At 37.3% G+C, this 144,179-nt stretch overlaps 1 pseudogene; it reads left to right on the forward strand.

Moving 5' to 3' along the window:
- Positions 1 to 47,495: 47,495 nt before the first annotated feature.
- On the forward strand, positions 47,496 to 97,043 carry LOC149258444 (phosphoenolpyruvate phosphatase-like; annotated as a pseudogene).
- Positions 97,044 to 144,179: the final 47,136 nt, after the last annotated feature.

Genomic DNA, 144,179 nt, shown 5'->3' on the forward strand with positions numbered 1-144,179 from the left:
GATACACAAAGCACAAAATTTGGGGAGATTGCCTACTCATACTTCTTGGTTCGCTAGGAGGTATTTTGCAGTTCATGATTTGTCTAGTAAACCTTTTTCCTAGAGTTCCAAAGCATCCATTTGATCCTTTTGACTCATTAAACTTAAAAGATCATTCAAGCACTTGTCCTTTCGAGCTCATTTCTAATTGGAAGTGATAGAGTAACCTTTCATCATTTTCTCGACTCTTAAAACATGAGAAGGTAAAGTTTTGTTTTAGTGTTCTAAAGTCAACTTCCCACAAAATATTCCTGGTTAAAGTTGTCTTCCTTGGTACTTCTTTAGAGTCAATTCCAATGGCAACATTTTCAGAGTCTACCAGTCAATGGTTACCCTCAAAAGGGAATCCTAGTCCCTTTCTTTATTTTGGAAATGCTGGTGCTCCTTATATGGCAACGTTGTCCCTCCCTCGGTTAACTATTGGTTTACCTGTTTGTCTATTTTCAACTTGAGTGATCCCAAGTGTCCCAACTCCTACCCCACCATCTCCTTAATTCGAATCACATCGCGATGATTCTAATGTTGATCCCTTGACTTCTTCCCATATTTCTTCACCTTCCTTCTACTTCACCTGGTGAAAGTTTCAAATCTAGTAATCAGGAGGCTACGAAGAAGAAGAAGAAGTCAGCTAAGAAAGAGGCTAACTGTGCTAATGTTACTCCAAATGCACCTCCAATAAGCGAACCTTTTGTTCCTCCACGGATGTTCAAATTCATTTGCAAGCTATGTAAGGGTGACTATCTCCTCCAATATTGTCCTAAAATTCCTAGAGCCTTAGAGGTATTGTCTCAAAATCTGGATCGACCATCCCGATCGACCTCTGAAGATCATGTCAATGCTACACTCTTGGCTAGCAATGGTAAGAAGAAAGGGAAGATTAGATTCCCCTGTAGGCTATGTGAAGGAGAGCATCTTCTTCACCTTTGCCCTCTTATGGATAAAGCTTCCAAACTTTTGGAAAACTTTACAGCTCCTCAACCCAACTCCCTGTTGGTTGTCATAGGCTTTCTTCTAACCCTCTCCTAGTTGGTAAAGAGATTGACTTGGGTTCATCTCTTGTTTGTCCTGCTCTTCCTAATCAAGACTCTTCTGTGTCTATTCCCGACCAACCATTGGTCGAAAAGAGTGTCGACTTGGCTCTGCCACCAGTTGCTCACTCTATTCTGGAGGAGCATAGTGATCTTACTTCTCGTGTTCTTCTCATCTCGTCATATTCTCATGAACTAAAGAGTGACCCTCCTGTCCTGGTTGTTTAGGAGAGTCCTTCTCTTATTCCTGCACAACATCGAGGCAATCATATGATACACCCTGCCAAGTAGTTTTGTTGTTTCTTTCGATTGGAGTCACTTGACTGCTTATCACCTCCCATATTATATTCCTTTCTAGATCACAGTACAAGCCTATAATATGGTATTACCTAGCACTATATTAGATGAAGATGCATCTGTTAGCATAATGTCTTCTACTATTTGCCAGGCTTTGGGCTCCCCACAGCTTGTGCCGATCACCCAGAATCTATCGACTTTCAAGGGAGGAACCAGTCAACCTTTAGGGATCCTTTTGACATTCCCTATTACATTAGGAGGAATGATCATCTTTATAGATGTGATGGTAGTCCAAGGTCCATTAGATTTCAAACTCCTCCTTGGACGTGACTATGTTTATGTCATGGGAGCTCTTATTTCTTCATTTTTCCATGTGGTTTGTTTTCCACATAAAGGGAGAATAGTGACCATTGATCAATTGTCATTCATTAGTCACCAGGCATCTCCTTTACAACCATCATTCCCTATCAGCTATTATTTGCAAGTAATAACTTCCCAGCCATAGGTCATTTGTGTGGTTACCTGTTTTGTCTTCGCATTTATTGATGATCACATAGATGGTATACTACATATTGACTTGGGGCATTGGAACCCGATCTGTGTTTGGTACCAAATGACATGTATTCCTCCCAGAGCATGGTCCTTTCATCTTGTGAAGACCTCTTGGGAACCATGTTCTCATATGGTCCATGAATAGTTGTATGAGGATAGTTCTTGGTCATGTGTCAACCTCGTTCAAAAATGAAACAAAGTGTGTGAGCATAGTTTTTGTCTTGTGTGAAGCTCGTTAGAAAATGAAACAAGGAGTTGTGAGCATATTTTTTGTCTTGTGTCGAGCTCATTAAACAATGAAACAAGGGTCTTGAAGATATTTCTTTTACTATGTCAACCTCATTAAAAAATGAAATAATTCCCTTTCCAAATCGATTCTTTGATTAAGATCTCGTAAAATCCCAGTCGAGTCTTTCGAAGATCTCACAAGTGAACCTTGATTCCATTCACCTAATTGACTGAAGTGAAGATTGGGGGTCATGTACCTCGATTTGAGTAATTATGTTGGGGGCATGAAAAATTATAGCAAGCATAGGTTTTTTCATTTCAAGCTTGTGTAAACATGAAACCGAATCCAAGAAGAGTTCTCCATGGTTCAAGCTTGTGTAAGAATGAACCCATGCCTGATTCACATCTCATGATTGATGTTTTAACCAACTAATTTTTGGTAGATGAGACTTGGCTGTTTCATTCCATCACCACCATCTCTTTGGCCGATCATATGCTTTCACTTGGTTGTTTTTCCTTTACTGAGGGACTGCAAGGATGAGTGGTTTTATTAGCCAGCCTCTTGACCATCACATGTTTTGAGTAGTTCCACCATTTCTTGAACTAGTTTCTACCCTTTATACCACTCGTTCCTTCAGGACGAGTCACCTTTAAGATCTTTTCTGTCTTGTAAAAGATGAAAATATTGTCGAGTATTCTGCCCTTTTTGACTCGTTAAAGAGAATAAAAATGCGGTGGTCCACTTTCAGCTCTACTCCGACCCTTTCAAAATGAAAATATGGCTAAGCCCTTATCCTTTCACACTCATTAACGGATGTGAAACGTCATGTGCCCAGTATAGGTTTACCCCTTTTTTGGGCTGGGAGGCACTGTTTACAAAAAAGGTACCCTTTGGCTGAAATGGTCAATTGGTTCTCTCAAGTATTGTTTTCTACCTTTTCGGGCTCAAGAGACACAAATGTGCGAAAAGGGACCTTTGTATTTTTCTTTTCCGTTTCTTTTTCAAACTCTCTAAACATGAAAAAGATACTGAGTTACACCTTTGTCGGACTCGTTAAACTATTAAACGACATTGGATTTGTCACCATGAAGAAAATGAGTTTCTCCTTCCTAGGGCTCATTTAACTTACTAAGAAGGATTCTTCCGAAGGATGAACTTATAGTGCAAGCATACGCTATCCCCTTCAAGCTTGTGTTTCAAAAAATAATTGGGGTACTCGCCAGAAATGGTGGGGGAAAATTTGGAAGTATTCTGTCGGTTGTATTAATTATTACGACAGCTTGTCACTCTTGAACATCGACACTCTTTATGCTTCGTGTTTGTTTGGGATATCCTCACTTTATTGTTGGCCTTCAGGGTTTTGGGTTATCCATTTTGCCCCATTCCATCTGATCCTTACTGCATCATCATCACCTTTGATCCCTTGGTACCAAAATGCTTCTAAACTCTGGAGTCGTGTCGTCAATATGTTCGAGAGCTTAACCCTTCTGCATTTTGAATCATTATGCACTTTCCTAATATTCTATGCCTCATCCACATTCATCTTGTTCCTTTGTCTCATGCCAATGATGTGGGAAACATTATGGCCCTCCTTCGATCGATCGCTTCCTGTCGACTTCAGCTCATTATCCAGGAAGTTGATCTAGAGACTCTGTTGTGGGGAAAAGTATCCGACTCGGAATGACCCTATCCCTACTCTAAGTGTGATAGTTCCTTAGCAACAACTGAAAGTAAAGCTTTGATATTTTTCCTTTATGAAAGTACAGAGAAGGAAGAAAAGATTGACCAACCGATGTCTTTCGCTTTTGTCGATCCTGTCTTCTCTCTTTGCCTCTTGTTCCCAGCTCCTTGCTCCTTTTGCCAGCCCAGCTACACAAAGATCCTGCAAAAACAAGAGAGGGAAACTACAAGAAACATGTACTCATAACTGATGCATGGATTAGAATGGATCAAATATACAGATAAAAACAATACATCATTGCAATACAAGTATATAGGAGAACACCAAAAGCTTTATTGATAGAAGATAAAGGTTCTGAGAAGGTTACAACCATAAATGGCTCCAATCCAGCAGCACCTCCCCAGCAGCAAGAAATCTCCTCTTCTCCTCTATAAAAGCAATCACCCAATAACTCTAACTGTAAACCAACAACACTTCCTTACTTTGCACAAAATTCTAGCCTCCCTAGACCTCATGAGAGAGTTCTATATATAGGGTAGAAGGAGAAAGGATGAGTCAGCTTGAGACTGACATAAAGCTGCCTTGTGTCCTCTCCCTCTTCAGTTAAACTTCAGTTCTTGAGTCCACTTGGAGATCCTTGCTTCCACATGGAGATCAAGTACCTCTTACTCATCATAGGGCGAATTCCTTGAACCAAGTGTCAGTTTGGAAGCTTCCTGGGCAGTTGACACCTTGCAGAATGACTGTGCCACTTGGCCAATCTCGCCCAGCGCAGGTAGCCTTCATTGGTTTTGACTTTCAGCGCAGGTACAAGGAGGAGCAGTTGACATTCAGCGTAGATGCTCAGTGGAGCAGCTGACATGATCCAAAAATAGCCTGTTTTTGAGTGTTTTCAGGTGGAGAACTGATAGGAAGTGCTGTGGTTTGCTGACCTTGTTCCTCTAGGGGTAAGAAAAACATGTTTAGGGACTTTGGATCCCTGTAATTATCGACATTTCATGCTCCATGCTGCGAGGCACAAAAATGTCTATAACAGTTGCCCCCTAAAGTATGAGGCCGTTTATCGGGTGAAATGCTTTATCCAGAGGGTCTGAAGTTCATTCAAGTGCTGAGAGGTGCCCTGTAATACAATACAATACAATACATTATTTTTCATTCTGCTTTCATGATCTAGCTGAGGCGGGCATTCCCATGCTCAGCTTTATAAATACATTTTGGTACATAGAACAGACGATCGTCTGATGGTAGACTGATAATTTTCTGCTGAAATTATCCTCCTTTGAGTAGGATGATCATCTGCTGCAATGATGTACATGACAAATGCTTTTATATTTCCTGAATATGTATCGCAACCCGGATGGATGAAACTAGATCCGGGGTCTTCAAACTCGTTCGATCTTCACTCTAAGTACAAGTCGATCCATGTGAGAATTTCGCTGAAGTCGAACATGGAAAGACATCGCTTGATTACCGGTCAATGATGAAAACCGTTAACAAGCGCGAGAGGAATCACCGATAATGATAATGACCCTCAAGGTACTGCAGTACAATTCACGTGGCGTGAATAAAGGACTTGGCGTCGAACGCCACGCAAAATCTTCTGGTCGAAGGTCATTGATGTATACCTGTCGCCGGAAGTGAGAAACTTGCCATTGAGGCATGCAAGCTTCAAAGTACTGATGGGGTTGTTCCTAGATCAACTTCTTGGATAATGAGCTGAAGTCGACAAGAAGCGATCCGTCAAAGGAGGGCCTTAATGAATCCCACATCAATGACACGGAACGGAGCTAATGATTTTAGTGGAGGTGAAAACAAACTGTGACACATGATTCAGGGTGGCGATCATGAATGGATGAAGGATAATGTATGGCAGTGGATGGGACACGGTTGACACTTTCAGAATGACCTCTCTTGAACATATAACGACACTGATGCGATGGATCGGTAGCATTACCCCAAAATGTGGATGGTTTGGCGAAGACCATGGTGATGAGACCGGTGAATGAAACAACCCAACCCGATGTGGTACGGAAGAAAAGTGTCATGTTCAAGAGCGACTTGCTACCATTAAGCTTCGATGTTCTCCCAATTTTTCCCCAGTCATTTCTGACCAGTACCTCTTTATTTTTGTCAAGCTTGAGGAGGATAACATATGCTTGTTCTATAACCTGCCCTTCGGGCAAGCCCATCGCTATGATTTAACGAGCTTAGCGATAGGGAAACTCGTTCTCGTCTAAAGACAAGTTTGTCGCTATTTAATCATTTTAACGAGTCTAACGACAAGGAAAACTCGGTCCTTTTCATTTTTAGAGAGTCTGAAAAGGTACAGAAAGTTAACTCCATAATTCCTTTTTCGTCATCTAATCCCTTAAGTCCGAAAAAGTATAAAACAATACAGAAGGGATGGGTGTTCGGTACTTTTAACGAGCCGAACAAGACAAGCGCTCGATCTTTTTGTGTAATAATCCCTCAGGTCCAAAAAGATTAAAGTCTAAATGAGGGATAGCTCTTCCGGTCCTTTTAATGAGCTGGAAGGCCAAAACTCGGCAAACTTTTCATATTTTACGAGTCTGAAAAGAGCTCAAAGAGGACTCGTCTTTTGAGGAACGAGTGATGAACAGGGATAGCAACTGATTCCAGGTACAAGTTGGAATTTTCCAATCACGGCAGTGTCACAAGGATGGCTAGGTGAAATCACTCTTCGCAGATGTTCCTCAAAATGGGTAAACACACAAATGGAAGTGAATGATCGGCCAAATGACGGTGGAGGTGACGGTGCACAAACACGACCAAGGCTTTTATGGCTGATGAATTTACGATCTCAAAAGGGTATTTACCGGTTCATTTTTTCTGAATGAGCTTGAACTCTAAAGGAAAGCCTGCTCATAAACTTATGTTTATTTTTTAACGAGCATGAACTATGCGCTAAAACTGCTCGGATCTTGCGTTTATTTTTTAACGAGCATGAACTATGTGCTAAAACTGCTCGAAATACCAGTCATAAAATAAGAATGCCTCCTCTAAGGATCCATTTTTTATAGAGCTTGCGCCTTACCACAGCTATGCTCCAACTCATCCTTCCTTTATGTAAGGTCGGAAAATAGTTAATCTTAAAACCAGATAAATAACCGCCCCTAGCTTGCACTCCAGAAGGTTTGCATGCCCCCTGGTATAGGGTAGGATTTCGAGGCTGCCCCTCCTCTCCCCCACCTCTGCTTTTCTTTGGGTGTTCACAGCTACTTGTCATCTTGCTAATCTAATGTTAACGATACTAGTCTTCTCGTTATTCTAAGGGGTCTTACGCGGTACTCAGTCTTCCCGTCGGCCCACCTTTTAACGAACAGCTATTTGTGACAAGAGAAGAACACTACTCAAAGACAAAACATTGGTATTATTGAGGGAGGCTTGCCTCTTTCTTATTATCCGAAGAGGGTTCTACTTGCTGGCGCAAATCAATCTCTTTCTTCGGCGATGTCTATCATTAGGTTACTCAAAGATGGTTACCCTATGTCACAACAATAGAATCTCTTTCTTTGGAGGCTGCCCCTACTTATCCTTCAAAACATTTGTTTTAATGGGTGAGGATTGCTTTTCCCCAAAGATGGTTACTGCTTGTCGCAATAAGGGAATTCCTACTTGGGCATTGCCCACCTCTTTAGACAAAGGTGAATGACTCTTTTGCCAAACACATAACTTTAACAAAAGAATACTATTCCAGAACAACCCCTCTTCCATCCACGGACGGGGTACGGACTAGTCATATTCTTCTGCGGAAATTCTACCTTATACCCAGGGTTTCTTCTGCCCGAAGCAGACCAGGGTGCATGCCCCCTGGGTTCCAGTCTTTCTTCCCGAATCACTCGCACTCATCGGGAAGGAGGACTGGGGGCGGAGGCAAATCTTGTGTGAACAGACCATTTAGGAATGGTATTTGACTATTTGCGATGCGAGATCCCGGAAATGAAAGTTGGTCTACGAGCTTGACCATCCTTCCTTCGTGTGGAAAACACATTACTCTAAAGAGTGAGGAGACTATCGCTCCCATGCAATAAATATAGTCACGTCCAAGGAGTAGGTTATAATCCAAGGGTCCTTGGACGACCATCACGTTCAAATTAACAGTCTTCCCTTTCAATGTAACAGGCACATTGGGGAGGATTCCTAATGGTCGACTGGTTCCTTTATCAAAACCTGAGAGATTTCTTAACTCAGGTAAAAGCACCGGGGAACCCAGTGCTTTCCAAGCAACAGAGGAAAGGATACTCACAGACACCCCTTCATCAATGATAGTACTAGCCATGATCATTCTATAGATCTGGACAATGATTCTGAATGGTACACTGGCTGGTAACCGGGGTCTGCCTAGTTGTTTCCAATCAAAGGATACAACCAGGTTGCTTGGTGGTGGGACCAAATATACGGCCGGATATGACCCTGATGATGTTCCTTCCTGCGATAAAGGAATGGGCGCATTGCCCTGACGCTCATCAGAGTCGGTGCTGATGAAAAGAACCTGGATGGTGTCACCCTTATTCTCTTCAGTGAGGGTGTCGCATGAAGATGACTCTTCGGCGACGGTGTCATTTGAAGATGAAACTTCTGAAGGTAGAACCGGGTCAACTTCCGTATCGACCTTTGGACTTTCGTCCGGTCTGGATTCAGTAGGTTCATTTTCAGTGACTGACGCTTCAGTCGACCACTTGAGCGGGCCAGCTGTATTTTCAACCAACGAAGGACTTGGCACGAGTTTTTGGATCCAGGAGGAAGTTTTACCAGTGAAACCGGACGATCTTCCAAAACTCTCTTCGCTTCGTCTAAGAAGGGACAATGGTGGATGGCATGACTGCCTTCACACAACTTACAGGGGAATCTTACTCCCCCTTTTTGTCTTGATCCTTCACTTTCGCTGGTTGATGGAAAGCCATCAACCTGATTGTCAGAGGTTGATGCCCCCGAATTGTGCAGACGAGGGGACCAGTCCCTTAGTATTCGGGGAATACAGGGACAATCTCTGTGGAAATGGTCTCCTCTACATATGACACATGGCGATTTAGGCCCGGTCTGTGCAGTGGGTGGGTTTTCATCAGATGTCTTTTGCTTGCCCCCAGTCGCCTTAGGCTCCTTCTTCTTCTTTTCTTTCTTCTTCTTTTCCTTCTTCTCCTTGGGAGGCTGACTTTTGCCGGCTCTACCTTGCGAAGATGAAGGATTGGAGGAAGAGTTATCAGAAGTAGAAGGCTGGTGGGCAGCTCTAGACTGATCTAACAGTTGACTCGATTGATCAGGAACCATGGTGGCCTGAACTACATTGGTCGACAACAGCCAAACTGGCAGGCCTATTGTCAGTCCTGGAAGCGACAATGTGGCCATATGGGGCGCACCAACTTCTCCCCAAGAGGAGAAAGGACTAGGATTTCCATCTTGTGGACTTCCTTGGTTGGGGCGTTCCATATTCTCAACTCACAGATCAACGCGGGAATAAGAGGTGATTATGTTCCGTTTAAAATGAATTTTATAACGACGCTTTATTAGACACAACTTTGCTTTTTCATGTTTTAAGAGTCGAGAAAAAGCTAAAGATGACTCTAGTCGCCTTCGATGTATTAACGAGCCTGAAGTGACAAATGCTCGGCTGGACTTTTTCAGTTATAGAGTTTGAAAAAGGCCAAAAGAAACTGCTCTGGAGATCTAGGCAGAGGGTGTGCCAAACCTTTCGCGAAACCACAGAATACGTTTTACGGTATGGGTGGTCGATCTTCGTGAATGCTGTGTTCACTGCATCGCGATCAGTAGGGCGGCCGACACGGCTTCTTAAGGATAAAGGCTTTATTCCTATAGGGGTCTCCCAATATACTCGACGGTACGCGGGAGCACAAATCCGTATTGATACTTATCGCTTCACCGTGGAGGAATCACCCAACCACTCAACGCTAAGATATCACGTTTAACGACGCCGGAACACGTCTCTAGCTTAGACCTCTATGTGTTTGCGTTATGTTTCAATGCGTTGTTATGTAAATTCAATTCATTTTAATGTTGATCTTGCTTAGCAGTTTGCCTTTAAGGATCACCACGAGATGTATATATACAACTTCCTAAATGCAACCTAAGATGAGAAGCAAAACTTTTCAATCTTTCAACTTTGAAAACCTTAATCTACTGAGGGAAAAGAAAGACATCAACTTTTCACACATATCATAGAACACACACTAAATGCACTTTTTCCTAAATCAACATGCAAACTGTCAATAATGCACATGCACAATGCAGATATTTCTTTTCTTTATCCTTAATGTTGATGTAAGACAAAAAGGAAACTGTTGTGTAACTTTGAATCTAATTTCAAGCGGAAGTAAACAAGCTTGTCCAAAATCAAAAGACACCTTAAGATTGACTTGTTTAGACACTGGAAATGTATAGGTTCAAACCACAAGATGAAAAACAAACAAACTCAAACAGCCATGAACAGTAATAAAACTAGCTCTTAAGATCACAAAGACACTTTTACAGTTCAGGATCTAAGAGGCCACAGCTATACTGGTTTGCTTTTCACAATGGGAAACTGTAACTGAAACAAGAAATACTGAAAGAACAATCACAGTTTCATCACACAACTGAGGCAGAATAATGTCAAGGAAAGTTGGTTTACAGCAAGTACAAATGACAAGCAATCAGCAGCAAAATAACAGTGAAAACAGGGCCAAGACTCAGTGGGAAACCTCAGGAAGACATAGCCTAACTGGTTCAGCGCAGGCTCTGGTCTGTCAAACTGACTCTCAGCGCAGTTCCCGAAGGGAGTACCTGCGCTGAAATGCAGACTGCCTTTGGGCAGCCTGCACTGAGACACAAGAGTTGCGTTTACAAGGGTTTCCGGGTCATAAAAAGCTCAAAAATTCACTGTTTTTGCTGAAATAAAAAGCTATAGGTCAAGTACAAGCTAAGGGATGATCAAGAGGATGAAAAGCTATCACAAAGAGCACAAGAGTCCTTGTGGATCAGCTCTTCAAATCATAAACATGCTCAGAAACTGAGCCAGAGCAGCTGCCCTCTACTTTGCAATTGAAGGACTCAATTGCAGTTCGATTTGGTGCTCTCTTTGTTTATGAGATGAATAGCAAGAAACACAATAAACCAACAAGATACTAGGCTCCCCAGTGGAGTCACCAGTTTGTTGTGGGGAAAAGTATCCGACTCGGAATGACCCTATCCCTACTCTAAGGGTGATAGTTCCTTAGCAACAACTGAAAGTAAAGCTTTGATATTTTTCCTTTATGAAAGTACAGAGAAGGAAGAAAAGATTGACCAACCGATGTCTTTCGCTTTTGTCGATCCTGTCTTCTCTCTTTGCCTCTTGTTCCCAGCTCCTTGCTCCTTTTGCCGGCCCAGCTACACAAAGATCCTGCAAAAACAAGAGAGGGAAACTACAAGAAACATGTACTCATAACTGATGCATGGATTAGAATGGATCAAATATACAGATAAAAACAATACATCATTGCAATACAAGTATATAGGAGAACACCAAAATCTTTATTGATAGAAGATAAAGGTTCTGAGAAGGTTACAACCATAAATGGCTCCAATCCAGCAACACCTCCCCAGCAGCAAGAAATCTCCTCTTCTCCTCTATAAAAGCAATCACCCAATAACTCTAACTGTAAACCAACAGCACTTCCTTACTTTGCACAAAATTCCAGCCTCCCTAGACCTCATGAGAGAGTTCTATATATAGGGTAGAAGGAGAAAGGATGAGTCAGCTTGAGACTGACATAAAGCTGCCTTGTGTCCTCTCCCTCTTCAGTTAAACTTCAGTTCTTGAGTCCACTTGGAGATCCTTGCTTCCACATGGAGATCAAGTACCTCTTACTCATCATAGGGCGAATTCCTTGAACCAAGTGTCAGTTTGGAAGCTTCCTGGGCAGTTGACACCTTGCAGAATGACTGTGCCACTTGGCCAATCTTGCCCAGCGCAGGTAGCCTTCATTGGTTTTGACTTTCAGCGCAGGTACAAGGAGGAGCAGTTGACATTCAGCGCAGATGCTCAGTGGAGCAGCTGACATGATCCAAAAATAGCCTGTTTTTGAGTGTTTTCAGGTGGAGAACTGATAGGAAGTGCTGTGGTTTGCTGACCTTGTTCCTCTAGGGGTAAGAACAACATGTTTAGGGACTTTGGATCCCTGTAATTATCGACATTTCATGCTCCATGCTGCGAGGCACAAAAATGTCTATAACAGACTCCTTTCTAGTACCTTGGAGCTTGCATGCCTTAATGGCAAGTTTTTCGCATTCAATGATGAGCTTTCATTATTGGCCTTCGATCAGATGATTTCATGGGTGTTTGAATTTATATCATTCTTCATACTTCATGAATTGTACTAGCAGTACCTTGAGAACCATTGACATTACTACTAGTCTCTCTCGCACTTGTTAACAGTTTACATCATTGATCGACAATCAAGTGATTTTCTAGTAAGCTCGACTTCAGCACATCTATTCACATATTCGAATTTGTACCTTGATCGGGTTGCGATTCAAGACCCTGGGCTCAGATTACAGAAGTCTAGGTTGCATGGATTTCTTCATGATTGTATACATGACTCTTTTGATTGGATGGATGTGACCATACTTGAGTCTTTCATATGGTCCTTTTGATTGGATGGTTGCTTCCATACCAAAGATCATTTATGTTTATCTTCTGGATGGCTACGGCCATGCCTTATGCACTTGTATTTCCTTTCACTATGTACTCATGTATCAGAGATATCAGTTCTACTTGCATTTGTAGGTTCTCCGCAACAACATCCTGTTTCAGTTATGGATTCGTAAAGCATTTAACCCCTCCAACTCTCTTAGCCTTCATGCTTTAGGGGGCATTTGTTACATAATATTTTTTCATCGACCCCACATTCCCTGATCCTGGACACTGCCAGTCCGTGTTATTGACATCTATTTTGTGCCATGTTGCAAAATATTCTCAGGAAGAATACCTCAATTCATTACTCCTGGAGCAGACCCTTTTTTACCTATGTTTTGGGTCATCGTGGGTCATCAGTTATACCACTTGTGAAGATGGCCAAGATTGAACTAAGCCTAGCGACGTCGTCACTCTGTCTCTGCATTTCACTCGCAACGATCTACTTTTGGTGAGTTTGTTTTAAGAAATTATCAATAAGCAGTAATGGGGTTGGTCGTTGGATCAAATGATCTTGGATCCCTCCTTTAGGGTGGTTGTTCAACCCTTTGTGCAACCTCCCAAAGGGATACGCTCTTTCTCCCATCTCTTACAGAGGATCCTCCTCTTATAAATATCTCCTTCATGGCTAAGTTCAAGCTAGTAGTGAAGAATTAGTGGCAAGTGGAATTTGAAGTTGGTAGCTTTTAGAGTTTGGAAGTAGTCTCTTATGTAGCATAGCCTAGGATGGTTTTGAGTGGAGTTGGCTTGATTGTATGAGTGTCCTAGCATCATAATTTTTACTTTTGGGTAGGAGAGAGAGTTATTCATCCTCTTGGGAGACACTTCATAAGTGAATGCTTGCGAAGACATGCTAACAAGACCCTTCAAGGAGACCTACAATGTCAAGGAATGGTTGTAAGTTTTACTTCAGTTCAGATTACTACAAATCAATAGTTTATTTCCTATATATTATGTCAAATTTCATATTGATAGCTTGAAGTTCCTTGACCCTTTAAGTATATCATTTTTGTCGTATTCTGTTATGTTTGTTGCTATTATCTGTGTGTTGTTTTCAAGTACAGAAGTGATTAGAAGAACAAAAGCTGGAGCAACAAAACGAAAATTTCATCAAATGAGGATATGAAGGTAGGCCTTCATGACATCGACTATCTAAGGAAATTTTCTTTGGTATTGTCTTTGTTGTGACTAGACCCACTCTAGGGCTAGAGGGGTTGCCTCTCTCCGCAGAGGGAGCTTGCCTGCATCACAAGCCTACCTTCAAATACCTATTTGATGAAGTTCTCGTTGTCTTGCTCCAGCTTTTTTTCTTCTAATCACTTATGTACCTGAAAACAACACACAGAGAACAACAATGAACATAATATAATATGACAAAAACGATCTACCTAAAGTGTTAAGGAATTTCAAGCTATCAATATGCAATTTGACATAAGATATAAGAAATAAACCATTGGTTTGTATTAATATGAACTGAAGTAAAACTTACAACCATGCCTTGATGTTGTAGGTCTCCTTGAAGGGTCCTGTCAGCATGTCTCTACAAGCATTCACTTATGAAGTGTCTCCCAAGAGGATGAATAACTCTCTCTACTACCCAAAAGGTAAAATTATGATGCTAGGACACTCATACAATCAAGCCAAATCCACTCAAAAGCATCCCAAGCTAAGTTACATAAGAGGCTACTTCCAAACTGTAAAAGCTACCAACTTCAAATTCCAGTTCCCACTTATTCTTCACTACTAGCTTGAACTCAGCCTTGAAGGAGATATTTATAAAATGAGGAGCCTCCATAAGAGATGGGAGGAAGAGCTTATCCCTTTGGGTGGTTTCACAAAGGGTGGAAAAACCATCCCAAAGGAGGGAGTCAAGTTCATCTGATCCAACAACCAACCCCATGACCACTCATTGATAATTTGTTAAAACAAACTCACCAAAAGTAGATTGTCACGAGTGAAACATAGAGATAGAGCGATGACATCGTTGGTGTTCTAATTGCACTGTTAGATGTATTTATGTCTCCTCTAAGATGGTATCATCTTCGTCTAGGAACAGGAATGAGAGGTCGTTTTCTTTCCCATGCACTAGGGAGTTTTTTGAGCCTTTAGCTGGGGTCACAGTTTTTACAAACCTACATTCTCTGTATAGCCTCCTTTGCTTGCCTCCAAAAGTGGGATTAATGGCATAAGTCAAATCTTACTTGATATATCCCCCCACCTTGGAACCCCAAGATCTCGATAAGAGCATGCCGAACCGAGGGGGAATGCCTGCCACTACTATGTTCATTACCACGCTCTTCACAAGGATATGAGTCTGGTTTACCACAAAATCCTTTATCATTCCCAAGCATTTTACCCTCTTAGAGTTAAAGGAGTACAGGTAATTGTAGGTCTTGGTGATGTGAAAGCCCAATTGTTCCATCATTGCTAGGTGCATGAGGTTGTGTGAGGCTCTGGAATCCAACATGCAATTATGAAATAAGAGGTCATGTATTACAAAGGTCACGTAGAAGGGTGTAGTATAAGGATCAAGTTCTTCCATATGAGGCCCAAAAACAACCATTGGCCTTTCCTCTTGAAGGTTTAAATTGTCATGGATTGGTACTGAGGTGGATGGATGCATGAATTGAGAGACTTGAGCTTTATAAGTAGGATTATTTAGAAGCTCAATTAGAGGAACAAGAATATTTACCTTTTCAATCTCCTTCTGAAGATTGAATGTAGGTTGGACTTTTTATATACCTCCTGGATTTGCTCCTTCTTCCTTACCACTAGCAGTTTTTAGCTGAACATGTGCCTCCTTTTCTAAGTGTCCCTTGGAACTATTGATTTCCTTATTAGAGGGCACTTTTATCTTGGAAGGGTAAGGATTTAGCTTACCTTTCCCTTTACCTAGTACGAGGGGAATAACCTGGGGAGTAGTTGCCTCTTGTTGTTTTGGTTCTCTTGAACTCTTCTTTGAAGATCTCAGATCATATTTTTGGTGTTTGCATGAAATCTGCAAACTATTTACAATAATAATATATATCCTTCCCATTTGTTGCTACTTCTTTATCATGAATAGTCTCCTAGTGAGCCATATTTTCATGTTCTTCTTCAGAGAAAGCAGAATACATGTTTCCCTGCATCTCATGTGTATCTAACGATTTTTCATCGGTATCATTTTCTAAATATAGAGGATGAGTGATCTGATCAAGTTGTTCGTTTCTTTCCCTTGGAAGTATTTGCAATGGATGACTTCTATAATGTAGGTTATAACCTTGGTTGTTGACTTGAGCATTCTATTTGTAGGGATTCTTGTTCTCAAGTTCAATCTTTCCAACCTTATGTGATAAACTATTGATGAGTTTATCTAGTTCATCCCACTTCAAGTATGGTGATTCTTTAGCTAGACCCAAGGAGGATTCTTCTTCTTTCCCTCTTTTATTCTCAGTACGTTCTTGCTTTCCTCTTGACTTCCCTGCTAAGGTGAAATTTTCTTCCACCTCAAGTGCTTCAAGTTGGAGTTGATCTAGAGTGAGAGACTTCCTTTACCTTAGAGTAAAGCCAATGTCATATTCAAAGGCTCCCAAAAAAGCTACTCAAGCAGTAGCTAGAGGAGGCTTTATTTGACATGATAGGTTATTATATTATTTACTGAACCATTTTATAAACTATGAGATATCCTCTTTTGGATTTTTCCTTATAGCATTAAACTCTATGAGCAGGTACTCATGATTTCTCTTTTCACCCCATTTTTGTGTGAAGGAGTTTTCTAGTTCCTTCCAGGTAGTGATGGAGGCATGGGGTAGGGGTTTAAACCATCTTCTAGCTTCTCCATCAAGGGATTGTACAAAAAGTCTCATGGCCACATTGAGTTGTTCCATGTTTATATTCTCAAAAAGGGCACAAAAGGTTTCAATGTGTCTCTATGCAATGTTATCATACTCCCCATTAAACCTAGGTAGAATATTTAGGTAGTCCTGGGGCATAGCACTTAGGGGATGAGATAAATCAAGAGAGGCATATTTACTTAGAAAAAAATACGGAAGATATGTCTAAATTAATTGAGGGAGATTAAGACTCGCTTGAGGAAATTGGGCCAAAAACATAGTGGTAGGAGTGGCTAGACTAAAAGCAGGGTCTGTAAGGGTTTTAGGAGTAATTCTTGAGTAGTGAGTAATAACAGATTTAGAGATGGATGAGGAAGCTTCAAAGACAGTTGAGACATTCGTGCGGGTAATAGGAGTTTTCTCCTTCCAGAATTTCTTGAAAATTAATTTCTCAAGGTCAGATACGAATGGGGCTTTCTAATGAGAAGTATCTAAGCAAGTGAGAGGTTTTTTAAAATCCAGGATGATAAATTATGATTTGGTGTGTGGAGTCACCAAGGTGATTTCGATGAAATCAGAACGTCTTTCCTGTTAAACACACATGGGAGCAAGAATAATTTGAAAGATAAATCATGAGAGTACAATTTTTATTAACAAGAGATATACATTTATAGTACATTATGTGACCGTTGGGTTTCACATCCCAAGGTCTCTTGGACTCCTTTTGTCCATTCGGCTTCCACACTAAACCATTGAGGATTAGGTGTCCAACGTTCCCCCCCTTAATCCAAAGGGTTATGTATGAGTCCATGAAGAGAGCTGTAATACAAAATGTGCAAAAATGCATGGCAGCACTAGGCTGAATGTGCTCTCTGAAATGTTGGTATAAAGGGTGGTGGTTTAAGGATGACCACCAACACTGGAATGCTTAGTGCAGTTCCCGGAACTCTTCCAATACTGGCAAGAAGCTGAAGTCTTCTGCTAGGAGAAGTGCTCTTATTGTTTTGAATAGGGAAACCTTCAACCATGAAATGGAGGCCTCACCTCACATAAAAGGGAGAACTTCAACCTGAAAAGGGAAGTTTCAAACTGTGATGGTTTAAGGATGACCAACAACTCTAGAATGCTTAATGCAATTCCTGGAACTCTTCCAAAACTGGCAAGAAGTTGAAGTCTTCTGCTAGAGGAAGTGTTCTCAATTTTGTTCCTGGAATTCTTCCAAAACTGGCAAGAAGCTGAAGTCTTTTGCTAGAGGATGTGTCCGAGATTGCCAACTGAGGGCATGCTCAGGGGCATCTTTGTCTCTGGCTACAACTCTGAAACTGGTGTGGCAGGTTGTGGCTCAGGCTCGCTTGATGTGGCTTTGAAGCTTGTAGATGACCATCATTTCCCCCCTATCAGATACAAGGTGAGATGATGGAGAAAACTCAACTACAAGATTGTTCAATACTCTAGAACAAGTTTTGACATGTGTTTGGAATATCTTCTTGGCTGTTGATGCCCATTGCCAAGAAGCGATCCATCCAAGATGAATCTTTGTTCTTGCAGGGTGTTTGTTTCTGAAGCATCTGTTTAAAGAATGGCTGGTTTTATGACAGTGCTTACATGGATGAAGATCAAAACAGTGATCTTTCATATGGCTAACTCGGTCACAGTGTTGGCATTTCACAATCTGTTGTTTTTGTTGTTGTTGTTGTTGCTGTGGAAGAGGGGCAGAATCTGGAACAACTGGAGGTGAATTGTCATGAAGAGCAGGTGAACTGTCATGAATGAATCCAACACTTTGAAACTAAATGGGCTTTGAGTAGTCTGAATATGAAAGGACAAGTCCTTGTCATATCCAATACCAGTTCTGTGCTTGTTGTGGACAAGCTCTTCCCAAGGTCTGATGATGGGCTTGGGAAGTGTAGATTGAGTTTCTGCATCTGCATGTACAACTGCTGCTTTATTTGAATGAACAGTAACATTATTGACTTGCTGCTGATGGGTTGTTGTCTCAATGTTCTGAACAGAAACAAGTTCAGAATGATGTCTATTTTGATGTAGCTCTTCTTGTTGTAGCTGTGATTCAAGTTGCAAAAAATCGATCTTTTCCTGTGCATTATGCAAGCAGGTCTGAATGTCATAGAGAGTGTCTTTGTTAATGTTTACCATCCCACCATCATTAGACTGTATCAAAGTATTTAATAAATCTAATACATCATAAATTAAAGCCAATTTTTTTTTTTTGGCTTTAACAATCAATGTTCCAATCAACCAGCAACAATCACTGTGATGCTAAACGAACACTTCTTTCATGAACCATATATACTTATGCAGCAGTCAATATAGCAAGTAATCAACAACTCTGGAATCAAGAAGTCAATACCTCTTTCCTTCAAAGATATAATGTCATTATCCTCTCAAGAGTTCAGATCAGGGTCTTAGAAGATGTTGAAAACCTATCTCAAATCAGTCGATGTAGAGTCGTTTTCTTGTAAGAATCAACACGTTGATATAAGCTCTAGAAGATTGTCCTATTCATACATCATTCTCTTCCCTTTTTTTGTGAGTTATTATAGATATTCTGAAGGTCCATTGCGTTCCATGGCGTTGGCGGCAGTTGATGAGATACCCGCTATCATATTGTGATATGCAGCAAATAGCAGCATTTGTTGAACCTACGACATACTAGTAAGGAGTACAGACACGATTTTAATACGGTGCTTACCTGCGAAGGTTTTGTTTTGTTTTATTTTCATTGTTGTACATGGCGCTATACTGAACCTGAGAATGGAGGTTATGTAAGGAGTCCGTATGTGATATGGTCGTTAGAAAGGTGGTCTCGACCTCAGATCCAACTATGGCGGCGTCGTTGCAGAAATTAGCGGCCCTGGATTTGGAATCCGGGTTTCACTCAGGTCTCACCGATGTTGTTTTGATTAGCACTGGTGCTGATAATGTTGTAACAGATGTTCTGCTCTCCCCGGAATGACTTTAGTCGAACAGAGGTGCTGCGTGAGGAATTTATTGCTCCGCTAGATGACTTTGACACTCAAAAAATTGGCCTCTGTTCTTTAAGTCTTACTCAGTCTGGAACTCAAGTCACACAAAATGGTGCGAGTGTGAACTACGTCCATGGGTTTTGAGTGAGCCGTGGGTTTTGAGAGGCAATAGCTTCTTCAATCTGATTACACAGGCAAATCTGGAACAGCTGCTGGAGAAACGTAGCTAATTGTTTATCCGACGCTGGACACCAAGGGTCCGACCACCTCGGAGGCTGTTATAATGCTCCACCTTCCACACAGGGTTATAAACTGGTGGCAGAGGACTGGCTCTCAACTGTGTTATTCCTGTAGAGGACCAAGCATTAACCGAAGACCGTTAATATATATGGAATCGGCCTCCAAACTTGACTGCTCGAGCATGGGCACTCGCGAGACTAGTGACTTGAAAACCTCTCAACTGCAACGTTGTCATCCAGTGTGAATACCACAAAAAACATTACTTTTATGATGCCTCTGGAATAACACATGTAGCAAGCATTATACCTACTGATTCTGGCATAAGGTGGATCCCTGCATGTTGCTTTGCATGTCAGACCTTCAACGAATTGCGTTGGTCCCTTTTGAAATGAGACTTGTCATTGCTACTCTTATTCATGTAACGGATCGAAAAATGTCTGGGGAATCTCCTAATGTGACCGAACTCTCTCCTTCAAGATTAAAAACTTCCACACTGTGTACACAGTGCAGATTTATCTCACTGGCAGAATGCAAACTGCGGCTCCAGTTCACCAAATTTCGTACAGAACTGTCCCCGTTCGTTCGTGTGGTCTGCCATAACACAGACCTGCTAGAAACACCTTTGCAGCTCGCCTAAACTCTTCCAGCGAACTCCTCAGTCTTCCAAGTCTGTGAGCAGACAGATAACAAGAAACTCTTCAAAACAGCACGCCGACTTCTCCACGCAAAACAGCACAGCGGCACTCTACAAACTGCAAACGGGTTTTGATACCAGAAGCAGCATCAGGGCGTAGAGCATAAGCTCTAACCTCCTCCCCAGTTATTTTTCACTACGGCTTACAAGGCCGAGTGGCGTCTCTTCTTTCAAGCACGCAGCTACAACTGCATAATTTCATTAACAAATGAAGAAGTCGAGTGGATTCTGCAGGCTAAAATCAATGGTTTGCAATCCTTACGGGTCAACGTCCATCAAACTACCACCCCCGACATCGAGACACAGTATTGACACAATCTTAACAATACGCACTGCAAATGATAATAATAATAAGCTAGACATCTACAGTGTGGTCGTTATCGATGGAGAAGCGGCTCGGCTCAAATGCAAAGATAGTTGAAATATACGATTCTTCTGTAAAATCATGGAGGATCGCTGGACAGATTCCGGAAGATCTGGTTACAAGCTAGAAAAAGATGATTCATGGCACCGGCATTTCTGTCATAACCGGCGAGCTAGAGGCCTGAGCGAGGTAAAGGACCGGGTCAACCATTTCTACAGAGTACCCGGCTCAGCTATCATTGACAACACTCCTGAATGTTGTTAGAGCAGACTAAGGCACCAGACTCAAGATAGTAAAAAATACCACTAAATTTCCAGCAATACCAGCTAGACCACCGAGAAGAACCGTTAGAGGGCGGACTGGGCGGACTGGTCTATGCGCAGAAGATGGTAGAAGATGATTATGGCAGAGATCCCAGAGAGCAGAGAAAAGAAAAACAGTGCAGATAAGCAGTAATAATTTACCGAAGATGATTCTTTGCAAGGAAACCCTATTTCAGGAAGAGCGGGTGTTTATGAGTAAGGGGCGTTCAGCATTTACTTAAAAACGCATATGTCAGAGTGCGCAATCTAGACAAAATGCATAGTATTGGCAGAAAAACGCATATATGTGCATGAATTTCGATTAGGCACAACAGAGGGATAATCCAAGGAATCGACAGAGTAAAAGCATCAAATTTCTTACTTTCAGTGAATTAATGGAGTGTTATGGATAGTGAACAGAAATGTCATAACTGATATGCACATAGAGGCCACAAAACAAATGGTTCAAATTGGAGCAGGACCAGCAATTGCCCGTTATGATACCATGTTAAACACACATGGGAGCAAGAAAAATATGAAAGATAAATCATGAGAGTACAATTTTTATTAACAAGAGATATGCATTTATAGTACATTATGTGACCATTGGCTTTCACATCCCAAGGTCTCTTGGACTCCTTTTGTCCATTCGGCTTCCACACTAACCCATTGAAGATTAGGTGTCCAACATTTCTTCACCTACAAAAATAATGATGAATTTGTCGTATCCTAGGGGAAAAATTCTTCAACAAGTTCCCTGGAAATAGTACCAGAAGGTGTTGTAGCTACCAAAGACAGCCTCAGATTGCTTACAAGACCAGTGGCTGGCATCATCTAGATTTTGTGTGTCTCATATGATTCTCTAGAAATGGAGACATCACATATATATATATATATTATATATATATATATATATATATATATATAGATAGATAGATAGATATATATAAAGGGTCGGTTCATTCATCCAAAGGTATAGGACATGTATTTCTAGTGCTTCTTCACATATGCAATTCACTCAAATATGTGCATAAAATAGTGGATGTCGAGTAGTTCAAGGACTTACATTTTAATAAGATTTTGTAGAAAATGAAAGAGGATAAGGAGAAAGAGAAACTTATCACATAGATATTAAAGAATCAAGAATTCTAAGCTTACAACATAGAGCTTGAAAAATCAAGAATTTCTACATTTATTTGAATTACAGGTAGATATAATGGACATAAGAGAGATTGGGTGCTATGATTCATGGACCACAACTTTAAAGGTATAATTTCAATGATCCATACACGCACATGCATTAACAATGTCGATACAAATGTATCTGTGAGGAAGTTACAGGAACATGCATTAACATATCAATACAAATGAATATGTGAGGAATTTTGAAATATTTATAGCAGCTATGATTACATGCATTCAGAGAAGAAACATGAACATAATGGGTTTTAACAAAGGCATAACATACTGTAATAACCGAAGGGGGAATCACCACCATTTGCCTCATATTCTGAAATATATATATTATAAAGTTATACAGTCTGAAATTAACATGTAGAGTTTTATTTAGGATTTTTGAACCTTTGTGAAGTGTTGCTTCCACCTATTTATTAGGAGAGCAGGAGAATTGAACTTTCATTACATCAAAATATCTTTGACTAAGTCTCAACTGTTAGGTTGACTATCTGTCTCGGCCAGGGATGGCTATGTGGCCTAAAAGAATTACAAAATATTAATTTCCTCATTAAGGGGCAACACCTTATAGGATAACAAATCAGTGAATCAATTACATGAACAATATAAACAAAATATATTCATGCCCATCCATGTGTTCGCTTCTGCTTCAGGGTATAGTTTGCTCACGGTATGGCCTCCTGTGTTTCCCAGCTGACTCCCATCACTTCTGCCTTTACTGCTTCAGCCATTCCTCATTTAAAGCTAGGAGTGGGCACTATCAGTTTCATGCCATAATACTAGAGAAGAGGAGCCATGACCAACACTTCGCATTCCCTCTATATGGGACACACAGGCTTATCTATTGGTTTATTTACAATTTGCTTAGCAATAGTAACACACCTTGAGGTATCCAAATGAGAGAAATTTTCTATTTGTGATGTGAAACTATTAACAGAAAAAGGTGATGATTGAGTGTTAAAATTACCAAAGAATGACTCGGCTGAGTAATTTCTGAGAACGTTGTTATTGAAAGCTATAGGTTGGTTTTCCTACTCAAACTCTGTTACAGTATAGGTCATGTGCTTCTCTCGATCGATTTTGATTTGATTTGGTTTCCCTTTATAGGGAAGCCACATATGAGACCAATCAATATAAATTTAACCATGGAGTTTCTCAGACCAATCCCTGCTTAAAATTAAACCATAAAACTTAGGGATGTCAACAATCAATATATCAATTCTCTAGACTACTTTAGGATTAGCTAATTGTGGAGTATTAAAGATGGTATGTTTTTGGTAATTATTTCAACATCTTTTCATTAGAACTTACAAATCTTTTGCATCATGAACTAGGTAAATGATAGGGAATTGTATAAAACCTGTGAAGATTAATGTGCAAAACAAAAACACTAACAATTGTCATTTTCTTATGCAGGAAGAAGGAAAAATGAAAGATTGCCATTCCAAATGAAAGAACAAGGTTGGGTTAACCGCTGTCCCTTTGACGGGGAACCATATGCAAACAAGGCAAACCAAATCAAAGCGTATTAGCCCTGGAAAGGAAATGGAGATATCGGCTCGGTGGAAGAAAGAAAAGAGATAACTGAGAACTAACGTTTCAGCGAATCCCTCGAGATCCTTTGATCCTAAGGGATCATTGCTTTAACTATTTTACGCCTAGACATCTTCGCCTTCACCATTATAAAAGGGGACACTATTAGCCCTAGGAGTCTGTTATGTTTTATGTCATTTCCCTTAAGATTGAAACTTTGATCATCGAGTCTCATTGAGAACTGATCTACTGTAATTCTGTCTTATGCATTAATAAAAACTTGGTTGCTATTTCATCTCTGAGTGTGGAATAACTTCAAGCGGTGTACCCTTGGAGGCTAAGGGCCCGACCATGGAGGACACTTGCTCCTGTACTATTACTTTTGGTTTATGCGTGGTTTGCTTATCAGTGTTATTCGGTAATCTGATATGTTCTGTTAGTTTACAACACATGCTCTATTATGTTTGATTTGTTGAAGTTTCCGAAGACATAATCATTGTATTAATTTTGCAACATATTATTGTTCCTTCAAGTGCTGATATAATGTCGTCAGTCTTTACAGAATATTGTTGTTGTTCAATTACAAAGGCTCTGTGCGTACACTTATTTCATTGGTATTACTGAATTCATATTAGGGATTATGTTCTTTGCGATTGTTGAATCTATAGACATTGATGTTCCATTCTGAAATACAGTCGTAGCCTTTATACCTAAGATTGATAACTGGATTACCAAGATCAAATTACTAATAAGGTGTGCCATGTGCATATGAGTGGTTTTCAAGCACTGTTCTATATTACATCATTAATCAGTGCTACTCCATTTTTATGTGTTGTTCGATTCATCCTTAAAAGTGAAGGATTGCCATTTGATTCTTGTAGGACGCGATTATTGCATTTGATCCTGTAGACTAAAGTGTTACTACTTGTTAGACTTAATTGCTGTTACAGTTTCTTGTTTGTTGTTCCATTTCAGGTTTGTTGTTCCATTTCTTATTTGTTGTCCTATTTCTTATCCGTCGTTTCATTTCCTGTCATTTACATTATTGTGTGGTGTGAAGAAAGATCTAAGGCTGTAGTGAGCATTGACATTTACTGTCTGGCTCCCAGGTCGATAATCTGTTCCCTGATTTCCTTTAGTTCCATCAGTTTACAAAGGGATGAGTTACTGCTACTGAACCCTTGACTGATAAATTGCTTGGTTTTCTGAATGCTTAGTTTAATCTTTAAAAGTAGTTTGTTGTAAATAAGCATCCGTTTACTCTTGTATTTCTAAGCACTGTACTACTAGCATTACTCTGGAAAATGATAACCTTAGACTGAGACACTCTTTGAAATAAAAAAACATTCCTGGATTGAAAAACTAATGTGAGGTAATTAGAGGTGAAAGAGACCCTTTTTATAGCTCGACATTTTGGCACCATTGTCGGGGAAAGAGTGTAGCCATTTGTTTCTTTTCAGAGTAGTGTAAGAACCTGCTAGGGAAGAATTGGGTTTTAAAAACGGAAGGTTTGAACCCACGTGTGGAGCATGTAACAACCCTGCTCCCCTGCCTGCTTTCCTACAGATTTGTTGTTGTTTTGTTTAGGTAGAACCTAGCAGTTGATTTGTGTGCATGACTAAGCAGAAAAAGCTAGAAATGAATTCCAAACCTCTACCCAAGCCAGAAAAAGCTAAGGTGTCGGTGACCCTTGGCCGATCAACCTTCATAGACGAAATCTTCAAGAAAGCAGAATCTCAGCCTTTAGTAGGACCCAGAAAAGTTATTTCTAGATAGCCTACTAGTTCCCTTCAGGCCACAGGATCACCATCTGTAGCCTTTGCTGAGGTGCATAGTCAAATTGAAGAGCAGGAATTTCAAGAAATTGAAAATTCTACTCCAGAACTATTGTAAGAAGGGAATTTCAGCAATCTTTGTGAAGGAGGAGGAGAGACAGGAGAAATTGAGGAACCGAGGTCTCCTCTTGGGACAACTTAGCCATTGAATATCCCAGACAAGGGAAGTGCTACAAAAATCATTTTTTGAAGAAACTCAATCTCCTCAGACATTAGGCACTCTCATTATCCTAGATAGAGGAAGTGTTATTAAAACCATTCCTGTTAAAGCCATTCCCTCTCAACCTAGGAATACCCTCCTAGATATCCCAGAAGGTTATTGGCATATATTCAACCAAATGGCTCAAAACCAACCAAACACTCAAACCTCTACATTACAATACCCTATAGTGGATACTGCAGCAAATGCGCCTATGAAAGCAATCCCTCTTCAACATATCCCTACATTCCACGGTCTTACATTAGAAGATCCGGATGCATTTCTATTTGAGTTCGATGTGCTGTGTAGGGGATATGATTACACCACCAACCCCCAAAAACTGAAATTATTTCCCTCTACATTAAAAGGGGCTGCCTTAAGATGGTTTATGGGATTAGGTGGCGAGGTTATAAACAACTGGGATCGAATGAAATAATATTTTCTAAAAAAATATCAGGACTATTCCAGGTCTAGAGAACTGAAGGACGAAATATTTCAGATGGTAGCTAGACTAAATGAAACATTAGAGGAGTATGTGGAATGTTTTCAGTATAATCTTCAAAGATCTCCTTATGCATCACTACCTTTACTTGATAATGTGTTGAAAATAGCATTAATTAGGGGCATGAAGGAACAATGGATTGAAATATTAAACATTATGGGAAAAGGAGATATTTATCAGGAAAATTTTGCTGACATTATGGATTTATGTATCAGGAGCTCGAGAGGCAGCACAAGATTAAAACTAGCAGAACATGATCGGTTTGTAAGAGATAATAAAATTTTGACAGAAGGAGTAACACGTGCAGAAATTGGAAATTTATTGGAAAATTTTAAAATTGATATACTAGGGACACTAACTACACAACTTGATATTATGTAGTCCAAACAAAAGCAAATGGAGGCAGAAAAAAATTTGGCAATCTTCTATCCCCGATGCAAGAAGAAACATAGCCATAAGGAGTGTCCACTAGATGCAGTCCAAACATGCGCCATCTGCACAAAAGATCATCCTACGGAAAGCTGTCCCTCACTTCCTAGATTAAAAGCAGTATATAAGGAAGCAGAAGAAGAGCCAGAATCGGTGTATCTGCTCAACCAGCGCCGTCAGTGGTAGTTGCGACAGTCTGGTATGCTTTTGGACCCAACTTCTTCTTTTTAGTCTCCACAGTATAATGCTCAACAATATAATATGTGGCAAAATCAACCTCAACCCCCATTTCCAAATTGGTCACCACAGTCGTTTCCTTCATCAAACCTGTGGCCGAATCAGGCAAGCCAATCTAGTTGACCGAATTTTCCATATGCCCCACCATATTGGCAAAGTAATGCATACCCAGCATAATGGACTCCCCCTACTCCACAAAGTCCAGCCTGGCAGACAAACTGGCAAAGACCGATGCACCAGCCAGTAGGAACCATTCCACTCCCTCAACCTACACTGCCAGCCTTACAACAAAATCCCCAGTCTAATCTGAGACCTCAACTCCTAGCCCAACCCAACCCCAATCCAAATAATAGACCGGTCTAATCTTTCCAAATAATCGAAACATCAGAAATAGGAGCCGATCTGAGGGAGTGTAATGATCTTCAGCTAAGATCTGGGCATATTATTGAAACTGAGGGAGTTAAGACAGCCCATGTTGAAAATCAGTTACCCAGATAACAAATGTCACAAGAAGAGGATGTGAAGAAACAAAAAACTTATAATCAAGCAACCACATCCTCTCCCCCATTCCCAGAATGATTAATCATACCTCGACCCACACAATATCCTGATTTTGACATTCTGGGAGAATTACAAAATTTGTACATAAAAATTCCACTCCTCCAAGGCATTCAAGACATTCTGATATATGAAAAGACTATCAAAGAATTGTGTGTAAAGAAACCAAGGAGGAATATAGCAAACAATCCAAGAGTCCAAGTAGTTGGCACTCTATCTGACTTATTATTAGTAAAAGAAACACCCATTAAATATGAAGACCCAGGAAATCCAACAGTCAGCGTACAAATTTATGGTCAAACCTTCCCCAATGCCTTAGTTGATCTAGGAGCTGCAATTAACATTTTAACAACTACAACTTTCCAAAAGCTAGGCATTACATCTATAGGACCCACCTCTACCTTACTAGAACTGGCTGACCGATTTGTGGTTAGGATAGAGGGCACACTGCATGATGTCATGGTATCTGTTGACTCCTGGGAATATTCGATTGATTTTCTGATAATAAATCCCAAAAGCCGACTTAATGGACACCCATTGATTTTAGGTAGACCTTGGCTTGCAACTGTCGATGCCTATATTGGTTGCCGACAAGGCAATATGACCATAACAAGAGGAGCGAATATCAAGAACTTAGCTTTATATTCTCTAGCACAGCCGAGTGTCACAATAATCAAAACTAATAAGCACCCTGTATCATACTTTACTGATAACATTAGATCTCCATTAACTATACAAGAGGCACTTGATTTTAAAGACCAAACAGAAGACGATGCCATTAATAATTTTATTAGTCAAACTGAACTCAGATCCCACACACAATGTCACATGATAGAGGAAACATTCGATAACGAATTAGAAAAAAATCCTCTTAAAGATACGCATGATCAAACAATAGCTGTTACCTCTATTGCAAATAGTAAAATTGTGGAAATTGAACTGGGAAAAACCTTAAACATTAATGCCAACCTTACCTCCGAACAAGAAACGAAGCTCATCCATTTTTTGAGGAAATATAAAGAAGCATTTGCATGGGACTACCCTAATATGAAAGGAATCGACCCCCAATTATGTACACACCACATTTACATATAAAAAGATGCGAGACCTATTTGTCAGCCTCAAAGGAGACTGAATCCTCATCTAAAATATGTGGTAAAAGTTGAACTTCAAAAACTTTTAGATGTCAATTTCATCTACCCCATATCCGAGAGTAAATGGGTCTCTCCTCTTGTGGTAGTACCAAAAAAGAATGGGAAATGGAGAATTTGTGTGGACTACAGAGAACTAAATAAAGCAACACAAAAAGACCACTTCCGTCTCCCATTCATCGATCAAGTATTAGACACTTTGGCAGGAAAGAAATTATTTTCTTTCCTAGATGGCTTCAGTGGATACAATCAGATCCAGATTGCCCCTGAAGACCAAGACAAAACCAATTTTACTTGTCCTTAGGGAACATTTTCCTACATAGTTCTACCTTTTGGCTTATGCAATGCTCTTGAAACATTCCAAAGGGCTATCCTCAGCATTTTTGCAGACTTAATAAATGAAGGACTTGAAGTATACATGGATGACTTTACACCATACGGAGACTATTTCGATCCAGCATTAGATACACTGGAAAACGTCCTACAACGCTGCATTGTTACCAGGCTTTGTTTAAGCCATGAAAAATGCTATATGATGATGACTGAAGGACTTATTATAGGACACTATATTTCAGTAGCCGGCATTCAGGTAGACCCAGCCAAAATCCAAATAATTATTCCCACTCCTACCACTCAAACGGAGGTACGCAGTTTTCTTGGATTTTCTAGTTATTATAGGAGGTTTATAGAACATTTTTCGCATATTGTTGCACCCTTGTATGCACTAACAGGTAATGTTGATTTTCTTTGGACCGAAAAATGTGAACATGATTTCTAGGATTTGAAGAAGCTTGTGCCCATAGCCCCAATCCTTCAAGGACCAAATTGGGATTTTTCATTTCAGATATCATCAGATGCCTCAAATACAGCTATTGGAGCAGTCCTTGGGCAAGAAGAGGATAAAAAACCATATGCAATTTATTATATTAGCAATAATTTATCCCCTGCTGAACTAAATTACACTATTACTGAAAAAGAATTTCTAGCTGTAATACATGCTGTCAATAAGTTCAAACATTACATTACTGGATATCCTGTTATCTTGTATACAGATCATTTTTCCATAAAATATTTAGCAAATAAGCCTATCACGAATGGAAAAATAACTAGATGACTCATTTTATTGCAGGAATTTGATATTACAATCAAGGATCAACCTGAAAAAGAAAATCCTGTAGCAGATTTTCTCTCAAGAATGCCAAAGCCAATTGATGCAGCAGCAGTTGAAGATCAATTTCCAGAGGAGCATCTGTTTGTTGTTGCTTTTAAAATGCCCTGGTATGCTGATGTTGCCAATTACCTAGCAGTAGTTAAACTGCTGAAACATTTAACCCCTAATGAGCGGAAACAGATTGTTCAGCAAAGTGCCCGATTTTCTTGGATTGAGGGCTACTTGTTCCACACAGGGGCAGATATGCATATCAGGAGATGCGTTCGAGAGGATGAAATCTTTGACATTTTAAAAGCCTGCCATGATGGACCATGTGGCGGAAATTTCACCGATCACAAAACTGGACATAAGGTGCTGCAAATAGGGTATTATTGCTACAATTTTCAAAGATGCAAAGAAATTTGTCCAAGCTTGTGACAGTTTCCAGAGAGCAGGACGCCCTGGTCAGTTCGATGAGATGCCCCTGAATCCACAGCTAGTCATTGAACCATTCGAATGATGGGCCCTTGATTTCGTTGGACCAATTAACCCACCCTCGAACCAGAAAAAATATATTTTGGTGGCAACTGAATATGTCACCAAATGGGTTGAAGCAGAGGCATTGTCGAGAGCTACAGAAGATTCTGTCATACAGTTCTTGTTCCATATATTTGTGCATTATGGCCTTCCAAGAGATATAATTATAGACGGTGGACCATAGTTTTCTAGGAACAAAATAGCTGCAACACTAAAAAACTATCATGTACAGCATAAAATCAATACTCCATACCACCCACAGACAAATGGTTAGGTAGAAAGCAGCAATAAAATAATAGAAACAATCTTAACAAAAACCATTGCGTCACATAGACGCGATTGGGCTCCTAGACTGCCAGAAGCACTGTGGGGTTACAGAACAAGATGGAGAAGAACCACTGTTGATTCACCTTATCAATTAGTGTTTGGAAAGCAACCCATTTTTCCCATAGAATTCGAAATCCAAACATTTCGAACAACACAGGAAGTTGGCTTAGATCTAATTGAGGCACAGATTAATCGATTACAGCAGATCAATGAGCTCGATGCAATCAGGCTCTCTGCACTTCAAAACATTGCACTGATCCAACATCAATGAGCTAAATGGCATGATGCTCTCATTAAAAATAAAGTCTTCCACGAAGGAGACTGGGCACTTTTGTACGATTCCAGGTTTCAGAACTTTCCCGGGAAACTCCAGACTCATTAGTTGGGAGCATACGAAATCCAGAAGGTACACGACAATGGTACTCTTACTCTAATCATTATTGATGGTTTTGGATATGCCTTCAAGGAAAATGGCCACCGAGTTCATCTTTATCGAAAACCACTCACTTGGGAGTCCTTCTACCAGCAGCTACGCTAAGACTCTGATATGGAAATTTTGGGCAAGGGAGATAAGTCTTCCTCACTTTTGATTCATTAAGTCATTTATTTCTTTTTACACTTTGTACATAATTTCTTTGTTTTGTTGAATTATTTATGTTACTTTTTCGAGCAGCAGCAATTTTATTATTTTCTGTTGTTCCCTTTTTCAAAGGGACAACATTTCCGTCTTGCTGTTCCTTTTTCAAAGGAACAACACTTTTTGGATCAGTCATTCATTTTGCTTTAATTTTGTTCTTTTTCTTTACTTTGTGCTTTTTGCTGTTCCTTTTCTAAAGGAACGTCATTTTTTATTTTTGCTGTTCCTTTTCCAAAGGAACAACACTTTTGATTTTTGTTGTTCCTTTTCCAAAGGAACGACATTTGTGTGCTCTGTTGTTCCTTTTCCAAAGGAACAACATTTTCGATTTTTGCTGTTCCTTTTCCAAAGGAACGACATTTGTGTGTTCTGCTGTTCCTTTTCCAAAGGAACAACATTTTTTATTTTTGTTGCTCCTTTTCAAAAGGAATGGCATTTGTTCTGCTATTCCTTTTCCAAAGGAACAACACTTTTGATTTTTGCTGTTCCTTTTCCAAAGGAACAACATTTTTTATTTTTGCTATTCCTTTTCCAAAGGAACAACATTTGTATGTTCTGTTGTTCCTTTTCCAAAGGAACAACACTTTCGATTTTTGTTGTTCCTTTTCCAAAGGAACGACATTTGTGTGCTCTGCTGTTCCTTTTCCAAAGGAACAACATTTTTTATTTTTGTTGTTCCTTTTCCAAAGGAACGACATTTGTGTGTTCTGCTGTTCCTTTTCCAAAGGAACAACATTTTCGATTTTTGCTGTTCCTTTTCCAAAGGAACGGCATTTGGGTTTCTGCTGTTCCTTTTCCAAAGGAACAACATTTTCGATTTTTTGCTGTTCCTTTTCCAAAGGAACGACATTTGTGCTTTCTACTCTTCCTTTTTCTAAAAGGAACACTGCTTGTATTCTTTTGCTCTTCCTTTTTGAAACAGCAACATCCTCATATTCCTTTTACTTATGCTTGCTCCCCTTGCTGTTCTAAATTAAGGATGCTTATTGTTCCTATTCTTTCAAGTCTTTTGGAATATAGCTATGCACTTATGCAATGGATACAAAATCACAACATACTGAAATCGGTGAATTATAAAATCACTATTTTAATAATAGATTGCTCTAAATTGGTAAGAGGACGGAGAGAAGGACACACTTACCCATTATCTTTTGTTGTCATTATTCCACTAACTCTGCTCTGATTGGTTATCTTTATCATGTTGGTTCTTTTTAATCCTCTTTGATTATTATTCAGGAATAAGAGCAAAGGGTTTATATCTTCCTATTGAGATTTTAAGACTTCTTCCACCATTGCTACTCTTAAGGAGTGCTGAACCACCCTTTTTGTATAAATGGGAAAGTACTTTATTAAAAAGAAAGAAAAAAAGAGCAAACAATGATGTCTTAATGACTTGTTTATATAAGTTGTCAAATGCAGGATAGGGGGTCCCATGAAGAGCCATCCTACCATGATCATGAGGAAGAAAGTGAAGTGGCATTCCCACCATGGCCACCACACCAGGGATATGGTCCAAAAGGTATACCAAATAAAGAACCCTTGGAACAGGAGGTCTCATCACGAGCCGACCTGCCCACCTTTCGCTCCTTCCTCGTGAATGGCATTATGGTTAACTGGTCACCAAGCCAGCATAATGGCCTACATTTTGACATCGCACAACATGTCCTAAGCATACACAAAGGATCATGGTTCCATGGGTGAAATAAACAACTCTGCCAAGGTTATGGACACCTGTTGGCAGCAGAGCACTGTTAATGGTATTGAAGTCACATTGTTTACACCAATAGGTAGTTATCAGCACCCTTTTGTTTCTTATACCTTAGTAATAAATCACATAAGAAGAATGTATATTATTTTCCGAACCATACAACGCATGCAAATCTATTATCACCAATCATGACAAAACAATTGACAATGACCGCATGGGACTCTATATGCACGGCAGATGTCCTATCCTCCCAACCTCGCATCATATCACAACAGTCTCTTATGTATTAAGCAATCCAACTTTACACCTCTATTTTGGTAGTCTGCTACTTTTGTAAACATGGCATATTGCCATACACTGTTCCTTTATGACTCTGCTTTAGAACAGAATGGCACGCTGCTCCTTTATTTGATGGCCGGGACGGCCTATCACATTGCGAGGGGGGAGGTTAACCTCATCATTCCCTGGATTATGTGTTAGACCGCTATTTGGGAAATTGCATACTTGGGAATAGCACGGCTCAACCGTATACTATTTTTATTTTTGCATGGCTTGCTATTCCTAAGCCATTTCCATAGTATGCTTTGTGGCATTAGTAAAACCCTTTAGATTTTGAGCGAGTCCTGCATCTGTCAGCCTCTCCGTGTTTTAACAACTGTTGTTCCATTGTCAAATTCTGAGAGTTTAAAGCGAAACCATAAACATGGGAGGAATATCGATTTGGAGAGAACCACAGGAGTTAACAGTCTCTGATGCTGCACGGGAAATCCTGGCAAGAGCAGGGTGGCTAGCTTATCTCAATCGCTTACAGGAATCCAACGAGACGGTAGCAATTGAATTCTTGCAGAACTTGCAAGAGGATCACTCCACAGTGAGGGTGAGACACATAGCAGTCACTGATGACATAATTGCAGAGGTCTCAGGACTGCCAGCCACTAGACCTGTATGGACGTTAAAGAAGGAGAGATTGCAGAAGATCATAGAGACCTTCCAGGAGGAAGGCCAGAGCCTGACAATTAGAGGAAAGGGGGTTATACCAACAATGTTAGGAGAACCATCGGTGGAATTGGCAAATACCATTCAAAGCTACATCACCTGTGAAGGAAGAAAAGACGTGGTAAGACCACGACACCTTAAACTTTTAGCTGTATTAAAGCAAAAATGCTCTGTAAATTTACCTGCACTTTTGAATTCATTACTTCATGACATTGCACGGAGCATGAAAAAGGCACATCATGTAGAATCAGTTGTTAGTCATCATGGGTTGATACGGTTAATAGTTAGCCATAGCCTTACCCAGCAGCAGAGCAGCTGGGAAGAGCTAATTGCCATGATAGATGGAGGATTGACCACACCATCCCCAAAAAGTAAACATGCCACTAGTACACCAGAGCGTCCAAAAAAATGAAGCAAATCGGTCCGACTAGCACGGCTAAAGGGAAGGAAGGGAAAAATCCCAAGGAGATACCAGCCAACCAGTAGAAATAGACGATACAGGGGATGAACAACCCCCACAATTAGAAGGAGAGGGAAATGAGAAAGAAATGTAGGAAAATGAGGAAGAAGAAATGCAGGAAAACGAGGAAGGAGAAATAGAGGAAGAAACCGAACAACCTGAGCAGGAGGAGGAAATGGAATAGCAGGAAGGCAGCACATTGCAGAATCCATTGAGAGAAGATGAATTGGCCAAAATCTTGGCCAATATGGGTGAATATGGCCAACCCTCCAGCCCACCAGATCTCCATGCTGAAGAAGAACCAAAAGAACACTCTGCTCAGGATAGAAATGCACCTGAAGAATTACATGCCGAGGAGGTAGAAGAGGAGAGTCAGCTTGTTCATGATGAAAATGTGACAGGAGAGAGAAGTGATGCAGAATAGGAACAATTCGTTCCTAGCCAGACGACACCAGAAGAAATTCCAGAAGAAGGGGAGGCAGAAAAGGAAGTCACCCAAGAAATAAAAGAACCAGCTAGGGTTCTTGCTCCAGAGCAACTAGAGCAGAGCAACAAAGAAGCACCCCAAAGAGAAAATTAGGGAATTGATCCAGGTCATAGTCTAGGCCACAGTGAAAAGTCTACTGTTCCTTCTAAGGAAATTGAGGAAATTAAGAAACTACGAAAATAACAGCAAAGACCACTGAATGTAATAGTTCAGCTTCGACAAAAAATCATGATTTTGAAAGCAAGGAAAAGGGTAGAAAGGACTTCGGGAAGGAAACATGCAACTACTCCAGAAAAACCCCTCAAGGCAAAGCATTAGAAGACCAGAGCCCATCCTACTATTCAAAACCCTGTCGAAAGGCAGGCTACTATTCCAAATGTTGTTGAGGAGCAGTCTACTATTCAAAATCAAAAGGAACAGTAGTTGCCTGTTAACCATGTTGAAATACAAACGGATGATGTATTGACCTGCGATAAAGAAATTCAGATGGAGGCACAACCCTCAGGAGAAATACGGGCCACGAACTCAAGACAACGCAATAGGAAAATTCAGGTAAATCTCCCGGTCTCCACCACCGTATGGGAAAGTGATCCGAGAACGGTAACCCTACGAGAAGGTTTGATGCAAGCTCAGCAAGTAGAAAAAAATCTTATAGAGCAAATAGTCCATCGATAAAGGTTTGAAGAGCTATAGCAATAGATAAGGAACATCAATCTATCCGAAAGTTAGGCCTTTGAAGGGTGGCAAAGGGAGGAAGAAAAAGTCGCGAAGGTAACTCGTAGGTTAGATATAGTTATCAAGCAGATGGATACCTTATGTTCTTTATACAATGACGTCCTAGCATGTAGAGCCCCTGCTAAGAATTATTCCTTGTTTTTAATGGAACAATATTTTCAATTGAAAATAAAGGTTGTTAAAGCAGGTGATCCTATACACATTAATACCATCGATGATTATATAAACTGCTATAAGCACTACGGGGTAAAAGTTCAAAGATTACTGTGTGAACTTTATTTGCATAACCTTGTATTAGACCAGGACACCGAGCTGAACCCCGGCCCTTTTGTTGGGGATATCCAATTACAAACATTTATTTCATTTGGGGTTAATCAAATTAAATGGCTTAAAGCCTATAATGCTTTCCAAAGGCAAGAAAACATATTAGACTTGTAGGTGAGAGTTAAGCCTAGGGATCCAGTACAGTTGTGGAGAGAACATAGGAACCTCACGAAGACTCCAGGTGTAATTGAAGCATTAGGACCCATTCATATAGCAGTCAATCGGCAGGGAATAGAATAATTTTTCACTATTAAAGACCTTGCCATTGATGCAGCTAAATTTCGTTATCAGATCTCTAATCCGAATATCCAACTCATGGAACCATTTAAGTATGAAAATTTTAAGCTAGCTGCCAACCGCTTGCACCTCTATGGCGAAGTCATTTTGAGGGCAGGGCCATCCTGGTTAGGATATAGGTTCTAGAGTCCAATCATTTGGCACCCTGCACCTGGATACCAAGCCCTGTATGAGATGCCTGAGGGTCAGACAGGCCATTTCTTTGAACACCTAGTTATGCATCATGGTTGTAGACCTCCACATGAGATTCCATCTCTAGCCTACTCTCTCACTGCCTTACATGTCAACTACAATGTTTTCATGAGGGCATGAAAAAGGGTAGGTAGTGGGGTGTCTGGAGTGCTAAAGAATGTATGTTTTTGGTAATTATTTCAGCATCTTTTCATTAGAACTTACAAACCTTTTGCATCATGAACTAGGTAAATGATAAGGAATTGTAATAAAACCTATGAAGATTAATGTGCAAAAGAAAAACAATAACAATTGTAATTTTCTTATGCAGGAAGAAGGAAAAACGAAAGACTGTCATTCCAAAGGAAAGAACAAGGCCGGGTTAACCATTGTCCCTTTGACGGGGAACCGTATGCAAACAAGGCAAACCAAATCAAAGCGTATCAGCCCTAGAAAGGAAATGGAGATATCGGCTCGGCGCAAGAAAGAAAAGAGATAACTGAGAACTAACAGTTCGACGAATCCCTCAGGATCCTTTGATCCTGAGGGATCGCTGCTTTAACTATTTTTGCACCTAGACATCTCCGCCTTCACCATTATAAAAGGGGCAACACTGTTAGCCCGAGGAGTCTGTTATGTTTTATGTAATTTCCCTTAAGATTGAAACTTTGATCATCGAGTCTCATTGAGAACTGATCTACTGTAATTCTGTCTTATGCATTAATACAAACTTGGTTGCTATTTCATCTCTGAGTTTGGAATAACTTCAAGCGGTGTACCCTTGGAGGCTAAGGGCCCGGCCCTGGAGGACACTTGCTCCTGTACTATTACTTTTGGTTTATGCATGGTTTGCTTATCAGTGTTATTCAGTAGTCTGATATGTTCTGTTAGTTTACATCAAGCGCTCTATTATGTTTGATTTGTTGAAGTTTCTGAAGATAGAATCATTGTATTAGTTTTGCAACATATTACTGTTCCTTTAAGTGTTAATATAATATCATCGGTCTTTACAGAATATTGTTGTTGTTCAATTACAGAGTCTCTGTGCGTACACTTATTTCATTGGTATTACTAAATTCATCTTAGGGATTATGTTCTTTGCAATTGTTGAATCTATAGACATTGATGTTCCATTCTGAAATACAGTCGTAGTCTTTATAACTAAGATTGATAACTGGATACCAAGATCAGATTACTAATAAGGTGTGTCGTGTGCATATGAGTGGTTTTCAAGCGTTGCTCTATAGTCCATCATTAATCAGTGTTGTTCCATTTTTGTGTGATGTTCGATTCGTCCTTAAAAGTTAAGGATTGCCATTTGATTCTTGTAGGACACGATTATTGCATTTGATCCTGTAGACTGAAGTGTTACTGCTTGTTAGACTTAATTGCTGATGCAGTCTCCTGTTTGCTGTTTCATTTCAAGTTTGTTGTTCCATTTCTTATTTGTTGTCCTATTTCTTATCTTCTGTTTCATTTCCTGTCATTTGCGTTATTGTGTGGTGTGAAGAACAATCTAAGGCTGTAGTGAGCATTGACATTTACTATCTGGCTCCCAGGTCGATGATATGTTCCCTGATTTCCTTTAGTTCCATCAGTTTAAAAAGGGATGAGTTACTGCTACTGAACCCTTGACTGATAAATTGCTTGGTTTTCTGAATAAGCATCCGTTTACTCTTGTATTTTTGAGCACTATACTACTAGCATTACTCTGGCAAATGATAGCCTCAGACTGAGACACTCTTTGAAATAACAAAACGTTCCTGGATTGACAAACTAATGTGAGGTAATTAGAGGTGAAAGAGACCCTTTTTATAGCTCGACAGTAATAAACTAATGGTCTCTGAATTAATCTCTCCTAAGACTTGAACCTTAGTTCGATCTAACTGAAAAATATGGATTGCATATTTTTGGGGCTCAATGTTTAATTTTGAACAAACCGAGGATGGCATTATGTTTGATGAAGCCCCTGAATCTATTAGGAAGTTATGCAAATTTATATTGTAGATCTCATAGGTCAAGAGAAAAGGAGGAGTATGAGAATTAGATCTATCTCCAATCAAAACAGCATCAGTAGAATCTACTTTATCCAATGGTGGCTTACCTGATCCTTTAGCCGCCTTGGATAATACAAAATTTGGAAGAGGAGAAGAGGTACTGTATTTAACTCTTTGAGCAACAATTTCTGTTGATGTTTGAGCTTGCTAAGCTCAAATAAAGAAATATTCGATCTAGTCTTCTTCATGTATTCAATAATGTTGTAATCCATAGAGTTAGAGACTACCAATGTCTTAGATGATGAGGGTGGATTGGAAGATGATGGCTGATTTTGGGTAGGCAAAACTGGAGTTTTCTTCATGGGAGCCTTATCTTTGGCAGTAGGGTTTGTATTTTTCTTCTTTTGAGTTGTTTGAACAGGCTCTGCAGTGATTTTACTTCTGGTATTTACTGGGAGAGCTTCCTGTTCACTTTCATTATCAGATTTAGGCAAAATGAAGTCCCACATACCATGACATTCAACTATCTCATCTTCTTCTATTTCCTCTGATGACAAAATTGTGTCTTCATCCTCATCATCATCTGGATTTGATTCTGCATTAGATATGGCATTAGGTGGTTTTGATTCATCTCTTTTGAAGTTCCTAAATGGTTTTTTAGTGGAGGTTTCAGCTACTTGTTTCTTTATCTCTACCATTTCATTGGACATAGTCTTCAAAACTTTTTGCAAACCCTCCATATCATATGGATCTTTAGCTTCTTTCTTTTCTGAATCATCTTTAAAAGTTAATTTTTTGGACTTTCTTTCTTCAAGAGAGATTTTCTTTTCTAAGGCAATAATATGTTTTTCAATGGCGATGGCTTCTTTCATATTCTCTTCTAGGGTGGGCTTTGCAGCCCTATCAACGAAGATGGCTATATTTGAAGGTAAAGTAGAAATATATCATTCGCTTCGGACTTCTTCACTGGGCTTAGAAATAGCAGGAATTTTATTTAAGAGCTTATTAGATTACAAGTTTGAATCTTTAATGGGTTCTTTTGACTCAGTTTTAAGATTGGAGAGATCATTGATTAATGTTGTTGTGGACATATCATCTCCAAACATAGTTAAAAACTACGCTTGGAAAGCATTCCAACTATTAATGGATCTTGGTGGTAATGAAAAATACCATGATCCAGCTGCTCCTTGCGAGGTGTATGGGAAAAGCCTAACAACAACATCTTCTTTTGCCACCCCATTTAAGTTTATTGAAAACATAAAATTGTTTATATGCTCTTCTGCTAGTATGTCGATATCAGGATTAAACTTTGGTAACCACTTTTTAGGATGGGCTAGTAATTGACTCAAGGGTGCAGGCATTGCGACTGCCCCTGGATTTGTCCATGGCCTCGGTTGTGGTTGATTCTATGCCATTGTCGCACTAACAATAGAAGAAAGTGAGGATGTAGTTAAAAGTGGTTGGGTAGAGGATATCAGAGTACCTGTACCCTTTTGGACTATGATGTGTAGTTGGGGAATGGATGGTTGAATTTGCAATGGTTTGGATGAGATGGATGATGATGATGAAAGACTCTCACTGTCAGACTTTAAAGGTGTCTTCCTAGCTCTTTTCTGACTAGGCAGAGGAAATTTTGTTGGTTCAATACCAAGATTTTCGCTCTGTAATCTTGTAAGAGGCTGAGAAGGAATATATTGCGAAGTCACACTACCTTGGGATAACTCAAATTATTCTTGAGATATTGGAAAACCTTGAAGCTTATGAATCAAAGACTGAAATTCAGGGGGTTCAAGGGAAGAATTGTTTGATGTGTTTAAGTTTTTAGTAGTGGGTGTTGCCTTTTCAACATCTCGCTTGAAAATGGGAGATTTAGAATGCGAGGGAGAAGTTGGAGGATATGGTGAGGGAGATTTACTCTCAGAATGGGCTATGGATTTGGATTTGCTTTCTGTTCATAGTTCATGGCCCTCCTCCTAGTGCCAAAAATGTTGATTCCTCTAAAATCCTAGCATCAACATCGGGGAAAACCACCCAGTCTGGACCTTAGTGCAACTCCTTTTCCATTTGGTATGGTGGCTCCGACTGGATATAATGCGACCATTTTCCCAGTGATGTATGAATTGCTGGGTGATTGTTTTATAATGTGTAACGAAGGTGATAGGCGTTTTATCCTACAATTCAAAAATATACAAATATAACTATATAACTTAGGTATCCTATTAACAATGCAATTTCTGATTATTTCTAATAGACAAATAATCATAAAGATGGCTTATTTGTAAATAGAAATATGTATTCATCTCATGATTACCTCGTTTAAAATGTTAAACAAAGTAATAATATAAGCATATCACATTCATCATAATATATATCACTGACATATATATTCAAATGATAACAATTCTAAAACCTTTAAAAATGATATGCTAAAGAATTTTCTGAAAAACATACATATATATCAACAATAGCAACTTTTAAGAAATGTTCATTCAAATAAAGAAATAAGACAAAAACAATGATAGAAGTACCGCATGCATTTGAATCCTTTTGATGTAAAAAACACTCTGATTCCACTTTCTTATTTGAGAAAACCTCCAAAAGATGAAAAACTGCAAGTCTTGAAAAAGCTTCTTTTACAAAAATGCAGAACCTTGATCCACTATTGATAAAAAAATATTTAGAACTATAGAAGTGCAAATTCTTAAGTCAAATTTCATAAAAATTGAGGACCCTTTCTATATACATAAAAGGGTCTTAAATAATAAAAATAAAAAATAACTATCAACAAAAATTGTTATGAGTTGTTTAAACTGTAGACATGAAAATCTAGGATTTGCTATAAAAATAGCAGTGCAATAGCGATTGAACTAATTAATGGAATCGGCTTCCTTTCTTGTGCTTGTAGCTGATAGATTACGAGCATTGGCTAGATTTCAGAAGGTTGACTCATCCTGGAATGTAGTTGGGCTGTGTGGGTGGCATTGGAGACTTCGGAAATCATGTAGTTGACTGCATCAAAAAGGCATTTCATGGCCATCTGTTGACTATGTGGCTTGACTGGAAAAAACTAGAATGTATCCCATGTCAAGTTTTTCACTTCTCCAATCTATTTTTCTCTGCTTGCTAGCTCTTGCTTCCAATGATGTTCCAGTGCCTTTGCTTTCAAGAGCTTACCTGGAGAGCAAACGGAGATCAAATTAGGCATATGTAAACTGTTATTTACTAATTCAACTACATCATTCATTGTAGCTTTGGATCTAGAAGTTTCTCTTTCAACTTTCATTAACTAGGACTCCCATTCTGAAAACAAGATTTCCTTGTGCAATTCTTGTATTTTGGCAAACTGGCAGCCATTCCTTCTTCAGAATCTTGCTAAGAAAGAAAATTTGTTATCCTTTCATCTACTTTTTCCAATTCCAGTCTAGTGTCAACTGCCTTCTCAATCAATGATGTAGAGATATTGCACAATGGGTCAGCTAGTGTTATATTATGGAAAAGGATGTTCAACTGTCGGGACAAGGCTTTGGTTATCTCCATGGCTTCTTTTCTGAATTCACTAACTTGTGGATAACCCCTATACATTTCTATCTATAATTGCATTTGTGAAATTTGATCTTCCTTGGCCTTCTTTTCTTGCTCAATTGTCATCTGAAGCGTGCTTAGTTCTTGAGACAACTCCTATTTTTTCTGGAGAGTTTACTTATCAATCTTTTGTTTCTCTAGTTTCAACTGCTCTTTTAGTTGCTCATTTTCTTGTCTCTTCTCTGCTAGTTTCTATTCAAGCTGACTAATCCTTTTCTGTTCTTCTACCAATTGCACTTCAAGTTGAGTGATCCTTTGATCCTTTTCCCTAATTAGTTGGTTGACCTCTAAGGCTTTTTCCATTGTTTCTGCTGTAAAATCCCCTGCATACTAATATAATTTAGTTAAATCCTCAGAAGGATTGACTTCTGCCTTCCATACCACATTCATCATTTCAGCCTGAGGAGTTAGAAGAGGTCCTTGATTAATTTTCGTCTTTCTCCTCTGTCTTTTAACCACAACCTTGTGGTTCGAACTGTATAATACATCTAGGGGTGGCATTTACTCTATATTTAGTACAATCTCCTCTGTAGGATTTTCGGGAATGATTTCTATATCCTACTAAATCTTGAGTAGGCCACTTGTCCCTTCAATCGAAACACTAATAACCTCCAACTTTTTTGCTACTAGAAATTTTGGTGTAGTGAGCTCCTAGGAGTCATTCGAGTTCTTGATGATTAGATTGAACTGCTCCCATTCCTTGATTAAAACAGCATCAATATTTATATCAGTATCAAGGATCTCACTAGATCCTTCCTTTCTTTGCTCCCTTTCGGGGCTCTTTTCCTTTTCAGGAGTCTTTTCAATAGTTTTTTCTTCACAGTGGCCTTTCAGTTGCACCATAGAGGTAGTATTTAACAAGTCCATAGGTAGTGTTTGCAACCTCTGTGCCTTGAACTTCAAAAATTCCTCTAATCCCTCTGCTCCCAATTCTTTTTTGCTATATGTTTCACTTGAGAAAATCACTCAGCTGAAGTGAACAAATCATCATTATCATCCTTCTCATGTTCAAACTTGGCAAGTTTGACATGAGAGGTGAAATTGTAGGCGATTGCTTTTGGATCATACTGCTTCCTTATCTGCATGTTTGAAGTCATGCAGTGTGAAAGTACCACATCGGAGGGGGAATGAAGGCCACATTTGTGTTTTGAACTCCTTTAGGTTCCTCGACATCCTTGCTTCTGTTATCTGATAAGTTATTTCTTTGGCAAATAGTTTATTAGGAATGTATAAGGGGAGGACATGTGGATCAATGGTGCTACCAAAAAGTCTGATGTAGGTGAAATTCTATTCACCGAACCAACTACCAATTGATGTTAGGTCAACACTAGCTTCATCAGACAACCGAGGAGTGGGTTTGTTGAATATAGCATAATGAAAAAGCAAGATGAAACCATGACAGATTCTATAAAGATGATTTTTATAATGGGCTTTCCACAATTCCTTATGATAGATATGAATGGGGGTCAGGTCTTGTGGAGTTCATTTCCAACCTAAAATGGGGTAATCAGAATTGAAGCAGATGATATCCAAAATATAGGCACTCATATAAAACAGGGGTATTACTCGAGTAGTCACAAACCTGTTTCTTCTGTCATCAAGGATTTGGTTGGCCATTTTATCAGATAAAATGGTTTCTCAATCCATGATATAAGAGTTAACTGCTACTTCCATTAAAGGCACCATTTCTATAGGAAACCTAGTCAAATAATGGACTCCAAAGAGTCTTCATATCATAGCACCAGCATAGTAGTAAGGAGATGTTAGGGAGTCTATGGAGTACGTACACAATGATTCATGCTTGTGTTTGTTTGGGTAATGCCTCCACTACCTAATAGGGTCCGACTCCACAACATTTCCTTGCCGAAGGATTCCAAAAATGCCTTGTTGTACTGCTTCTATGGTTCAGGAAAATGGTACATCTTTTTGATATCTTCTGCCCTAAATGACCCAAACATCCTTCCATCAATAGTAAAGAATGCTCTGGCTGTTATGCTGATAGTCTCAATTACCCATCTGACCCAGTCATTGTAGGGTAATATTTTAACGTGGGCTTCTATTCTATGAAGATAAGAGCTAGCCAAATCCTTAAGAATACTCTCTTATTTTTCAGTGGAATCCAATGTTCCCTTTTCTTCTTCAATCTCTTTTGGATCCTTGGCTTTCAATAAATTATATATGCTTTCCCATGAAGCTTGGCATAGACTAAGGCAGGTAGTATCAGCTATCAAGACCTTTTTTACTGGTTCCTCTTTGGTTATGATGGGAACCTTTGGTTTCTTTGACTTCTTCATCATTTTCGCTGGATTCACAAATTCAAACTTGCTTTGCACAATGAACTAGAAGAACGTAACAAAGGAAATATTTGCTCAAAGATAATACATAGTATACAAGATTAATGGCAATTAATTGCAATGAGTGGGATGGATTTGATATATTACACTACCATAGATGAAATCCTTGAAGGATTTAACCATAACAGCTTAATTAATGATTTTCCATAACTACCAATGTGACACTTGAATGCCATAAAGATATGTTGCATCGCAAATCTTGATAACGGTTCTTTTAAAATAAATATTCTAACTTCTTGATCAGTGATAAGCGATTAATTGCATATCGCAGATCAGGAGGTATAACTATTATACTTAACTGTTTCCTTTGTAAAGTTCTGATTGCGATAGATGGTAAGTGGGATCACTTGAATAAAACGTTTTTCTTTTATTTATAATTGACTTAAAATTTAGACTCGCAACATTCTCTTAACGATTATATTTCACCTTTATTGAAAAGTGTGCTTTCCAATAATGAAATAGTATCGGCAGCTTCGAAATGGGCATTTGTTATGCGTTTCATGCTTTTAGTGATGGCTGATTGTGATCATCTTATCGCATCGAAAGATTTATATGACCCCTTGGAATGATTCCTTGGTAAGTTGTGATATGCACTTTTCGATGGCATTATCGCATTGACGATTGCCAATGGAAACCTTAAGTCTATCTTTTAAACAAAGGATGTGACACATTCATTTGTATTTGTTTTATGACAAGGTTTTGTTTAATATTTAAATTGGATTGGACCTTTTCATAAGGATTTTCATGTGTTTTATAGATTTTGCAAAGTTGTGATTGTCAATGAACTTAACCTAAAAGAAAAAGACTTATCACAACTATTGATTTTTTAAATGTTTTATTGATTTTATCTAAGTTCTAAAAAGGGGTCTCATTTCTTGTTAAAGTTTTAGATAAAAATTTTGAAATGGAGAGGGTTGTTGTATAGCACAACAAGGAGATGATAAGTGTGGAATATTCTAGATGGCTCGAGAAGATAAGAATATTCCTATAACCCTATGTGGATTTCTCTCAATCTCACCCAATGCAAGTCAAAGTGGGCCTAAGTGCTATGGAAAGCACTTTGACATGGGCCTAACTGCACTAAAGTGCACTTACCCCTGACCAAGGCTGCACTGCTCCCTCAAGGAGGCATTTCTGGAGGGCTTCAGACCAAGAAATTCTCAAGGAAGGAGGCATTCAAAGTGATGACTTGTCTAGGGCATGTAGCAACTGAATTAGGGTTTGATGAGACCTAAAAGTACTAATATGAATGATGAGAGTGATGTGCCCAAATGGATCTATAAAAACTGCCCCCTAAATCATGAAGTCGAAAATGTTAATGTCGAGTGATATGCTTTATGATGTGATGAGGAGGTTACAAAGTGGATGGTGACATGCATCGATTACAATTCATAATATCATGATATTTTGAGTTTTTCTCATGAATTGTTGAAGAAAGTTATACCCATGCTCAACATATAAACTTTCATTACAAGTACATATATAGTTGTCTACAAATTAGACCCATGATAGGATGACCATCAATGTACAACCACTGTACGGATTTAGTACTTTCCTAAAATCACAGCCTGGATGGATGAAACTAGATCCGGGGTCTTCTATCTCGTTCAATATTTTTCTCAAGTATGAGTCTAATCATGCGAACATTGGAACACACCGTCTGATTACCAGCAAATGATGTAAGTCGTTAACGGACATGAGAGAAATCACCGATAATGATAATGATCCTCAAGCATAAAAAAAATTAGGGGCGAATGTTCGCCCTTTGGCGAAATTAAGGGGTTTTAAATTTTTAGTGGGTGAATATTTTGTATCATAGTACATTTCTACAAATCACCTCAAATAGCCCACCTTATTTTAAGGGAAAGGGTAAAAAGGGTAAATTTAGCCCTTGAAATTAGGAGTTACAACCTTCCATTCGCCCATTTTCAAGAATAGGTTTTATTTAAGTGAATCATATGGGCCAAAGGCCCAAATACCATATTTATAAAAGAGGTATGGTAAATTAATAAAAATATAAATAAATGAGAGGTATGGTAAATAAATAAAACATTTTTTATATTTACTCCATAAGTCACCTTATATACATGCAAGGGTGTAAACAAATAAAAATATAAGTAAAGTGGAGGTATGGTAAATAAATAAAACGTCTTTTACTCAAAAGGTATGGTAAATAAATAAAAATATAAATAAACTAGATGCATGGTAAATAAATAAAACCTCTTTTTATATTTAGTCCATAACCCTCGTTCTATTTATGAAGGCTCAACAAATAGGTTTTATTCAAGTGAATCCTATGGGCCAAGTACCATATTTGTAAAAGAGGTATGGTAAATTAATAAAAATATAAATAAACGAGAGGTATGGTAAACAAATAAAACATTTTTTTATATTTACTCCATAAGTCATGTTATATTTACGAACACTCCCCCGGATGCGGGTGATTGAAGGGATGGGACGGGCGATCAACCGCGGCCACCTGCCAGCTATGCGCAGAGGCGCTGTTCACACATGGGGGCAGGGACATTATCAGCTGCGCGGGATTGAGATTAATGGCATTCAACAGGGGAGCATAAATGCTCCATTCACCTCCGCACGCAAGCCAGGGTCTGGCTCCTCGGCTCCCATGAAGGCCACAGTAATGGTGGGAGGGCCTTGAGGGGCAGGTAGGTGTGTTAAATATGGTTGTGGGTTGGGCTTCACAATGCATATTCATGGTCTGTTTCCTCTGTTCATGCAGCCTCTGGAGCTTCGGGCCGCTTCAAGTGTTCGCCTTTCTGCTTGGGCTAATCCCCCGCCTGCATTTGGTCTCCCCGTGACTGTTATGGAACTCAATTTAGCATTGATCTCTATTCAATTTGGCTCTACAATCATGGTTCGGCCTTGACAGCGAATGCTCAGCCGTCGAGGCACCTCCCGTAGAGGATCTTCGTGCCCCCCTGTCGACGAAAACTCTCCCCATTGCTGCCATTGCCATTGCCATCGCACTCAAGGTGCAAATCCCCTTCGGTCCAGTCAATTCCTGGATACCAGCGCTCCGGAATCCTCTTCCTCGCCCGCCTTTGGCTGTGCCATTTTCAACTTCAACAGTTCTTTGAACCGTCCCCGGATCAATGCCCATGTTTCGGTGCTCTTCATTGAGGAGACCCCTGATGAAAGCGATTCTAGAGACAATCGGGGGACGATGCCAGCTGATGGCTCCGCGAGAGCCATGGAGACTCCCTCTGCAGATCCTGTGAATGTTTCAGAAAGCCCTCTTGCTGGTCCCTCGGGAGCTCAGGAGGCGATGATCAGCCAGAATGAAGATGACAAGATGGAGACCATTCCAACAACAATGGAGGTGGCGGAATTCGGGTGGCGCATGGTAGTGTAGGAGGATCTTGAAGACTAGACACGATTTCTTACCAGGTCTCTGTGGCCCGTTAGTGAGGGCATTTGGCCACTCTTGTTGTTTTTGGATATGCTCTTGTTTCAAAGCTGTGGTGTTACTGTCTCTGTGTCAATGCTGATGGAAAACTGTCTATGTTTGGGTTCTGGATTTTTTTCTCTGTGGCTGGGAAAGTGTTTGGCTCCTCTGCGCGGGATTAGTTTGTTGTTCCACTGGCGCCCCTGTGTGGGTTGGTTTTTTGATCTGGTTAGTCCTCGAAGACTGCGGTCTCTGATATTCCAGGCTGCCATTACCTCCAGGCAGCTGGTTCTTTTTGTTATGTAATGATGTAATTGTTCTATGTTTATGTATATAATAGAATAGTTTTAACGAGAAAAAAAAAAAATATTTACGAACCCTCAAAAAATGCGTTATATTTAGGTGAAATCTATGGGAAAAATACTATGGGACAAATACCATGGACTAGATTGTTATTAATACCATGCAAAAAAACATTATTAACCCTAATATTAGTATTAATAAAAATATAAATGGAACATGGTATTGACCCATGGTATTCACCAAAATGGCACATGGTATTGACCCATGGTATTCACTTGGAATGTAGCCTATTTAAATGGGGGAATTAAACCAGCATAGATCCATCTTTACTTTGGATCTACTAACCCCTGAGAGGTATCAAATATCATGATATGCAAATTAGCATAGAGTGAAAAATATTTGATCCGATCAAGAGTAAAAATGGATGTTGTAATTTAATGTATGTTAAACATTTTAGCTTGGTTAAAATAAAAATCAACTATTAATTTTATTAATTTTTATAAATTACCAATAGTAATTTTTAAGCTCCAGGTTTATGATAACCCATGGTATGGACCCATGGTAATACCATGGTATTCATGTGAGCATAGACTATTTAAAGGGGAAATTCTATCATCTTAGATCCATCTTAATTCTGGGTCTACCAAGTGCTCAAAGGGATAAATAGATTTCATCCCCCTAAGAGTGGTAGATGTGGAGTTAAGATGGATATACATTGGTTTTTATGATAATGAAGATACTAAATAGACTTAGGAAATTATATTGTAAAAACATCTTAAGGTGAATGGTTAAAGCATAGACATTGGACAAGTATATTTGTATACTTCTGTTTTAAACTGAAACAAATCTAGGGCTAAAAGGAATGGATTGATTGCACTAGTCATCCTTCTATAACTTTCCAACATATGCTGGAGTAAACAGATTGTAATTTGGGTAATTTTTCTAATTGCAAACAGGAAGATACTTGTGTATTGGCAGGGTGGTTACGTGGTCCCTAGAAGTGATGAATTTGAATTTTTCTTGGTTCTATATATAGTATTAGGTTTTTTCTCATGCTTTCTGTGAATGGCACGGGTAAATTTTATCCTACACCCACTAGGTTATCGATATGTAATTTCGGTAATTTTGATTTCAAAATATATTTTAAAGAAATGCAATGATTTCATTTGTGTATTCAATAAACACAAGATTTGATAATTGAGTAAAATATTCGCCATGCTTGGTGAGAGATTCGCCAGTTTTTTTTATATACATATCATATTATTGATAAAATCTCCTTCCATTTTTCCTATATATCGTTGAGATTTGCCCATTTATTAAACATGTAAATTTGGGGGGGTTCTTAAAATTTTCCCTATCCTCAAGGTATTGCAGTACATTCTGAATGGTGTGAATGGATTTTTTGATGTCGAACACCATAAAAAGTCTTTTAGTCAAAGTTTGGTGATGTCAACCTATCACCGAAAGCAAGAAACCTGCCATTGATGTATACAAGCCTCAAGGTACTGGAAGGGTGTTTCTAAGTCAACTTCCTGGATAATGTGCTGATGTCGACAAGAAGCGAATAATCGCAGGAGGGACTTGATGTATCTCACATCAACAACACGAAACTAGTGTAATGAGTTTTAGAGACGGAATGTGACTGACGACACAAGGTTCAGGAATGGCAGTCATGAAAATGAAGGCTTATGAGTATTGCAAAGGATGAATTTTAACTGAGTGACTTCTCTTGAACATGTCGGCAACACTAAATGGATTGGAAACATTGACCCAAAACCAATGTAATGGATGGTATGATAGACCAAGGTATGATGACCATCAAGCCGATAACGCAACCCAAATATTCACAGTGATGAAGTGAAAGAGTCATGTTCAAGAGCGACTCACTGACATAAAGTGGTTTACCCCTTTTCCCATTTTCCCGAGTCATTGTTGACCAATACCTATTTATTTTTATCAAGCTTGAGGAGGATAACATATGCTTGTTGTATAATTCCACCCTTTGGGTGAATCCATCGCGATGTGATTTTTTAAAGAGTCTAGTGAAGGTGAAAATCAGTCTTGTCAAAATAGACATGTTTGTCACTATTTGATTTTTTAACGAGTTTAACGACAATGATAACTCGGTCCCTTTCATGTTTATAGAGTTTGAAAAGGGACAAAAGGAAAACTCCACAAGTTCTTTTTCGTAAGTTGGTCTCTCAAGTCCAAAAAAGCATAAAATAATATGAGAGAGAATCTATTGACCATGTTCAATCAACGTATTCCTTTTTCGTAAATAATATATCTCACTCCAGAAAAGGGTTAAACTTATACTGAGTAGATTTTGTTTCCAATCCGTTAACGAGTTGAAAAGGACAAGTGCCCGGTAGTCTTTTTAAATTTTGAGAGACTGAAAAGAGCTTAAAGAGGACTCCACTTTGAGGAATGAGTGGTGTCTAGGATAGAAGCTGGTTCCGTGATGTTGGAACTTCTCAAAACATGTTGATTTATGTGAAGAGGTTGGCTAATAATACCACTCATTACAATTGTTCCTCAAAAGGGTAAAATAATCAAGTGAAACCGTATGGTCAGCCAAGCACATAGTGATGATGGAAGGAGAAAAACCAAGGCTCATCTGATAGAAGAGGCTAATAGAATGGCAATCACAAGGGTTAAAATGGAGATGGGTTCATTTTTATACAAGCTTGAACCATAGGGAACTATGCTTGGATTCAGTTTCATGTTTACACAACCTTGAAACAAAAAACCATGCTTGGATTCAGTTTCATTTTTACACAAGCTTGAAACAAAAAAGTATGCTTGAATTCAGTTTCATGTTTACACAAGCTTGAAATGACAAACTATGCTTGGAATTATTTTACATGCCCCCAGCATGATAAATCAAAACAAAGGTGCATGCCCCCCAAGCTTCATTGCATTCACCTATGTAGACTACTCGTGGCTATTAGGTGGATGGAATGAAGGTTCATATACGAGATCAAGTGAAAGACTCGACTAGGATTTTACGAGATCTAATCAAAGACTCAAATCAGAACTTTGCTCCAGGGGACCTTGTTTCATTTTTTAATGAGCTTGACATAACACAAGGAACTCTGCTCAGAGTCCTTGTTTCATTTTTTAACGAACTTGACACAAGACAAGGAACTATGCTTTGTTCCTTGTTTCATCTTTTAACGAGGTTGACACAGGAAAAGGAACTATCCTCAGGGACTTGTTTCATTTTTTTAATGAGGTTGACATAGTAAAAGAACTATCCTCATATTCCTTGTTTCATTTTTTATCGATGTTGATACAAGAACAGGAACTATCCTCATACCCTTTGTTTCATTTTTTAACGAGGTTGACACAAGACGAGGAACTATCCTCATATTCCTTGTTTCATTTTTTAACGAGGTTGATACAAGACTAGGAACTAGCCTCATTTTTCTTATTTCATTTTTTAACAAGGTTGACACAAAACTAGGAACTATCCTCATACACTTTGTTCATGACCCGTAAGAAGTCATGACTTCCAAGAGGTTCTCATCAGATGGGAGAACAATTCTGTGGAAGGGATCCATAGCAAGGAATCCATTTCAGAGATCTGGTTCCAATGCCCTCAGTACATAATGTACAACATCATAGAATTGATTGTCCGTTGATGTAGGCACAGAATGGGTTGCCACATAATTGACCCATGGTGGAGAAGATACAATTGGGTCAAAAGGAACATTTATGGAAGATGGTTTACTCGAAGCCAAAGTTAGAATGGGAAATGAAAGCTGGTCAATAGTGACAATTCTACCTTCATGCAGGAAATACATCACTCGAAAGAGTGTTGAAACAATAGCTCCCATGTCATAAACATAGTCATGCCCAAGAAGTAAATTGTAATCTAAAGGGTGTGGGACTACCATCACATTGAGATAAACAATTTTTCCTCCCAAAATAATAGGCAACTGAGGAAGGATCCCTAATGGTTGAATGGTTCCTCTGTTAAAAGCCAACAAATTTTGGGTAACAGGCACAAGTGGCGGTGAACTGAGCATTTTCCAAGAAGTGGAGGAAAGGATACTCAATAATTCACCTTCATCTATAATAGTGTCAGGTACAATCATATTACAAAACTGTACTATGATTTGGAAAGGCACATAAGAAGGAAGACAACATCCTACCAGTCGATATCAAAGGAAGTGACTAGACTACTTGGATGGGGTACCACAGAAACGAGAGTATTATCCCCTTGAGTGACGAGAGCGGGAGGATTTTCTTCCTGTCTTGATGGAACATGAGGGTTGCCTCCAAGCTCATTCGAATCAGAAGAAACAAAAAGAACCTGAGTGGTATCATATTCACTCTCTACGGGAAAGGTATGATTAACTACAGGTGAAATCAGGTCAACTGTTTCCTCGACCTGTGATTGGTCAAGTATAGACTCATGGGATTCACATTCAAAGAGAGTGGGATTGACTGAAGGTTGATTTGGGTTAGTCACTTCATCAGCTAGTGAAGGATTAAGGGAGATTATCCTGTAACCATATGGAAGTATTTACGGAGAAGCAGGACGGTTATCCAACACTTTTTTGGCTTCATCCAAATAGGGACAAAGGTGAATGGGGTTATTCCCTTCACATAACCTACATGGAAACTTAACTTTACACTTATTTCCATGAAATTTACTACCACTAGTTGATGGTGTGTCACCAACATGATCTCCAAAAGTTGATGACACAAGATGATGTGAACGAGAAGACCATTCTTCTAAGATCTGAGGAATACTAGAACAATTTCAAAGAAAATGATCTCCCATACATAGTTTGCAAAGATATTGAATTTTGCGAGGCTTATCGGATGGTTTCTCATCAGAAGTTGCATTCAAAGAAATGGTTGCTTAGTTTCACCCCTACCGAATTTGCTTCTTATTCTTCCTCTTCCCTTTCTTCTTCCACTTAGCCACCTGGTTACTAGTACCAATACTTTCACCAGGCAAAGAGGAAGAAGGGGAAGAAGAAACAACTGAGGAAGAAGGCAAAGGGTCAACTTTAGGATCAACTTGAGGTTGATTTTGTCCAGTTGGATAAGTACTCAATTACAAAGAAATCACGACATTTTGAACCAAGGAGGTTGAAAACAACCATACTAGAAAGCCAATGGTAAATCCTGGAAGGGACAATGTAGCCATATAAGGAGCACTAATATTTCCGAAAGGAGGAAAAGGACTAGGATTCCCACCAAAAGGAATTCCTTGATCGGTAGACTCTGGAGTTGTTGCCACATGTCTCAACATAAGATCAACTAAGGAGTGAGCATGGAGGATGTTATCCACGGTCAATTAATTTTATTTTAATCAAAATAACATAACAAAACAAAATAGGAATAATCTAGGCAAAAGGATTACCAAGACACTGTGAACTACATAATACCTTCCGGCGAACCGAGAAGTATGGGCAGACAATCTCCTCGAATGTTGTGTTTGGTGTATCACAGTGTACAAGACAGCCGACTTGGTTACCTAAGGATGGATAACAACCTAATGTAGTCCTCCCATATATACCCTAAAGTACATGGAGGCCCAATCCATGTTAGCACTGTCTAATGAGAAGCTGCACAGTGAGAGCATTCCTTTATACTTTACGTACTGTAACACTGCCCTATATACCTGAAGGTACGTGGACAAGCTACGATATAATCACGTACATGGAATGAGCTATCACACTCAGAATGTATCACAAAAAAGTTAGTGACAAATGCTATGTTTAATGACGCTGGAACACGTCTCTATCCTAGACCTCTAAATGTTATGCGTTAAGTTACAATGCCCCATTAGGTTAATTGAGATAACTTTTAAGTTGATCTTCTTAAGAATTTTCCTTTCAAGGTTCACCATGTGATGTATGTTTTCAATTCCTAGAATGAAACTAACATGAGAAACATCTTTTCATTCAATTAACAATGAAAACCGTAGAGCAATCAGATCTTTGACAAAGAGCAAAGAGCACACCTAATGCAATTTCCCTAGCTATTCCTATCAAGCATTCACAAACTACAATATGCAAAATGCAAGTTTTTCTTTTCAATTACATTAATTTTGATATGAACAAAAAGAAACTAATGCACATACAATCAATCAATCTTTTTTCAAGAACAAATACTTTACGACGGTTTCTTTTCAAAAGAAATGAAGACTTTTACGACACTTTCTTTTGAACAAAGATTAATCGACTATAAGCTAACTTTGACAATGAATTGATAATGATAAATAAATAATTTAAAAAACACTAAACAACCAAGGCCAAAGTAAGGCTAGGAAGACAAATAAAAATTGATTTCAGAGACACAACAATCATTGATCTTTCAGCAAGCAAAAAAACAAGGAAATTTGGGAAAAATCAAGTCAAAGTTGGGATTTTTTACCTAAGGAGGATCAATGCAGCCCTGAATGGGAGAAAATGAGCTTTAGAGCACTATCCTCAATCCAAGGGTGTTCTGTAGCGCTCTGTCTCTTGACCAAGCCTACGTTGGTGCCAAAGAGGTCATTCTAGGGGCTTTTAAGCACAATTTTTTTACCAAAAACACTTCAAAATGGCTGAAACTAGATCAATGGAAGCAAGTAAAGTCTACAAGGGTGTACTAGGATGAAGTTAAATTACCTAGAATGATGATCGTTCCCTAGCAGAGTCGTCAATTTGTTATGTGGAATTTTTCATCTACGGATAAACACAATTTCCCTAGGTGGGTAGCTACACCTAGAACAACAGATTTAAAGTTCTTAACCTTTTTCCATAGAAGATAACTAAGACAAGGGACCTACTTGTTATCTTTCAATTTCCCTTTGTCTCCTTTGTTTGGCTCTCGTATCTCCTTCTTGAACTTAATCTGGTCAACAAGTACCTACAATCATAAACAGAAGAAAAAACCAATCAAAGCAAGAGATCTATCTACTATAAGCAAATGGAATCGAAAGCATTTACACATATAATCATCACACATAAAGACAAGAATATGGGAAAAGGTGTAAACAACTTTATTAAGTAGAAGGAAGAATTAAAATCATGAAGTCCGATCCATTGTCACTCTTCCGACTTGGGTTCCAACCAACATCACATCAAAAGCACAACACTTCAGAAACATAACAATACTTTCTTACAATCTCAAACCTCACACCAACAACATATCCTTACAAATTCTCAATGTCCAGCCCTTGATCACTTAGATGAGTGCTCAATTTATAGGATAATGATGGTGGTTTGGTCATAAATGAGGGTATTGAATGGCCTTACAAACTTATAGTTAGTTTCCATGGAGGAAGGGATGAGAGGATAGGAGGTTACTTAACTCATTCCCTATCAAGTTTGAGCTCATAGGAGATGATAAGTGTGGGAATATTCTAGATGGCTCTAGAAGATAAGAATATTCCCAGAACCCTATGTGGCTTTCGCTCAATCTTGCCCAGCACAGGTCAAAGTGGGCCTAAGTGCTCTAGAAATCACCCTAACATGGGCCTACCTAAACTGAAGTGCACTTACCCCTAACCAAGGTTGTGCTGGTCCCTTAAGGAGGCATTTCTGGAGGGCTTCAAGCCAAGAAACTCTAAGGGAAGGAGGCATTCAAAGTGATGACTTCTCTAGAGCATGTAGCAACTGAATTAGGGTTTGATGAACCCTAAAAGTATTGATCTGAATAATGGGAGTGATGTGCCCAAATGGATCTATAACACTATATAAAATAAAATAAAAAATAGACAGTCGACATTATGTTGAGGACTGATTCAAGGGTTTCTAAAGGGGTTGTACAAGTCGTACAAGTTCCCAATTAATTTCAAAAGTTTTGTTGTAACTTGTATTGTCTTTTATGTGGACTGTTTTCCCAATAGGGAAGTCCTTGTAAGATTTGATATTATTTTAATGAGAAGTTTATTTGAAGGGAAAAAATATTTGTGTGAATGTGTGGTTTCATTTTCTTCCACTATAATTTTATTTTGCTAATTAAAAATTATAGTGAGTGCATTTTATTTAGTAAGCTAAATTCAAATTTTATTTTTAGCAAGGAAATTACTAGGAAGTAATTTTCCAATTTACTAGGGTTAAAAAATTTAATAGGATCTTAGTGATCTAGTGTTAGAGCTAGTCACTTTTGATGATGATGATCCTCTTGAGGGGTCATCCACACCAACAAATGCACAAATTGGATCAGATATTAAAGAGGAGGAGGAGGTTGGAGGAGATATTAGTGGTAGTGATGATTTTGATAATATCGAAAAGGAGGATGGCAGAAAGTCAGGAGCTATGAGATTCTTCTATCTATGGTTCTATTATCTACCCTATTTTGTATTTTCCATTGGCATTTTCACCTATAGTAGCACTGACTCAGTATCTATGTAATGCATTTTAATTTTGATGACTTAATAAGAGAACTGCAGTTTATGGCTCTAATTTCTTATGTGTTTTCCATTTGATTATTATCTTACAATAAGTAACTAGTTGTATGATAAAATATGTATCATGTAAATGTTCTAGTTTCTAACAAAATTTGAATCTTATGTCAACATTTCATTTTTGCATTTTTTCATTTCATTTTGTTGACAAATGTTTTTGATTGGTTGGCTAGGTTTGACCTTCCTCGAGGTTCGGGAAGGTGGTAAAACATTATAAAATTGATCCTAGATGGATGTTCTGATTGGTGGGCCAGGCCTAACCTTAATCAGGGGTTAGGGACTCGAAGATGTGCGCTATGGATTTCATTGTGGGAAGGACGGCCTCGACGTCGTGAATGGTGGGCCCTAGGATCAAATGGAATGGAAATGGACACATGGTGGGTGACATGGACCACTAGATGAGGTGGAGCACAATACAAGTGCCATGTGGCATCACTCCTGACGATGAACCACACTAGTTGGTTTGAAACGCGTCGACAAATGGTTTTTTATGTGATTTACGCCGAAAAATCTCTCACAAACTGGATATGGATCACAGAAGCCTGAACTCTATAAATGTAGTTAGGGTTTTGTTCGATTAAGCATTGAGTGGCCATAACTTGTGATCTAGGAGTCAGATTTCGATTAAACATATATTGCCATAAATCTCATGATTATTTGGTCATGATGGTAATATTCATTTACAGTTTCAAAGAATTTTAAATTTAAGGGACTTTATGAACCCATTTCCATAACTAAACATTGGAGGTTGGGTCATCATAGTAATTGTTTCCTTATACCCTTAGTGTGGGTTATGGATGGTAAGGTGGTATATTAGAGAAATCCAAGAGGTGAAAGGTATTTTATTTTTTCATTGATGATTTCACTAGAGCCACATGGATCATGCTATTAAATGAGACATCAAAAGCCTTGAACAAATTTAAAAATTTTAAATCACACGTTGAATAAGAAAAATATTTGAGGATCAAATGCTTGAGATTCGACAAAGGAGGTCAGTTCACCTCAAGGGGGTTTAAAGATTTTTGTCATGAACACATCATTAGAAGGAAATAATTTATTTCAAGAACCTCTCAATAGAATTGAGTTATTGAATGGAAGAACATAACCATTTAGGATATGGACAGGGGCATGATGGACAAAGGAAAAGTGGAAGACACTTTCTCGGGTGAAGTTACTCAAGTTGTTGTCTACTTGGTAAACATAAATCAGTTCAAACCAAACAACAATAATACCCCCCTATCAACTATGGAAATGAACATAAGCCTCAATGAACCACCTCAAAGTGTTCAGGAGAAAGTATTATATGAAGAGGAATAAAAGAAAACTTGGTAAGTTTGATTCTCATGCAGATGAATGATTTTCCTTGGGTACACAATCAGAAGAAAAGCCTCAAGTTATATAACAAAGGGACTAAGAGGATTGAACAATGCACATATGTCATAGTCGATGAAGATGTACACCATACCGCAAAATCTCTAGAGAAATTAGATGTGTATGGTGACTCTATGTACACAAATGAAGGACCTAAAGAGATGGAGGAAGAAGAAGATGAATATTTACAACAAGAAGAAGATGGAGATTTATGAAAATCATCTCATAAATACAAAGCTCCATCAAGATATGTGTAGAAGCAACATCTTGAGAGTTAGATAATTAGAAGTAAATACCTTGGTGTGTAGACCGAAAGAAGATATATGGGCAGTCTTAGACAAGAAAATTATACATTGTTGTCACAGATAGAGCCCAACAATTTTGGATAGGAAAGTGAATACAGGTGTTGGATTAAGGAAACAGAAGAAGAATTAGATAGCATAGATAAGAATAGTACATGGGAATTGGTTTCTAGGGCAAAGGATAAGAACACCATTAGCACAAAATGGGTGTTCAAGAATAAACTAAATGAATATGGTAAGCTTGAAAGGAACAAGGTCAAATTGGTCTGTAAAGGTTATGCTTAAATAGAAGGTATAGATTTTGAGGAAACATTTTCCCTTATAGCCAGAGTTGAAGCCATTAGAATATTTTTTTCATTTTATCGTTACAATAACTTTAAATTTTATTAGATGTATGTCAATTCATTCTTTCTCAATGGTGATTTGGAAGAGGAAGTGTATATTGAACAACGAGAAGGATTTTTCTCCAGAGTGTAGATTGAGGAAAATATATCTATTGGATAAAGAAAGATCCAAGAGTGTAGTATGCTAGGTTGGATACATATTTACAACAATAAGGGTTTAAAAGAGGAATAAAAAACAATAATTTATATATTAAATTTGAAAACAACAGTTTGTTGATTATTGTTATATATGTAGATGACATCATATTTAGAAGTGATTTGGAGAAAACGAGATATTAATTCAATGAAGCAATGAAAAAAGGAGTTTGAGATTCCCATGATAGGAGAGTTATCATTTTTGTTGGGCTGCAAATAACTTAGTCAACCAAAGGTATTTTTATCTCCCAATCAAAGTACCTGAAAGAAACTTTGAAAAAGTTAGGAACGAATGATTGTAAGCCTATGTGTACACCTATGGTGACTGACTGTAAACTAAGAAAAGAAGATGAGTCCACCATTATGAATAAAATGACATGTTGATCCATGATTGGAAGTTTGTTACCTAATTTATTTTAGGCCTAATACCATGCAAGCAGTGATATTGGTGGCTCGATTTCAAGAAAATCCAAAAAAAAATCATGTGAATGCACTCAAGAGGATATTTAAGTATCTTTAGAGTACAATATACTATTTTATATGGTGTGAAAGAGGTAAAGACTTCACTTTTATGTCTTATACTGATGTTTATTGGGTTAGTAGTATTGATGACATGAAGAGTACCAATGGAGTAACGGTATTTCTAGGGAACTATTTAGTGTCATGGGTAAGAAAGAAACAAAACCCCATCTCATTATCTATAGTTGAACCAAAGTACATCAATACAACTACTTTTTGTACTTAGATTCGTTTGATGAAGTAGAAATTAAAGGATATCAAAGTTGAACTTGATGATCCAATCCCCATTATGTGTGATGATGCAAGTGCCATCAACATTTCCAAAAATATTTTTATGCATTAAAATAACAAACACATTCTAATTAAATATCATTTCTTGAGAGATCAAGTTGCTCAAAGTGTTGTGATATTTTAATAAATGGCTACTAATGAATAGATTGAAAACATTTTTACAAAGTCACTACCCAGGGAGTCCTTTGTGTAACTGAGGCACAAATTAGGAGTAGTATCTCCCTCATCAAATTACTTAGAGTATGCAAAGTTACATAGATACTCATTTCCTTGAGCTATCTCGTGACTAGGATGTAGGAGCATAATGCTACATAGGAGAAATATTGAGAATTGGCATGGTGCAAGGATCGTGGAAACTATATTGGTTGGAGAAGGCATAGACTCGAGGGAGAGTCTTCAGTTCAATACACTCTTTTACATTGATGTCAAAGGAGAGAAGGTATCATGCTAAAACATTTCCCAAAGCATTGGCTTGCAAGGAGCGTAGCGATCATTGATACACAGAGCAAGCAACTTAGTCAGGCATAGTAAGTAATCAAGTATGGTAAGTTTCTTGTTTTGGGGAAGTGTTGTTACAAGTCGTTTGCTATGTGCTCAAAAAAAGAAAGCTATTTATTGATGTCAGGGAGAGTATTGAACAAAGAGAAGAGTGAGACAGATAGGTGTGAGGGAGATAATTTTTGTATATTTTTTTCTATTGCTACGTGTTTATTATCATTAATTCCTTAGACATGTTTAACACAATTTCTATCAATGCCAAAGGGAATACTACATTAATTAATTGGCATCTATGATCGATCTTAGAGATTGACGTCGTGCGGTCATTGATGTCAAGGGAGGAATCAAGTTAGTTGTTTAGGTCATTAGTATAGAACCATCATAGTATCAAAATAATTGAAGAATCCTTAAAAAGTTAACTATGACTAGTGGTTGCATGGTTAAGAGACTTGGTTACTGCAAATAGTTTATGTGAAAAAGATCAAGTAAAATAACCCTATAAATTTCTTCGATGGATAGACTTATAGAAGACCTTTTCAACAATATATCACACTAAGAAAATATCATAAGGCCTGGAAAGGTATTGCAGGATTGAATTTAGGCAATCAGACATGGTTGAAGAAGTTCAGACATTTAGGTTATTTGTGAAGAAAGTAAGAAGTGTGTGGCAGAAAGGATGGATTTCACACTAGCTTTAGGTATTCGGTTGTTTAGGCTGGATGATTTTTTCATGGGTGTAGGTGTTGGATAAGTCCTAAAGATGATCTATTCTGGGGTGTAGATGCATAAGGGACCCAAACCCGAATTTGTGCACATAATTCTATGTGATGGCATAGTTCTAGTGTAGACCATGGATTCAATCCTAAAGTTTTGTTGTAAGGGATGCACAAGAACAATAAGCAAACCCAATTTTACTCTCCATATAGTTTGATGACATGGTAGAAGTAGATGACCAGTGAATTGGCACTAACTATGCATGATTGATGACATCGTAGTTTATTTAAGTGACAAATGGAAATTAGTTTTGGAGTTTTAATGGCCAAGTGAGAAAACTTTATGCGACACATGACATCACTTGGAGGATACCATGTGGAAATATGACATCATCATGAAAAAATAAGTGTTGTTAGTTGATGATATGGTATTGGATTTGAAGTCGTGCTAGAAAGTGGTGTTTGTAGATGATTTCTTGTGTTATATAATTCTTGGAATTCTATTAAGACTAGAAAGTGGGCATGAAAACATATGTTGTTCAACAGTTTGGTCTTTGGGATGGCTTGCTCAAGTGCAACACCAAATAAGGCCTAAATGCGTAAAGGAGTATAAGAATATTTTTTGGTAAGGCCTTGGACAAAGTTGTGGTCTTATGAAAAAATGAGCACAATTTATTAGAATCCTACACCATTAAGAATTTGGTGTCAAGACTAGTTATGAAATAAAATATTTTGTACACAATTGGACAATGAAGAAAGGCACAAAATGGGAGATATCATTTGTTGATGTGAAGTGATGGATAACCTCCCATAGAGAATGCAACACAAGATTGAATTTGCTAGTTAGTGGAATCAACTAAAGATAGATAATATTTATATGAAAATCATAGCAGGTGGAATTAAAGATGAAGTTGTTTGAAATTCCAATGTGAAGGAATAGAATAAGAGGGGATCTATAGTAAATTGTAGCCGAAATAAAATATATAAAAACCTTGAGCTGAAGAAGAATTAATTGAAGTACCTATTCTCAAGTAAGGTGTAATTGGAATGAAAATCAAGAGCAACAGAGAAGTGAAATATTGTGTGAGACAAATATAGTGAGCAAATAATGTGTACAAAATGAACATTGAATGCATCGAAACTTGATAGCAAGTTATTTGTAGAGGAAGAATGTTGTAGAATTCATTTGTGCATGTGCCTACAAAAGATAGAAGAGCTTGATAAGGCATATGTATGTTGAAGAAGTGGAAGTGGTTGCATGTGAGTAGTGATAACAAGTTGTAATTAAATCAAAGAACACTATAGGATGTATCAATTTGAAAATCCTATGAAAGGGTAGACATAACTTGTAGTAGCACTTTGGCACTTGTAGAAATCTGAGGTTGGTGCCTCTAAGCAAGTTGGTGCTTGTTGATTTAAGGGATTGGAGCCTCTTGTGAGTGTGTGCTGAAAAAAAAAATGATATAAGCAAAGTGGGTGCTTTGAATTTACATCGTAATAAAAACAAGTTTTGGTGGTTTTTCTCTTGAAATGGTTTCCACATTGAAAAATACTATGTATAATTGTGAAAGCATTTTTTTGTGTGCTTATGTGATTTTTGTTTAGAGAAGAAAATATTTATAATTAATAATTAATCACCCCATCTCAGTAAATTTTGATTCCCAACACATAATTTACCCATTTTCTTATGGGAAGAGGCATCCAACATGAAATTTTATGTTTAGATTAAGAGTCCTCACCAAATACTGGAGAATAAGACTCTAGAGGAGGCATGCACAGGAGTGAAGCCAGAGGTTACTCATTTGAGGGTATTTGGTTGTCTAATATACATCCACATGCTAAAGGAGAATAGTAATCAGCAAGAACCATTGGGGAAGAAGGGTAATTTTGTGGGATACAACAAGAATTTGAAGGTGTACATGATCTCCATTCCAAGACAACATTAGATTGGGTCTAGGCAAGATGTTACTTTTGATGAGGAGGTAGCCTTGAGGAGATCTAGAGAGTCTCATATGGGGATTTATTGTGAGGAGAAGGGGGATCCAAAGGATGTCAATACAAATCCATTTATTCGAATTGTTCATCCTTCATACTATCACGAGGAGTTAATAGAGCTTGCAAAGCCAATGGACTTGCCTAGAGATGTTGTAGTTATAAGGAAGAGACTTACAGGAGTTTGTGACACTTTCTAGGATGCACAAAGGAATGAAAATCCTCATTGAACTTTTAGGGGGAATAAATTACCACAATGGTTCTCGAGTTATATAGCATTAATGAGTCACATCATTGATTCCAAACCTTTAGTTATGATGAGGTAGTGGGCCAACAAGTTTGGAAGGATTCCATGATTGAGGAGTATCAGTCCATCATGAAGAATGATGATTGGGAGATAGTTTTAATGCTAAAGGGGAAGTCAGTAGTGACTTCCAATTAGATCTATAAGATCAATCATGTCATATATGGTAGCATCAAGAAGTACAAAGTGAGTTTTTTGGTGAAAGGGTTCTCCCAGAAAGAGGGAGAGGACTATGATGAAATTTTTTCTCCAGTTGCGAAGTACACTTCCATCATGAATATTAGTTCTCTTGCTTTAGTTATGGTTTTTAGGTTACATTAGATGGATGTAAATACCGAATTCCTCATTGGTGTGATTGAGGAGGAAGTGTACATAGAACAACCTCAGGGCTTTGTGATACATGGGAATGAATCCTGTGTTTATAGGTTGAAGAAGGATTTGTATGAGCTCAAGCAGGCACCTAGGGCATGGTATTCAAGAATTGATGGATACTCGATGAGTTCAATACCCACCAAGATTGATGTGCAGATTGCCCTTTACTTTATGGTTGTTAATGGTGATACTTTGATGTTGGTGTTGTATGTTGATGATTTATTCCTTACTAGGGTAGAGAGGCTCATTGTTAGGTGAAAGAGGGATCAATTGTCTTTAGAGTTTGAGATGAAGGATCTTGGCTTGATGCATTATATCTTTGGATTGGAGGTGTGGAAGAGACCTAGAGAGATCCTCCTTAGCTAAGGGAAGTACACAATTTAGATCCCGAGGAGACTTCATATGAAGGAATGAAAGTTTATGACTACATCTATGGTGAAAAATGTAAATAATATGAGTGATTCCTTTTTAGATTCAAATTTGGTAGATCTCACTGTGTACATGTAGTTGATTGGATCCTTGATGTAACTAGTTAACACCAAGTCTACTGTTTTATTTGCATTGAGAAACCTAAGTAAGTTTATGGTTGAGCCAAAGCATGTCCATTGGGTTGCAATGAAGCATGTGTTGAGGTATTTACGTGGTACAACTGAATATGGTCTGAGATATGTCTCAAGTGGTGAAGTGAGGCTATCGAAATATGCTAATTCTGATTGGGTCAAGTGTGCAGTGGATAAAAATAGCACCTTAAGGTGTTTCTTCAGCATGGGATCAATTATGATATCCTATTTTAGAAGGAAGTATACTTTTGTCACAATCAATATAATAGAACTAGAGTATATAGGAGTTAGTATCGCAGGTCAAGAAGCAATGTGGCTTTGAAATCTAGTTGTAGGACTATTTGATCAAGTGCTAGAGATGACCTTGATATATTGTGATAATAACAATTATGTTAAGGTTTAAGAGAATATATTAGTTCATGATAGGTTTAAGCACGTTGGGATTAAATATCACTTCATCCAAGACATGGGGCAAATGAGAGTAGTGAAGCTCTCATACATATCAACAAACGTGCATATTGTAGACATTCTCACCAAGCCTCTTTCAAGGGGTAAGTTTGTATACTTCAAAAACTAGCTTTGAATGATGCAAAATGTCTCCCTCACTGAGGGGGAGTGTTGATGTTTTTGTAACATTGGGAAGACATTATCCCATGGGTTCATGTTGATTTGACTAGTGGGGGAATGATACATTCACCCACAGGGCCATGTTGATTTGGCTAGGAATGAATGAATTCGGGTAGTCTTTCTACTATGGGGCAATGTTGATTTCTCTAGGAGAGAATGGTGCATCATACTCACATTGGTTGCTCCGGGATGGAGTGATATATTTTTTATAAAGTGGGTTTGATTTGTTTATATAATGGGGCTTTTTCCCATTAGTGAAATAAACAATTCTAGTCTAATGTTGATGTGATGCAGGCTCCATAATTGAAGGTGTTTCTTGTAATAAGGTGCCTCTTTACCGGTCTCCACTCAACATTACAACTTTATATAAAACAACAAGCATGTGAGGAGACAAATCAACAACATAAGAAGCTCATTAGATCATTTCTAGTGGAGGAGAAATTTGGCTAAGTAGAAATATGTATGTCAGACGTTGCACATATGAGATGTTGACTAAATTTGACTAGCTGAGTTTTACCATTATGTAAAGTTGCATATGTGAGGTTTTCGACAAATGCTAACCATAGACTTTGACCACAGTTGACTATAGAATTTGATCACAACTAACCAAGTTTAATTGTAGGAGGTTTGATCAAATTTTAGTGTCAAATAACTTAGATGATTGTAGATCATTGACCTGAGGGTCGAACATGCAAGTTGAACCAAAATCATTTACCTCAGGCCACACGTGTGAATTTGACCACACATTGTAGTTTGACTAGTGTTCACTTAGTTGACTTTTGGTTGATTTAATAATAGTTTGACTAGGTTTGAATGGTGAATTGACATATAAGTTGACACAAATTTCTAGACAAACTTATTATTTGTAAACCTTTATGAAAAGGAAGTTTATCCTCAAGAAAAAATTCTTGGGATTTCTCCAAAGGTTTGGATTCCCAGGGTGAAAATAATGTGTCTACTATGCATGGATATCTTTTTATGATTTCCATTTTTTCTACTGCATTTATAGTTGATACTTCTTGCATGTAATTATTCAATGATATCAGTAGAATGAGAAATATTGTTTAAAAATAATTAGGAAATAATTATTGGATTAGAAAATTGTATTCTATGGCACATGTTATATAATTCAATAGATATGTTGCACCTCTGTAAACATGGGATCTTTGGCATGGCATGACAATTAAACTAGGAGGGCTGAAAGGCCAAATAACAAGGTGTGAGGTGTAAGGAAAGAGATGGAAGAGGAAAAAAACATGATTTCTTAGGAAAGAGAAGCTAGATCCATCCCCTGAACAAAGGGAAAGAATCAAACGAGGGCCAAAATGGTTGAGAATGTGCCAATAGAGGATATATCTAGTGAGAAGAAGCTCCCATAAAAGTTAGGAGCCAAACGAGTGAGGGGATTTCAAAGAAGTGTTGGGAGTTTGCGACCATTAGATAAGAATAAGAAACCAAGTTGTTATCCATAGTTAAATTTAAGACCAGAAAACTAACGAAAGAGGTAGCAAGAAATAACCATGAGTTGAAAAGGATTAAATTTCCATGAAAAGAGGCCACCAAGTTGTTGGTGTACTCCCTCATTGCTCTAGGAAGCTAAGGCTAATTTGAAGAAGATATATAAAACATAGTTGAGTGGATGATGTTTCAATATTCTAGTTGAAGTTGAGAAAGGAAAATGCCAACTTCATGGAGCAAAGCTTGCTAACAAGTTGGCACTCCCTTCCTTGAATTTGTCCTGGAAATCCAAGAGCTTTGGACAATCGTGAGAATGGCATAGAGGGATGGATGAAATGAGATTTACCATCAAAAGCTTCGTTCCATTAGTAAATAAAATAATAGGTTTTCAAGATTCCCAAATTGGCTATTTGAAACTCCACGAGTTACCTGATATCCTTTTGGCCAAGGTTGCTATTAGTAGTGGTGTAATAAATTTTCATGACAGCAACATTGAATTCCATTCTCCATGGTGGCATATTTCCCTCATTCATGCAAGGTAAGGAGGTCAAGCGATTAAACATTGTTTTTGTTTTGTAGATGAAGTGGATTTGATAGGGGTTTATAGAGCCAAGGTGGTAATTAGGGGGATTTTGAGGTCTAAAATCGGTCTCCTAAGGAAAACAATAAAATTAAAGAATTTTTTTAAAAGAGAAATAAATGAAATTACTTTTTGTAGGTTTTAACCCCATACAAAAATTACCTGCATACGAATTCTAAAACATAGAAAATAAACAATGCGAGAGCACACCACATAAAACACATATACACAGAGATTTTCCCATGGATCCCAAAACTAGGACTACCAGCTTGATTTTCATTATGTTCCTTTTAATGTTACAACACATATTTATACATGCCTAAGCATCCAATACCATGGACCGAAAACCATCGCGTCCAAAACCATGGACTGAAAACCATCGCATCCAAAACCATGTGCGAAAATCATGCACAAAACCATAGGTGGGTCCGTCCAACCTAATATAGGGTCCAAAAAACAAAATTTTCTAGGGCGCTGCCCTGGACCCCATAGAGAAGGATTAATTGCACCCCTCAAACCCCTTGGGACCCCTCGCTACATAATCAGAGCAACGAAGGTGGGGCTCCTCCCCCCCTCTAACCCCCCCATTAACTACGTGGGCTAATCGTGGAAAGAATATAACACAACCCAACATTCTCCCACTTGTTGCTTTTTTTCCATAGGGGGAACAAGAGAGCTTAGTCATCTATCCAGCCCTGCAATGCCCATTGATTCTCTACACTAAGAGAACTTCTCAAAGCTCACAGATTTTGTCAATGCATCTGCAGTATTCTTAAAAGTGTCCACCTTTACCGGCAACACCTTTTTTTCTTCTATCATATCCCTCACAAAGTGATATTGGACATCAATGTGCTTTGTCTTTGAATGATATGCAGGGTTCTTTGCCAAGAAAATTACACTTTGGTTGTCACAGTATATCCTTATAGCTGCCTGTACTAACCCCATACTCGAACACAATCTCTGCAACCAAACTGCTTCCTTTCTTGCATGACTGGCTGCCATGTATTCTGCCTTTGTAGTTGATAGTGCCACTACATATTGTTTCTTACTCATCCAACTGACTGCACCTCCAAATAGGTTAAACACATAGCCACTTGTAGATCTTCTCTAATCCAGATCTCCAACCCAGTCTACATCAACAAAGCCATGAATATCCAACACTCTATCCAATCCTAGTCTTCCTTGGTAGCACAAACCATAATCACTAGTGCCACGCAAATACCTGAAAACCTGCTTCGCTGTTGTCCACTGCTCCTTCCCTGGTTTTGACATAACCCTGCTCAATACTCCCATTGCATGTGCAATGTCTAGTCTAGTACATACCATTGCATACATCAAGCTACTAACTGCACTTGCATATGGAACATGGAACATGGGACATGTCCCCTTCCTCTTCTTATGTCTTGGGACACTGTTTAGCAGATAACCTCACACCTACATGAATAGGAACCTTCACCGATTTACTATCCTGCATATTAAACCTCTATAGTATTGTCTTGACATACTTCCTCTGGTTTAATCAAAGCTTCCTCTTTTCTTGGTCTCTTTTAATTTCCATGCCAAAATATAGTTTGCAGCACCAAGATCTTTCATGTAAAATTTGGAGGACAATTGGGTCTTCAAATCCTGGATAATTTCTTTGTCATTTCGAACCAGCAACATATCATCCACATACAAGACCAGATAAATAACATGGTCACCAATTAATTTAAAATACACACAGTGATCTTCTTTTCTTCTGGTGAAGCCAAGTCCTTGTATAAATGTATCAAATTTCTGATACCACATCCTTGGAGCCTGTTTCAACCCATACAAAGACTTCTTTAACTTGCATACCATTTCTTTCTTACCCTTCACCACAAAACGTTCAAGTTGCTTCATGTAGATCCCCTCTTCTAGATCCTTGTGAAGAAATGTTGTTTTCACATCCATCTGTTCTACCTCAAAATCAAAGGCAAAAAAAACATATAAAAGTAATCTAATAGAAGCTACCTTGGCAATAGGAGGAAAAATATCACCAAAATCAATTCCTGACACCTGGGAATAACCTTTTGCTACCAACCAAGCTTTGCATTTCTCCACCTTTCCTTATGCATTTGTCTTCTTCTTGAACACCCATTTGTTGCCAATGGGTTTCCTTCCAGCTGACAACTCCACCAGATCCCAAGCCTCATTTTTGTGCAAAGATGCCATTTCATCAACCATGGCCTCTTTCTAGAGTTTTCCGTCCTCTGAATCTACTACTTCCTTCACAGTTCTAGGATCATCATCAATAACAGATAAAGAAAAATTTGAACAAAAAGTAGATGGACTATACCTTTCCATCTACCTTCTTTCTTGAACTGATCTTCTCACACCCAGAGTGTGTGGCTCTTCATCTTCTGGTTCCTCCTCTGCTATAGAGTCTGATTCTTCCTCCTTAAGCTCAAAATCTATCTCCTGAGGTTCCTATGGTTGGACTTCATGTTTAATAACATCTTTCACCTCTCTGAACACCACATCTCAGCTGTACACAACCTTCCTTATTACTGGGTTCCAAAGCTTATAACCCTTTAAACCATCCTTATACCCATTAAAGATGCAATTTTCATATTTACTATCCAACTTGGTTCTTTTCTCCTGGAACATGTACATGTGTATCACATCCAAATGCCTTCAGATGTGAAAGAGAGGGTTTCTTACCAGTCCATACCTCTTGTGGAGTATTATCCTCCAACGCTGATGAAGGTGATCTGTTGACTAGGTAACATGTTTTCTCCACTGCCTCTACCCAGAATTCCTGTCCTAACCTGGCACCACTAAGCATGCTACTTCCTCTTTCCATCAATGTCTTGTTCATTCTTTCTGTAGTTCTATTTTTATCAAGTGTGTATGGAGTAGTCTTCTGTCGTGCTATACCACACTTTTTACAGAATTCTTCAAATTCCTTGCTGCAAAACTCTCCACCGTTATCTGTCCTCAACACCTTTATCTTCTTCTCTATATGGTTTTCCACCACAACCTTAAATTATTTAAACCTGTCAAAGACTTCAGATTTATTCTTAAGGAAATATATCCATGTATTCCTTGAGAAGTCATCTATAAATGATACATAGTACACAGACTTACCCAGTGATCAAACCTTCATAGGTCCAAACACATCACTGTGCACAAGTTCTAATATATGTTTCGCCCTCTTACCACCAGAGGGGAAACTCACCCGATTTTGCTTCCCATATACACAATTTTCACAGAAATCAAAATGCAGAGAGCTATTACTCATACATTCTACCATACCTTTACCATGAAGTATTCGAAGGCCCTTCTCTCCAATATATCCAAGCCTTTGATGCCACATCATGGTCTTCTCTCCAAAGACCAGTAGATTTTATGCTCCACTTTTAGGAATCACAGAGTTGTTGCACCCATCAACAATATTGCTACCTTGCAGCTTATACAGAGTTCCAATCTGAACTCCCCGCATCAATACCAGTGCTCCCTTAACCATCTTGCAGGTATCCTTCTCGAATACTATTTTTACACCTGCATCATCTAGATTGCTTAAAGAAATCAGATTTCTGGCCAATGCAAAAATATGTAGAACACTCAGAAGTGTTGTAACCCTTACACCTTGCAACTTCAACTTTACTTTTCCACGACCAATGATTCTAGCCTTCCTATCGTCCCCTAAGAAGACATCACTACCATCGTATTTCTCATACTCGCAGAACCACTCTCTATGGGGAGTGAAGTGAAAGGATGCACCTGAGTCAATCAACCATGCCTCATGATCTACATGTGTGCTTGATGAAGCCAAGTACACATCCCCACCTTCATCTAAGGTGGTTTTCGCCTCTACAAAAGGAGCATCATCAAATCCCTTTCCTTTGTCAGGAGCTTTAGATTTACAATCCCTTTTGTAGTGCCCATCCTTTCCGCATTTCTAGAACACCACCTTTATAGGTTTTCCTGGAGATTTAGATCTCCCTCTAGATTTAGATCTCCCACCTGATAAATTATTTTCGTTTTTTTTCTGGGACAGTCCTCATACAAACAAGGCATCAGCATTCTGGCTCTCCATATTTTTCTATGTCATCTCCTCCATCAGCAAGGATGAGACCATTTCATCAAACTGCAAGGCAGTTGTATTGCTACCTATTGCAATAACCAGACTATCCCACGAATCTGGTAGAGAACACAACAAACTGATGCACTTATCTTCATCTGAAATTTTAATATCAACAGATAATAACTGACTTACCACAGTATTAAATGCATTCAAATGCTCTGTCACTGAGTCTCCATCTCTCATCCTCGGGTTATACAACTTTTTCCATAGGAGCAATTTATTCACTAGAGAATTAGATTGGTACAAAGTCCTTAACTTGTCCCATAAAGCCTTCGCTATATCTTCCCCTGATACATTCAACAATACTGATTCTGAGACACACAATAGTATTGTGCTCTTTGCCTTCCGATCAAACTTCTTCCATTCTTCTTCGAACACTCCCATTGGTTTAGTACCCGGATCTACCGCAATCCATTGATCTTTATCCACCAACAGATCCTCCATCTTGAGTTTCCACAACTCAAAAGTTTGACCATTAAATTTCTCTATCTCTATCTTTCCACTGCTCGTCATCTTCATTCACCACTAGAATTGATCTTGCAGATCTCCCACTGAAAAGGGTCTACCATAGGCCCGAGAAAAACCCCTCAGAAACAAAGGCGTCGCCTTGAACCCAAAATACCAAATGTAGGTTTTAACCCCATACAGAAATTACCTGCATACGAATTCTAAAGCATAGAAAATAAACAATGCGAGAGCATAACACATAAAACACATATACACAGAGATTTTCCCCTGGATCCCAAAACTAGGACTACCAGCTTGATTTTTCATTATGTTCCTTTCAATGTTACAATACATATTTATACATGCCTAAGCATACAATATCATGGACCAAAAACTATCACATCCAAAACCATGGATCAAAAACCATCGCATCCAAAACCATGTGCGAAAATCATGCACAAAACCATAGGTGGGTCCGCCAACCTAATATAGGGTCCAAAAAACAAAATTTTCGAAGGCACTGCCCCTGACCCCATAGAGGGGGGTTACCTGCACCCCTCAAACCCCCTGTGAGTCCCCCGCTACGCAGTCGGTGCAACAAAGGTGGGGCTGGCCCCCCTCTAACCCTCCGGTTAACTAGGGCTAGTTGTGGAAATAATATAACACAACCTAACACTTCTTTTATTATATTTTTGGTTTATATCCTTATAATATTAAACAAATTTCAAGTGTAGACAGTCATTGGATGTGGAATTAAATTCCACATCCAATGAGTACCCACTATGAATGCATCTGCGAAGACCCGCATCAAGAACATGAATTTTTAATGTATCTTCCATTTTTCTCGATGTGGGTCTTCTTGGACATATGCAAAGTTGGTAAATGTTGGATGTGGAATTTAATTTTGTACCTAATAGGCATTTACACTTGACACTTTATCAATTATATCATGAGATAAGTCAAATGTACAATTTAAAAAAGTATTTTTCTTATTTTACCTCCAAAATATTTCCCTTAGGAATGACATCATCATCATGAATCCTATTAGTTATTTTAAAGTTAATTTTGTTAGTACATTTTTTGTTTTGAGGCCCATTTTTACCTGAAAATTCCCTTAATGTTTCCATTTTCATGCTACCAAACATCATATGTGTGGAATTCGCTATGTTAAGATTTATTTGCATGTATAAGTAATTAATGGGGCATGTTGCCATGTCCCTTCATCAAATTTCCAGGTGGGACGATGATGAATTTCCCCCCACCCTCTTTCATACAAAATAAACCCTCCAGGGAAAAAATTAAAAATATTAATTGAAAAAATTAGGATGTTTTACTTTTTTCTTTGTTAGTTTGTGAGAAAAAATTGCAAGAATAATTTGTGACTTGAGAAACTATGATCTAGATTTATCTATGTCATCAAGAAATCATTCAAGGATCACACCCATCTTGGACCACACTAACCTATACTTATGATTAGATTTATTCCCACCCAGTTGTAACATTTTTACTACAAATTGACTTAAGATACCACTATCTTACCAACTACTTTACACCTAATAAACCTACAATACTTTATAACTTTAAAACATATTTTAATATTTCCACTATACTTAAATTACAAAATGTTTGTGGCAATATTTTATATATATATTTCTTCATGTCCCCCTCTTAAAATTATACATTTCATATTTGAATATTTGGTACAAGCAAAAGTGGGATTGTTATAGCTCTTGAAAATTTTAGAGATAATTATATAAGAGAGAAGATTTCCACAATTGTTCATATTTGTAAAATATTTCTAGATAAATGAGGATTTATTATACAAAATTTCATCCAAAAATCTTCTATTAATAAATGTATAATTAAAATAAAATTTAAATCATTAAATTCAATTATTATTCTTTTATAATATTTTTAAAAATATATAGTTATTTATAAAACTATATCTTTATAAAAAGAATTCAAAAATATCAATTTCTAAAATTACATAAAATTTAAAATATCTTTTATCAAATTAAGATTATACAAATTTCGAGATATTATATTCTTAAATCATATAACAATTAAAATGTCTGAGGGCAATGTATGCCCTAAAACCGTTTCTGCTTGGTTAAGAGCTCCTCTTTTTTGGATGCAAGGGAGCTCCTCTTTCTTGGACGCAAGGAAACAAATTAATGACCCAAGATCCAAAGGCAGCTGGTAGGAGTGAAATCCTGCCCCCTTACGGACCACCAACCTGTTATTCTAGGTGGCATGGTTTTCCTTGAATAACGGTGATGAGTCAGCTTGCATTCATGGTTAGCAACTAGAGATGGTTTTCCTCATTGTTGTTTTGACAACTGAGTTATGGTAGGTTTTCTCACCTGTGAAAAAAAACAATTAAAATATATCTTACCAAACTTCCATACATGAGTATATGGAAAGTTTGGAGAGCACACCTTAGAATAGTCACTTTATCTGCTTCACGTATAATGGTTAATATAATTAGTTTCTTGTAAAGATTGATATAGAAAAGAGACATCAATTTTTTTTTGTTCCGGATTTAATGATGACATATATTTTTTTTATTATTAAATAGAAATAAAATACTTATTTTAAAAATTATGCTAATTATAATTAATAAAACTATATTATATTTTAATTATTTTATGTTTTTAATTTTTTAATTAAAATTTGGAAGTATAATATTCGACAAGATTATGATTTTTTGTTATTTAAAATGTGTTTTTGAATATTTAAAAATTCTATAAAGCACTCATAGCTCAAACTTATGATTTCAACAAATCCCTATAGAATTGGGTAAAAATTGACAAGAAGACAAGAGGCATATTCTATACCAAGTATGAAGGAAAAGTAGTTCATGCTATACACACCCTTATTAAACTAAAAACAAATTGCCTTCTAAATAAAAAACAATGTTTACTACACTTAAAACAAAAAACAAGTATACATATTTGATTAGTTTTAATTAAAAGCATTAATCTCACTCTCATTGTACTCACTACATGAATTGATTGCACCTACAAGGATATGATGAGGGGATATGTAACTCCTTTTATGCTCAACATGCTAAATCTAAAATTGACGTGTCCCTTTTTAAATAAAAACAAAATATTTACTAAATGGAAAAACAATGTCAATTATAAAAAGATTATATATATATATATATATATATATATATATATAGTTTTAGTTAAAAACATTATAAAATATAAATAGTCTTATAACTCATTCCGAAGGAATAATTCCTTCCATGATTAACATAGAATTATATGTAGCAGTTAAAAAAGACTTATCAACAACAAAAATATTTCTCTTATCTATAATCGATAATGTGTGGATGCCTATATAGTAAATACTATAGATTTATAAAATATATTATAGTTTTATTTTTTAGTACTAGAAAAAGATTTAATTTGTTTTATTTTTTAAAACATAAAAAATATTTGAATATTCATGTTAATTAATATATTTTACTATCAGTTTCATAAAGTTAAAGAAAAATAAATTGAATATAAATAAAAATAATTGAATAACCACCTGAATAATTTTACTTTTTAAATAATAATGTGAAATGTGTCATGTGAGAAGTGTTTTAATGCCCATCAATCTTTACCAACCATTTAATATGTATGGCTACATAGGAAAAAAAAAAGAGTAGTTGAAAAAAAAAATCCGATTGCTTTTTAATAAGAGTGAGATATATAATTCATTTAATTATTAAAATGAAGCTGATATGTAATTTATTTAAAATTGGTATATAGTATTTGAAAGATATTAAAAAAAATACAAAAATATTAATATAAACCAACTCTTTTATATATATATCGATATAGGAATTAAAAATTTCAATTGATGTGAAATTTATTCAATTATTAATATGAAGTTGATATGTGACATTTAAAAATTATTATTATTATTTATTTATTTATGGCCAATATATATGTGTGTGTATGCGTGAGTGGACAATGTGAGTTGTAAGTGAGATAATGACTAATGTGGAATATATATATATATATATATATATATATATATATATATATATAAGTAAAATATTCAAGGTATATTTTTTGGTTAATTTTGTTTGAAATCTAGTAAAGTTTTGTTGGAATTAAAAAATTAAGCTATATAAGATTTTTAATCGGTTGAATCTAGCTAAGAATCCAAAATGTAAATTAGAAAAAGAAAAATGAACAATTCCTTTCATGGACAACATGGAGTTGATATATATATATATATATATATATATATATATATATATATATATATATATATATATATATATATATATATATATATATATAAACAAACTCCAAATTTATTAATGGCTGACATGGATCAAATTTCTTGAGTTGCGAACCTCTTTTAGAAAGAAATACTTGAATAAAAGTTTCCACCTCAAAATATTTGACCCCTCTTAGTGCTTAATAGATCTGGGATTAAGATGGATCTAAGTTTATTGATATTAAGTGCAATCTATAGCCCACTATGAAAGAGATCCAGCGTAAACTCTTTAAGAAAAAAAAACAACTATAATAAAAAAATAAAAATAAATATGTAAAAGATATGTCACTCTAAGTGTATTTTACAAGCTCACTCTACAACTTAGTGTAATTATGACAAATGGCTTTTGAAAAAGATATTATTGACAAGAAATTATGTCAATGTCCAATATAAATAAAATATTCAATATTAACTTTATATAAAATTTATATCAACATATTATATATATATATATATATATATATATATATATATATATATATATATATATATATATATATATTTTGGAAGGGGAAAAAATTCTTACTAATATGTATTTTTAAGCAAAATATTTAAGAAAAAATGTATTTCAATATGAACTTTATTTATATATTTATGTGTAGAAAGTAATTCAAAGTAAAAAAAAATTAGGTAATAGGTATTTTTTTTTAAAGTAATTTAGTGCTTAATATGGAGTTGATACCTAACAACAATAACATCATAATAATAATATTTAAATATTAGTGATAAATAAAATATTTCAACATCTAGTAAAATATTTTAATATCTATTAAATGAGCAATTGAATGTTAAAAAATTATCATTACATTGGTAATTATTTAAAGGTGGGGGATAAATAAAATATTTCAATATCTAATAAGATATTTCAATATCAATTATATATAATACTAATATTAAAATAACAATTGAAAGTAAAAAATGTCTCATTGCATTGGTAAATTCTTTCTACATCTTATTAAGAGATCTTTAAGTCTTTGGTAAAGTTAATGGGAGAAATGTATTGTTCCAATGCATTTTTTTATGGAGTGTTGTTTTCTAATAAACATGAGTTGTCACCACTTCGGTGTGATTATCATTCAAGCTGTATTTGGTTATTAAAATTATCTATTGTACCTATCCTATTATTATAAACATGAAATTATATCGTCTGTTTGGAAATTGATTGGATTTAATCAAATATCTCTTTAGGAGAGTTTGGATATTTTTATTCTATTTTTTTTCTAATTTAGTATCAGTGGCTAAGGCTTGATGTCTTATTTGCTTATTTGAATTTTGGTTAGATTTGTTTATATTAATTGAGGTCTTTGGTTTTTACAACATCTTGAAGTTGTGTGTTTGCATACTTAAGTTATGAAAGATAGAGCCAAAACCTATTGTAGATGTCATTATGGAGCCTACTTTGCAGACATGTGGATGTCAAGGTGACGAAACAATGGGCGTGAAGGAGAAACCAATGCAAGTGTGAAATTATTGCTACTAAATTATTGTGGGAAGATAAAGAATATGGTATGTGATTTATTTTCTTAGATCTAGTATAGAAAGTAGAAACAAGGTCTAAGCAGAGTAGATCTATAGAAATTTTTTTCATAATTCTATAAGATCCTAGATTGTCAAACCCTAGATAATGTAGGTCATTATTATATGTTGTGTAGAGAACATAAACTTGTAGGAATTGGACATAGAATGTCATCTTGGGGAGTTAAACTCCTTTGTGGTGTATTTTTCTAGTGGGAAGGAAAACAACTTTCTAAAGAACAAGTTATTGATGGCATTTTAATTATTACCGAGAGAAAAATTGTTGGTTAATTTAATTTAAAGTTGGAACATCAATATTATAACTGGTCCAAAGGTTGTTTTCTCTGAAGGAGCATTAGGAGCCATTGAAGTAGAATAAATTAATTTAGTACAAAAAGTATGAGGAGTAGAGCCAAGATTTGTGTGAATCGTAGTGTTATTTGATCTAGAAGCTAAAGATTTGAAAGATGCATCAAAATATGCAAAAGGAGGAAAAATACTTCAAAATTCTAATCATGACATTGAACTACTACAAAAAAAATTTGATGATGCTTTAAAATAAATAGATAGGTTATAGAAGAAAAATGATTCCAAAATAGGAAATTTTGCAAAACAAATAGCATGAGATAATAAAATCTATTATGAATTTGTTGGTGTCACTATACAACACATTGACATATTGGATGAAAGGTTGGTATGAATAAATAATTGGGTGGGCTATTTATTAAAAATTCAAAATAAAAAGGATTAAGTGATAAAATCACATCAACACTGCTAAAGGAAAGTGTTTATCACTAAAAAATGAAGTAAAATAGTTAAAACAAGAGGAAGTAAATTGTGATGAAATTTATGATACAAGTGATTGTTGATCTTTTTTCTGGTTAAGGAAATAAGTTAACCTCCTAGGGCTTTGATGCATGTCCCTCTACATTTTTATAGACACGGTACTCCTCTTTTGCAATACAGTTAGATAATTTTCAATAAAATTAAAACATTAAACATGTGCACATGTGAGTGGACGAGGTGTTTTCTCAAAAGATGCGAGAAAAAGAATAATAAAAAATGTAAAGATTAAAAATTTAAATATGATAGCCATCCATTTCATCAAAAAAATAGAATATCATTGACACATATCAAAGGTAGACATGAGATAACGAAGCTTAGATATCAGAGAGCTATAAAATGATTTCATTAATGTAAAATAATAAAGATCATGGGAAAAACATTCACATGATTCATACAACTCTAAGTAAGTTTTTGAACCACAAATGAATTGTCTTCTTGAAAGGGAGCTCTCTGTGAGAGTCAAAAAATTACAATTTTTTTTTTAAATGTTCCTAAAGCACTCATCAAAATTTTTATACTTAAACGAAAAATGTAAATTAATTCATCCCAAGGGGGACCAAGATTGGAGTCCCCTAAATCGTAACATAAATAAGATACTTGGAAGAGAAAAAAGAACTGCAGTCATGGATTGGCTTAAGTGATGGATAACACAATCAAGAAAGATAAATGGTTAAAGATTGTGAAGAAGGAAGGGAATGCTTCAAAAATTAAAAAATAATCACAAAATGTGGAAGGATGGAATATCTCTGTTGTTGAAGTCACCACTACCATTTATTGTTGATAACGAAGTCATTACAATATTTTTTTCAACAATTAATGAGGATTAATGACTTCTTGGAGCAACTACTTTAGCTATTCTTTAATACAATCTTTCATTTGAGGGGTCATGATGTCCATTTCGACACGTTGGTTAAATATCTCCTCGATTTCATGAGCATCCTCCAACAATCACGTAACTAAGGTAGATTGATATTCATTCAAATTAACAAAACTAACCAACCACTTTTTAAATTTCTCTTCTATAAAATCAATTATATTGTCAAATGTTGACCCTGATGAACCCTTTGGAACATTCAATTCATCCTTCAATATGTATTTGGGAATTAACCTAGAATCTATTATCATGTGGGGAATGTATATATCATAAACAACCTTTATTTCCTTGAAAAAGGCATTACTTATTTTATCCTTAATTTTATTTCATTCAAAATTTATCTCCTCTAGTATGTTGATTTTTGTAGATCATCCATCTTGGATCTTCTTCATTCCTTTGGGCCCAAGGAAGTTTTATTGTGATATTTGTAGTTTGTTGAGTGAACCAACCTTTAATATAAAATTAGATAATTCATATCTACAAAATTCCTATCACACTTGAGGTCTTTCTTAAGCTAGTCAATAAAGGAAGAAATTATTTATGCCATATTTCTCAAATGGGAACATACTTCCATACATGTTCAATAATTTTTAGTCTCTTACTGATATTATTAACAGTATAGGATTTAACTTTATTTAGGAGTTGGGACACTTTTAATTCTATGGGGTGTGTCGAGGATGGATATTTTCGTCGTTGGTGCTTGTATGGTGAGAGGAGTCATGAATAAAGGAACATGATTAAGAGCTTCTTCTAGCTCTTTTATTTTCCCTTTTAGTCTCATGTTCCCAATTTCCTGTTTCATGACCAAGTGAGCCAATGCTTCTCCTATAGTTTGATATAATTTCATGGTCCCAATGTCTTTTACTTTAGAAACATCTATATCCATTTGATTTTAGGAAGTATCTCTTTTATTCTAAAGCTTCACCCTTTCAACTTTTAACTTCTTATTACTTCTATCATAACTTGCATTATACAAGGTGACAGGATGATAATCAAAAGTGGTTTTATCCTCAAGAGTCTATTCTAGCAATATTTGGTTTTCAACTATAGAGGCTATAATTCAATCAAGTGGTGTAGTTCTATCAACTTCAAAATCCATAATTTATTCCACGCTCGGTGTTTCCTTCAAACCTCCAAATTTCTCTAATTGAATAGTGTGCAACCTTTTAGGGGTTAATATGGGAGGGGGATCTTCCACATCTCCAACACATGATAACCTATCATTACTCTTCCTCTCACTCAAATTAGCATGTATATTCCATTGAGTTGAAAATGAACTCAGGCGAGTATAGGGTATGGAGTTTGGAGGTGGGTCCGTGGGATTTTTTCCTCTTTGCTTATATCTTCCTCTCATGCTTGTGCTAGTTTCTTCAATATTTTATTTAGCATGACTTGGAAATTATTTGTCTCTTGATGGGACAATGTGAATTTATCCACTTTCCTCCATATTTGATCATAGTCAAGTTCTTGGAAAATATTCCTTTCAAATCAAAACTGTGAATGGATTTTGATTCAATTAAATTAAAATAATTTAAAGAATGAGCAAACTCTATAAGATGGGTCTTATTCTTTACAGTTAATTATCCAAAAATAAAAGGAAAGGAAATAAATTGCATCTTCTTCTTCTATTAAAATAAAATCAACCAATAGTAATATTGTCAGCAAACTTTAGCAACAAAATACTTATTCATAAAAAATTAGGTAATAGTAGTGGCCTGTCCTGAAATACATATATTTGAATTATCTTATTGTTTAATCTTTCTTATTGGGTTCTTTTCCCACATAGTAAAGCTTTCACTTGTCTTGACATTCTCATAGGGTATTGTCAAGTTATGATGTAGCTGACTTCTTTCACAAACATGTCTTGGATTTGACAAAAATAAAAAAGATCTTCGTACCTCCACAATATTGGATACCAAAACTGAGTTGGTTCTTAATCAGGATTGAAGTTACCCTTATGAGGTATGCTATGAAAAACATGATACGAGACAAGGGTTGTTATCAAATATGTTGTCATGAAAAATATGTAGGTATTTAAAAAATTTACTAACTTGAAGGATAACTCGTTTGGCATGAGGTCTCCCAAGTCAAATAAAGAATGTCTTTCATAATAATAGTAGAGAACATAGAGTATGGAATTTTGAACATTAGTTATAGTTTCTTGCACCATCACTTCGGAAAAAATATAAGAAAAATCTCTGAACGAATCTAGAAACAAGGAAATATCATAAGGAACCTGTGAAACCAGTATGATTAATTCTTGAATGACATTCACCCTACCCACCTTAGAGCCTAATAAAATACAACTTCAGTCACTTGTTTGGTTTTCGCAACTTAAATATCTTTCTAAACACTTTAGGGGTGAGATGAATTGGATGCCTCTTCACTCCCACTTTGAGTATTCTTATTTTTGGATAAAAATTCTTTGAAAATATATAAACGATTTCCTTGAAGTCAAAAACCTCAGGAACACATGCAACATTCACCACTCCACTGGTCCAAATTTTGTTTTTGATTTTCTACTCAGCAGGAAAGTTCACATGACATTAGTATGCAGTTGTTGATAGTGTTGGATGCCACAAATAGCTAGGGGGTCTCCTTGGTGTGAAGTCTCAATTAGACCTCTCACCATTTGGGATAAGAGCTCCATCTAGTATGTGGGCCCGGCTGCCACCATGAATGTTCCACGCTTGGCTACCAAATGAAAAAGATGTCAAAATGAGGAAAAGAATGAAATTCCCAAGCATTGAAACAAAGTCAGCCAAATATTGACAAACTACAGTAAGCAATACAAGCAAGTCACAAAAAAAATAAGAAGAAGTACTCCATGAGAAGATTTAGTGATCCAAAACCTAATCAAGCATACATGAACAAGAACATGCCAGAGGTTAATCGCAAATTATTTCACAATAGATCATTGACATGGCATGGAATACGTAAGCACAATTTTAAAAGAAAACATACATGCAATGACTACAAAGCAATTCATAACATATTATGTGTATGAAAGAACACATATAGATGCAATGAGAATATAGACAACCAATACAAGCACTATGAATAGGCATGGGAATAACTACAAAGAATGAATAGCATCTTATTAATGTTGTTGCGAATAGACGTACATATCCTGCAATTCATCAGATCCCAACATTGGAACATGGGCTTCTCATACCATTGTCCATTGCAAAATTGTAGCCTCACTTCAACTCACCCTACTAGATGCTAAGAGTTGACTGCCTTTAGCTCTTCAAACACAGATTAGTTATATACTTCTAGTCTCTTCTCAACTGCCAAATCCCCCCCCCCCCCAAAACACACACAAATGAGTCATGAGGGTATATTTATAGAAATGAGGAGAGTGGCCTTTCACCTTCTCCTTTGAACTTCCTCCTGCCCTCATGCTTCTTAACCTTACTCACTCTTCTCTTGTGCCCATTGACCATTACATGCCCAATTGATTTATTCATAGATGGGGGCATTGTGATGAATAATATGTACATATTAATAGATAAGTAATTGTGAGGAGAATGAGTAGGGTTACTAGAAACCCTAATTTGGTCGTAAATTCATGATGATCTATTGAACGAGGTTGTGATCCATTTGTTGTATTGAATGTTGATTTTCCTACTATTATTCCTTCCATTGGGGTTGACGCAATGCTTTGGGCAGCTACATGGATTCGGTTAACTTATTTGTAGAAACCCTAATTACATGGCTTCTTGCAGGAAAATCTAGCTTTCTCCATGCAAATCGACATCCCTCACCTCCAAAAAAATAACTTTGTTCATATAAACGTGCAGAAAAATAATAATGCTAGAAACATGATAGACTAATTAAAAGTAAAACATTAATTTGGACCCCTGTATAGTCCCATTTTGTATGATGATGTTGTCATAGCAGGTGGCTTTCATGAGGTCTTGCTAGGCTTCCTCAACTATTTTTTTCATTCATAGACCTACTATCATCTTTGAACAACTATTGAATGCAATTACTTTATCTTGTTGCATGAAGATGAATGTATTTAAATTGTAGGATGCTCACTCTTTTGATCTTATTTTGGGTACCACATTACTCATTAGGCTGAGGACTTTCTTTTCCTCCATCATCATCATTTAATGTCCAAAGATAATGCTTTCCAATGATCCGATGAGTCATCTCATCAAATTCCTTGTTTATATCGACAAGCATTGCCACATATTCCTTGTTAGTGTGACTTCAGGCACATCTACAAGAAATTTGGATTTTCAAGTGCTTTAAAATATTTGATGAATTTTTTGATATTTCTCATTTGAATTGTCACTATTGAAAATGAGGCAAATAATAGCATTTAGGGCTTCTTTTCCAAATCATAGTGCATATATAAATATGTTAAATAACTTCCCAACAACATCCAAATTGACACTGTCATTTCGTGTGTAACCATCAATCTCCTTTATGTTCCAATCCACTTTAATTAGTAATCATGGGGAATATATATAAATAATTGTGTCCAAACTTCATGATCTTAGAAAAAATCAATTTAGTGATTATGGGAACAATCCCCTTTGCAAAAACATGGGTGCACCTTTAGATTGCCCCACAGGTCGCATTTTCTAACTTTGTGCTTACTAGAATCTACAAGTGTGATTTATGACTTCATAAGCCGGTCCTCAAGTCAAAGACTGACTATGAGTGTAAATCACATCATTGAAATCCATTCATTATGCGACTTTCAACCTCCAGGTAGTGGCACTCCAAAGTTACATCACAAATCATAATTTTCCAGTTTTGTCTTACGAATGTGATTTGTGGTTCACCAAGGAGGGAGTCCAATCCAACTTGCTAGTCACACACATACATTGGAAGTTGAAGGGCATGTGATTAGAGGGTATGATAAATGGTTCTCATCTCCAGTGAGGAATTTGGCGACATCCATCGCCTGCAATAGAGTCATATTAGGTCGCATAGTCACATTATAGTGTATGTCCCACCTCCTAACTGTATGTTGAATCTTCAAATCATGACTTTGGGACATGTAGATGATTTAGTCACACATCTAGCATACAAGAATGTGACTTGTGGAGAAAAGGCCTCCTAAATCCAGGTCGCATAGTTTAACTTTGGTGAAAATCACCCTTCCCTATTTCTTATCTAAGGCTCCCCATTACAACTTCACGACTTGGAGAGAGAGATACGAATTGAGGGGAGTACTAATGGGAATGGAAATATTGTTGTATTCCTTCAATTTAATTTACGACTTCGATCAACAACACAGGGTTTTCTTCAGAATATCAGCAAATCTGAGTCACACCTTTGAAGTAACTATAAATGGTATTTTTGGGTGCCCTCGACACCCCAAGTACCTAATGTGCCTTGATGCAATTCCCCTCATTAGCAGTGATTACAAGCACCTTTGTGTCTTGGATTTTTCACATTGCGGGCTCAAACTATGCACTCCCCTCTCTAACTCTCCCCAACACATTTGGAGACTTATGTTGTCCATACAAGGCAACCTTTGCAACAATATTAATCAAGATATGCCAGTCCTTATCACATTTGTAATGTTTGTCTAAAACACTATGAAAATTGCACATTGCAATGGTTACTTTCCTCAGCAAGCCTTTACTGATCATCATTGCATGGTTCACAGGTGAAATGCATGCTTAATGCCTTGTTGGAACAACTTTTAAGTTGGCCATTGTTATCCACCTTCACAATTTTTCCACTAATATGTAGCTTAACTACATGATTACCAAACTTTAAAGATGGACTTGCAATAAAAATGAATCACCAAATAATAATTTGCATAGGTTATAGGTATGGGGGTAGGTCCAAATAAATGGAGCGCATCACTTGTACATATGTTACGACTAAGTCATATCATAATGAAACTACATCCATATAGGAAAACGCTACATAATTTTATAGTCGTTAGTCTTTTCGGAAGAATGGTTGTGATGACCATCACATTAACACAATAGTATAGTCCCCCCACTGCTACCCTGATAGCACATGTGATGGTATCCTGGACTTTGACCAAGTCGTACTCATGTCTGCAATGGAACAACAAAATTTTTCATTCAACAAGTGCAACTTTTACCAAGTCTCAATGTAGTTTTTTATTTTTGGCGTGGTGTAAATTTGCATATGAGTGAATATTTGATCATCAAAATCTAGCTAATGGCACCCAACGATTCCCCCACCAAGAGCACACATAGTGTGCTTGAGCTAAAACCAACTTTGCCCCAACTGTTTTCTTTCTTTGGTTGCCACATAACTAAGCTCTTAATAGATGTTGAATGTAATTTCACTATTTCCATAGTATCCAATGTGATCATCATAAAACCCTCCCCATAATTTCACTCTTGCCATAGTATCCAACGTGATCATCCTAAAACCCTCCCCATGGTATAATCTCTCATGTGCATATGTATTTCCTCTCATAATTCAAGTGTTGGCCACTTTTCACCTTGCTACATGTCATTGTTACCTTTCCAAAGCATGTGTATTTTTGTATGGTCATGTGTTACATTCATATATGCAATGCTATATATGCTATAATTAATCCCAAAACCATGTGTCATGGTAATGTACTCCCATTTGCTACCTATTTATTTTTTCAATGAATATGCATGCATGGCGTTTAAATAGATGATCAATTCCTCTCTAATGTGATTTGAGCACCTAGTCCTGATTCCTTTGTCATATGGATTCTTTGCAAAGAATTTCTTTAAGAAAACTCTAATGTATGTGAGGCCTTGTATTTTGGAACTTTGTAAGATATCCTCTTGATATCTTGTTATATTAAAAGAACACCTGCTTTATTTAAAATATGATTTGTGGTCCCCATCGTCTATTATAATGAGCTAAAGCTGATATCAATCATTAAAACACCCTTCCCTTTTGTCATGGGTAACATCTTAAAAATACATCCTTTTGTTGCCTTAAGGGGGATTTTGGGTGGGTTATCCACTCACCTTGCCCTGCAATTCACCATGTAACTATAGATTAATTAAACAATGTTTATGTAATATTGTTCTATAGTTTTAAAATTAAAAGCTAAGATACGTGAAATTATACACACACATCTAATAGAGTTAATCTTCCCTGCATCATGGGCTTGAAACTAAAGCATGTAAATAGCCTTATAATAGCCTTGAAAATTACGTCATGTTTTTTTAGCATACAATATAGGTGTCATGCAATGTCTATTGAATCGCATCCTAAAGGCTACGACCAAAAAATTAATTGAGGTGATTTAGGGTTTTAAGGGAGCATGAACAAGGTGATAGTTTTACTAATTTTAATGAGTTTGAAAGGATGAGAACCATGGCGAGGTAAGGTTATTGACATGTGGTACTCTTGTGAACCCTTATGCATGTATATGATAAATTTTCGAGGAAATCCTGAAAGAGTAAACATCAAAGGGAAAAAAGGTTACGGTTTGATGACAATTGGGTCATGTGGAGGTTGACCAACTGAACATGTAATCATGGCCCAAATGGCCTAGGGCTAGTGGTGGGGGACCCAAAATTTTGAATAAGCCTAAAATTTTTAGTGTTTGTATAGCAGCTACAACAATTAGTGAACCAATAGTAGAACCCAACATCTCTTATTATGTTCCTACCTTATATTGTCTCGTGAATGACGCAAGATGGTATTGAATTAGGTACTATGGGTACCCCTAGAATTGCTTGACCTTTTAGAGATATTCCCTTCCCTTATGTCTTAGCTATGTCCGATTAGTCATTAAACACCACATTAGAAGTTCACACATGCCAGTAGTTAATGATGTTGCAGAGAACAAGATAGAGAGCTTATTGTATTCAAAATTTTAAAATAGGTTTTTGGTATTTCTCCATTGCCAATAGGCCTAGACAACACCCCTACGGAGTCACTTCAAGAAATCACAAGCATTTCTCCATTGCCAACAGACCTGGACAGTACCCTGACAAAGCCATCACATCACCTCTCTCCATTGGAAGCCTTTCTCAATCCTTTACCCTTTAATTTTATTTTCTTATACTCTCATGGGCATTATTTATTGGTCGTTTATTATTCTAGAGAAAATGAGGGATCCCGACTTATTTTATGACCAATATAAGTTTTTTATTTTTTGAAAAAACTTGAAATATATTTTGATTTAGGTTTTCTATCATCCACTATTTCCACATCACATATTTGATTGACAAGTGAACAATGAACACGAACTAGGGAATATCTAGGAGCGAGCCAAAAACAAATTTTAGGTTACAGATATAGGTCATTTGAACTAATTAGGCTTCCCCATGGCTACCTACTCATATTTTCCTTATTAATGAGATAGACAAAAAGTTGACATGTTTTGGATGCAGTTTCAATTATTGTTTCTATGAGAGGCTTCCTTTCAGCGAAACCATTACAACTGCATGCAAACGTTAGGGTTAGGGTTTCAAAATTAGGGAAAGGTGACCAAGGAAGCTCTTCTAGGGTTTCAGCATGTGAAATTATGTCAAAGAAATATTCCTTTAGGGTTTGAGCTTGTGCAAATCATGTAAGAAATCTTGTCACAACACTGAAGGTTCGAACGACTCTAAGCTTGTGAAATCTCATGTAGTGACATATAGCAAAGCAAGGCTAGGTAAAAAATGAGTATGTGCTATGAAGGAAGATGAATGCACAAGATAATGTAGCAAGAAGGGCTACAATGCAATGAAATGCTATGTAAAAACAAGGAATAAATGAGCCAATTGTAATTAAAATATTGTTGCAATGCATATGCAAAGATTTCACAAATGGCATGCAACAATGATAAATGCAATAATAGGAATGCAACTTAGAAGCATAATATGATGCAGCAAAATAAACTACCTACAACAAAGAAAACAAAATAAAGCATATTTAAACCATAAAGAAAAGCTTCAGAAGAAAACCCTAATTAGGAAACTTGCAGAAGTAAACCTTAATTAGCAAATTATTAAGAAGAAAACATAAACCTATCTAGTGTAAACCCTAAAATCCTAATTTAATGAGAGAGGAGGGTGGTTCAAGTGAAATCAAACTTCGAATGCAACCACCATAGAAATTCGCAACCTACAATGACAAATATGTCACCGGTTAGAACCGACATAAAGAGTTGTGCAAAACCACAATGATTACCAATGAAACATGCATAATAGAAAGAAGGTCATGCCTACTAGTATGGAAACGTGTCAAGAAATATTATTCAAAACAAGCTACAATCCTACTGTTGTAAACATAATGATATACTTGAAATCCATGATCGTACAACCACAACACACATATATTCATGCTTAACCCTATATTTAGTCCAAGTGATGCAAGATGTCACCTGCATGTAGAGGAATTTCCTAGATAAGATCCTTTAAACCATTCAAAAATCCTATCATGATATTGGGGGGTGATCATCTTGATGACCTTGAAAAGTTAGTCATTTGCCAGGTGCAACTAAGATACTAGAGGATTCAAGCGAAAAAACCCTAGTTTGAAGTTGTTCATGTATTTCATCGAGGACGTGAGGACCTTACATAACCATCAATGAGAGCTAAAGTACCCCACTTTCCTAAAAAATCTCAAAACCTCTAAATAGTAGGTCATCAAATGTTGGTGGTTTTCTGAGATCAACAGGAGAATGAATATGGTCATCATTAGTTGTGACAAGACAACCATCTGTGAATATATTGTTGATTTTATTAGATGCCCAAACACTAATAGGTTGGCAGTTCAAAATATCATATTATTTAGACTCCCAAGAAGGAGTTGAATCAACCGAAAGAGTCTTAGGAAAGAGAGAAATCAGGTGATTGGCTCCCTTAGTGGATTGTAAGATATCACCTATTTGTACCTAATCGTTGAGAAAGAGTAAAAAATATTTGAGACAATGGTTAACATACTTTCTTCATCAAACCAACCAGGGTATAGAGGTTGATGCATATCAACTAACAAAGAATGGAAAAATATACTGGAGATACATCACTCGAGTCAAAGAATTTATGAGATGAGCTTCCATCCAACAAGATTATGCTGAGAGGAGAGTGGAGTGTCAAAACCCTAATTATAGAAACCCTATGTTGATTTCTTTCAGGGGTCTCATTAGGATCATGAAAACCTAACATAACCATCAGCGGAAGCTAAAGTGCCTCAACTTCCTGATGAGTCCCTGAACCTTCAAAAGGTGAACCATAAATTTCGGTGGCTTTGTAAAATCAATAGGTGGCCATGAATGACAATCATCAAGGGCACTAGTGAATATGTTTTCGATAGAATGAAAATTGTTAAAGCCACGAGCTTGATCAAATAGTGTATGTGACACATAAGCCTCTTCTTGGACTAAGAGTGGGGATAGATCAATAATAGGACTATCTTGAAGTTCCCACAATGTAGAATCTTCTCCTTCAATTGGTAAATATTACAGATTGAAAATATTACAAATAGGGGATTCACTATTTCCATCCATTGATTATGAGTCAACACTACCATGTACCTGATCAACATCAAAACCAACATGATGAATATATGATGAGTTTGGGAAAAATCCCAGTTTAGAAGAATTATCGAATAAATCAGTAGACAACAGATGGAACGATTCAAGAAAAGTAAAATCCGTTGGAGTTAAACTAGATCTATGATTCACACCTTGCACATTAATTTCAACCTGAGGAGCAAATGACTCGGCATGCATGTCATGCTCAGTGGATTTGATAGGAAATTTAGCTTTATGTGAGACATGACCTAAGTCATTGCCAACAAGTGAATGAAATTCAAGAAACTATTTGGGTATATATTTAACGGGATTGAGTTGGGTTTCATCAATAGGAAAGGATATTACATCAATTTGTTTTTTAGGTTCAAATTCAATAGGATGTGTGAGAGCTTTAGAAGCAGGATAAGTTGGTTCTTCATCTTGCAAAAATTCTTCATCATCTAAACTTTTTATGACTAAACTTTTGTTAGGTGATGAATCTAAAGGAGGATGAGAAATTTCATAGGAAGTAAGTTCGTCATTGAAGGCTTAAGGCTTTTCCCAACTCATGAAGATAGGAGAGACAAGATTAGGGATGATATCTGGCCAACTTGTAACTTGTAGGTTATTATGATGCTCAAAAGAATTGAGATTTGTTTCAGATTGAAGGTGTTTCAAATAAATGTGAACCAAATGTTGAAATTCCTCACTTAAATGCATCCAATCAACGTCTCTTTCATAAAATTCACAGTAAAGGTGAAAAAACGTCACAACAAAATCCTCCAATGAATCTTTAGGTTTCATTCTAAGTTGATTTATCCTTTTAAAAAAATCTTCAAATTTGTACCTGTCAAAGGCTTGACGAATCTCACTAATGAGTTTGTCAAATGAATGAATTGAATCAGCTAGTAACATGTGGCACCATTGATTCATGCTACCTTCAAGCGTGAGGGTACAACACTTGGAAATAACATCTTTATTATGTATTTAGTTAGAGTAAAAAAAATAAATAACTTTAAGCATGTTGGGTTGTGTTATATTCCTTCCATGACTAACCCACATAGTTAACCGGGGGCTTAGAGGGGGGGCGGAGCCCCCCTTTGTTGCATCGATTATGTAGCAAGGGGGGGGTCACAGGGGGTTTGAGGCATAACCATAACCCCACTTTATGGGGTTTGGGGTAGCGCCCCAGAAAATTTTGGTTTTTGACCCTATGATAGGATGGGCAGACCCACCTATGGTTTTGTGCATGATTTTTACACATGTTTTTGGACGCGATGGTTTTTGGTCCATGGTATTAGATGCGATGGTTTTCGTTTCATGGTATTGGATGCTTTGGCATGTATAAATATGTATTATAACATTGAAAGGAACATAATGAAAAATCAAGCTGGTAGTCCCGGTTTTGAGATCCAGGGGAAATCTTTGTGTATATGTGTTTTATGTGTTATGCTCTTACATTGTTTATTTTCTGTGTTTTAGAATTTGTATGCAGGTAATTTCTGTATGGGGTTAAAACCTACAAAGCATGTGTCCAAAAGCTATTGTTTGACCCCCACCATCAAACTTCCACTGTGACAAGTGATAGATTATTTCCCTCGGCACTACAACATTTATTCTTGTAGAAAAACAACCTAGGAAAGAGATTCATGACAAAGCCATTTACAGATATGAGAATAAACTATATGCTCCAAGGGCTTAGCTTGTCATCTAGCCCTCCTAGCACCAAAATCTATTGATGGTGTTAGGTGTCGCCAACAGCTAGGGGGTCTCCCTAATGTGAAGTCCCAATTATACCTCACACCATTTGGGATAGGAGCCCCATCTGGTAAGTGGGCTCAACTGCCACCATGAATGTTTCACCCTTGCATAAAAAATGAAAAAAATGTGAGACTGAGGACAAGAATGAAATTCCCAAACAATGAAACAAAGTCAGCCCAAGACTGACAAACTAAAACAAGAGATACAAGAAAATCACAAAAAAAATAAGAAGAAATATGCCATGAGAAGGATCAGTAAGCCCAAACCCTATCTAACGTACATGACAGGAACATGCTAGATGTTAATTGCAAATTAATTCACAATAGATCACCAAAACGACATGGAATAAGTAAGAATAGATTCAAAAGAAAACATTCATGCAATGACTACAAACTAGTTCATAACATATTATGTGCATGAAAGAACACATACAAACGCAGTGAGAATATCAGACAACCAATACAACCACTATGAATAAGCATGGGAATTACTGCCATGAATGAAGAAAATCTTATTAATGTTGTTTCAAATACAATTGCATATTCTTGAATTCATCAAATCCCAACATTGGAACATAGGATGCTCATACCATTGTCCATTACAAAACCCTAGCCTCACTTCAGCTCACCCTACTAGATGCCAAGAGTTGAGTGCCTCTATCTCTTCAAGCATACATCAATTATGTACTCCTAGTCTCTTCTCAAGTGAAAAATCCACCCCCATACAAATGAGGCATGAGGGTATATTTATAGAAATGACGAGAGTGACCTTTCACCTCCTCCTATGACCTTTCTCCTAACCTCATGATTGTTAACCTTACTCACTTTTCTCTTGTGCCCATTGACTATTACATGCCCAATTGATTTATGCATAGTTGGGGGCATTATGATGATCAATATATACATATTAATAGAAGAGTAAATGTAAGGAGAATTGGTAGGTTACTGGAAACCCTAATGTGGTCACATAGTCAGGATGAAATACTGAATTGGGTTGTGATCCATTTGTTGTGTTGAATGTTGATTTGACTGCTACTATTCTTGCCATCAGGTTTGACACAGTGCTTTAGGAAGTTACATGGATCTAGATAACCTGTTTGTAGAAACATTGATTGCATGGTTTCTTGCAAGAAACTCTATCCTTCTCCATGCAAATCAACATTCCCCACTTGCAAACAAAAAAGGTTGTTCAGATAAATATGTGGGAAAATAATAATGCTAGAAACATGAAAAACTAACTGAAAGTATCACATTAATTTGGACCCTTGTATAGCCCCATTTTGTATGATGGTGTTGCTACAGAAATTGGCTTTTGTAGGGTCTTGCTAGGCTTCCTCAACAATGTTTTTTGTTCATACACTTATTATCGTCTTTGAACAATTCTTTAATTCAATTTATTTTTCATGTTGCATTAAGAGGTATGTATTTAAACCATAGGATGCCCACTCTTTTGATCCTATTTTGGGTACAACATTTCTCATTAGGCTAAGGACTTTCTTTTCCTCCATCACCATCATTTAATTTCCAAAGATAATGCTTTCCAATGATCTAGTGAGTCATCTCATCAAATTCCTTGTTTATATCGACAAGTGTTGCCACATCTTCCTCGTTAATTACTTTAGGCACATCTACAAGAAATTTTCATCTTTAGGTGCTTTAAACTATTGGATTAAGTTTTGGATATTTCTCATTCAAATTGACACTATTGAAAATGAGGCAAAAAATAACATTTAGGGATTCTTTTTCAAGCACGGTGCATAGATAAATATGTCAAAGAACTTCCCAATAACATCCAAATTGACATTGTCATTTCGTATGTAACCATGAATCTTCTTTATGTTGAAATCCCCTTTAATTAGTAATCATGGGGAATATATTAACAATTATATATAAACCTCGTGATCTTGGAAAAAACAATTTAGTGATTATGGGAACAATCCCCTTTGCAACAACATGGTCACACCCTCAGATAACTCCATGGGTCACTTTTTCTAATTTTGTTTTTATTGGAATCTGCAAGTGTTATTTATCTCTTCACAATCCCTCCCTCATGTTTCAAGACTGAATGTGAGTGTAAATCACATCGTTGAAACCCATTCATTATGTGACTTGCTACCTGTGGGTAATCACACTCGAAAATTACATCATAGACCAAAATTTTCAATTATTTTTGCTTATTCTCATTCATGGTTAAAAAAAATCATTTTGTAAAGGGAAAGACAAGTCAGTGAAACTTGAGTAAAGAGATAAAGGAGAATTAAGAAGTGACGTGTGGAGATGAGATGAGCTTATATGTTTGGGAATATGAATTTATACAAAGGAGTGATGGTAACTTGTACCTTAGTTGAAATGATGTGCGAGGCTTTCTTATGTAGGAGCATAAATCCAATCCCCCTACCCAAAAAACATTTATGATGTTTGGAAGCCTTTGGAAGGTACATCATGGGAAATGTCTCAGATTATGTAAATATAACTAATATTAGGAAGCCTCTAGATTATGTAAATATAATTAATGTCTCAGATTATTTATATGTAGCTTGCAAATGTGTGAAGTAGGAGGAGTAATGTAGGATCAGGATGAGAGAGTGGCAAAGCCCTGAGGGAGCATAATATGTAAATGATTTTATTTTGAATATATGAATCTTCTGTTTTTTTGAACTTGTATGTGGTTAACATGTGTTCAAAGAATTTTCAATTATTATGTTTTCCATGTTCTACTTCAGTGGAGAGATTGAAAAATAAAAGGTCATAGGCCCGGAGGTGCAACAAAAGTGACATAAAAGATCCACTATCGATCATTGTGGGAGTGATGGTGATCTAGTGAAAACAGTGTTAGGAGACCCTAGAAGTAGGTGTTATCAAGATTGTTGGGTGATCTACCACTAAGATCACAAAGATGCCAAAATTTCTTACTGTCAAGAGGCCTTCCACCACTGCTAACTTGGAATGTTAAAGGTTGAAGTCCACTGACAAAGGAGTTCTGGACCCCATCAAATAATAGGTTCAATAGATGGGAAATTATTCATGATTTTCAACACCGCCATTGCTCCTTGGGCAGTTGTTGAGTTAATGGAAGGTGTTGGACAGGGGAGTGTGGGGTGCTCCCATCAAGTAACAAACTTGTAAATGACACAATTGTTGTCAATTTTTAGATCATCTCTCAGTCTCGGGGTTATGAAACATTGGGATATTGGGTGATATTTAGAGTTATTGGAGTGGTTTTCCACTGTCTATTTTCTGTATACGATGTCTGGGAGGGCAGCGATATAGGATTTCACATGGCTTGGGTTTTAGAGAGTGGTTCTATGCACATTATTTCGGCCAATTGCCTAGAGCTATCACAAATGGAGGAAACTTGAGGTTTACATTAAGTCATAGGGTTGGACATACATGAAGCTAGGAAATTCCATTGTAGCCAAATATAAGATCAACCAGATCTTGTGGGACCATAACCCATAGTTTAGAGACTGAAACTAATAGGGGTTTGATTTTATCAAATACCTAGAATCAATTTTCATCAGGCGATATAATAGCAGGGAAATATTTCCTACTAGTTCGAGAGAAAACAACAACTTCTAGCTATGGTTAGGTATAATTTGTTGAGGAAATTCTACAATTGAAATTAAGGGTAGAATTTTCAAGGGAAGTGAGAAGTGTAGAAGCCTAGATAAAGGAGTGCTCAAGAGGTTCTAGAGGAGAGGATCTAAAATACGAAGAGGTCCTGCTTAGGGGAAATATTGATGAGGCATTGGGTAGTAGGTGCAAAGGATTACAAGAAAGAAAGGCTTGGTTGCATGTCAATATTGAGTATGGCGAGAAGCTTAGTTATAACCAAGGAGAAATGAGACTAATATTGAATATAGATGAGTTACAACAATGATGTCTCATGATCAGGAAATCATGAATATTTTCAACCTTTGGAGTCTCATGTAGGAGCATAAACCCAACACCCAAATCATATATATATTTGGAAGCCTCTAGAAGGCACAACAAAGCAAGGGGACATGATTTCCTCAAATTATGTAAATCATAACTAATATTATGAAGCCTCCAAAATGTAAAGGTTTTTTTATTTTTAAGAAGTTGTCAGGACTACACTTATGCATGGTCGTATATGTAAAAGGTTTAAATGAAGTTGCAAATGGACCTGGAATCTTGCCAGTATCAACCGTTGTTCTTAAATAAGGGTTGATACTACCAGATCAACAATCATTTAGTATATCACCATCTCTAGAGGCATATGTAGATTAAACCAACTATAGCTCAGATCCACTTGATCATTGGGACATCCCTATAGTCATCAAATGTGCAGAATAATAATTTGCTCAAACATGTATAGTAGAATCAATAATGATATAAGATTGTAGACCTACACATTTGAAATTGCATCCACCATTTCACTTACAAGAATGTTTAATAGGAAGTTTAAAAATTATATTGGTTTTATGCACTATCTTGTTATCTCATCCTATTAATAGTAATGTTGGAGTTATGAGCTCTTTAATGCGGTCTTAGATTACATCTGTTGACATGCCCTTTGAAAATGAATCATTTTAAACACCAAAGGGCCACAATGCTCTAGAATAAGGTGATTATGAAGGGAAAGTAGTTATAGTTTTTTGGGTGGCTTCAACAGAGCATGGATCTAGTGAATTGTTTTATGGAACACAATTAGAAGCATTGTGAAAAAGGAAATGTTACAACTTATATATTCTTTAACTATACATTTGGGTTGATTTGTCACTATCTTATTAGTGACCTTGAGTATGGAACCAAATACTACTATGGAATTAGAAATGAGAGTATTGTTGAGGAGCTTTCATTTTCAACTTCCCTAAAAGCTGATCCAGATGTTTCTTACACTTATGGAATTACAGGTGACATGGGCCAAAATTTTCGTTTTCTCTCCACTTTTAACCATTACTGACAAGGAAATGGAAAGACACTACTATATGCTATAAATATTTCATATGATAATAACTATAAATATGATAAAGGGATTAGTTGGGATACGTGGGGTAACTTTATTGAGCCAATTTTTACTTATCAACCTTAGATCTGGACTACAGAAAATCATGAAATAGAGTTTAGACCAAAACTGGAATTTTTTTTTCCCTTTGAGCCTCATTTGCATAGTTATCAAGTTCCTTAAACAACATTTGCTAGCACCTCACCTCTTCAGTATTCAATCAAACATGCATCAACACATGTCATTGTACTGTCAAGTTATTCATCATTTGTGATTCAATACTCCTCAGTGGGTATGGCTAAGGAGTGAGTTACAACACATGGACAGAGAGAAACCAACTTATCTTATTCTTTTTATGCATGCTCCACTTTATAATAGTAAAAAATTCCACTATATGGAAGAGGAGAGTATGTGACCTATATTTAAGTTCTAAATCATAAAATACAATGTAGAAATTATTTTTGTAAGACATGGGGCAAGGTAGTTGTTTTTATTGTAGGCAATTTCAACAACACTCCTTAGAACTCACTTTATAATTTTATGATCTCTTTTAGTTGGAACTTCTTGAACATGACCAAATAGAAATTACTAGTTAGATTAATAGTATTCCTAGCTTTGACTTGGGTATCCCAAAATGAAAACACATAATAAAAACCTCCTCTAACACATAAGATGAGACTGATGTAATTGAATTGAAAAAAAAAAAGAGGGCATGAAATATTCAACATGTTTGTTTCTTTTCAGAAGCCCGAAAACAATTTTGAGCATCATGAGCCTATGCCAAGTGCACTTCATCCAGAAATTCTTGTATCAAGGGTGACACATTTGGGATCTATATCAATTATCCTCAAGTCCCCATGTCCAAAAGGAATAGTCTTGCAAAAGAAACATGTCTCCATGTCCTATAAAGATTTTATTTTGTAATACTTATGAATACTCCAATATGACTGCATGAGAACCAAGATATAAATATTGACTAAAGGCATGAGGAAGACTCTCAAAGGGCCTAGATTTGCATCACTTTGTACCTGAAGTTTCCTTAGATCTTATTGTTTTGGAGACCATACTTCTCCCGCAACGCAGAAAGGGTAAAAATATATCATCACTATGTTTGGATCACTCAATGGGATCCCACAAGCCTTTCAAGGCTTATGAATGGTTGTTGTTTGCAACGAAAATCCCAATTGCAAGCAATGGTCATGGATTTGATATTTGTAATATGTACAAAAAGTAGAGAGAGCTTGTAGTTTTCGTGGGACAAGAAGGATTAACCTAAAGAAAGATGTAGTGAAGATCAAGACTACAATGTTAGACATAAGCTAGGTGGAGAGGTAATTGTAAATTTTCAAAGCAATTACATGAATCAATCAAAAATTGGGGAGATAAAGTGTGACTCTGACCACAAACAAGATGCACTATCGCATTTATAGAATTTAGGGCATAAGACCTAACCCTATTAACAACTAAATTTTCCCCTACTGGTGGTAGGTTTCCTTATCAAATTCTGTCTCATCCACTATCACAATCACAATTTGTATCTTTAGATTGTGATTTAATTCCCCTCAATCACATTTTAATTTCCAAAATTGTGACTCCTTCTTGGTCACATCTTCCCTCACTAAATTGTGGCAGTAAATACCTCCTAATTTCATAACTCTTCCACTCTATTAGTTGTGATATATCGGTCGATCTTGAAACCTACAATTCTACCCATTCACATCACAAGTCAATTTTGCAGATGGTTTGACTTCCAACTCCCCCCCCATGACTTAGTTCAACGAATATGAAATGTCTAGAATGGATACCCCAATGAAAATAAATACCCCTAAGAAAACTCCACTCGAAGATGCCAATATGGGAGAGGGAATTAGTCTAGAGATGCGATGACAACCAAGCCAGGGGATAACTATAGGATGGTCATGAAGGAAACAAGGAAGCTTCAAACTATTGGATTTCTATTTTCTAAGGAATTTTAAAATACAAACAGTGATGAGTTGAAGGTTTCCATGTGAAGTTCTTGTATTTTGATAGTGAATACATGTCCACCACATATTTGGATCTTAGACATGCTTGTTGATTTTTTACACTACCTTGGACCTTATTTTGAGCTTGTAAATTGTATTCAAGTCGTTGTTATCAGTCTATGAAGGTTTGACTGAAAAAGTGGTTCCAAAGAAGCCAAGTCATATGTGAGTGATTGGGTTGTAGAGGATTAAATGGAAAAATGTGCCTTGATTTTTATAAGTGTGTTTTGTTGAGTATTTTACAGATATCCAAAAGGCTTATGTTATGTTTAATATCTTGGCAACTCATGGAATCAATAGCATGGATCTTTGTAAAGGGCCAAGAAGGAACTCTTACAATCATTCAATTGTCCATATGTTTTGATGCAATGGATAAAATGTTAATGTTATAGAGTTTTCTTCCTAGAGGACTGGGGCTTATAACCAATATAGATGTTGATCCAAGCAGTAGGAACATACTCTAGTGTACAATTCTTCTCTTTTAGAGTTGGTTATAATCATGCCTAAATTAGTTGGAAGAAACCCCATTATGAAAAAAGTAGAATATCTTGTTAAATGAGAAAATCTGATCAGTAAAGAATTATTAGTGCATAATACTTTTTGGACCAACATTCCACACTCAATAATGTAGAGCAAGGGTTGATGGGTAATAAGACGACTAGTGCAACTAACATCTGCAACATCCTACCATCTAAAGAAGATGATAAATTCTTGTATGCCAACAAAGATGGTTCTTTAAAATGTGATCCTGATAATAGAATCTTGCAAAGGGAAATTGCATGTCAAAATGCTTCTTTTGAGCGAGAAAAGCAACTTTGTTGAGCATAGAACAATTTCACTTTTAACATAGCTTTCATCATCTATGGATTGTCTTGGTTATGTTTTTCAAGGGGTTAACCATCATATCATTCCATGATGGAAATCAAATTTACATTAATTCTATTCAAGGATCTATGCCCTTTCTTTGGGAGTTTATATAGTTGTCAATATTGATTTTATTCTTATTCTTTAGATTCTAGCATTCAAGAATCTAACTAACATGAGGAAATAATGGTCTCTAATTTAGCATGTTAAGTGGATGGATTAGCAATGGTAACATGCTGGACATTGTCTATGTTAAAGGTCTAGTGACTATTGTAGGCTCAGGGTTTGCAATAGGGAAGATATGTTTGGGGGAGATTAAAGTATATTAGGTTTCTACATTGGAAAAATATAAAGTTACATGAAGGAGGAAAGAACAACAAGGAGGTGAGTTTCTATAAACCTATTGAAATACCTGTAGGCTTGTTTTTAGCCTCATACATGATGGGTAGCCTAATTGTTCATCACTACAAGGTTTGGTCATGTTTGCTAAGAAAAACGTGGATTCTTGTAAGCTGTCGTGTGAATGTAGAGAGGAAAAAATTGCATTAGAGGATCTTAGCGATATTTTATTATTGATCTAAGAAGTGGAAAATGCATGTTGTGAAAGAGGGCCACCTCAAACATTGGCTAAATCCCTCAACTATACCTTGATATGAAGTAGTGTTTCATGGACTAGAAATCAGGATAAGTTTTCCTACATTCGGCTACCTTATCCTACTAATGGATAGAAAGGCATTGGTTTCACAAATACTCCAAATAAACCCTCCTTGGAAAAAAATAGGTAAGTTTGTGTAGATTTGATAAACACATGTAAAACAAATGGTCTGATTTGTAGTATAGAATCAAGTGTTATTGAAGCCCATTTTAGTGTTTGGATTGTGAGACCAAACCATCAAGGAATATAGTGATGTGGTATGTCAGTGGAGACATTTTATTTCAACAATTCCTAGACTACTAGGAACTACCATCCTATTTCATATTTGAAGAATGTTAGTTTCAAGGAAATGCTAAACCTAAATCAAATCCATGCATTGGTGGACAGTTATAGGCCAACTATTTTTTTCCATTTTCATCCACATGAGATTTAGTTACCTTCATTTATTTCATGGTTATTTTAGAATGGAGAATTTATTTACAAAGGAGAATACAAAACCTTGCAAAACTAAAGGCAACACTTCAAAGTTTGATTTGTGGAGAGACCTTCAACTAATGGATGTTAAAAATACTATCTACCAACCTCTAAACATACCAATATTTTGAAGATAGAAGCCAGTGACAATATTTGGATAGCTCAACCAACACCAATGTTACCCTAGTGGTTGAAGCTTCTTGGACCATTGACGATTATATGAAATTACAAGTTGCGACATCGAAGTCTATTACATTTCCTTTTCTCATATTGTAAATAATATTTTGTAATATTCATGAAAATAGAAAACGTCAAAATCATCTACGAATCATTTGGAATATGAAAATTTTTTGGATTCTAAAGGTCATTGGGAAGCTAAAATATCATGGGGGAAGATGAAGGATCACTTATCCACTTGTATAGATGTACCCTCATTCCTCTAATGTAGGGGAGTTTTGCAGTTGAGTCTTTTAGAATAGTTATGAGAAGTTAGGTAGTTATGAGCATTTCTCTTGACAGACTGTAGATTGAGCTATTGTGAGGCAAGGAGCTTGTATTAGAGATTATATGAGAAACCTACATTCCAGTACTTCATTTTGATGGACTTGTAGTGCATGTATTGGGATTTGTAGCATAATTAATGAGGATATATTCACTTTTGGCATAGATTCTCGTACATTCCTCTATTTTTTGTAACGGCTAACTAATACTCCAATCATGTGTGCATGTGTACTTACATATTGAATAAGATGATGAACTAATTCATCGCTATTGTTTACATGTTTTATTTGAATCTTTTATCCCTCATTCCACGCTAATGCTAGTAATCTATTGTTAACTAGTTCGTAGTTAGCCTCTAGTACTTTTCTATTTTTGTATGTCTTAGATAGTTTTAGCTCATTGACACTTTATTAATACACACTCCTCATTGTTTTGTTATTATATGATTATATCTTACGCTGTAAATTTTCATCGTGGGATAATTGCATCCCCATTCTCTCAGTATTTCATACTTTTCCTCACATCAACATATCTTCATTTGAAAGCCAAGAGGAAAACAATCATGGTTTAAGTTGGTCCACATGCTAGATGGGTCTCCTATCCCAAATGGTGTGAGTTCTAATTGTGAAATCACACTGGGGACCCCCTTACTATTCGTGGTATAGTTTACCCCATCAACATATGGGTAGAAGTTATTGACGCAATTCCACAATTTTGATTGTGGGTAGAATTTTCAAGAGAATGGAGAATGTGGAAGCCTAGAGCAAGGAGTTCTTAAGAGGTTCTATAGAAGAGGACCTAAAATACCAATAGGTCAAGCTTAGTGTTGGACAGTTTCCATTTCCTAGATGCGTGGTGATAGCAAATGTGTTTCCAATTATGAAAAAGGTCATGCTGGTAGATGTCTTGAAAAATTGGCATCGTTAGACTGCTAGTGACAATAAGAGTGTTCGCATTGATGTGAACTAGACTAGCATGGATGTCAGTTGCAGTAGATGTGATATCATGATGTCCACTAGCATAATTGTGATTGTAACTGGGATATTGTTGATGTGATTGGTGTATCAAGATTATGGGGATTCCCATGGTTGTTATAGTCTCTTGTAGAGAATCATCAGAAGCTTATTGAAGAAGCCATAAAATAATGGCCATGATGCTTGGGAGTCCCAGAATTTGGAGGAGATTCTTCCTCATTAGATCAGCTCAAATACTCATAGACATAGAAAAATTATTTAGTGCTCAGAAAGATCTTTCCAATGGTATGCGGAAGTCTACAAATGGTCTCCTGGATCAGGAGTTATAGTCAGTTGAAGTTGGTAGACAAAAAATCTCACTCGCTCAGGACTTGGGCGGATTTTGATCTAAGGTTGGGACTTAGGTGAGTCGGGCCTAGTCAAAGGTTGAGATGCATAGTAGAGTTAGTAGGTTAATAAATATTTGACTCCCAACTTGCAACCTATGTGGGACAAATTCCTAGTTGGAAATTGGCCTAGCCGGGACTAGTCAGAGTTCGAGTTGTTGCAACAATCTTTAGAAGGAGAAAATTCTCTGACTCCCAACCCTCAACCTATGTGGGACCTATTACAGGAAAAAAAATGGAATAATGTGATTTTCTCACAATGATTTATTTACAACAACGTGGAATATTGCATCAACATGACATCACAATACATAGGACGCATGGTAGGAATATTTGGCATTTTTAAATGGCTTAATGGGCCAAATATGGGTGACACATGTCACCATACAGAAGGTGCCACGTGAACCAGATGAAGTCAGCATGATGTAATATGATTATGTCGGAGATCCTTGAAGTTTGATCCAAGGGGTTTTTTTGTGAATTGTTTCCTGTGTATTTGGTCTTCAGAATTGAATCAACAAAATGAGCCTAGAGCAATGGAAAAGGCCTTTTTAGTCAGGTCTACAGGCAAGTCAAGGTTGAGACAAATGTAGGTGCATAAGAAAATAGAGTGGGTCAAATTCTAATCTCTTGACCTACATTGGAAGTTGTTTCCAACATTAATGGTGATTACGAGGAAGAGAAGCACAAGGCATCAATGGCCATGATTGCACATATGCTTTACTAGAGTCAATGGAGACTGTTGTAGGTAGGAGACAGAGATAGAAAGGACCATGATTTTCAGAAATAGAATTTGACTCCATAAAAACAATGGTTGAGCTTTCTTGCACACTACAAGGAATCAATTCAAAATATGGTTAGGTGTTGAAGAGCTTGTTGATGAGATGACATCTCATGGGCACTGTGTGCCATAGCTAGCAGATATGCTAACTAAGTTATTCACCGTAACTTGGGTATAATGGCATGGGTGAGTGGGAAACTTTGAAGAGAACTTCTCTAGATTTAGTAGGTATGCCATATTTTTCCATCGCTATGTCCGTAGTTGGAAAATGAAAGGCTACAATAGATAAGAAAATCTGCACAGTAAGGTTGGTTTCGCTGGAGTAATGGTGACTGTAGAGATTGTTCAGTCAAGGAAGAAAGGACCATGATTTTGCAGGATGATTTAAAGGATTTTGTGATGAGCTGAGACAAGCCATCCCTGATCTTGCTTCTATTCTATGAGGAATTGAATGACGATCAGAGCCTCAAGTATAGGAGATTTGTTCACATAAAGAACAAGAGCCTTGCTGGAGTGTGCAAGTTGACTGAGGATTTATGTATCAGCATGGGAACACTCAGGTGACCATCATCATTTGTAATGCAAAAACAATGGGTGAGTGAATGGAGCCCATTATCAATGGTTAATGAAGTTGCAGTGTGTATGTATCAGACGCAATAGAAGGAAGGAGCTCCAAGTTTAGGAGTACGCTCGGGCAGCGTGAATGGAGAAATGATGGTTGATAGAGACAACATTTATCACTTTATTTCAGTGAAACAAAACCCAGGATTGCAGTTGATAAATTGGGGGGAAGCATCATTGTTGCCAGTGAGCTATGTGGAGAGCACTCTCGAGATATCTCTGTGTGAGTGCACTGTTGAGGAGAGGCCAAGAGAGCATGTGTTACAGAAGGAGGCCAAGTGTTCCAGTGTTGCAAAGAAAAGGGGCTAACTAGGCCTATGTTGCAGAAAGAGGCCAAGTGTGCTAGTGCTGCAAAAAGGGGTGGTGTGTGCTATGTTGTAGATAAAATGAGTTGAGTGAGTCAGTGTTGTTGTGTGAGGTCGATAGAGCCTGTAGAATGGTAAAGGGCCAAAAGTAGTAGTATGATGTTACGAGGTGGGAAAATTGCAGAGAGTGTTGCATATAGTGTAGACTGTCAAGAAGACAAATGGGGTGTTGTAGAGTGTGGAGAAGACATAGTGTTGTGTGGGCCAGAAGGTTGTTGAGGATAACATAGCTGAAAATAAGTAGAGAGGCTCCCAATTACAGTGAGAAGTAAGTTTTCTTTTGAGTGTGGATTGGAGCCTCCTTACAAGAATATGGTGCTTCCATCTCTAGTGGGTGTCTAAGAAGGCTTGGGGGTTTGTGCCTCCTGCAATTTGGTGCTTGCATAAATCCAAGGAAATGCAATTCAGTGCTTGCAACAAATCTAGGAAGTTCGTTCTTCAAATGGTGCTCTTGGTAGCTTGATAAAGCGTTATAAAAAGGACGGAGTTGGTGCTTCCCGTGAGTGGTGTCTCACAAATAGATTGATGTAATAGAGTAGGTGCGCTTATTTTACATCAATAACGAAAAAAGCTTTGGTGGTTTTTCTCTCAGAAGGGTTTCCACGTTAAACCTTTGTGTCTCATGCGTCTGTTTCTCATGATCTATATGCCTGTATTGGCTGATATGGATGTTGTTATGGTTTGTTAATGTTTTCTCTCATATAATTGATTCCATGTTTGAATGAGTAAATATAAACTGGTATAAAAGTTTAAATTAGCCTTAATACTGATTCACCCCCCCCCCCCCACCAGTATTAACATTGTTTCCAACAATTAGTATTAGAGAAAGGTTTCTTTAGGAATAGCTTAGCTACTTGAAGGTAGATCAAAAGGAAACAATGGCTAATTAAACAGAGCTTACATAAGAAGGAGTTCCATTTTTAAATGAACCATAGTATGTACTCTGGAAGATTAGAATGGAAGCCTATTTAGTGGATTTAGATATTGAGGTATGGTGCTCCAACTAAATGGAGAAAATAGTGAGGATAATGAAGAAGCCAAGGAAATACACTTGAAAGGGTTTGTCTAAGCCAGATGTCGAGAAAGTAAGGCAGTGTGAGATATAAAAGGAAATGTTGGAAAAATTGCAATGTCTATACGAAGAAGATTTCAATGTGGCTCAAGATAAGGTTGAAGAACCTTGTTTCTTAATTATTGAAACAAGACATGTAGTTGTTGGTGATCAAAAGAAAAGGAAGAAAAAGGAGAAGGCATCTAAAAGGAAAGATGTTCAAAAGATTGAAGATATTTCTTCCTGTGAGAATTGATATTCACTCCAAGGATGGTGAAGAAGAAGACCTAGATGAGAGGCCATGCGGGTCATAAGGTAAGCTATTTCTTTGTGATAAATTTAGATAAATAGGTCACTCATTATCTAGATGTTCATGTGAATCACATGAGGATAGATATAGTCATGCATCTAGTAGTAGTGATGAATATAGACCTACTTTAGTAGCAATAGAAAAAGAGGGATCCTCTAGAGAAGAAGAGGGATCCCAAGTGTGCTCATCCATAGGAAAAAATAAGAGTACCCCTAGTAATGATGAAGAAGGGATACCCCTCAAACCTATGGAAGATGCCATGGACACAGAGATGGATTTAGATCCCTATGGTGGTTCTTCCAATACTATTATAGCGAAGAAAATGATCTAGATGAAAGGATCTACTTGAGAAAAATGTTTATCTCTAAACTAAAATAGATCAAGGAGCTATCAAAAGCAAATCTCAAGAAAAAGGAGCATTTTCATGAGTATGATCTTGAGAATGAGAAGATGAGAAAAACAATAGTTGATTTAAATTCTCAACAAGAAGAGGCTACCATATTGAATGGGAGGTTAACCATTCAGCTAGATGAAAGAGAAGCTCACTGTGAGAGACTACAAGATGAAATAGTCCCATTGAGAAGGGACTTAGAAAAGTCAAATGAAGAGTTGTCTCAACACTAGAAGCGTGAGGAGAGAATAAAGGCTTTGAATGAGATGCTTGTTAAGAAGAGATACCTGCTCATAAATTTTGGTTTGAGTTTCAAAGAAAGAATCAAGCTCCTTGATGGAAAATCTGAAGGGTCATCTATCCAAGTAAGGGAAGTTGGAGGTTCCAACAAAAACAAGGTAAAAAAGGTTGTTGGACAGTAGCACCAATAGCAATAAGAGAAGAAAAGGCAACAGTAGCGAGGAAAGGAACAGAAGAGAGCCATGGAGTGACAAGAAAGAATGCCTGGAAGTAATGAAAAATTCCATGGAAGACACATAAAGAATCAAAATAAGTCATTTCCCCCACAAGGAAAAATCCTTCAAAGAAAAGGTAACTTCTGTCATCAAAATCATTTTCATGGTTATTGTTTTTCTTGTAATAATTTTGGACATAAAGCCATAGATTGTAGATGGAATGTAAGAAAGCAAGATGTGTTGGATAGTAGCAACCCAAAAATGCAAACATTGGTCTGGAAAAGGTATTTTGGTAGTAGTGGAGGTTTTGACAAGATTGCTGGAGGATATGACAATTCCTTTTCCCCATTTGTAAGCCAAATGGAATGCTACAATTGTGGAAATTTTGGGCATGAGGTAGCATGCTGCAGATATAGGAAGAAAAAACATGTTTCTCAACATATGCATATAAATGTAGCAACCTCGGATTTGAAGACAAGAAGAAACAGTGGAGTAGAGGAAAAAAAATTTGTATTCAGTCCTCTGTGTCAAAAGGGAAAGATGAAAATAGGAGGAAGAAATTAGAAGAAAACTAAAAAGAATGATCCTCTTGCTCTTGCAGCAAACCCATCTGTAAGGAAAAAAGGTAGCGAGAGGATTTGGGTGAAGAAACAAGAGTTGGAGGAGAAGATTCCTCTAGCCATGCACAACCAAAAGAAAACCCAAACATGGGAAAATAAGAAGCTAAAAATTAATGCTCCTATCATGACTCATCCATTGAAGGTTTGGAAGAAGAAGGAATATGATTTTCTCGGGGGGAGTAGATCCTCTGTTTATCTTCAGTAAAGGAAGAGAATGGTTTCAAGGGAGGTGTCAGATGCATGAAGATAAAAATAATAGACAGAAAGGTGCATCTGATTGTTGAAGGTATGGTCAAGTTCCCTTGTTGATTATAGTAATGTATTTATTTATTTCAAATGTATCAGCATTGAAAAATAGAGGAGTAGTGCAACCATCCAAATTTTGTCTGAAGAAGAAGAAGAGCTGCAACAAAAGTGTGGAATGACAAAAGGTCCATAGTCAATTCAGGACCACAAGATCTATCCTCATGTAGATGCAAGGAAATGGATGTAGGAGATCAAAGAGCATTGACTCAGGGGGAGCTGCTTTATTAAGAAGTAGAAGAAACAATTGTGAGCCTCAGGAAGAAAGATTGTGCAGGAAATGAAAGGTTTACATCTTGGGTGAAATATCATTATTTCATAAAATTTGTGAATTTGATTTTGTCTAGCAGTCTTGTGTTCATCAAACATTATAAGTACAAGCTTTGAATGTCCCTTAGCTTTCAATTGGTACCATTATGTCAATTGGTGGTCTGGGTGTGTATGGAGAATACTTTTGTGTGAATGGGTATTTCTTTCTAAAAGGAAGTATTAGATTTTTCTTGGTATAACATCCAATTTGCATCAATTTATTGGTGAAATTGGTATTATTTAAGCAACAGTCCATATTGTAGAAGTATGATATCAAGGGGAGGAGTGTTGAACATGCTCAAGGGAAGTGAGCGTAATATTAGCAATAGCAAAAACAATGAACAAAAGCTCAATGCATCATTAATGGGTGGTATTTTCATTCAGCAACAATACCATGAGAAATTTTAATTGGTATCAATTCCTTTCAAATTGATACAAAAGATGCATTAGCAGAGAGAGTATTCATTAGATAGCCATAAGGTGTCAAAAAATTGGAGGCATTCAAAGTATAGGAAGTATACGTTCAGGGGGAGCATATCACATATGTCCAATTATAGAGTAGTAGTAGTTATCAATCCTTGAAGAGAAGTCTGTAGAGTAGAATGTACATCAACAACCATACCCTCGGTCATTAACAGTAGATGATTGCATGGGGAAGAAAACTGAAGCTTGTAGCTCTTTTCCTTTGATGTCAAAGGGGGAGAGAATTATTGGAGAGAAATTTTTGTTGGCCCAAGATGAGGAAAGAAATACATTGGTGGCTCATGCAAGGACATGTGTGGAAGCATCATGAGGATTGGTCATTAGTGTGGAGAAGTGATGAGGCCTTGCCATCAATGCCAAAGGGGAATATTGTTGGACATTTGAGATTACCTGGATGGCTAGTGGTAGTAAATGTGTTGGCATTGATGACAATGGTCATGCTGTTAGATGTGTTCAAAAGTTGGCATTTCCATATTGCTAGTGACAACAAGAGTGTTGGAATTGATGTCAACCAAACTAGCATGGATATTGGTTACAACAGATGTGCTGGCATGATGTCCACTGGCCTAGCTATGATAGTAACTAGGCTAGCATTCATGCGATTGGTGTATCAATATTAGGGGGAGTCCCATGGTATTTGTAGTCTCTTGTAGAGAATCATCATAGTAGAAGGCTTATTGGAGAAGCCATAAAATGATGGCTATGATGGTTGGGATCCCATAATTTTGAGGGGAGTTTTCCTCAAGAGATAGGATTAGATACTCATGGAGATAGAAAAGTTGGTTAGTTCTAGGAAATAGATTTCCAAAGGTATGTGGAAGTCTGCAAATGGCCTCCTAGATCAAGAGTGATAGTCAGTTGAAGTTGGTAGAAAGAAAAGCTTATTTGCTTAGGACTTGGGCATATTTTGATCTAACATTCGAACTTAGGTGAGTCGGGCCTAGTTATAGGTCGGGCTGTGTAGGAGAGTTAACGACAGAAAAAATCTCCAACCACTAACGTCTGAACTATGTGGGACCAGTTCGTAGTGGACACTCTACCAAATTGGGACCAGTCGGAGGTCGAGCCATTGCAACAAATTTTAGTAGGAGAAAAGCCCTAAATCCTCACCCTCGACCTATGTGGGACCTACTAAAGGAAAACAAATGGTATAATTTGATTGGCTTATGGTAATTTTTTTGCAGCAACGTGGTATATGACATCAACATGACATGATAGTACAGAGGACGCATGGCAAGAATATTTTCCATTTTTTGTTGGCCTAATGGGCCAAATCCCGGTGACACATGTCACTATACAAAAGGTGCCATGTGGTCTTGATGATGTCAGCATGATGTAATCTGATGATGTACAAGATCCACGAAGTTTGAGCCATTTTGTGAAGTGTTTCTGGCATATTTGGTCTTCGACATTGAATTGATAAAACATGCCTAGAGAAAAGGAAACGGCCTTTTTAGTTGGGCCTATAGGAATTTCAAGGTTAACACAAATGTAGGTGCATAAGTGAATAGAGTGGGCCAACTTCCAACATCCTGAATTACATTGGATGTTCTTTCCAGAATTAATGGCAATTGTGGGGAACATAGGCACAAGGTAATAAGGACCATAATTGCACAGATTCTTTAATGGAGTTACTGGTGATTGTCGTAGGCAGGAGACATAGATAGAGAGGACCATGATTTGCAGAAGTAGCAATTGACTCCAGAAAACCCATGCTTGAAATTTCTTGCACACTACAAGGAATCAATTGAAAACATGGTTGGGTGCAAAAGATCTTGTTGATGAGACAAAAGCTTGTGGGCATTGTGTTCTATAGTTAGCAGATATGCCAACTAGGTTATCTGCCATAAGTTGGGTATACTTCCATGGATGAGTCAGTAGATTTGAAGAGAATTTCTCCACATTTAGTAGGTATGGCTTATTTTTCCATAGCCATGATCATAGTTGGAATCAGCAAGGCTTAAGCGGCTAGGTAAATGTGCACGGTAAGGTTGGTGTTGTTGGAGTAATGGCGACTACAGAGATCATTGAGTAAAGGAAGCAAGGAACATGACTACACGGGATGATTTAAAGGAGTCTGTCATGAGATGGGATAAGCCATCCATGATCTTTCATTCATGCTATGAGGAATTGAATGAAGATAAGAGCCTTAGGTATAGAATATTTTTTTACATAAATAAGGAGAGCCTTGTTGGAGTGTGAAGGTTGATTGAGGATTTATGACTTAGCATGGAAACACTTAGGTGCCCATCGTCATGTTTAATGCAACAAAAATGGGTGAGTGAATGGAGCCCATTTTTAGTGGTTAATGAAGTTGCAGTGCCTATGCATTAAACACAATAGCAGGATGGAGTGCCAAGTGCAGGAGTACTCTCAGGTAGTGTGAATGGAGAAATAATGACTAACAAATACAACATTGATCATTGTGGTTTAGTGAAACAAAATGTTGGGTCCCTATAATACTAGTGATTACCCCATTACTATTTTAGTTATACCCCTTATTAATATTGTTGTGCCCCTATTGCCCCCATATTGTTATTACTGTGCCCCATAGAATCCCTCTATTGTTATTTTTGTGGCTTTATATTATTATTGTTAGGTCGGCTGGATTATATTGTGACTCCTTAGACTCCTATATATAGAAAGGAGGTTTTGTCATTTGTATCATCCAAGAATTGTTCATTTATGTAATGTAAAGGAGGTTTCCCCCTCGAAGAGGCTGAATTCTAAGGCGTTGATCTATTTTTTCTATCTTTTCTTGAGCTGGTTTCATAACATTTGGTATCAGAGCTTTGGATTCTAGGGTTTCGCTGCTCCAAACAGGTCATCGTGGCATTTTCGCTATAACTTTTTTTCTGTGACGTTTCAGAAGTCGCAAAAAAAACCCATTTGAGAAGAAATCGCGCTGAACCTTGGGTCCAAATTTCAGAGCTTTTCGCGCGATATTTGAGGAGATATGATCTGAGGAAGTTGGTCTTTTTGCAGACTCCTGAATTACATTCAAAACAGGTGACCTGGGGAAAATCGTCATAACTTTCTCTCTGGGGATCGGATTGAAATTTCGTAAGAAGGTACAGAAAGAGGACGGACTGTAGTTTCTTGTGGGTGTTTTTCAGAGCCAAAGGTTGAAATGGTGACTCGTGGCACGTCATACAAGTTTTCTCTACTGAAATAGTCTATAATCAAGTCACTGTGGGAGATTTCGCATAACTCTTCCTTGGAGAATCCAATTTGGGTCAGACTTGTGGCATTGGAAAGAGGACACAGAGGGCTACTACAGGTCACAAATTCAGAACTAGATGATCAGAAGGTACAGAGATACATCAGAGGCAATATCGAGCTCCTACAAAGTGAAAAAAGGTGTGTAGATTTTCTTTAATTTTTGCTTAAGCTTGGTTTGAAAATTTATTTTGAAGGAATTCAAAGGGCATAGTAGAGCATTATTATCGGTAACTGATGCCCCGAGGAAAGAAAATGCAAACACCTAGTAAGAAACCTGAAAGCTCTAGCATGACTCATGAAGAAGAAGAAGAAATGCTATATGATATATCAAAATTACAAGAACAAGTGCAACAAGTGTCACTTGCACAAAAGGCAACATAATCTAAGATGGATGGTTTAAGGAAAGATGTAGAAGCTAATATGGATGGTCTAAAGAAGGGTGTAGAAGCTAAGATGGATTTTTTAAAGAAAGGCATAGAAGCTAAGATGGATGGCATGGAAGCTAAGGTGAATGACATGGACGCTAAAATTAATGGCATGGATGATAAGATGGAAGAATTGAAGATAAATATGAATAAGTTGCTACAAGAAATGGTCACTAATGGTGAAAGGGTACTAAAGGAAACTCATGATGAGAACAAAAGAAATGTTAATCATGATTCCATAGACTCTAATGTTGGATCGAAGACTCACCATATTCCAAAAATCGATATGAGGAAGTTTGATGGCAAGGATCCCGCCACATGGATATTACAGATGGAGCAATTCTTCGATCTCAATAATGTGCAAAACACACAAAAGGTACGTATGGCAACTTTATATTTGGAACCAAATCAGTTTGTATGGTATCAATGGCTTTGCTCTCGTAAACAATTTATCACTTGGGCAATTTTTACGGAAGAATTGATAGCACATTATGAGGATACAAAAAGCAACACTTTTTTTAGCCAATTGATAAGTCTCAAACAAAAGGGTTCAATAATGGAGCACATTGAGGAGTTCCAAAAATTGAACATAAGGGTAAAAGATATTCCAGAGGAGCATAGGATTGATGTGTTCATAGGGTCTTTAAAGGATAATATCCAACATGATGTTCGCCTTTGGGAACCTGATTCATTAGAGAAGGCATTCAGGTTAGCAAGAAAAATGGAAAGCAAAATTATGGCAACCAGGAAGCATACCACTCACAACTATAAAGATGGAAGTGTTGTTGCCCCTAGTCTTCCACAACCTATAAGGTTGACACCACAACAATTGGAAGAAAAAAGAGCAAAAGGGCTTTGTTACAGTTGTGATAGCAAATACACTAAAGGTCATAAGTGTGCTGAGAAGAAATTATTCTACATAGATTGTGAAGAGGAAGAAGAAAAGGAGCAAGAAAGGTCAAAAGAAGAGGATATACTCCAGGAACAAAGCCTAGATGAAGAACAAATAAATCCGACCATATCTTGTAATGCATTGGCGGGAATTACCACTCCTCAAACCATCAAGATAGAAGGACAAATCAAGAAGAAAAAGGTAATAGTGTTGATTGATTCAGGAAGCACCCACAATTTTATTCATTGTAAGGTAGCAAAAGAATTGAATTGCTTCCTATATCCAGCACCAGAGTGTCAAGTGATGATTGCAAATGGAGGAACAATAAATTGCTCTGGAAAGTGCCATAATATCAAGCTATCCATGGGAGAATATGTATTGACTAGCCCAATGCTTTCCATTCCAATGGGAGGTGCTGATGTTGTACTAGGAGTCCAATGGCTACAATCCTTGGGTACAATAGCTTTTAATTTTCAAGAACTTTTCATGAAATTTTCTATGGAAGGAAAGGAAGTTGAATTAAGGGGTATTGCAGGGAAACCAGGAAAGATAATCAGCTCTAATGGTATGACAAAGCTTCTAAAAAAGGAGCAAAGAGGTGTAATTGCACAATTATGTTCGCTAGATGTTTCCACATTGGAATCATCTATTTCTCCAGATCTCCAAAAAGTCTTGGACAATCATTCCAAGGTATTTGAGACTCCCAAAGGTCTCCCACCTATCGTGATCATGATCATGCTATTCATCTGATTCCAGGAAGTGTTCCTCCAAACATCAGGCCGTACAGATATCCCTATGCCCAAAAGAGTGAAATTGAACGTATGGTTGCAGAAATGCTAGAGGCTGGTATAATTCAACCGAGTCAAAGTTCTTTCTCTGCTCCAGTAGTATTGGTGCACAAGAAGGATGGATCATGGCGCATGTGTCCGGATTATAGGGAGCTCAACAAGCTCACTATTAAAGATAAGTTTCCCATTCCTGTCATTGATGAATTACTGGATGAATTGCATGGATCAATTTACTTCACCAAGTTGGATCTTCGTTCGGGATATCATCAAATCAGAATGAAGATTGAAGACATTCCGAAAACAGCATTTAGAACTCATGAGGGTCATTATGAATTTTTGGTCATGCCTTTTGGCCTTACCAATGCACCTTCAACATTTCAAGGTTTGATGAATTCAATTTTCAAACCATTCCTTAGAAAATTTGTGTTAGTATTTTTTGATGATATACTAATCTACAGCAAGTCTTGGAAGGATCATGTTGAACATGTTGACAGGGTGCTACAACTATTGGAGGAGAAACAATTATATGCAAAAAGATCCAAATGTTTCTTTGGAGTCCAAGAGGTGGAATATTTGGGTCATATTGTATCTCATGAAGGAGTTAAGGTAGACCCTAGCAAAATTAAAGCCATTAAGGAATGGAAAATCCCCACATCCATAAAGCATCTGCGAGGATTTCTTGGGTTGACAGGGTATTATCGCAAGTTTGTTAAGAATTATGGGAGAATAGCAGCACCTCTAACAACATTATTGAAGAAAGATGCATTTTCATGGACTCCAGAAGCAACAAAGGCTTTGAACATCTTAAAGAGGCAATGTGCCAAGCACCGGTCTTAGCTACACCGGACTTCACAAAAACCTTTATTGTGGAATGTGATGCTTCAGGAAATGGAATTGGTGCTGTTTAATGCAAGATGAAAGACCCATTGCTTTTGAAAGTCGTCCAATCAAGGGAAAGTTTTTAACAAAGCTATTTATGAGAAGGAAATGTTGGCAATACTCCATGCACTTAAGAAATGGCGACCCTACCTAATGGGAAGACACTTCAAGGTAAAAACGGATCATGATAGCCTTAAATACTTTTTAGAACAAAGATTATCCTCTGAAGAGCAACAAAAGTGGGTCACAAAGATGTTGGGTTATGACTTTGAAATCATCTACAAAAAAGGGAAGCAAAATGTGGTGGCAGATGCACTCTCAAGAAAGGATGAGGATGTGGAAGCATTGTTGTGCGCCATTTCTATTATCCAACCAGATTGGATAAACGAAGCAAGGGAGGAATGGAAGAATGACGAAGAAGTGTGGGCACTTATTCGAAAGTTACAACAAGATTCCAGTATGTCTGATACATTTAGCTGGCAAAATGATTCGTTATGGTACAAAGATCGCTTATACCTCTGTAAGAATTCCCAGCTAAAACAAAAGATTCTTATGGAATTGCACACTTCTCCCTTAGGAGGGCACTCAGGATTTTTAAAAACTTACCACAGGGTTAAGAAGGAATTTTTTTGGGATGGCCTTAAATCAGATATTCAAAAGTTTGTGGCGGAATGTTTGGTTTGCCAACAAAATAAAGTTGAAACAATTAAGACACCAGGTCTATTACAACCTTTATCCATTCCAAGCCAACGTTGGGAGGAGGTTTCAATGGATTTTATCACAGGTTTACCCAAGTCTGAGGGAAAGAGTGTCATCATGGTGGTAGTTGACAGACTTACCAAGTATGCACACTTTTGTGCATTATCACATCCATTTAAAGCCAGTACAGTTTCTACTGCATTTATGGAAACAATTCAAAAGCTACATGGAAACCCAAAGATTATTGTAAGTGACAGAGATCCCATTTTCACTGGAAATTTTTGGACAGAATTATTTTCTTGTCTTGGTACTCAGTTAGCTCATAGCTCATCTTATCATCCTCAATCTGATGGGCAAACTGAGATAGTAAACAAATGTTTGGAAGGATATCTTCGTTGCTTTGTATCTGATAAACAGACACAATGGGTCAAATGGTTGCCTCTGGCTGAATGGTGGTATAACACTTCCTTCCATACAGCAACAAAAATGACCCCATTTATGGCACTTTATGGGTATCAACCACCATCCATCACATCATATTTAAGAGAAAATTCTAAGGTTCAGGCAGTGGAACATCACATCGAACATCAACAACAAGTCCTCCAACTCTTAAAGGATAACCTCGTGTTGGCACAAAATAGAATGAAACAACAGGCAGATCAACATCGCAGTGAAAGAAGTTTTGATGTAGGTGATTGGGTATTCCTACGGCTACAACCATATAAGCAAATGTCCCTCAAACAAGCTAAGAAGGATAATAAATTATCACCAAAGTATTATGGTCCGTACAAGGTGTTGCAAAAGATTGGTACTATGGCATACAAATTGGAGCTTCCTGCAGCTTCTCGATTGCACCCAGTTTTCCATGTTTCATGTTTAAAGAAGGTTATAGGTGACAAGCTCCCAGTTCAAACAATATTGCCAGAACTTGACGAGGAAGGAAAAATTATATTGGAACCGGAAGCAGTCACAGAAACAAGAACTCGACAGCTACGAAATCGATCAATTTCAGAGTATCTTATCAAGTGGAAGAACTTATCCGCTGAAGATTCCACATGGGAGGATGAGAATTTTATGCAGAAGTATCCAGAACTACTCAAGCGTTGAGGACAACACTTTTTTGAAGGAGAGGGGCATGTTGGGTCCCTATAATACTAGTGATTACCCCATTACTATTGTAGTTATACCCCTTATTAATATTGTTGTGCCCCTATTGCCCCCATATTGTTATTACTGTGCCCCATAGAATCCCTCTATTGTTATTTTTGTGGCTTTATATTATTATTGTTAGGTCGGCTGGATTATATTGTGACTCCTTAGACTCCTATATATAGAAAGGAGGTTTTGTCATTTGTATCATCCAAGAATTGTTCATTTATGTAATGTAAAGGAGGTTGCCCCCTCGAAGAGGCTGAATTCTAAGGCGTTGATCTATCTTTTCTATCTTTTCTTGAGCTGGTTTCATAACACAAAACCTAGGATTTCAATTGAGAAAATAGGGGGGAGAAAAATTGTTGTGAGTGAGTTGTGTGGAGAGCACTGTGGAGAGCTCTGTGTGTGAGTGCGTTGCTGAGGAGATGCCAAGTGAGTATGTGCTACAAAAATAGGTCAAGTGTGCCAGTGTTTCAGAAAGAGGCTATGTCTGCCTATGCTGTGGAAAAAAGGGGCTAAATGAGTTTATTTTGTAGAAAGAGGCCAAGTGTGCCAATGATGCACAAAGAGGCTATGTGTGCCTATGTTGTAGAGAAAATGGGTTGAGTGAGACGGTACTGCTTTGTGAGGTCCAGAGAGATTTTGGAATGGTAGAGGGCTAAGAGAAGTAGTACGATGTTGTAGAGTGGGCAGAGTGTAGAGGATGTTGTGTATAGTGTATATTGTGGAGAAGAACAATGGGTTGTTGCAGAGTGTGTTGATGAGATATTTTTGTCTGTGCCAAAAGATTGTTAGGATAATAGAGCTAAAAATAGGTAGAGAGGCTTCCAATTATAGTGAGAAGTAAGTTTTCTTTTCAGTGTGGTTTGGAGCCTCCTTACATGAATTTTGTTCTTCCATATCTAGTGGGTGTCTGTGAAGTCTTGGGGGTTGGTGCCTCCTGCAACTTGGTGCTTTCATAAATCTGAGTTACAATTTGGTGGTTGAAACAAATCCATGAAGTTCATGCTTCAGATGTTGCTTCTGATAGGTTGATCAAGTGTCTAGAAAAGGGGGGAGTTTGTGCTTCCTAATATTAGGTTCCATCAAACAATCAAAGGGAGTTGGTGCTTCCTTTGAGTGGAGGCTCACAAACAAATTGATGTAATAGAGTAGGTGCTCTTATTTTACATCAATAATAAAAATGAGCTTTGGTGGTTTTTTCTCTCGGAAGGGTTTCCACATTAAACCTTCGTGTCTCATGTGTATGCTTGTATTGGTTGATATGGATATTTTTATGGTATTTTAATGCTTTCTCTCATATAATGGATGCCAAGTTTGAATGAGTAAATATAAACTTGCATAAAAGTTTAAATTAGCCTTAATACTGATTCAACCCTCCCTTAGTATTAACATTGTTTCCAACACTCAGGAGAAAGCTTGATTAGGTATTGGGTACTAGGTGCACAGGATTACAATAGATAAAGGCTTAGTTGCAGCTCAATATTCAGTATGAGGAGAAGATTAGTGATACCTGAGTAGAAAGAACACCAACATTGAAGATGAATGAGGCATAGCAATGATGTCTCACAATTATGAGATCATGAATATTTTAAAAATTGGGAGTATGATGCAGGAGCATAAATCCAACACTTGAATCATATATGATATTTAGAAGACTCTAGAAGGAACAAAAAAACAAGGGGAAATAGTTTACTCATATTATGCAGATAATAATTGATATTAGGAAGCCTCTAAAAGGAACATCATGGCTACTGAGTTACGAAATGGGTATGTATTTACTATTAATTTCATCATCTTTTTCCTTGATTATTATCTTTTCCATATCTTAATGTGCTAATATATTGGGGAATTGTGGTGAGAAACAGATGAGTTATTTGCAGTTATGCTTTATCTAAATTTTACCCTTCTTTATGCAGGAAAGCGACAAAAGGAACAATTGTTGTTCCCTAGTGATGGAACAACAAAAACTGACAAACAAAGGAAGGAATGTGTCGGTTGTGGACAAGGCTAAGGGCGAATTAGAGGGATTAGCACGAAATAGGAAAGGTGTCTGAAGTTAACAATCGGTTGCGAATCCCGAAGGATCGGGAGATCTTGAGGGATTGCATTTACCATTTACCCTTTACCCCTTTCTGATTATAAAAGAAAATTCTTGTAGGAAGAAAGTGGAAAATCTCTGTTATTTTTCGAATTGTAATTTTAATTATAGACTCTCGCTATTTAGAGAATGTGACTATATTGTAATGCTACTTAAGTTCCATGATTAATATATAATTGAAGTTGTTGTTCCCTCGCATTATCTAAAGTAGCTCAACAGTGTTTTTTGGCAGCTAGGGGCCCAACCTCTGGTGGATTGAACCGCTTTCTTGTGTTATATTTCTGATTCTCATAAATCTTGGATTGGTTTGATAATTTTCCCATTTCTGTGAGTTTACTTTATTCGTTGTTTATCGCCTCCCTGTATTGAAGTACTATATGTTCTTTATATCTTTTACAGTGTTGTCATTTGATTCGAGTTATGTTTATTACAGAGTAAATTGTTTAGATAGTGAATCACATTGATTTAATCAGCTGTAAGAGTTTGGTTATCACTATTGGACTCTCATATTGGTATCATTTCTATTTTGATTTCTTTATAGAGATTGAATATAATTTAGATTGAATCAACCAGCATGAGTTGAGTTATTGCTACTGTGCTCTCAGCTGATGCTGTTGTTATTTGAATTGCTGTAAGATTTGATTTCAGTATAGGATTGAGTTTTGAAGCTAGATGTCATATTTCCTTTAATAATTGCAATTTGAGTTTATCAGATGCATCCATTTATTCTTGTGTCAAAGATATATACTACAATTTACGAAACATTACTCTCTAAATTTATAGCACACGCATATTGTGTACACTCTCGAAATAAGAGGACTTGCCCGGGTTGATGATTAATGTGGGATAATTAGGAGTTTTAAAAGGCACCATTTATCAACCAACATTTTGGTGCCGTTGCCCGGGAGAGTGTAGCCATTTTACAAAGAGTGATGTATATCTGATAGTTGTTGTTGAGGAAGAATTGGGTATCAAAAATGCAAGGTAAGAACCTATGTAATGAGCAAGTAAAGTGCTTGCTCTTCCACCTACATTTCAGCACAATTACAGAAAAGTGAAGTAGGTGTTTTATGTTTTTTTATTGAGAGAGAATTGGGTATTAAAAACAAAAGGTAAGAACCTGCATACAGAGCAAGTAAAATGCCTGCTCCCCCGCCCGCTTTCTAGCAGAATTGCTAGGAACTTAAGGTAGAAATAAACATTTGAATTTTTGCATGAATGACTAAGAAGAAAATACCAGAAAACAATATAGTTCCAGATCCAAAAACTAAAAAATATAAGGGATCAGTGACCCTTGGATGATCAAATTTCATCGACTACATCTTAAGAAAAGCTGAATCTCAGCCATCAGTAGGTCCCGAAACCATTGCTTCTAGACAACCTACAGTATCCCTAAATATCAGGACTATTGCAGATCTAGGGAACTAAAAGATGAGATATTCCAAATGGTAGCAAGACCTAGTGAAACATTGGAAGAGTATGTGGAGCGTTTCCAATATAACCTCCAAAGGTCTCCCTACGCAACTCTTCATCTACCTAATAATGTTCTAAAAACTACACTGATTAAAGGGATGAAAGACCAATGGATGGAGACATTAAATATTATGGGTAAAGGTGATATATATGAAGAAGACTATGCTAACAATATTAGTTTGTGTATCGAGTGCTCAAGAAGCAGTACGAGACTAAAACCAGCAAAATGCAATATGACCACTAGGGATAACAAAATCTCTGGCAGAAGCATTACTCGTGCAGAAATCGGTAACCTACTGGAGGATTTCAAAACAGATATCCTAGGAACTTTGACAACATAATTAGACATCATGCAAGCCAAGCAGAAGCAAGCTGAAATAGAACAGAACCTGGTGATCTTTTTCCCTCGATGCAGGAAGAAGCATAGTCATAAAGAATGCCCACTGGATATGGTACAGACCTGTGCCATATGCACTAAAGATCATGCCACAGAAAATTGCCCATCGCTCCCAGGGTTAAAAGCAGTCTTCAAAGAGGTAGAGGAAGAAACAGAACTAGTCTATCTGTTAAATCAGTGTTGCTAATGGCAAGCACGACAAACAAGTATTCCTACTGACCCATCCTCTTTCTTTCAGCCCTCGCAATATAGTATTCAACAATACGCAGGAGCTACATGGTAGAACCAGCCACCTTTTCCTAATTGGTCACTGCAAGCATTCTCTATGCCACCTTGGTCCAATCAATCAAATCAAAACAATAGTTGGCCAAAGTCCTCTTACTTTCCACCATTCTGGCAGAACAATACATATCCATCCCAATGAGCCCCCCTTCACTTCCCAAAACTAGAATTGGCAGTCAAGATGGCAAAGGCCTACAAACTAGCAAGCAGGAACAATCCCCCTGCCTCAACCTACACTACTAGCACCTTACACATTGTAGCAAAACCCTCAACCCAATCTACGACTACAGCTCCCAGCCCAACCCAACCCGAATCCCAACAATAGACTAGTCCAATCAGTACAAATTATTGAAGGGTTGGAGCCAGAAACTGAGTTAAGAGAGTGTAATGAACTCAAATTGAGGTCTGGATGGATAATTGAGTCAGAGGGGGATAAAAATATGCAATTAGAAGAACCATTGCACGTAGAACGAACACCTCAAATGGAGAATACAATTAAACAAAAACATCATGATCAAACTATTACTTCTTCTCTACCCTTCATAGAAAGGTTGATTATACCTCCTCAATACAATATCCTAATTTTGATCTTCTAGGAGAATTAAAAAATATTTGTGTAAAAATACCCCTCCTCCAGGCTATTCAAGACATTCCAATTTATGCAAAATCTATTAAGGACTTGTGTACTAAAACACCTAAGAGGAAAATAAAAACAACCCCAACTGTCCACGTAGTCGGAACTTTGTCTAATTTATTATCAGGTAGAGAAGCACCAGTCAAATATGAGGACCCAAGAAACCCTATAGTCACAGTACAAATAAATGGATGTTCCTTTCCCAATGCATTCGTTGATCTAGGAGCAGCCATTAATATTCACACAACAACAACCTATCAGAAACTTGGCATTACAGCCCTAGATCCAACTACGACTCTGCTGGAACTTGCTGACCAATTGGTTTTCAAACTAGAAGGGACATTATAGGATGTAATGGTGTCTGTAGATTCTTGGGAATACCCAGCAGATTTCATGATTATTAATCCTAGAAACCAGCTAGATGGACATCCCCTAATTCTATGAAGACCTTGGCTAGCGACCACAGATGCTTATATAAGCTGTCGAACAAGTAGTATGACTATAGAAAGAGGAAGTAATGTGAAGAATCTAGCTTTATATCCCAACTCAGCCCAGCCTAACAATAATAAAAACTAGGAAACAACCTGTAACATATTTAACTAAAAATATTCGATCACCACTAATTGTAGCAAATGCTCTTGAATTTAAGAATCAAACAGAAGATGACATTATCAACACTTACATTAACCACCCAGATGCCGTATCTAATCTAAAATGTCACATGATTGAAGCAGCCCTGGATAACGAAATTGAAGAAGATCTCGTAAAAGATATCAATGACCAAAAAATACCAACAACAACTATTTATAATAGAAAAACCATTGAAATTGAGCTAGGGAAAGTCCTAAACATTAATAAAAACCCGACTGATGACCAGTAGCAGAGTCTTGTTCAACTCCATAGAAAATATAAAGAGGCTTTCGCTTGGGATTACTGAGATATGAAAGGGATTGATCCCCAATTATGTATGCACCACATCTATACTAAGAAAGATGCGAGACCCATTCGACAATCTCAACTAAGGTTAAACCCTCACCTAAAAGATATTATTAAAGATGAACTACAAAAACTGTTAGATGTAAATTTCATCTATCATATATCTGATAGCAAATGGGTTTGTCCATTAGCTGTGGTTCCTAAAAAGAATGGGAAGTGGTGTATATATGTCGATTATAGAGAGCTTAATAAAGAAACCCAAAAAGATCATTTTCCCCTCTCATTCATCAACTAGGTTTTGGACACAATGGCAGGTAAAAAATTATTCTCCTTCCTAGATGGCTTCAGCGGCTACAACCAAATCCAAATTTCCCCTGAAGACTAGGATAAGACTACCTTCACCTGCCCCTGGGGGACATTTGCTTACAGGGTATTACCTTTCGGACTGTGCAATGCACCTGCCACATTCCAGAGAACCATACTCAGCATTTTGTCAGATTTGATAAACGAGGGACTCGAGGTGTACATGGACGATTTTACACCATATGGAGATGACTTCGAGCTAGCATTACAAATTCTATAGAAATTCCTGCAAAGATGCATTGCTACCAGGCTCTTCTTAAGCCACGAGAAATGCCACATGATGATGACTGAGGGCCTCATCCTAGGTCACTACATCTCAGTAGCTTGAATTTAGGTAGATTCAGCAAAAATTTAGATAATCCTCTTAATACCTACCCCCTGCACACAAATTGATGTATGTAGTTTTTTGGGATTTTTTCGATATTATAAAAGATTTATAAAGAATTTCTCCCAAATTGCTACACCATTATATCCTTTGACAGGAAATATCGAATTTTTATGGACTGACAAATGTGACATTGTCTTTGAAGAGTTAAAACGGCTAGTATCAACAACCTCAGTTTTATGGGGCCCAAACTGGGATTTACCATTTCAGATCTCATTCGATGCATCAGATACGGCCATTGGAGGAGTTCTTAGACAAGAGGAAGATAAGAAACCTTATGTGATATACTACATCAGCAAAAATTTAACTCATGCTAGGTTGAATTACACTGTGACTAAGAAAGAGTTTTTAGCTGTAATCTATGCTATTAACAAATTCATAAACTATATAATAGGATACCCTATGGTTTTGTACACTGATCACTCTACTATCAAATATTTAGCTAATAAACCTGCTATGAATGGAAGAGTGACATGATGGTTAATCCTTTCGCAGGAAATCAACATAACAATTAAGGATTGACTAGGAAAGGAAATTCTTGTGGCAGACATCCTCTCATGGGTGCCAAAGAGAGACGAATCAACAGCAGTAGAAGACCAGTTCCCTAATGAGCACCTATTTACTGTAACTTTGAAGACACCATGCTACGCAGATGTCTCAAACTACCTAGAAGTGGGAAAATTACCCAAGCACCTGACGCCCAGTGAAACAAAATGAATAGTTCAATGCAGCACTCGATTCTCCTAGATTGGAGGATACCTCTTTCATATAGGAGCCAATATGCATATCTAAAGGTGTTTCAGGGAAGATGAAATCTTCAACATCCTAAAATCTTGCCACAATGGACCTTGCGGTGGACATTTTTCAGACCACGGGACTAGGCATAAAGTCTTATAGATGGGCTATTATTGGCCCACCATTTTTAAGGATGCCTAGAAGTTTGTCCAAGCATGCAATAGCTGCCAAAGAATGGGCCGCCCTAGCCAGTCTGACGAGATGCCCCTACATCCACAGTTAGTCATTAAACCTTTTGAACACTGGGCGTTAGGTTTGATTGGCCCAATAAACCCATCATCTAATCAAAAGACATATACTGGTTGCAACAGAATATGTTACTAAATGGATGGAGATAGAAGCATTACCAAGGGAAACGGAGGACACAGTAATCCACTTTCTTTTCCAAATTTTCATGCAGTATGGTTTTCCCATAGAAATAATCAGAAATAGAGGAATACAATTTGTAGTCCATAATATTGCTGCTACATTAAAAAATCATCATATTATGCATAGAATCACATCTCCATACCACCCGCAGGCAAACATCTAGGTAGAAAGTACCAACAAAGTGATCAAGGCTATACTAACAAAGACAGTCGCCTCACATAGATGTGAATGGGCTACCCAATTGCTAGAATCCCTGTGGGGATATCGCACGACTTGGAGGAATACCACAGGATACTCCCCATATCAACTAGTGTTTGGCAAAGAACCTATCATCCTAATAGATTGAAATTTAGACATTGAGGATAACTCAAGAAGTAGGCCTAGGTCTGAATGAAGCATAGATTAACAAACTACATCAAATTAATGAATTGGATGAAATTTGGCTATCAGCTCTTCAGCATACTACACTGATCCAACAACAAAGAGTGAAATGGCATGATGCCCTCATCAAGAAAAATATCTTCCATGAAGGTGATTGGGCACTTCTATATGATTTTAGGTTCCAAGATTTCCCAAGCAAACTCCAGACCAGATGGTTAGTCCCCTACAAGATACAAGAGGTGCACGATAATGGCACCCTTACATTAGCCACCATTGATGGTTCTGGCTACTCTTTTAAATCAAATGGACATCGAGTATGCCTCTATCACAAACCGCTCATAAGGGAATCCTTTTGCCAACAATTATGGGAAGATTCCACAATACAAATTATTGTTGAGTAGGGAAACCCATTCACAACACCAGTCCAGTGAAGATTTTTTTTTATTGAAACCTGCACATAAATTTGCCTTTCTGTTTTCTTTCTATTTGATTGGATTTTCTTGGATAGTATATTGTATATTAGTTTTTTCTCTATTTTTCCTTCGTTGTTCCCTAAAGGGAATAGTTGTTGTTCCATCTAGGGAACAACACTCTTCCGTATGTATTTTGCTTCATATGCATTTTCCCATGTTGTTCCCTATAGGGAACAATTGTTGTTCCCTACAGGGAACATCAATTTTCATGTGAATTTTTCCTTGTTGTTCCCTACAGGGAACAACTGTTGTTGCCTATAAGGAACAACAATTTTTTCGTGCATTTTCTCTTGCTATTCCCTACAGGGAAGAGTGATGTTCGTGTGTATTTTGCCTTGTTGTTCCCTACAGGGAATAGCAATCTTTGCATGTATTTTCCTTTGATGTTCCCTATAGGGAACAACTGTTGTTCCCTATAAGGAACAACAAATTTTTTGCATGCATTTTTCTTTGTTGTTCCCTACAGGGAACAACAATTTTTAGCATGTATTTCCCTTACTGTTACCTACAATGAACATCAATTTTCGTGTGTATTCCCCTTGTTTTTCCCTACAGGGAACAACATCGTTTTGCGTTTGTTTTCTTTGTTGTTCCCTACAGGGAACGACTGTTGTTCCCTATAAGGAACAACACATTTTTGTGTATTTTTCTTTGTTGTTCCTTACAGGGAACAACTGTTGTTCCCTATAAGGAACAACACTTTTTGTGTGGGTTTTTCTTTTGCTATTCCTTTCAAGGAACATCACTTTGTGAATATTTTTGAGAACACCTTTTTCTTCTTCCTTGCATAATCATCCCTAGACCATCCCAATTCACTCCGTATGATCCTCTTAATGGCATAAAAAGTATGATACATATTTAAGGACAACAAGTATGGAGTCTATTGGAACAGGCAAATATCTTGAATACTATCATCTTTAACAAAATTTCTTTGTGATGATCAAAAAAAGAAAGGACACAATTATCTATATCACTTCACTGTCCTCATTTCCACTATAAACCAAACTGATTGATTATCTTTACCATGTTGGTTCCCCCTTTCCCGTATAACTCTCTCTGTGTATTACCAATAATATTATGGGTGTATTTCTTTTCTATTGATATGTTCAAACTTGTTCCCCCATCCCTACCCTTAAGGAGTGATGAGCCACCCTCTATGTATAAAATGGGGAGTGTAAAAAAAAATAAAATATATATATATTAATAATAAAAATATATATTCACTAATAGTTTTATGATTTTTTTTCCACAGATGGAGGATAGGGGGTCTCATCACGATCTGACCTGACCACTTTCACTACTTCCTAGTGAATGTCAATGTGTTCACCTGGTTACCATGCCAGCACATTGGTCTCTACTATGGACATCATAAGGCACTTCCCCAATTATACATAGATGATCATGGTTCCCAAGGGTCAAAAAGCAACTCTGTCGAGGCTATGGATGCCTGTAGGAGATAGAAGCTATGTTGATGGTATTGAAGCTTTATTTTACATCAATAATTATTATAATACCCTCTTCTTATTTTTATTTTTTTTACTGAGAGATTATTTCCCGAACGTACCTTGAAAATTTATGCATGAGTAATCTACTTTAAATCAATCACAACAGTTTTAAGTGGAATAATGGCAGTAAAGTATTATTTGTTAGGATATTCTGACACATAGGAAATATTTAAGTATAACTTGATCTAGTGTAGAGTTAGGTAAAGTGTGTTTCTTTACTATGTATATTTTGTAACTTACAATCCAACGGTCACAATATGTAGTGATCCGACGGTTCATTCTCTCCTCAGTATTACCGACACTTGATCCATGGCTTAACACCCGATTAGTCCATGATCTCTATTTAAAGAGCATGGAGGGTAATTTGTAGGGTAACCGTTCATGAGAGAAGCTTATCTAAATTTTCATTCTTTTTATTAATATATTGCCTGAAGTGGCCGCATTGGCTCAGGCCGTGGACTGTTTCCCTCTTTGAGGGTTTTAACCACGTCAAAAATACTGGTGTATTGATCTGTGATTTGTTTGTGAGTGGTGTCCTTTGGTGTTCTGTCTGAGGAACTTACCCTGTAAATTCCTACATGGTATCAGAGCTATTTGAGGCCCGCGTCCGTTGGTGATCCAAATTTGAAGCCGGTAGAACTACATCCGACTGTCGTTTCCTAGATCTACTTTCTAACCACTTTCGGGCCGAGAGGACTGCTCTATTGCATTGGGAGCATCTGTTCAAGTGAGGAACCTCTTTCGTTTCACGAGCAAAGGTTTCCAGTAGCCCTAGCTACGTCATTTTTAATATCTAGAGGTATACAATGTTTATTTGCAGTTTACAGTTATTTTCTCTCTATTTATTTCGGTTTCGGTTTCGGTTTATTTAGATTTTTGTTTTTTTATCACCAGATCTATACCTTTCATTTCTGCATATGCTCTTTGCCCCGCGACTCTGTGCAATCTGGGCAAATCAGAAACAGAAAGGAAGTTTTTTTCTCATGCGTTTGCTCTTTTCCGCTGCGCCTTATTGTGATCTCGGAAAATCAGAAACATTGAGGGAAATATTTAGTTTCCGGCTAAAGCTAACTTCGAGCCGTAAGGTTCATTTTTTCTTGTATGTCCATGTTGGGTTTTGTGTTTTTTGTTTTGTAGGGAAAAAGAGATTTCTCAAAGTAAGCACGCAGCCCAAAGCTTCAATGACTAAAAAAAAAAAAAACACCCCCCTTCCTCTTTTCCAAAAATTACTAAACTTTTAGTTTAGCTCACTTGGTCCAAAGTTACTTTACGAGAGTAGAGGTCTTGAGTTCAAGTTTTATTTTTGTTGAGCTGATTAGATTAAGTTTGGAAAGGGGGCGGAATTTTTTTTAACATTATCATTCATTTCCGCACATTCCCGCACTTCGTCGGCATCTTCATCAAATTTTCTTCAAAAAGCCATAACTTCTTCATCCGGAAGCCGTTATTTTTGAACCAGCCTAATTTTTCGAGATATTTCCATTGGAACACTTTGTTTCAGCATCTATAGCCTTAGTTTCTATTAAAATGGAAAGTCGATGCCAAGTTATTCTTGACAACACCAACTACTTCCAATGGTGGTCCTACATTGTGGATTTACTTAGAAGCAAAGGTCTCTATAGAATAGCCTCAGGCCAAGAAACCAAACCTAAAGATGAAGATAAGGCAGCTAAATGGGAAAATAGGTAAGATCAAGCACAAGGGTTGATAGGGATGTCTATTTCTCCAGATCTTAGATTGCATATTGCAGAACTTGATACTCCTGAGGAAGCAATGAAACAGATCACTAAAGTTTTTGGAATTAAAAATGAACTTAAAGCCCATCAACTTGAAAATGAGTTGCTTACATTGGACCCCAACAATTTTTCTTTCATTGAATATTTTTTGTCCAAGTTCAAGACCCTTAGACTTATCTTGGAAGGTGTTAAGGTTAAGAAAGAAGATAGTAACCTTATCTATTCCATTCTTACTATGTTGGGACTAGCCTATTCTGTGTTTGTTTCCACCTCCCATTCTACAAGAGAAGCCTTATTTCTCAAGGACAAGCCTACTAGTCCCCTTCCTTTGATTCCTTTTGTGATTCTTTAATAAGAGAACAAGAAAAAATCTTACACCTTGGTCTTCTTCATCTTGGAAACTCTTCTAAGAAAGTGTTAGCCGCCAAGCAACAACCAAATTCAAAGAATCCTAAGAAGTTGTATCCTAAAAGGAATGGTCCTAAACCAAACAAGGGTCCTAAGCAATTTCAGCCTCAAAATGAAAAATCATTTCAAAAAAATGCTAAGACAAATAAAAACAAAGGGAAGAAGACTAATAGACATTGCAAATTTTGTAATTGAGGTGGCCACTTAGAATCCAAATGCTTTAAGAAGATGGAAGCCTTGGAAGCAGCAATGAAGAAGCATAACATCCATTTGGAGCACTCTTCAACTTCAACTTCATCTTTAGGAATAGCACTTTCTGCATGTGGTTGTCAAGCATCTTGGTTTGGCTATGCACTAAATATATCTTCTTCTTCTCATTCTCATGAGTGGCTCATTGATTCTGGAGATTCTTATCACATGGCCAAAAACAAAGCCATCTTTTCTTCTTTAAATGATTGTAACACCAAAAATATATATGTTGGTGATGATAGATCTCTTACTGTTGTAGGGACTGGAACTGTTCATATAGACAATGGTCAATTTAATGATGTATTATGTGTTCCAACCTTATATTGCAACCTTCTATCTGTATATCAGATAACTCATTCAGGTGAAGGTAAAATCGTTGAATTTTCACCTCACGATGTTGTAATTAAGGACCTAAGAGATCCTAGACAGATTTTAGCTACCGGCATTGCTGATGATTCGACAAGGTTGTATAAGTTTCACAACTTTGGGTCATCAAATCTTCCCTCAGTATTTGTTGCTCATAACGATGAAGTGAGCAAACTTTGGCATGAGCGATTTGGTCACTTAAACTATCGCTCCCTTCAGAATCTATGTAAAGAAAATATGGTGACAGGTCTTCCAATGGTATCTTGTAGAGATGGTGTTTGTTCCGGATGTGTACTCGGAAAACATAATCGGGATAGTTTTGAAAAACGTGCCTCTTGGCACGCCTCAGCCCCTTTACAGCTTGTGCATAGTGATTTATGTGGTCCACTTCCAGTTGTTTCATTCTCTGGCTACAAGTATTCCTTAACTTTCATTGATGATTTCTCCAGACACAGTTGGGTATACTTCTTAAAACTCAAGAGTGAAGTATTTAACATGTTCTTGGCCTTTAAGGCCTTTGTTGAAAAACAATCTGGACATCAAATTCTTAAGCTAAGATCTGATAATGGCGGAGAATATGTTAACAACAAATTCATCAACTTTTGCATTGAGAATGGAATTCAAATGCAACATACTATTCCATATACTCCACAACGAAATGGTGTAGCTGAAAGGATGAATCGCACCTTAAAGGAAAAGGCTAATTGTATGCTTCAATCCAAAGGACTTGGTCTTAATTTTTGGGCAGAAGCAATTAACTGTGCAAATTACATAATAAATCACACTCCTACTAAGGTTTTAAAGAATATCACTCCATAAGAAGCATGGAGCTCAATTAAACCAGATGTAAGTCACTTTCGTGTTTTTGGAAGTGAAGCATGGGCCCATATTCTAGATGAGAAGCATAAAGCTTTAGAACCTAAGAGTGAAAAATTTATTTTTGTTGGATATTCTGAAGATTTCAAAGGATATAGACTTATTCCACTTAAGTCCAAAAATGTTATCATTAGAAGAGATGTAAAATTTGCTGAAAATATATCGGCCTATGAGCCTAGTTTGGTGGATGTGCCACCTCTCTCTATCTCTTCTACTTTTGAAAATATTTCTTCTTCAGATGATGAAAGCGAGGATGATAATCCTCCCCCACCTTATCAGGATCCTCCTTCAGCTCCTCATCTTCCAAAATGGGTCCGTACTACTTAGGATGCAGCAGGTGATCTTGCCGGTGATCCTACAGATCAATGACGTACACATACTCAGTTTGATAGAGCCTCTTCTTTACTGGCTCAAGCTTCAGTGAATTATGATCCTCACACCTTTACATAAGCTTTAGGCCATCGAGATTGGGAAGCAGCTATGAGTGAATAATGTCATTCATTATTGGCAAATGATACATGGGATCTTGTTCCTCTACCAAAGGGACGAAAACTTATTAGATGCAAATGGGTTTACAGAACCAAGTATGGACCAGATGGGAAAGTTGATAAACATAAAGCTCGTCTTGTTTCTAAGGTTTTTTCACAAGTTGAAGTCATTGACAACACTGAAACCTTCTCCCCTATTGCCAAAATGAACTCTATTCACCTTGTTCTTTCCCTTGTTGCCTCCTTCAAATGGGAAGTTCATCAAATGGATGTTAAATCTGCCTTCTTGCATGGGGACTTACATGAAGAAATCTATATGGAACAACCTATTGGCTTTATACAAATAGACTCCAGCCTTGTATGTCAGCTTAAGAAATCCCTTTATGGTCTCAAGCAAGCTCCTCGAGCTTGGTATGCCAAAATGGATAACTTTCTTTTAGAAAATGGCTTTTCTAGGTGTCATTCTGACAATACTATCTACACCAAGAAAGTGGGCAAGTCTCTTATCATACTTGTTCTTTATGTTGATGATATTATCCTGAATTTTAGTGATACCAACCTTATAAACCATGTGAAGTCTAGCCTTAAAAGGAAGTTTGAAATGACAGACTTAGGACACTTACATTATTTTCTTGGTCTTCAAGTCTTGCAATCCAAGGAAGGTATTTCCCTTTCCTAGTCCAAGTATGCCTGCGATATTCTACGCCATTTTCACATGGAAGACTGTAAGCAGCCCCTTCTCCCTTTCAGTCTGGAGTCAAACTTTCAGTCACTTGTACTTCTCCTAAAGTTGATGCTACCTTATACTATCAACTTGTGGGAAAACTTTTGTATCTAACCCATACTCGTCCTGACCTTTCCTTTGTTTTTGGTCTTGTTGCTCGGTTTATGCAAAACCCACATGAAAGTCATTGGAAAGTAGCTAAATGAATACTTCGTTATGTTCGAGGTATAGTTCAGTTTGGGATTCATTACAGTGCCGAAGCAGCTCCTATATTGGTTGGTTTCACTGATTCCGATTGGGCTGGTGACCATGATGATCGGAAGTCTACTGCAGGTTATGTGTTCACTCTTGGTTCAGGACCTATTACATGGGCTTGCAAGAAACAAGGTGCCATTTCTCTTTCTTCAGTAGAAGTAGAGTATCGTGGTGCCGTAGAAGCTAGTAAGGAAGCCTTGTGGCTTCGTCAAATCCTGTCAGAGTTTGGCTTTCAGCAGTAGCATCTGAGTACACTTTGGTGTGATAATCAAAGTGCCATTCAACTATGCAAAGATCCAGTCCAACATCAACGTAGTAAACACATTGAACTGCACATGCACTTCATCAGAAAGCTCATTCATGACCATGTTCTTGAAGTGCAATATTGTTCAATAGATGATCAAGTTGCAGACATCTTTACAATGGCTCTCACAGAGGCGAAGTTTACTAAACTTTGATTTATGGTTGGAGTTCAGGAAGTTGTCACTAAGGGGGGATAGGCTCTAGTGCCTCCTTCCTTCTCCTATTGTGTCATATTTGTACATCCTTCAATCGTATCCCAAGTTGTTCTTAAGGGTGCATGCTAGGATATTCTGACACATAGGAAATAGTTAAGTATAACTTGGTCTAGTGTAGAGTTAGGTAAAGTGTGTTTCTTTACTATGTACATTTTGTAACTTACAATCCAATGGTCACGATATGTAGTGATCTGATGGTTCATTCTCTCCTTGGTATTACCGACACTTGATCCGTGGCTTAACACCCGATTGGTCCATGATCTCTATTTAAAGAACATGGAGGGTCATTTGTAGGGTAACTGTTCATGAGAGAAGCTTATGTAAATTTTCATTATTTTTATTAATATATTGCCTGAAGTGGTCATGTTGGCTCAGGCCGTGGACTGTTTCCTTCTTTGAGGGTTTTAACCACGTCAAAAATATTGGTGTATTGATCTGTGATCTCTTTGTGAGCGGTGTCCTTTGGTGTTCTGTCTGAGGAACTTACCCTGTAAATTCCTACATTATTCTTCTGCATATGTTGTCCCTTTTTCTTTATCATATCACATCACGACATCCTATCACTTATTGATAATTCTTGGTACAATCCTTGATTTCACCACTCTAATATCCTTTATGATCCTTCCATTAATATGCATACCTTGCAAATCCATCACCCCTGTACTTCGCCGCCAGCATGTTATCCTTTCATTCATTTGGTCATAGGTGACCTATTATTTCGAAGGGGGGTGGGGACCTCCAGTGTACTTATCCATGCATTTTCATCTTTTCATTGGATTTTGTAGAATGATACGACATTCCATGATCACAAAGCATGTGGAATTATAACAATCCTCAATAATGGTATTTATCTTATAAAGTATCACATGATAGAGCTATTACAACCATTTGTTGTTCCATCACTTGGTTGATTTCATCGCTGTGCTTTCCCCACTACACTTATCGTCTGCAGAATTCAAGCATTATGGGAGGAAGAACAGTGCATTGAGAACCTCTAATACTAGTTGTTTCCGATGAAGCCAGGGAAATTTTAGCTCGAGCAGGATGGATAACATACTTACGAGATTTCAACCACCCAACGAGGAAATTTCCATCGAATTCTTATGGAACCTACAGAATGGAAAATCCATGGTAAGAGGTAGGCAAATCATTGTATCAGACGTTGTGATAGCAAAAGTATCTGGGTTGTCGGCTGAGGGACCAGTATTTGCTAACAAGCAGTTGAAGCTGCATGACACTATCGAGGCTTTTAGGGATGAAGGATAGGAGCTAATCAAGAAGGGCATAGGGATTCGGCCATCTTCTCTTGGAGAACCATGGGGAGAATTGGCACGGATTGTCCAGAACTACATTACGTGCGATGGGTGTAAAGATGTGGTAAGGCCGTAGCAACTCACACTTTTAGCGGCTCTAAAACAAAAGTGCTCTGTTAATTTACCTGCATTGTTGAATTCTTTACTGCATGACACTGCTGAGAGGCTAAGACAATCCCAACACATAGAAACTATAGAGATCCACCACTGTCTTATCAGGTTAATAGTTAGCTATAACCTTCCCCAACAACAATCAAGCTAGGATGATCTAATATTAGCTCTCGAAGGAGGTTTACCCCTACTTACACCCAATGCTATTCCAAAAATAAAGAGGACAGCCATTTCAAGGAACATATCTCACAAGCGAAAACAATCCACAAGGTTGAGGTCAAAGCTGGGAGCGTCTAAAAATCCTCAAGGGAGCATCAATCAACCCATATAATTATCCAGCCCAATAAGTGAACAATACATGTAGCTAGAGTTAGAAGGATAGGATAACCCTAAATCAGACCATGGGGAAGGAATAGGGCATTCTGGAGATGAAAAAAGAAAAGAATTGGGACTTCCCTCGACACCAAATATGAATCCCCAAGTCGATTTGTTGCACGATTTTGAATTGACCTAGGTCCTGGCCAACATGAATGTTTACATGTAGCCCGAAAGCCCACTCAAACTTAATTTAGAAGTAACCCAATCTCCTGAGAATTCTGGCGATATCAGAACTCTATCTCCATCAAAAGATCCAAGCCGTGAAGTGGAGACAGATGCAGAGGCCATTCGAGAAGCAGAAAACCAATCTAGTGACACGCTCCCAGTGGAAAACAACCAAGTAGGCCTAAGCATAGAGAAAATAGGCCAAGAAGAAGTAGAGACAGAGATAATTCGGGAAACCGATAATCAATCAAGAGACATGGTCATATTAGAATAGAGCCAAGGTGCATAACCAGGCTCTTTAGAAGCAGAAACTATTAACGAGACTGTCAGTAGAACAGTTGCTCCTCTAAAAAAGTATAGAGCCAAAGTGAAAAAGCTTAGGAAAGAACAACAGAAGCTTCGCAAAACAGTCAAAAGGCTCAGAAGAAAAATAAAATAAATCGCAGTGGGAGAGGTTGCAGAAAAAACCCCGGAGACAGTAAATGTTACTATACAAACAGAGTTATATGAAGGTAGGGCTACAGGGACTCAAACTGAGCCCATACCCACTCAAACAGTCATCACTCAAGAGGAACAACATGCAATTTTAGTAGATGTAGCTACTCAGACAGAGGAGGTACCCTCTTATAGTAGGGCTACTCAGATGGAGGTTGGGACTTCCCATAATAATGAAATGCAGATAGAAAACATCCTTTCTCATAGCATAAGCACTCAGACATGCATACAAGCCAAAGGTATCATGACACACAATGACCCCATTATACTAAATCTTCAGGAAGAATTAGCACAGGCTCGACTTGCTTTAGAACGATTTGAACAAGAAACTGTTTCCCAACAGAAATATCAAGAGTTGCAGAGACAGATTTGGGAAATGAATGCAATAGAGAGTGAGACCTTCAATAGATATAGAAAATTAGAAGAAGATATAGAAAATTAGAAGAGAAAATAGAGAGAATCAAGCTCAAACTAGATAGGCTCATAGCTTGGACAGACACCATCTACTCATTACATACAGATGTCTTGGCATGCAAGGCTCCCACCACCAATTATGCCTTGTTTTTGTTATAATGATACTTTTTGTTGAAAATTAAAGCTGTGAGAGCTAGAAAACCAATTGAATTAAAAACAGTTGAAGATTTTATAAATTGCTATAAACAACATGGTGTAAAGGTTCAGAGGTTGCTTTGTAAATTTTACCTACACAATTTTGTATTAGAGAATGAAGTGGAAAAGAACCCTAACCCTTTTGCGAGAGATGTTTAATTCTAGGCCTTTATCTCGTTTGCAGTTAACCAACTTAAATGGTTTAAAGCTCATAATGCATTCCAACAACAAGAGCATGGATTGGTTCTCTGGGTAAGAAGTGAACCTAAGCACCCTTTGCAAATGTTGTCCAACCATAAGAGTCTGATGACAAGGGAAGGGGTGATTAAAATTTTAGGGCCTATTCATAAGGAGATTCTACATAACGGAGTATCATATTTTCAATCCATTCAAGAAATCTCTGTGGCTACATCCAAGCTTAGGTGGATGGTCTCCACTAGTAGTGCGCAGGATAGGGAGCCATTTAATTACATAAATTTTAAAGTAGTTGAGGCCCGTTTTGTCACCTATAGCAAACTTATTTTGAGAGAGGGACCTTATTGGTTAGGATGTCGGTTTCATAGCCCCATCATTTGGTATCCTCCTAAAGGTTATAAGGCTACCTACGAATTTCCTGAAGGAAAGGAAGGACCCGCCTTTGTGCTCCTAGCTCAACGTCATGGTTTTAGACCAATTTTTGATGCTCCTTCTCCAGCCTACCATTTAACTGCGCTCCATCAAAATTACGTACTTTTCATGAGGACATGAAATAGGGTAAGCAAAGGAGCATGTTGAATTATGAAATGGGTATGTATTTACTATTAACTTCATCATCTTTTTCCTTGATTCCTATCTTTTCCATATATTAATGTGCTAATATATCGAGGGATTATGGTGAGAAAAGGATGAGTTATTTGTAGTTACGATTTCACTAACCTTCACCCTTCTTTATGTAGGAAAGTGACAAAAGGAACAATTTCTATTCCCTAATGATGGAACAACAAAAACCAACAAATAAAGGAAGGAATGCATCGGTTGCAGAAAAAGCTAAGGGTGAATTAGAGGGATCAATGTGAAATAGGAAAGGTGTCTAAAGTTAGCAATTGGTTGTGAATCCCTCAGGATCACGAGATCCTGAGGGATTGCATTTACCATTTACCCTTTACCCCATTCTGATTATAAAAGAAAGTGCTTGTAGGAAGAAAGGGGGGAATCTCTATTATTTTTTGAATTTTAATTTTAATTACAGACTCTTGTTGTTGAGAGAATGTGACTATATTGTAATGCTACTTAAGTTCAATGATTAACATGTAATTGAAGTTGATGTTCCCTCGCATTATCTGAAGTAGCTTAGCAGTGTTTGTTAGCAACTAAGGGCCTGACCTCTGGTGGATTGAACTGCTTTCTTGTGTTATATTTTTCATTCTCATAAATTTTGGATTGGTTTGATGATTTTCCTGTTTCTGTGAGTTTACTTTATTTTTTGTTTATCACCTCCCTGTATTGAAGTAGTATATATTCTTTATATCTTTTACAGCACTGTCATTTGATTCGAGTTATGTTTATTACAAAGTAAATTATTTAGATAGTGAATCACATTGATTTAATCAACTGTAAGAGTTTGGTTATCACTATTGGACTCTCATATTGATATCATTTCTATTTTGATTGCTTTATAGAGATTAAATATAATTTAGATTGAATCAGCCAGGAAGAGGTGAGTTATTGCTACAGTATTCTCGGCTAATGTTGTTGTTATTTGAATTGCTGTAAGATTGATTTCAGTAGAGGATTGAGTTTTGAAGCTAGATGTCATATTTCCTTTAATAATTGCAAATTGAGTTTATTGGATGCATCCATTTATTCTTGTGTCAAAGATCTATACTACAATTTAAGAAACATTGCTCTCTGAATTTATAGCACACACATACTGTGTACACTCTTGAAATAAGAGAACTTTCCCGGGTTGATGATTAATGTGGGATAATTAGGAGTTTTAAAAGGAACCTTTTATCAACCAACAATGGCATGAGGACACAATTTCCTTGATTTATGTAATTGATAGGGTTTTTTTTGTCATTGTTATTAATTGTATGTTTCCTGCTATTGTGTGAAATATGAAGATCAATGTAAGATTAGGTCGGGAGGGAAGCCAGACCCTAAGAGACCATAATATGTAACTGAGATTATTTTGAATCTAAGAATCCTATGCATTTTTGAAATTGTATGTGGTTAATGTGTGTACAAACCTTGTTCAATTGGTATGTTCTCCCTATTATAAATGAGAGGAGAGAGTAACATAAAAAAATGTCACAAGCTTGGAGGCATAGTGTAAGTGACAAAAAACATCCATTGTCGATCATGGTGGGAATGACGGCGATCTAGTGAGAATGGTATAGAGGGAACATAGAAGATGGGGGCACCAAGACTACTAGGTTCGCTATTTCCAATGTCACCAAGGTGAAAAAAATTCATACCATTGAGTGCCCTATCGCCACCATCCATGTGAAAGTGTTAAAGGTTGGAGTGTCTCAACAAAGGAGTTGGTAGCCACATCAAATAATAGACTCGATAGAAGGGAACCAGTCAATTAATTGTCACCATTTCAATTGCCGACTATGGAGTTTTTGAGGTAAAGGAAAGTGTTGTGTGAGGGAGCATGAGGTGGTCTCATCAAGTAACCACTCAACAAATGGCACAATCATTATTAATTGTCAAACTATCTCTCAATATTGGGTTTTCAAAACATTGGGATCTCAAGTAGTAGTTATAGTTGTGGGAGTGGTTGGCGATGGTATTTTTGGCATAATTTTTTTTTGCAATGGCATTGATATAGGACTTCACACAACTAGTGGTTTAGAGAGTGGTTCTATGCAAGATTTTTTCACTAAGCACCTAGAGCTAGCACAAATGGAGGAAACTTGGAGTTTATACTGAGTTACCGAGGTAGACATAGAAGAATCCAATGAACTACATTTCTTCCAAATCCAATATTAACCTAATTTCATGGGACCATAACCCACAAGTTAGGGGATCAAACCAATAAGGATTCAATTTTATCATATAGCTAGAGTCAGTTTTCATTAGGTGCATGATCAATTATACCCTACACCCCAAATATTTTATCCAAGTAGTTTAGGTTGTTTTCCCTAGGTGTTTGGTAAGCATTGTTGAGTTAATCCTACATGAGTTAGTATGTAGCGTGTATCCCTTTTTTGAGCAGAGATGATATGACATCAAATTGTGTAATTAACCACTTTGAATGGTATGATAACTAATGTATTTGATCTTCATGTGAAATCAAGGAAATTGAATATTTGATTAAATGGAGAACCGCGAGATGGAAGAATCTCAGAAAGTGATTTGGATTTATTTTTATAGAAATACATAATTATTTTTATGTAGGTACAAAATGAAACAAAAAAAGGTTCAAGGATGAATCTCAAGTGAAGACAATAAAAGGTCAATGGCAGTGGACATCGAACTCTTGTGGTGGAAATGAAGATGGTAGCATACAAGAACAAATAATGATGGGAAATCAAAGGTAAACATTTATGAGTGTGAGTCATTCAATGTGTTTTTAATAAATTCTATGGCATCATGTTTGACTTGTTGTATTGGTCAAAAGAAGTATACTTGATTATGTATCTGGGATATCAGTGGATGGAGTATGAGAATTGTATATACCTAAGTCAAATGTAAGCATAACAAGGGATTGTGCAACCTGATGTAGTTTATGGTAATCTTAAAATCATATTTTAATACAAGATTTTGGTTAAACCATAAGCTAACTGGCAGAGACAAGTTTATGGTAAAGCAGAAACCATTTGGTGTGATGGTCTAGGGTCATCTAAAACCCCTTGATGTGTTGTTTGTGGAAAGAAGAAACCATGTGATAATGTGATGAAGAAACATATGTTTATTAGAGATATGGAACATATGGATGGGGATTGTAGATTATATTTTGCTTCCTTGGAATCTAATATAGGAGCATTGGGAGCATGGTTACTAGTAAGCAGAGAAAACACAGAGCATGGTTTAAGGTAAGCCTAGAAAACCCAAGATGATGATGATGGTAATGCAGTGGGAGTTTAACATATAGGTATGAAGAAATGTAATGATTGAATGATCCATGTACATGAAGGAAATCATAGTAGACTATCAGTTGATTACCCATTTATTTTGATGGATGGTTGTTCCTTTGTATGGAAATCTATATTTTGGTAATATTTGTAAATGTCAATTTGGATGAGGCATAGAATATTCCAACCAAGACGTTTGTTAGATCATGTGTCATATGGAAGAACATATTGATAAATGCATTAACTAAGAGATATTAAATCAAGTTAAGTGTTGTAGAGAATAAATTTCTCCATGAAAGGGAGCGGATGAGTTGATGGCAGAAATGTATTGTTCTAATACATTAGAGTTACAACGCATTCTTCTAGAGAATGTTGTTTTCAATTAATTGTGTGTTGTAATCATGCAGGTGCCATTATCATTTCAATTTTAATTGGATGTTATAGTTATCTATTCTAACCATCCCATTACTATAAACATGTGATCCTATTTTGTGTTATGCAATGAATTGAAACTAATAAATGGCTCTACAAGAGATTTTGTATATTGTGTTTTGCTTCTATTTTTCTAATTCTAATATATATGTATATGCATATGTATATGTGTGTGTGTGTGTGTGTACATATATATAGCTATATCTATATAGATCTATATATATATATATATATATATATATAGAGAGAGAGAGAGAGAGAGAGAGAGAGAGAGAGAGAGAAGTCCTTCTTAACTCTGGATCCAAATTTTTCACAAGGATAAGATCCCTCTATGTGCAAAAAATCATTTTAGAATGTGAAACTTGAGAAAAAGGTTTTCATTGCAAGGGACTTGATCCCTTTGTGTGTTTGAAAGATCGAAAGTTAAGATGGATCATTACAACCTGATATTAAGGTGATATGTAATTCCATTAGTGATTAACATAAGTTGACATGTGATAGTTAAAATATATTCCACTCTCGACCATAAGCAAAATATTTGAATATCCATGTTAACTAATATATTTTAATATAATTTTCTTATATATCTCTAATAAATTTAGAAAAAAAATAATATTTGAAAGTTGGCTTCAGATAAAATATTCCAGTGCCCATATTAATAAAATTATTTTATCTCAACTTGGTATATATAGAGAAAACATAATTGAAATTAATAAAATCAATTAGTTCTTAATAAGAGGTCAAATTTTAATATATATTTGGTATTTGGTATTTAAAATATATTAATAACAAAAAGAATTGAATATGAACCATATTTCAATATGCATCTTCGATGGAAAAAGACCAGAGAGACGACGGAGAAATAAGCGTGAGGCTGAACGATGAACCCTAACAACGTTGACGCCGCCTCCCTTCCTTCGGCCGCCGTCTGGCCTCTGCTCGGCTCAGTTGTTGATGGAGACGTGTGATTCAGCCTTGGATCACTGGCTTCCCCCTTCAACAGTGATCTGCAGGTCTTCCAATTTCTTTTGAGCGCCCCCCTCTCTCCTTTATGTTCTGTTTGGGTCTCTGGGGTAGCCAGTTTGTGGCCCTCTGTTGCTGCGTCTCCCACCCGCCACCCCCTTCATATTGCAAACGCAATAGTTAAGGACGAACAGGCAGATTATACTCTTGCTTCACCTCAGGTGGTGGTTACTGGGAAGACATTCCATGACCTAGAAGGTTTCTCAACCTTATTACTACCTCCTCTGTCCCCCAAGAATAGCCAATACTCTGTTTTTAATCTTCAGAATTCCCTCAGATCCCTGGATCTGCCTGGATGGTCCATCTGGATGCTTTATGGGGTGAACAGCAACGACAGACTCAATGACGATGGGATACTCCCATCATCTCCCCACATGCCCCTGCGGCAAGCTCAGAATAAGAAAGCCCTGCAAAGCTCCTGCTTCCGCTCGTCTCAGATCTGCAGTGGAAAGAGGAACTCTGATATTTCTACCTTGTTTCATATCCAAATCAAACTCGTCTCTGGCAAAACTCTGCTACAATGGGTGAGCTCATCGGATCTAGTGTAGGACCTCAAGCATGCTTTGGAACTCAAACTGGGGATACCCTCTGCAGCTCAACAACTCCTCCACGAAGGTAAACAACTTGAGGATCTCTACCCCCTTTCTTTTTACAGCATTAAGAGAAATGCCTCCATTATTTTTTCCCTTCATTTGAGATGGGGAGCTGTAGGATAGCCGTCCTCAGCCAAGGCATTTTCATACAAAGAGGCTGTCCATGCACAGAAGCAGGAGAAGACAGTTCCACCAGTTCAGGCTCCCAAACCTTTTCTGGTGGACAAACTAGAGGAAACCCCCTCCATTGAAATAGTGCATCCAACGCTGGATGAGCAAACCCAAAAGTATGCAGAGCATGGCATTATTTGCAGGTTCAATGGGCTATGGCCACACATAGCAGACCTCTACCAGTGGATTCACTCTAACTGGACCAACAATTGTCAGGTTCTGTTATGCTCAAAGGGCTTTTTCATTACAGTGTTTGCTTTTGATGAGGACTACCAAAAAGCTTTAAAAGCAGGGCCATGGTTTTGGGGCTCAGCAGGTTTATTCCTCACCCCCTGGTTCCCAGACTTCGATCCATCTACAGCAATCATCACCAAGCTCCCAATCTGGGTAAGAATTCCTAATCTCCCGGCGCATCTATGGCATTTTGCTGTATTCCAAGGGATTGGTAATTCTCTAGGCCGCTTTCTAGACACTGACATTTCTAGAGGGGAAAAGGGCCTATACACCTTTGCCAGAATCTGTGTAGAAATAAACATGAGCAAAGGTCTCCCTAACAAGATCAATCTCAAAATTGGAGACTTCCATTAGACTCAGAACTTGGATTACGAGAACACAGCCTTCCGCTACAGCAACTGCCATCACACAAGGAAACTTCAAAGCTATTTTCCCTCGATGCCTACCCAAAAGAAGAAAGCCAATCCTAAGAAGAAATCCAAAAGCTGGAAGCCTCATGACCCTCCCCCCATGGACGATTTTGACTTCAGCTCAGATGAAGAGGAGGAGAATAAGGAAGGAGTGGAAACAAAGATGGCACAGGATCCGCCCTCAGCCGGCCCTGAGGATTTGTCTGTCCAGCCAATCTCTCAGAAAGGGAATCATGAATCCTCTTCCTCATATTCAGATAAGGCAACCTCTTAGTCAGCCTAGCTCAATTTGAAAATCATGCCAGCTCAGCAGTGCCCTCCTGAATGGGTCAAAGTTGGTAAAAAGAAAGGGAAAAAATGTTGAATAGTTGATTCTTCCCATGTTGGGTAGAATCCTATGCTCTGTTTTTGCTCCCTGGTTCTTCTAGTTACTTCCTGCTCAGCTCTACTCTCGTCTCTTCTCTTCTAGGAGCCGAGGTGGATAGCCTATCCTTTCCTGATGCCTGTGTTCTTGCTTTTCTTGGCTGTAACTTCTTTCTATACTATATGTTCTCTTAATAGAAATAGTTTTTACCGAGAAAAAAAAAATATGCATCTTCGATGGGGTGCTTGATGTGGTATATATTTGGGGGGATGGGAGCAAGGACTTTTCATCATCTCACTAGTTATTAAAGGGGTTGGACATGGTATTTCATTCCCCCCATGATAGTTAATATGACCATCCCATCAACCTTGTTTTCCATGGGTATTAACATAGCCTCCATGATGACGATCATGTCACTGGGTATCTCTTGACACATTATTATATCTAGCTGGTAATGGTGCACTGTCCTTGCTGTCATATGCCTTAATCTAGCTTGGTCTCATGGTGCACACAGGGCATGCCTAGAGGTGAGAAGATCTCATTACACCTAGTACCTCCACCTTGTTGACCTAGAATATTAATCATAGCTAACATGAAGTGTCATTTAGAATTTTATAGTTCATTATGAAAAGGATTTAATTTTCTCCATTGGCTCAACTTCAAGTATTTCTATCGGTGGTATTTTTTCATTCACTATTTTTTCATTTCACATTGCTCTACCTTAACCTCCTAGTGAGGGTTTTCGTTCCCTATGTTGTTTTGGTTTTGGTTTGTAGGTTTTCTTTGGAAAAGTGGTAGTCCTCCCATTCGCTTGCCTATTGCATCGACTTAGAATCTTATTTGTTTTATTCCATGAGATTCCATAGACTTCAGGCCTTCTTAGCACCCTAAAAGTGTCATTTCTCCCTCTTATTCTTATTATGAACTCTCCCTCTACTACATTTCCATCCATTTTCTTCTCCTCTCTATTGTTGTCTTCTTTTTGCTTCCCTCTCTCCCTAGTCATGATCCATTTCCTCAGTCAATGATCACCATGCCCTGCTAGCATACTTATGTTAGGAATGGGGGGAATTATTATCAGGAGGAGGGAGGATCTTGTGCCTAACATCAAACCAAGAGCCCCACTTCTTATTTTATATAACTCACTCTACGATAGATACCTTAGGAGTTGTGCCAAGGTTCTACCAAATTATTATTTGGAAAATAACTTGTGTTCAATACCAAATTTTACACAATCATCCAATGAGATTGCAATCTTATTTGAAAAAATAAATAAGAATAAACCCATTCACATCCATTCTATTTCCTCAACAATTGATAGTAAAACTTTGGTTTTAACAATATGATTTCGAAGACTTAACAACCAACCGAAATTATTCTCCATACTACCTATGTTTAATTTTCTGTGATGTAACACTGAATTAACAATCATAATTAACCATATTAGAAATTATTGAATTTATTCTATGCATGCAACTTGACTACAACAATATTAGCACTCACATATATATTTTATAGAGTAGTTAATAAAAGGTTGGATCATATCAATTCAATCGACTAGTATGCACAAATTTTAACAACCTTTCATTTTGTTCTAACTCCATTAGAAGAATCATGGGAAAGAGAAGCAAATGGTTGCTTGGAATATGCATAAAATCAACAAGTGTGTTGCTTATATACTCATTTACAACACTCCACCAAACCAAAATAATATCATATCCTGCAAAATATATTACAAAAAGATAGTTCTTTTCCTTCAATGAATCAAGAGAAGCTTCATAATGGAAATAATTAGCTTAATACTCCTCTTACACACATACTTCCAATCCTTATCTAGTTCTCCACATAATTTATAAAACTCATTCTAAAGCTAAAATAGGATCTAGATCCATAAGAAGTGGATAATACCAATTAGTTAAGTAACTAATTTGGAAAAATATTTACTACAACTACTTTTTATTTTTTGCTAGCCTAATCCATAATATTCGATGATAATGTTTCTAGAGTCTGACTAATTATTTCAAAATTAAAATCATTTCATGAGGAACCCAACTTCGTCAAAGTAATAATAATATCTAATAACGTTTATAAAAAATTTCTGACGCTCCTACATTCGACTCCTGAAGAACTAAATATTCCTCGACTCCTCTCGAGGAGATATTTAACTCGTTGTTGTAACTTGTCTTTGTCTAAACAAATTCATGATGACTTAAATTTCCTCCTACATCCCAAGGTTATCCATTAAACAAATTAATTCTATTTTGGTGTGCTCTTGGAAACTTAGCTCTCTCATTTCTTTTGCCTAATTCCTTCAGGAACTTATTTGTAAGGACCCGAACCTGTACAATAGAAACCATCTTTCATGTGAATGAAACAAACATGTCATAATTAATTTGAAAATTCTTCTTTATCTTTCCCAAGGAACTTTCTCTATTTACTACTTCCATTTCTTGTCCAAAATACTTTTCATTATGATTGTCTTCATATGGAATTTGAAATTTTTCACGCATTAACTTCTCGTTGGTTTGCAAACCAACCGTCTCCTTGACATTCTTCTGTTGTTCATTAATTAAAATATCTTCATTCATAACCCTTTCTTCCATGCATACTCTTGGATTATCTCTATTTTCTACCATAAAATTTTCATTTATTATCATATTATCATATTCATTG

This window comes from Pinus tabuliformis, chromosome 6 (genome assembly GCF_031772625.1).
Source record: "Pinus tabuliformis cultivar Carrire ecotype Pingquan chromosome 6, CPIR1, whole genome shotgun sequence".
Classification (NCBI taxonomy): domain Eukaryota; kingdom Viridiplantae; phylum Streptophyta; class Pinopsida; order Pinales; family Pinaceae; genus Pinus; species Pinus tabuliformis.